General features: G+C 38.7%; 1 protein-coding gene and 1 long non-coding RNA gene across 3 annotated transcripts; both read right to left on the bottom strand.

Annotated features, from left to right (window-relative positions):
- Window positions 1-26,772: 26,772 nt before the first annotated feature.
- Window positions 26,773-131,223, bottom strand: LOC139779566 (cell adhesion molecule 2). Of its 2 annotated transcripts, XM_071717965.1 has the most exons (7): window positions 130,796-131,223; window positions 60,881-61,086; window positions 54,284-54,419; window positions 53,255-53,388; window positions 45,349-45,589; window positions 27,523-27,688; window positions 26,773-27,371 (listed from the first exon to the last, which is right to left on the bottom strand). In XM_071717965.1, the coding sequence occupies exons 1-7, from the start codon at window positions 130,866-130,868 to the stop codon at window positions 27,362-27,364; spliced, it is 966 nt and encodes a 321-aa protein (XP_071574066.1). In that variant the 5' UTR covers window positions 130,869-131,223; the 3' UTR covers window positions 26,773-27,361. The 2 variants fall into 2 exon arrangements, with proteins under 2 accessions (XP_071574066.1, XP_071574067.1); XM_071717966.1 differs by having other exon boundaries at window positions 26,773-27,688.
- Window positions 106,797-107,760, bottom strand: LOC139779570 (uncharacterized). Its single transcript, XR_011719930.1, has 2 exons — window positions 107,521-107,760; window positions 106,797-107,426 (listed from the first exon to the last, which is right to left on the bottom strand). It is a non-coding gene; the product is annotated as an uncharacterized lncRNA (long non-coding RNA).
- Window positions 131,224-144,179: the final 12,956 nt, after the last annotated feature.

Here is a 144,179-nt window from a genome sequence, read left to right as displayed (position 1 = left end):
ATACGCAAATGCTACCGTCCGCGATAGTTATGTTTACTCTATTCCGTGAAGATTGTTGGACGCTGAATTTAAAAGAGGGTTTGAATTAAATTTAAATATAACAGTGCATTAAAGCATTAAAGTAGTTTAAGCGAGCTTGTATCTCTTGCATTTGATGAAAATTCGTGATATTAAAAAGCTCGTATTTACAACATTTACAGTACTGGATACTAAAAGCATCCGTATTCTATTATACAATTCTACATTGTATCACATTATTACTGTGACGCAATTTAATTGTATTCAGTATTACGAGGAATAAAAATACGCCTATCTGTTTTGCGACGCCGATTTCGTGCTCATTAAGGGGTAACGCCACTCTAGAGTCCCAAAAAAGCCAATTTTTGATAATTTTTTTCAGAAATACAATAATCATAAATAAAAATCGGTTTAAATCTATTTATTATCTATATATTAAAGTATACAAAAATTTTTTAATTAATTTTTTATTGACAAAATGGCGGCGCCAGAGCCATTGATCCAAAGTGCCAAGTCGTCCAACGGGCGGAATCGAAGCTCCTATATTTTCTGAGCTGGAACAAAAATTCAAAGATTTTTGAAAAATATATAAGATTTTCTATAGAAGTACAGATGGATTTTGCGATAAGTTGAACAAAACTTTTTTTATAAACAATTTTGTGCGAAATTTTTTAGCGAAAAATGAAACATTTTTTTCCAACATGCACCATTCTTACAAAAAATGATATTTTGCAATTCCCATGTGTACTTCTATAGAAAATCTTATATATTTTTCAAAAATCTTTGATTTTTTGTTCCAGCTCAGAAATGATAGAAGCTTCGATTCCGCCCGTTGGACGACTTCCGCAAAAAGACACTTTGGATCAATGGCTCTGGCGCCGCCATTTTGTCAATAAAAAATTAATAAAAAATTTTTTTTAATACTTTAATATATAGATAATAAATAGAATTAAACCGATTTTTATTTATGATTATTGTATTTCTGAAAAAAATGATCAAAAATTGGCTTTTTTTGGGATTCTAGAGTGGCGTTACCCCTTATAACAGCGCAGTACTTAGGAAACACGAGAGTCGAATACCTTGTTACATAGAATCAACGTTATTTATTCGCTGAGCGATCCAATTTAGCAAGTTGAGCAAGGTCGAATCTCTTGATATGAGAGGAACGTAAAAAGCTAGTAACGGTCCAGCCCGGTCCTCCCGCCCGATAATCGATTTCGTGTGTCGCCATTCAGATCCCCTCGGCGGGTATTTGTTATGCCGAACGATTCGAAGGGTCCCGTGGGTTCCTTAATAACAGACGGTAGGCTCTCTTCATTGAATTCGTCTTGATACCTTTATCCTGCGGAATCCATGTCGGGCGAAGCATATAGAATAAATTTCTTTCCTTTGCCGACCGCATATATTCGATCCTGTTCGACTCAGTTTACCGACAAACATGATCGTCGAGGAAACGGCGCGGCGTTGTGTCCTTCTCTTACGCTACATCCACTTTTGATCGAAAATCGATATGGAGAAAATTATGATAACATCTTCTGTGTTAATATGTAAATAGGTTGCGATTATGGCGAATTTGGCAAATGGATAATGAATATTCGAAGAAAAATAGATTTATATTAGTTCAATAATTTCGCGACAAATTCTAATATCTATATCTTATCTTATCCTTAAGAAAATTTTAAAATAATGTTTTTTCATTAAATTGTTGACACTATATTCTGGTATAGCAAATCTCTCAGTCTAGTGCTATTTAATGGAATTAGATTCGCGATCATAACCGCGCTTTTGGATCAGCAAGACACAAAAAAAAACAATTTTACTGCTATGGATAATTTTCTCATCGCGGAGTTTCGAAACTCATGGCGGAGATGCGTTATCGTTTCGCGTTGTAGCAGATAACCAATGCAACAATGGGGGCTACGCAACGGCTTGTAAAACGACTGAAAAAAACAGTACATTCGTCATCTATGGTTTGCCGAGTCATCGACATTTTTGGACGCGCGGCGATGGGATGAAATCGAAAAGTCAAAGCAAGCACCGCAAACGCGCACAAAAAACGGAAAGCCGATAGATTTCCGCGATTGCAGTTTTGACGCGCTTATCCAGTTGAATATTATGAAAGTCTGCTACAACGAAAAAGCTGCCTTTTCATCAATTTGACATATGACATGCAGTCCAACTTTATTTACATCGAATTTCGCATAAATTGTAAAAGCAAGTAGATACTATCACGTATATTTTGAAATGTTAAAAAAAAAAAACTTTAATTGATAGAGATAGATCGATGAAAAGTCCGTATACGAGCTCTTTTCATCATTTTCTCTTTTAAACTTGACGCGCGACGAGTATAAAACATATTGTAAAATGTCTCTTATTTTAATTTTAATTTTTTAATTATGATAAATAATTTATATAATTTTTTACATACGTAAATAACAAATTATAAATAAGCAAACAATATATTTCTAATAATCCGTTACATCTAATAAACCGTGTACATTGACGGAAAAAAATCTGTAATACAAGATAATTGCGCTATTTGTATGATAATCAGTAACGAATAAAGAGCAAAGATTTCGGTGAAAGTGACACAGATATAATTTCATGTCACATGACTTTTATTACGTGGATAAGTTGGTCGTAAATTCGACGGATTCGGCATCGTAAAGTTTCTCATGTCAGTTTAGTTACGGCGGGAAAATCCTGCTCGCGTCTCTTCGACCATATTTTTACTCGCCCATCGTTAGTCGAGCGATAAATCGCGGGCGTGTGCCGTTCCGAGACTGAAATCCGGTGCGGGCAGTCTTTCAAGTATCAAGCGGGCACGCGAGCGCGCTCCTCGCAACGCAAAGAGCGATCGTCGAATCGTCAAATCGACAAGCTGATCCGCGACAGCGGGCCGTGATGCACGAAGCGGAAAACGACGGGGCATTATTATTCGCGCGCTTGTTCCTCGAAGCGTTACGTCAATCCCGATTTAGTCGTCCCGTACAAACCGTACAAGAGCGCGCCCCGTATACTCGTACGGACGTACAACACACGTACGCGTGTCTACATACGTGGCTGCCGCGGATACGCCGCGTCTCCTCCACACACGAGTATACGAGCACGTTGTACAAGGGCACGGGCACGCGTGTATACACATTAAAGGGCGGATATATCGGTTTTCCAGTCACGACTAATTTACCGCGCCATCGGGCGATTTATATTTCGGTGGAATCTATTGCACCGACAAAAAACCAATAACCCGGGACATTCAGTTATTCCGACTGATGTATTATTATCGGCGAATAATCGGCGGACAGTCCGGCTCGCGGTTCACTGCACCCGGCGATATTTGCGTTTTCCATCAACGCCATAAGATCTCAACTGCACAACGCGCTTTTACGGTCGTGCCATCTCTTTTTTCCCCGCCCAACGTCGTCATTTTCGTATACTCCTTTCTACGGCGCGGCCGCGGCGGTCGCGCAAAATTCCTTCCAACCGACGACGCGACGTGCCTGACAGTAGACAAAGTTAAGCGACATACTTTCCGGGAATTCGCATAACCGGGATTCATGATAGTGTAATTTTGTTGTTGCGCTTCCAGACGTACAAGATGTTTCCCTTCACCACCCCTTTTTCAGCTTAGCTTCTACGTTTAACTTTAGAAAGTAGATTTAATGAAATTGGAGCATATGTATTGCCATCATTTTTGGTGGTACACAATATATTGTTACTTTTTATGAATAATAAAACAATTTATGAGAATAATTTTTGCATAGGGATAAAAAAGAAACGGAGAGAAAGTATATTAACTAAAATTTTCTCGTTTAATATTATTTTTTCAAGCTTGATACAAAGAGACAGAGAAAAGAATTTCAAACGAAAAGACAAGTAGTAAATATTAAGTAATAGCATAAATAATTGTTCATTTATTTCAAAATTACAATTTTTTTATTGTGTACTTTTATAATGCAAAGAATGATGTAAGCATTTATTCATTGTTTGCACAAAATATTCGATCAAGTAAAATATGTCGAAGATGCTCTGTTATTATCAAACCCTTCGATTCTAATTAGTCGTCTATATGTATGTGCCATTTGCCGCAGAGAGGTTTAATATATGCGTGTTCTAATATAATCTGATTGCGTCTCCATTATTGGTTAGGATTCTCCAGCTAACTCGAATTTCTGAATAGCATGAACCCGCAAACGCCGCGCGACTGAAGATGTGACACTGCTCGATATCGATGTCTTCGTAGGAAGGCATGCCGAGGGGGGAGGGGTTAAATTCCGTAGCCGCTGCGGTACGACTTCGCGGTGACGGAGAAGACTGGATAATCCGTCTTGAGAACCTTCAAGTTCAATCGAAAGATACGGAAGATGTGACGCGTTTATTCCGCGAATGTGGTGGATGTGACTTTTAGCCCCGGCATCGCGGCAGCGTGATGGAGCTTTAATGTCATATAGGATCTCGGAGGAAGCCAGCAAAACTGACACACGGCTCCTCTCACTTTTTGTGCGGGAACGCCGCGAAACGAGTTCGACGTATCCGCCACGCTAATGAAATTTGACAGTGCCTAGGAACCTGGGATACAGGATCGCTCACGCAAAATGGAATAACAGGCGCATGGGGTAAAGATTAAATTCCATTGTCTCCATTTTTTCCTGCTTGTTGCCTCGCGAGACAAGGAATTATTGGAGATTAAATACAGAATGTGTAAGTTAGATGAGGAAACGTAACGTTTTACGTAAATTAAATCAGTGATTAACAATAATATCGCTTCATCGATCACGGCAATAGTGAAAACGAATTAAATGTGAGATAACGCTGAATGAAAATTGTACGCGGCTCATGTTGCATTACATCCGGAGATTGAGTAACAGCGAAACTATTCCAAAAAACGCTTTTCCGGAACTTCCCGGAACGCCCTGGAGCAACCTACAGCCCGCACATCGATAGTAATGTAGGTCACTGTCGATGATGGGTTTTCACTATGAACGAGTATCGATGTTTACTTTCTTCGCCAGATTTTTACGGTTGATTGCCGCCGAAAGTGAACTTCGATTGCAATTTTTGTCAGTTGCTTCCGTGGTCGCCGTAAAATCCCACTTTTTCATGGCGAGGCACCGTAGGGCCGATATACCAACATACGCGACAATGCAGGCGAGAGAGGCGAGGGTGGCTTCTGATTATGAGAGCGCGGAAAGATAGATCCTGACGCGAAATATCGGAAACCCGTTATCAATGACATTGACTTAACCCAATTCTCTGGAGGGTGTTAACTGTCTTCTCTTCGTGGTCTTCGTGGATTGCATGTGTGTGTGATGTGTGTGTGTGTGTGTGCGCGCGGGCGCGCGCGCGCGCGGGAGGTCCAATTGGATTTACACGGCGGCGAAGCGGAGGTCAGTTAATGCAGCGCCGGCCGACCTGATCTCTCTCCGTTAGAAGAGATCGTAATGTAATTTCCGGGAGTAAGGCTGCAGTAATTGTTCCTCGATCATTGCCCATTCGATAGGAAATCCGTGAGAAATGGCGAACTCGCGAGATAAAGGTTGTATCATGTACCTACCACGGTAGTTCTACAAACGCTGTCATTTACTGTTATATTGTTTACAGCATTCGGCATCTTCCTGGTATTTTTACAATGATACAAAAGTAACGATTCTTTCGTAGCAATCGATTACATAGATGTAGATGATATAGATATATTTAATGTATAACCAATACCGAAAGACTCCAAGTTTTTTTTATATAACAATGTTTTTTACTTTGCTTTGAAGCGTGAAACTTTATGTTTTTATACTTTATATTTTTACATGAATGTAATAACAATTTAATACAATATTTCGTAATAATCAGAATACTTTTTTTTATATTTTAAGTAACTGGATTTCGTGCGAAGCGAAACTCGCGTTCCGCGATTTTTGTGATTAAAATTTTTACTACGTGGATGGACTTCGAATAAAAATTAAGTTCATCTCGCAGAGCTGACAATGTGATTAGGCAAATCCATAAAAAGGGTATTGCAATCTGGCAAAATTGCACACAAAAGCATTCATCTGTTCTTTGTCCCACCCTGGAAATAGTCCGTGTGTGTGTGTGTGTGTGTTTTTTCTTCACAAAGGCGTTTATCAAGTGGAGTGACGATAATATAACGAAGAGCGGAACGGTGCGTTTCGAAGAATTCGAAGGCGACGCTTTAAGGATCATATAGGAGATTCGGCGGAAAGCAGTAGAGAAAGAATCGATAGAGAGCGTTTTACTTTGGCATTTCTCTTGGCCGGCGTGCAGCGCCTGGGATGAAATTATTTCGTTGGTGCTGAGTCGAGAGTTCGGAGCACATCGACCATGACCACGCATTTCCGACGGATACTTTCAGTCGGCGCGGCGGGGAAGTCTCAGGAAAATTATCGTTTTCCCCTGATCCAATATCAAGGCGAGATAACTCTTTTTCCTTGATCGAGGGGTTCCGAGGGCTTAACAGGGAAGCAGGGCATTCCAGCGATTCCACCGATGTTGCAATTACGTATCCGCCGGACGTAATAGCGTTTAGTTATTTCACTAGTCACCGATGCAAGCGCAATGATTTTCGCAACGATGCTTTTGCCGATCATTCGGAATGCTCGATATAACTCTCCGCGGATCATTTAAGATAATTTGATTCCAATTCATGCTGCGGTATATTAATACGACATGATGCAACATGATATTAAAATATTAATTCGCTTCTGATTTTTCGTCCGTGAAATAACGTGCGATATATCAGCGAAACCGGCATTTCTATTTGTTAAACTTTGCATTTCACAATTACTGTTGTCACCACTGTTGATTCTTTGCTTTTTACATGATGGATATTTAAGGACGTTCTCCGGTCCTTATACTAGAGAAAATCGATTTTCTTAGGATTTTCTTGAAACTGTTAATATACGTTAATTTAGGTGTGCTTTATGCGTGGTATAAATTTCAGTACCTCTTCCGGTATAAAAAATAAAGATACCGAGCCTCAAAGTTTCAAAAAAAAAAATTTAAATTTAATTTTTTTTTAGTTTTGGCATTTTTTCCTTATAGAACTCGACGAGAGGAGCAAGTTTGGTTCTCTTGGCCAACCTCGTATCTCTTACCGTTTGGCCTGGAAAACCTTTTCATTAGTAAAAGTTGAAACTTTGAGGCTCAGTATCTTTATTTTTTATACCGGAAGAGGTACTGAAATTTATACCACGCATAAAGCACACCTAAATTAACGTATATTCACAGTTTCAAGAAAATCCTAAGAAAATCGATTTTCTCTAGTATAAGGACCGGAGAACGTCCTTAATATGCACACCTGGATATAAAATTTTCTTTGATAAAATTTCTCTAATACAGAACAAATTACACATTCTGCATATAATACAAATTAAAATTTGATATAAAACCCCAAATTTTTTTGGATTATATTAATTATAAACGGTTTTAAATTATCTGAAAACGTGGATTTGTACAAAAAATTTGATTTAGAAAAGATAACTTTGTCGTATAAGCGATTTGTTCTTTAATATAATAAATTTGTCGATACATTTCGAGTACTATCATATTGTGAAGTAGCATATATAAATGTTGACGGTAGCTATCATCTATATGTATATGTATAAAGAAGTCGAGTATGTAAAATTTCTTTCAAATATCGTCGAGTGCATGCGTTCACGCTATGTCGGATTGATATCGAGTAGGCGCGAGCAGTGCCATTGAATCTGATGTTCCCTTTCAATAGAACTCGCGTTCGTATTGGCGTGCAGTTCCATTGAATTTGATGTTTCTAATTCGCACTCCGCCGCGTTGCACTTCGGAAAACAGGCGGCAGAAGTTAAGGTTATTACCTGTCTGGCTAATCTTGTTTCGGAAGTCGGAGAGTTGTAGACTCCCTTCTTGAAACGGTTGCGAATAATGTGACTGTAGTTTCGACGCAATGAGCGCCGATATCTTAATAATTCGTCAAAAACAGCTTTATATAGAGAATACTATCCTACCGTCAGAAAATTAATGTTAAAATTAATAATATGTTTTATTTTAAATTAGTACATGTGATGCACGCGCGGCAAACAGAAATATATGCAATTATACAAAATTATCAAAATTATTTTATAATAAATTATAGCTATATCTGAGTATGAAGTTCATTATAATAAAATGTTTTCTGTTATTAATTGTCTCTTTTATTAATTTTATTTTAAACTTATTGAAGATTAATAAACCACGTTAAAAGTTCAAATGTTAATTATGTGATAGAATAGATACTAAAATAAATTCAGTTACATTTGAAATTGCGTTGAGAGAAATATATCCTATTTCTATTTACTTACATTTTTGAACTACTATTCAAAGCGGTAAATTAATTTTAATAAAAATATTTAAATCGCAAATGATAGTGCTTTCTCTCTCTCAATTTAAGTAGAATTGTGACGTACCAAACTTATAAAACGCCACAGAGACGAAAAAATGTTTCTATCAAATAAAGTCACGTCATGAATCACGCATGGAACCTTGTGTTTGAAGTACATACATACATACTTGAGTAAGCCACGTTGTCGTCGCGAACGCTCGCGCTGGTGCGTTTTGATTTCTCTTCCGATATTATCGAGATCCAGAATTGAAAGGCTGTTGAAAGTCAAATGATCATTTAGCGAATCGATGCGGAAAGTGCAAGCCCGTGCATTTTCCTATGCGCTGCTTATCAGCGGTCCTACTCTGTTCACCGAGCGGGACTATATCCTTCGGTTAGACACGCGGCTCCCGAAATGCTTGTCGGTTGTTGGAAATCCCTAAGCGCATTATAGCGGCCGCGGTGGATAGAGAATACACGCCTCTGTGCACCGACGTTGATGTAATTTTAATGAAGGAATAGAGCTGTCGCCAAACGGTAATTGCAAGTCAGTCCGCGTTGGTCGAGGCGTCGAGGACACGCAGAGTAACGATGAAATTTACGTGCGGCTGATGCATCGAGAGACATGGCCGAAAGACATCCATGACGATGAGGGGCTTCGATGGCAGGAACAAAACACGACCGACGGAGGAGATAGTAAACGACGAGAGAGGCGGTAGCTGGAAAATTGTCTCGTAGAGCGTAGCCGTTTGGGGAGGCTAAAATAAGCAGTGGAGCCTGAGGGTGAAAGGAAAAAAAAGGACGAGATCAGAATGCAGTATGTGAGCAGGAAGAAATAGGAAGCGTTGCCGAACAAGTGGTGGAGAGACGGTTGGTAAAGGCGAAGCAGAAAAGATATGATAGAAGAGTGTGGAAGAGAGAAAGAGAGACGGAAAGTAACGAGAGTTTGCTACGCCAAGGGTCGGCGGGGGAGAGTGGGAGGAAGAAGTAGAGTTTCGGAGTTTGAAGGACCTTACGGCGCGGTAGCTCGGCAGCTCCGCTCTCGAGGCATCCGCGGTAGCGCAGGTGTCTGCATAAGTGCGTATCTACGATCCGTCGATGCGCACAGCGTTCGCGAGCACACAGCAGCCGGGTTCGGGAACACCGGGGGAATCTGGCATGCCGTACACACCCGGTACATCGACCCGGAATGCGAATTTAATCTGCGTGCATCAAACTTCCATTCGCTTTGGAGAGGACCGGCGCCCAGCGTCGCAGCGGCGCGGGCGCGGGCGTCGCGACAACGTTGCCCTAACTTCGAAATGAAAGGCGTGAATATTTTCGCGACTAATTTAGCGCGGAGCGCGCCCGTTACCTCTACGGCTACGCCGTTCGAGATTTCGTTATCGATCGCGGAGCGCGGGCGCCGCGCCGCGCCGCGCCGCGCGCCGGGGGAATCGTCGCTTAATGCGAGCAATATCGCGCTCACGGCTGCCTCGGCGTGCATTTACCTGTCGTTTCGCACTTTGAGATGCAAAACGAGTTTGCCGCCACTACCATGTCGATTAACGTGCGCGATTTCGAGGGGGAATAGTCAGGGCTTCTGCATTTCGCGCGGTCGCGAAAAGTTAAACTACTTTCGCGGATAATTGATAATTCGCCAGCCGAAGCGAATTCGAATATGGACGAATATAAAAGAGAAGGCCAGATCATTGGCCGGCCGTACCAATTACAGGCAAAATTATTTAGCACTTTCGCACTGCGCTCGCGCTCCCTGTCAAACGAGGACGTGCATTTAAAATTACGTTCTTTAATTATTATTAAGTTTAATTATCTCGTCACAATGCGCGCACTGGCGCAAGGATATTATCGCTGTATGAAATGTGCCGTGCTTTAAAAGCATTTTAAAAAAATAATTATTTCACTCTTTTTCGACGCGTAAAAATATATGAACCATACGGAATATTTTCTGAAAATTCGTGCGCTCTACGCGTCTCTTATGCAATGATCCGATAATGTACTTTGCAACATACACCCAAGAATAAATTTTTCCTACATTATTTTAAATTTGCTAAATGTCTGTGTGCATCCGTTTCGTGAAAAGTAATTTGTTTTTATAATAAGTAATATATAATAATTTACATAATAAATAATTTATAAGAAAAATTTGATAGGAACTCTACATATGATATCTTCAATAATTATAACATTTTCATACATTGTTTTAATTATGCCATCGCATTTTGTTTGAACACGAGGTTCTCAGTTACCTTCTTTCTCTTTGGTGTAACAAGATAAATAGTGACTTATACTACACGCAACTTTCTCCGCCGCGGTCCTCAATTTACTTTCTTCGCCGTAGAGTCTACGTTGCTAACAAGCTGTCGAGAGACTTACAAACGTACACACTTGCGGCAGGGAAGAGACGCGCGCAACGTTTACGAAAATCGAGTCACGGCGCACGAAAATCGAAGAGATGGACACGAAAATAAATCTTCCCCAAGTGTGTGTCCCGTTCTTCCCCGACGAAAACTGCATACTTATGTGTGTACATAAGGATGAACGGAAAAGTCTTCTTGCTTGTTTGTCTTTTCTTCCCGCCCTTCATTCCCGATGCAACCAGCGGAGATTTCGTCTAGGAATATTTTTGGATGGCAGCCATTGATGTCTACGGCTTCCTAAGAATATTCGCCCTCTTCTTGGAGATACGAGTGTCACCCAATTGTATATTTATCTCCCTTTCTTTTGTCTCGGCTCGCGAAACGATCTCTTTTGGCTCTGCGCTCACACACGTGATTAACGTATGCCAAGAATATCGTCTCCCGCTGCTTGACGACTTCCCGCGTAGCGCAGTCTTCACGGTTCGATTCACAACACGCACTCGCGAAAAGACAAATTCGAGATATTTTAATAAGAATAAGAAAAAGGCAGAGAGAAAAAAATTTTGCTTTTAACGAAAGCTATTATAATATTAAAAATAGAACGGATAAAATACAAAGCACTGTAGAAAAGCGAAAAAGTTCTTTCATCATCTTTGATCTCTTAACAGGAAGTGGCATAAGACAGTTTTACATTCCTCTAAATTGCTGTCAGCAGTCGAAAAATTAAGTCTATGCTACTCTCAGCGCTTTAATTGATTAATTCCTGTTTCAGGTTGAATGATGGCGGACGCAGAAGTGTTAAATAAGATAAATGATCCGTTAAGAAAGTAATGTATACGTCAGATCGGATATGGAAAAGATTTAATTTGGCGTAAGAGAATCGCGTTTCCCCCCGGGATTTAATTTCAAGCAGAAATTAATGTAGCGCGAATGCGCTTCTCACTTCCGTTCGCCGGAATGTGTGGTACCAAGCGGTTCGATATCGGCGACCATTGTCTCTTCTTCCTCCCATCCGCATACTTGCAAATTGTACGGAAAACGTAATTATACCGGTAACATTAATTAAGAGTGCAGTTAATTATCTTCGGCCCGATCTATATCTCCGCAGCTTTTTTCCTCTATGGCGTTTATTACCTTTATCCTTTTTTCTCTCTTTCCTCCTTTTCCTCCTTCTCTCTCTCTCTCTCTCTCTCTCTCTCTCTCTCTCTCTCCTCTCTCTCTCTCTCTCTCTCTCTCTCTCTCTCTCTCATTGCCTTGTGATACATAGCAGCGATTATTTTTGTAACGATGCTATTTCTCCGTGCGCCGCATCGTAAAAATCTACACGAGGATACCGGTGCACGCAAGGCACCTTTCTATAAATTGCAGTTACAACGGCGAAAGACGTAATTTCGCGTTTAATAACGTCGTCCGGAGGAAAAAAAAGTAGCAAAAGCAAATAACATGAATCGCCTTGAAATAATTAAAGATTACAGAAATTATTGAACATCAGCTTTCATTTCCGTCTACAGTCGGCTATCTTTATCCATGCATCTCAAATGATTTATGCATTTTCATAATTATCCGTATTTTCAGGAATGTCAGAGGAAACTGAGATATGAATCCGTGCCCTGCGCGGAACATCTGGCGAATCTGGGTTAATCGCGTTTCAGTGAAAAGTGCGGCAACGATCACGCATAATGGCTTAAATACGGTCGTGCGTAATGGAAATATAATTTCACGTTAAAGGGGCTACGGAACTGAAAAAAAGGAGGGAAGCAACGCTGAAACGATAAAACGCCTCACGTCCTGATAATTTAATGGCGCCGTTCAATTTACTGCACATTTTCCGCCGCAGCTGCCGGTATTTTTTTCTGTCGTGATGTTTCATTTTCGGGCATCATTTTCGGAAACCAGCGCAGCTGCGACTATCGAAAGTCGCGACGATACACCCATAGAAAAGATTTCTAGATACAATGCTATTACTCTTGAATCTATCATAAAAAAGGATCGAAATGGCGCCAATCATATTTAGTATTTAAACAAGAATATTTTAATCTTAAATAGAAAATTTCTTAAGTCTAGAATAAAATAATCTTGATACTATCCCTCTAACTTTCTCAGAAAGATGCAGATAGAACCTTGTGACAATCCCATAATATTCTTGATTCAAGTAATCTTAAATAATCACCGCCGGTGCGGAGAGGAAAGAGTCAGGGCTCAGTCACAATGAGAAAAATAAGGAATAAGATAAAGGAATAAGGAATAAGGGAATGTCGCATCTCACTTCGGTACATGTACATTAAAGTGAGATGCAACATGCCTTATTCCTTATTCCTTTATCTTATTCCTTATTTTTCTCATTGTGACTGAGCCTTCACGCACGAGACACGCGCGAACACGCGCCGCGCCGAAACGTAGCCTCACCACCGCGATCTGCTCTCTCGCAACGCGCGCGCAAGCTCTCGTGGGCTCGCGACTCGCGACCCACCAACGGACACAGCTTTCCGAAACAACGCGCGGTCGCACTTACTCGCGACGGGCATCCGCACCACAGAACATACAATCACACTCACTGACAACACCAGAGACGGCAGCCATTATGGGAATACGTATCACGTCGACAAAAGAGGGTAGCGTTTCGCGGTGCGCCGGCGGCGGCGATTAGTCTAAACGCAAGAATATATATAAGCTTAAATTTATATATGTGAAGATTAGTCTAAACGCAAGAATATATAAGCTTAAATTTATATATGTTATTCTTGTCTCAAGATATTAAGTCAATCTTATTTTATTCGAGAAAAGAGAATAGGAATTATTGATTTAATCTCAATATTGTTTTATTTTTATACTACTTCAGGTTGTGATAAGATTAAACATGTCAAGAATACTTTTAGTCTCGTTATTAGAAATCTTTTCTGAGGGTGTACTGTTTCTCAACAAGATCGATTGATCAAAAGGACTCTAGCCCATTGAAATGTGATAGTCTGATAAAATATAAAATATTGCGTTCAAACTATTATAAATAATACAAGATTTCGAAAATTAATAGGTCACTCATGATGCTTTTGCAATAATACAAAGGTACAAAGTTTATCAAATTAGCATTAATTTCGATTTTTAATTGTATAATGTGCGTATGTAGGTACAATTTTAAATATAGACATACAGTATTTTAATTTTCTCCTTTCGATACTATAATCTAATATAGACAACGCAAACATTAGTTTGTTGCCGACTTTTAGCAAAAACTCAATTCGAAGTTACTTGGAAAATTCGCGAAAGAGAGAAATAACGATACAGTTCTCGTAGATCCCCTATAAAACACCGCTTATACCATCGCTTTCGTTACGTCGAAAGTCCACAGAGCTCTCGCGATAGGACCGCGATAGTGAAGATAGGAGAGCGGATTTGCATGGTGCATCAGTCAGCTTCGTTTGCAGTATCGTAACACAGGGATTATTGTTTACATCGTCGCATAATTGCCCACTCCATTTACGTATCAATCGGCGCGTTACTGTTGTGCAATAGCCAATTAACGTATGGGCTCGCTCGTATACGCGTTTCGGAATGGAATATGCGCGTCTACCAAGTGGAGCGCGCATGTGCTGCATGCTGCAGCGTGATATTAGCGTGATTCACGTTAGCGGCCTACACCCGTGATACCTGTGCGCGATTCTTGGTATTTATGCGATCGATCGGGGTTCAAAGAGTGATTGTCCCGATCGTGAGTGATTTGTTTGCGTTCGCTAATTTGTTACTCGTGAAATACCTACAGGCGTGAGATAATATCGCGTGATTAGTGTAAAATTCTCATATGAGGAATTTATCTTTCCTTGCTCACTTCTTTTATATATTTTTTCATTTTATTTTATATACATACATATAACGTTATGTAAAAATATCAGAAGAAAGCATGTAAGATACTTTTGTTAACATTTTACACACTCTATTATAAGAGTACAACGATAGATTGTTGAACTAGAGTTTGAGCGCTTACTTTTCACGAGTTACCTATTATCACGCATACTCTGTTCTCGATTGCTGGAAGTATTCACCGAGAAGTATCCTGTCTTACTTGTCGGATAAAACAGATAAGATAAGACGGGATAAGACGAGAACTAACAGGATTGGCTTAAGACTATCGCAATCCTGCAATCACTTTCAGTAAACTCAGCTGCTTAGGAAACTCCTTCGGCGAGCGCACAAATAGAAGCGCAAACTAAAGATCTTGAATCGTCTAAAATTTAACTGAACATTATAGAATTCTTATCTAATACAATTTCTCGCCCACATTTCATACTTTCAACGATAACGAATGAGTTTCAAATATCTCTCATGATCCCTTCGTGGGATCGTTTCAATTTATATATAAATTGAAGCTCATCCTAAATTAGGGAATACATAAAAGTTATTTGAATAGCTTGTCATACTCGGATACCGAGATCGCGTAGAAATTGGAGAGGAATAGTTTCGCACGGTTCCCGTAGCAAGCGTGCTACGTTCACGAGCGAGAGACAGGCTTTCCCTATTGTGTACCACTGCGTCTGACTCGCGCTTCACCTCATCACTGCTCCATCACGTGCGATGCGATACAAAGTGCGTTCACACGTACGCGATCCGTCGGTGCGTTGGATGTGCATTAAACCATTCCTCTGTATATGCGCGCGCGAAGGCTAACGACGCCGGCATGAATTTTAATTGCCGATACTCATCGCCAACGTCGCAGTCGTCTACTTCCCTCGCGCGGCTGCCATATAACTGGTGTGCCGTCGTTCGCCCATACACAGGACGAGATAGTCCGCCATTGCATGGCGTACGGAATGATAATGATAACGGTTATAGCGACGGTCGTTTAGTTAACTATAAGGTCGCCGTCTTGTCCGACGCACGCTATTAAGTGTCTCCGATAGCTGATTATAGCGCCCGATCCTCTTCCGTCTGCCCTTCCTCTTCGAGAAATCTCATTCATAATTAATTCCTCATGAATAAACGGCGCTAAGCACATTTGGGTGTAAAGTTATTTTCTTGATAGCGATTATAAATATTCCTTTGCAGTTCTTTAAGTTATCTTTCTTCTGCAATTTTCTAAAATGTAAATGCATATTTAAGAGAAAAACTACTATATTTAGATATTCCCAAACTGAACTGGACAACGCTAATCAAGAGTTGAACACGATGTTCTTAAAGGGTTACATACTGTAGAATATGTATTTTATTAAAAAAATTTTGGATTGGCCGCGCTACATTAAGGCCGGGTGCGTTGAAGAGGGAGCCGCCACTGCCCTCGAGTCAGTTCGCTACCGACAAGAGACGTGATCGAACGTGTGAATCACGTTTGCGAATTCAGAAATATATTCCTCAAAAAGTACTCGTGCGTATTCTCTTCCGCCCAGGAATCCTGCCATCCTAACGCCCATTTCCTACAATACGTTTGACAGGCCTTAAAACTAGGTCAAAATTAACGAATTTTTATTGTAGGTAAAATTATGTTTAAAAAAATGAAAATACATGTCTTGTAGAGTAGTCTTTTGAGAATATCTCCCGAAAAATTCAATAAAAATATCAAAAATTGAGGTCCTGGCAGCTATTTTCCCGGTCTATAAAAACGGCATTCGTGGTACCCGAGATACCTACCTTCGCCCCTTCTCATATGAAACAAAAAACAAAAAATTTTTGTTAAACTAGACGAAGAAATCTAGTGCTTGTCATAGCCGATTTTAAAAATATTGATTTTTCGAAAAATGACAGCGATTTGTAGCGAAAAATGCAATTTTTGGTATTTTTTATTAAAATTTTCAGTAGACATTCTCAAAAAACTACTTTACAAGATATGTATTTTCATTAAAAAAAAAATATATAAATAATTTTACCACCATAAAAATTCGTTAATTTTGACTTAGTTTTAGGTCTATCAAACGTATATAATTCCTTAAAGGCGAATAACGACATAACGTATTCTTCCTTCCCGTGTTATTTAGATTTATCCACGTTTCGTATCATTAGCTATCTGTATTTGGCGATTGTGTTTGCGTTTACGATCGTCGACATATCGCGCGTCACGTGCTATCGCGCGGAACTCTATGGTGAACGACATTGCAACGTATTCGCAAATTAAATCTGACCAAAGAGAACAAGCATTCAGCAATCGCTGCATTCTCTCTCGTTCACTTAAAATTCCATGATAATACTTGATATAGTCTAGCATTTGACGATACCGTATTTTCGGAAGCTTCCACGCGAATATAATAGCAATGACAAATATTTTTTTTAAATTAAATATTACAATATATTGCAAACGTGAAGGCTGCACTTCGAAAATGAATTATGGATACATAATGTACATTCCGCAAAATGTTACACATAATTATTATAAATCTATACGTTATTGTTATAACGTGATTAATACCTATTAAAATATCGTTAGAACTGATAGTCTCCCGATACGCGTATCAATATTCGGTGATATTAAATGTTATATGCGGACTCATTGTATCACCATCATTTAAATTCATTATTCCCTACATTCTGATGAATATTCGCAAATTAATATAACGCAAACGGGACCTATTTTACAGCATAAATGATACTGTTGTTAAACGACAACGCAAATGTAGAGATCGGTTTACCGACAATGCAGAGATTAATACGTACTTATTAAATCAATATATTGCATGTTAAAGGCATGAATTATATATAATCACGATACACCATAATGACATATTTATATCCTCAACCTGAGAGGAATTTGCGTAATAATATTCGCTATAATGAATTTCCACGTAACATTGCGGCAATATAATTTCGAGGGCTACTTGAAACGTATATATAGCATGATGACGTACCGCTGAATTTCCGTCAGATATAGGATACGAATTGATAGTCAGTAATAGCTAAGGCTAATCGGATCGCACTAACAGAGGCGCAAAATAGGATTTGCGTTTTACGTTATTCTATTCGCTTGATCGTAAAACTTTCCGTTTCATTGAAATTTTGCATCTATCTTTTGCATTTATCGTTCACATAATTATTTTACGCGTTTCATAAATACTTTGCTTTGCTTTGCGACGAGATGCCCAAGTTTTTACATTGCGCGAGAGAGATTTGGCAGGAAGCTGTATAATTTCGGAGGTCTCTCTCGAGAGATGACACGTATCCAACGCGTCGGTGCACCATTGAGCCCGTGTAGGATACGAATTGATAGGTCAATGATAAACGTTAGCGAAGCCGGTCGTGGAGTCGCAATAGCGGAGGCACTTCGCTATTAATCCGATGATAAATGCACGCCGGCATTATCGGACACATGTATATGGAGAACGTCGAGAGCGTCAAATTAGAAACAGCGACTGCTAATCGTGATGGATTAGCTTCTAGCGCGAGTAACGTCCCGTCCCGCCTTCCCGCGATTTAATTAAGCGTCTGTCGCTCGAATAATTTGTTAAGTAATTATGACTGTCGGCCGCGCGCACATTCCGGAACCGAAACGATCTCGTATTTCGAGATGGCGATACGAATTAAACGATCGAGAGAGCGACTCGCGCGGCCAACGACCCCCGATCCCCTCGGTCTATCTTGAGGGTGTTAGTAAGTAATGTATCTTATTGCGCGAGAGAGGAAACGTGCTCGCGTATAAGTCATCACGACACGGGCTTACGTGATCTCGATCGCGGCTAAGCCGAATGTACTTTCCAGTCTCCGCCATTCGTTCGATCGATATACCGTTCCTAAAGTTTCACGAGCAATAAAATAGGGGAAGGAGGCGAGTTAAAGTTATTGATAATTCCGATTATTCAATTTATTGTGCCAAGAATGTCCGTCCCTGCCTTATCTCTCGCAGGTTAAGCTTGTCTAACTTGTTAAGTAGTTATTTCTCGAACCGACGGCACGTTAAATTATTATGCTAATAGCATCGCCGACTTGCGGCAACGCGACGTATCGCCCCGTCGCTTTAATAGAATCAAAATTGAAAAACAAAAAGAAGTTTAAACATTGTGAAGATTTAGGAGCCGGAGATGTTAAGATTGCATTATTATTTTAGTAAAAGTATCTTTATTTTACAGTTATGCTTTATATTTTCTTTCTCAGTTTGTATTTCATGTTTTATTTTACTCGATATTGTGCTAGCGTGCAAATATTATACTAGTGTTACGCACGTGGTCTTAACGAGCACGGAGTTGTTTCCTTTAATTTATTTCTTCTTCTATGTTCGCTCGAATGAACGGGGAATTAAGAACGAGAAAATCTAACTTTTTGCGCAGCTGCAACCTGACATGCATCGATAAACGCGTATCGACAAATACAACGGAAATTGTGAAAAATTGTGTTTTTTGTTATTTATTTATTTACTTATGCAAGTAATGCAATGTCGGAGTAACATTTATTTGATATTCCCATCTATGTGTTGCAATCGATAAATTTAAACCATATCTTTTAATTTGCGTATTACTGTGTTCCAGTATAATTCGGCTTTCGGCTCTTTCTTCTTCCCTTGTTGTCGTTACGTCAATATCGTGATATAATGATTAATGATAATGGCAAAATGCCAAAAGAGGTGTGGGTCCTTGGTTTTATTATCATTATCATTATAATTAAATTTAATTATCGCATAATTGGATATTACTCTTACTTTTTATGCCGCATAGCTGAAGCAATTCATATCGTCTATGCCGCCATTATCCGAACTGGCGGCACCAATTTATTACGCCAATTTATTGCTTTGTCACGGCGTTTAATTAAAAGTGCAAATGGTTGGTGTCATCAAGGCTCATCAGATCGTCCAGTTCGTCGCACTCTTGTATGCTGGAATCCGTTTTTGCCGGGCAAGAACTTTTTTGTCCGGATACAATCGTCTCGCGGTCACTCTCTTTCGCATAATTAATTAATGAAATTCGAATGCTGACGCGTATGAATCAGACGGGGAACAAAAACTTTCTGCGTAATTGGCTTTAATTCGATCCGTGGCCATTTTTGCTCGCGCAGTCAGTCGTTCGCTGTCCACGCTCTACTTTGCTGAAATCGGGAATATATATATACGCAAAGCGGAAATTACCGAAGGAATTAATTTGTCTCTGACTTGGAAAAAAAGAGGACCGCAAAAGGACAATGTAGATGAAATCGCGGCCGAAAAAGGAACATATACAATCCCCCTTTTTCTATCCGTTACTTTTTTCTTTCGAACAACTTATCGCCAGTTACAAATCGCGGGCGTTTGCATTTTAATTGTTTCGAAGCTGATGGTACTAATGCTCTCAAATAAATACAAAGAAATTTTGTCTTCACTCGGACAATTCTAATATCAGCACCTCTTTGAAAGTCAACATTCTTCTTATATTCGAATTTATACCGATTTAAAACGGGCATCCTTTTATCGTTGGACTATGTGACAATTTTATCGAAACAAAATACAATTCCTTGTAAAATCCTGTGTACAAATAGTGATGGTAATAAAATTTTCTTACACGAGATACCTACATTTTATGTCACCTGACTTTACGAAAAGCAGTGAAAAAATGTAAGTAACGAGAAAACAAATATTTGTTGTAAATTTTCTCAGTGGAGACGACTTATTAGTGGTTAACTCCGCAACTTTTCTCGTAGCTTCTTTTTCTCTCACCAAAGTTTTCCCGCAGCAAAGAGCTGTACGTGAATCCTAAGGGAATTCTTTCCCTTTGCTGCCGGCGATAACCATGTTAATGCAATTTCTTGATAGTTTACGGAAACGGTCCATATCCTCTCACTTCTGGCGTGCCAAGTCGGCAGTCTCGCGTGTTCGTACCTCTCTTATCGCTCTTTCCTCACACTTTTTTTCTACTTTTCCTTTCGTCCATTTCCTCTATAATTCTTTCTCTTTGTCTCGCTATGTGCAGCATTTCTGCCAATTTCGCTTTTCGTTTGTCAACCTTTTTATTCTGATAAAGTTTACCGATAATGTATACCGATTATGCTGATATAGTTGGGAAATTACATTTGAACCCGCGATTAATATTTAACTTGATGTCTATCCAATGCATGCAATTTCCAGACCATTTATGTTGATTTAACCATAGATCTTCCTTAATGCATTAATTAATGCAATTTGTACCCATTACCTTGTACACCGACTTAGACGCTGAATTTAAATGAAGCCGCTAGAGAGGCAAATCAAGTTACTTGCTTACCATTTCTATCGCTTCTACATGCGAGAATGATATGCTGAGTCATCTCTTCTCACTTCTCTCGCTGTTTCACGGCATGCTCGATCGCAGTTCGAGTGCATAACGCTTTGTTCCAGTGCAGACTAGACCTCTTTAACTCGACTAAACTTCGCCAATAGAAACTCACGTTAGCCAAGTCTGACCTAAGACTCGTACTAGATCGGGATTTAAACTAGCAATTCAAGTTGTATTGTTGACGGAAGTAGGAGTTTGGTACAAAGTATGGTATTATGCCGTGAGACTCTCTTGTGAAACCATTGATAAGAAACTAAAAGTGAGCCGTCTCCGTTATAATAAATTACATATTTGTATTATTACAAAGACGTATTGGAATCAAGCAGCCAATACTCCATAATTATTTATAAAATAAAAAGAAAATTAACTTAAGACTCTCAATAATGAAACTAATAAAGTAGGGTAACAAATGGGCTATATGAGAGTTACGCGGTTGTTGATGTGTAAGTTGTCAATAATGTAATTTATTTAAAATTTAAAACGGACATTTTAGCTTCACTTTAAGCTATCTGTAATGTCAAAAATTAATATAAACTTATGATTAATTTCTCACCATCTCCGTTGAGTCAAAGGTAAATGTTTCGAGACTGGAAAGTCAAAGAGCCAATATGTTTCATGTTCGAAAGTTGTATTCGAAAGGCATGTAATTGGCCTAATTGATCACTATCTGTAATGATCAAACACAGTAAATGATTAGAAATCGAATAAGAGTCCAAAGTCAACTTATATAGTCCGTAGAGCGTGAATACGAAACTTGAAGCCGTGGTGGAAGATTACATCAAATGGTCACACAATAAAAAAACAGACAGTAGAATTACAATAATTTTATAGTGAAAGACAGTCAAAAAGTGAAATAATAACTATGGAAGCGGCTAACAAACAATTGTTGAAGTCAAATAATTATTGTATATTTTATTATTAAAAAGGAAATAAAGTGTAAACAATTAAATAAATGTAGTGATAAATAATTACAACTTGAAAAGTTCCCGAAATAAATGTAATTTAGAGGCCATTGCATGGTACATGTAATTATATGATGTATGTAATTATAACAATTATTTAGTGGACATGGTTTACAATTAATTTAAAATAGAAACATATGCGTGTAAATATTCAGTATTTGTAGATTGAGATTATTCTTTTGTAATTTTATGTTTAGGCCATCTCAGAAACTAGTCGTTTTGATACATTTGTCTTTGTCTAGGATTTGAACATTTTCGTAATCAAAGTCGTAATCATGATTGAAATTGATTCGATATTCTGTAATAAAATAACTGAGTAGATGTGTTTCTACGGATATGTGATGTCGATATTCGGAAATTCTGGTTTTTAATTGTCCAACGTAGGTTGCATCACAATCTTTGCAAGAAGTTTTGTTAGATAATATAAGACAATATTTTTTGTTAGATTGGATTAGAAGAATGTCCTTATGTGCTTTAATGAAATTTGCGAGTTTATTAGAACTGAAATAACATAAGTTTACATCTAAATTTTTAGAGACATTTAAACATTTTTCTGATATATGTATCTAGGGCATATGGGATCGAAAAGTATGGAAACCCTGCAAAATCTCGAAAACTATAAGTTTTACAGAAAAATGTTTCACACAAAAGTTGTTTGGTTTCGAGGGGGCCATAAGATGGTACCATTGGTTTGACCTTGGATGGTCGTTTAAAGCTCACGTAAACAACACCTTTAATTTCTTAAATGGAAACCCCTATTTTTCAAGTGCATATTCTTGTAGCTAATCTCGAGAGCTTTTCAAAACACTATAATAAAGTATTTTTTCATTAAGAACTTTTGGAATTATGAGGCTTGAAAGTTCTAGTATTTTGACATAAAATACAAAATATCTTGTAAAACATTAAGTTTTCGGTAATGTTACCTTAATACTTTTATGCACAGAATAATGAGACGAATCAATTGGTATGAAAAAAAGACATAGTTGCTTTTAAGAAAAAGTATGCAGATGCGTGTTGCAAATTACATATTTTTTCTTAAAGGAACTGTGCCTTTTTTTCATACCAATTGATTCGTCTCATTATTCTGTGCATAAAAGTATTAAGGTAACATTACCGAAAACTTAATGTTTTACAAGATATTTTGTATTTTATGTCAAAATACTAGAACTTTCAAGCCTCATAATTCCAAAAGTTCTTAATAAAAAATACTTTATTATAGTGTTTTGAAAAGCTCTCGAGATTAGCTACAAGAATATGCATTGAAAAATAGGGGTTTCCATTTAAGAAATTAAAGGTGTCGTTTACGTGAGCTTTAAACGACCATCCAAGGTCAAACCAATGATACCATCTTATGGCCCCCTCGAAACCAAACAACTTTTGTCTGAAACATTTTTCTGTAAAACTTATAGTTTTCGAGATTTTTCAGGGTTTCCATACTTTTCTCCCACCCCGTATGTATCTAGGACATATGGGATCGCAAACCATGGACATTTGATTGTGTTAGCGTTGGTATTCATGGTATTATTCTGCTTGTATGTATGTTTGCGAAGAAGGGATTTTAGTCTATTACTGATTGTATTAAAAATAAAAAGCAACGAATAGTCATTATTTAATGATGTGTCAATTATAAACCTGATGTTTTTTGAGTGGAATTTGAGATGTGATAATGAAAAGGCTCTATCTACCATGCCCATAATTGTGCCTCTTTTTTGAGAGCATGCTGTGACATGAAGTTAAAATAGCGTCCAGAAAACGTGAGCTTTATGAAACCAATCAAATTCCAAATTGTTGTTATTTTTAACAATTGTTACGTCTAAAAAAATTTAATTTATCACTCCTCAATTCAATGGTAAATTGTATCCTTGGATGGAATTGAAAATGTTGAGTATTTTGTCAACAAACGTAAAATCAGGAGAAACAGCCATTGCTGCTGTCATCCACTTATCTGAAGTAAAAGGAAATATCAATTAAAGCCTTCACACTCCCTTTTAAGAATACTTTAATATCGCGGAATTTTTCGCCGTAAATGTTGCGATTTGTATTCTTTAGTCGCTCTTGTTACGAGACTTTAATTGGACGAACCGGTCGCTTGGAGATAACTAACACGAATGTAACGAACGGTAGCTGTCGTCACTGGATATGGATTTTGATGCATCCTGTTACCGAAAGCGTGCTTTGCTTGAATTGCAGAAATCGTTAACGAGATGGCATGATGTCTTTCCGACTTTTCCCATGTGTATTTGAAATATTGCGAAATAAATTAATGTCAGGGTTTGTTTTAATATACATGTGGGCCACAATGATTTGCAAATAGATCCCTATTTGTTTATCAGTTATCCGATTGTATCTATTGACGCATATAGTAATTTATGTGTACAAAAGATTAATGTCGCGTATGCGTTTGAGATATGCATCATTTACGGTACACTTACCAAGTCAAATGAGAAATTTGATCGTGGCATCGTGGTAAGTAAACTTTTGCATTGAGAGACATTACAATCTATCGTATTAAAATTATATTTATTATCTTAACATAATGGCATTGTGACAAAAATATAACACCGTCTATAGAAGAATTATGTAAATTTTACGAACAATATATCAATATCTACGAACTGCAAATGTAACGGTATATTGTGAAATGACAAGATATTCTTGGGAAATAATGCTTTTAGATTCTCTAAAGAGTAATTCGATGCATCGTAGTCAAATGGATTAAGTATCGAAATGGCGATCTGCAGCTTTTCCCTGTTCCTCTTTGTCTTCTTCTTACTCCTCTCCTTTTTCTTCTTCCCCTCTGTGGAACACGATTCAAGGAACTTTAAGAGTAATGGATAGTTTTAGTTTGGTATAAACTTTCACTGGATAAGATGTCCAGGGCTTTACGATAAGACCTGCTTCGCGGTTGTCCTTAATACCCTTGAAGAGGTATTAATTCTTCAATTATCGGGATAGAATGCTCGAGGTGTAATAAACTTTCCATTCAGTTCATCAATATAGATTATACATTACGCTATGAGAATACAATTCGTCTGTAAATTTCGAGTTAGTAGTTATTTTATTATTGTAACAATAGAAGGGGGGACGATTGATTAAGCGTATTATTGTAATTCAAGCTTTATATAAAAATTATTATTCAATAAATATTATGTTCTGTTTTATAACAATATATTTAAAAATCAAATTTTCGCGTGCAGAAATAAACTGATGAAATTTTGTATTAACTTTATAAGTTTCGTTAGACTACTATTTTATCTCTAGATACATATCACGTTAACTGCAATAATTTTATAAATCTATTTAAATGGATTTTAAATACGTATATAAAATTTCCTTGCTTTTTTTTTTTACATTATTGCAACACTTTGTCTGCACGTAATACAACGGTAATTCGAGTAAGCAGGGCGATAAGATGTCAAGCGTTGGAGCAAGTGGTTTGGGTCAAGGTTTTTGCGAGCCATGTGTCACGCGACGTTGAGGAGTAGAACTGCACGTGCGGCACGTCAGACACGTGCGGTCCATACTGTATGTAGCCGAGTTTTAATTTCAGCTGCAAACCAAGTGGACCGAATGGCCACCCGGCCCCGTTACGTTCTCCTTGCGCGTTTAATTAATGTCAATTTCACGGCGATCGCAATTGCGTTTTCGTCTTCCTCGCCACCTTCCGCAGCGCTACACGTGTATATAGATAGTCATATACGGACAATATATCCCCGTTCCGCGGTGAGGCGGAATTACGAGCGCCCTAATTTACTGGTGGAAACGCTTATAAAACGTTTCCTGCAATTCCTGCAATTTGCCAATTCCCCCGGAGTAGCTAATCCGGCTATTTTCATGATTCTCGCTACTTTCCCCCGCCCGTCCTTCTTTATCCTTTCCCTCTTCGCGTCCGTAAGACTCTATTCAGCAAGACTTTTTCAGACTGTTCTTCGCATCTCGGTATTGTCTTTTTAGAAAAGTGTAGTGAAATTTTCGGAAAATAATCCAGAAATTAATACTAAAGTTGTATTAAAATTGCGTTGAAATAACATCTCGTGATGTTTAAAGCGACAAAACTTTCGTTTCGCCTTTTCACTTAGTTTCGCGCTTTTGAGTTTTTAATGATAAACATTAAGAGGATTCGTGTATTCTCAATTTGGAAATTCCTAAATCGGGTTTAGGGCTTTCCCAAGCTGACCAGATAGCCCCGCATTAACATATCGCATAATGAATAAGTCTTTGCGCACTCTCGCTTGATGAGGGAGAAGTGCTTTTAAATGTCAGGCACTTCGATTCGAACTGAGATTGGTCCAATTAGAATCCTCCCGTATAATTGACACGAGTAGTCGTAAAGGTTAAAACGTTTCTGCGAATGCGGAAGCGGGAATACAGAAACGTTTTCATAGAAAAAGAGAGAGAGAGAGAGAGAGGGGGGGGGGGAGAAAGGGAGAGATGCGCTGGCGCAACTGGATGATAATTATTTTTATGCTAAGCCGTGCCGAAGACCAAGAGTACTTCGTGTAAACGCGCGCGTACTCGCGTGAAATGGATGGATCAATATTAACTCGCTTCGAAGGTATAAAAGTTTAAAAGCATCTTCTGGATTAGGACTTAGTTTTAAGAGCACATGAGTCTAAAGTTATGCTGAATTTATTCTACGATTGCGAGCGTTTGCATATTGTGAAATATTAATGCTATTAAAACGCGAAGAAACGCAGTAGAATATATATAGATATGTAAATACGAGAATTCCGCTACAACGAAGAATAAAAATAGAATGCAGAAAGAGAGCATGAAAAGGTAAAATGTACTTACCTAGCGTTTGAATTGATCTTATTCCCCGGTGAAAAGATCTGCGTAAATATAAAGAAAAGAAATGAAATAGTGATACGTGGTGCGTGCCAATAATGCGGTATACCATGTTTACGGTTCGTATTATAATTTATTACAATTTGTACAGATTACAAATCGGTACCTATGATGCGTTTTTTCCTGTTAGACATCATAAAAGGAGCGAATATTGAGCAGAACGCCGCTCGTTACTGCGCTAACATTATTATATCAGTTATCGTATAGTTACCCCTGTATAATCTATATTTGACACTTGGTGAACACTCCGGTCACTAATAAATATCGCGTTTACAGCACTCGACGTGTGTTCTGTCGGAAAAAATTTAAATCAAAACGTAACGGAAATCAAATCACCATAATCTTCTTCTTCGTTCCTTCGTTATTGAAACATTTGTTATCACCTTGTAATCCTGATCGCTTTACGAAGCTGATCCGTCGGTTCGTAATAATTTCACGATCACCGCGTTGCTTTAGTAGGTAATCATTATTCCTGCCTATGTCTCAATTCTCGAACGCTGCTCTATCCCCTTCATTTGTTTTCTTATTAGCGATCAACAATTTACATCAAAAAGACATGTTCAAAAGTAACTGTATACGAATTACGCGCGTAGTCCCGCGTCGCGTCGATCCGCCAGCGTTTCACCAATTCCTCTCCGTCTTTCATAGGCTCCTCGAGAATAAAAATCATCGTTATTCGACTATCTATTCTATACATAGTAACATATATAACTGGAAGCCCTAGACTACTAGGTTTTACATGGACGACGTAATCGGATCAGACAGTGGTAGCGATATCTTCATAGAGGATGCCCGCGAGCTACCTGCTAACCATCGGCTCGCACCTCGGCGCTACATTCGTTATCGGCGGCACCGTCATCGTCAGCGATGTCATCATCAGGAACAGGGTGGCCGCCATGATAGCCATTATTAGCGCCGCGTCGCGATTACCATTCCAGGGCCAATTCTGTCCGGCGCATCCGTTCGTCCCTGCTCAACAGAAAGTAGTCCTATGTTAATAGCGAACCGCGATAACTGGCCGCGAAAAGGTAATGAAATTTTATGAAACGTGTCGACATAGATTTCGCGGCAAAGTACTCGAGATCGCTTCATTCCCGAGTAATAGATACGATGTCCCGAAAGGATATGCGACAAGTTTAATTATACCAGGGTGATGGCACTGCATCGGTAAAAGTCGTCGTGGAGACTGGCAAAGTCTCCTTCGCTAGAACGCGGAAAATGTAAATTTGAGAACGAGCCTAAGAAAGTTTTCCCGAACTTAAGCATCTTTTGAGAAGTTTCCTTCGCAATTACGACCCTATGTACCGCCGGCGGCTAAGTAATTTGATTTGAAGTGAAACGGATAGACAGTAATTTGAGTTGTTGATTTCGTTCATGAGCATTAAAAAATACAGCTAAATGTGAGTTGGAATGAGAACTCAACTTCGACATCCATTTTTTTTTAAGTCACTCCGGTGAATGATAATAATTCACCCAATTGTGTTGCTTTATAAATATATTTCGACACATGCAAGATAAATTGATTTTTATACATATCTGCGATTGTAAGCAAAAATAATCGAGATACCACATTAAGGGCTGGTTTCACCATTTCCGATTAACTGCATGTAACCTTCGATTAAACTCTGCATTCTTCGTCTTTTTCTAAAGGGGACAGTCAGAAAGAAATGAAGAGTTTAATCGAAGGTTATTAGTTAATCGACGTTGGTGAAAACTGGCCCTAAATAAGATATCTTCTATATTATTTACGATTTAAATTTAAAACATTGTAAAAATGTCGATTGTCTCGTTATTAATTGTAATCATTAATTATCCTTTAAATTGGATGAAATTAATAACAAATGCTAATTTTGCGCTTCATAAAGTCAAGTAGGATCTTATGCAGAACAAGTACGCTTCCGTCATGTTACGTCCGCGATTATCCAAGATGAGATTTTTCATAAAAATTACGATTCAGAATCTCTTGTAGTATCTCGTAATTTCACGACTGGCTGAATATCATATTATACGCTTCGTTCGCCGTTGTAAGCGTTCTTAAAACGTTAACGTATTTGAACGAAGAGTTGAAGTAAGACGAAATTGAATGTAGAAGTCGAAATTGGTTCCTGCGGATCCTAGCTTACGATTGCAAAATTTAGACCATGATTCCGCGCTCCAAACCAGAGGAACGTATTTAATTTCGCTAACCAATTCTCGGAACGGCATTCGTTAATATCGAAAACCGATTTATTCCGACCTTTCCGGTGGCGCTGGCAATATTTAACCGATGCCGCAATACCGAAACACACCGATGTGTTTTTCTTTCTTTCTTTCTTTAAGATCTAGCGAGTGTCCTCGGGAAAAGGTTGCCGTTATTAACCGCAACGAACGCGGATGGCTCTTTTAGAAAGTCTCGCGTCGGCGGATGTCGACGGCATGAAATAAAACTTCAGTAAAACGAGGCAAGGTAAAAGGAGGAACGCGGCGAAGAATCGCATTAAAGGCGACGTCGCGGCTCCGCGATTAAATTTTCAAGAAAGAAGAGTGGTGGGCACCACTGCGCAGAAAGGAGCCAAGCAAACCCGGGAGGGGAAAAAGCAAATTACCGGAAGGGCCGTGCCGGTCGCCGTCGGATAACGTTGGCAGGAAGATGCAAAGAACCTCGGCAAAAAGTACACGATAGTAATTTCTCTAGAACGAGGAAATAATTTGAACGGTTGCGCCTGTGAAGCCTGAAACGAGCGCGAACTCTAGTTATAGTCGTTGTAATTTCACCCTCCTTTTTCGCGGATCATAATTTAGCTATACTGCTACTATCTGCACTTTTCTAACGAGATTAACAAGTTTCCGATGTTGCGTTTTAATCGGCTTTACGCATCAGTTAAAGTCGACTTTTTAAACAGACTTTGCTAATCAATTTACAGATAACCGAAGCGGCGAAAGAATTATTTGAATTATAATGGAAATGAGAAGGATTTTTTACAGGATTTAAGTCAACGACTGAATTTCAAAGATAATCTCGCAATTTAAAGTTTTTACGCTTGACCTGTTACGAATTCAATTCAATTAAAATGTGTATATAATATAAACATTATATACAATATAATACTTGATACGTGTTTAGCTATAGAATATATTGTATAATTTGTAGCGAATCCATTCTTAGTATATACATATACATATATGGCTAAATACGTCAAGTATTATATTGTATAATGTTTATATTATACATTTTAATTTAATAAATATATATGTATATAAAAAAAGAAACAAATATACAAAAATTTTAAATTAAAACTACAAAATTTGTTATAGAATAAAATATGCTCTACAATTTGCTGCGACACAAGATTTTCTGTTTACTCAGATTAAGTTAATTTAATGTGCACAAATTCATAATCACATTAAATGTACTGTATGCTACATGTGTTATTATTAATGTTGTTTTTCCACGTTTATATCGGATTTAAGGATTAAAAAATTGGCTGCTATTAAACTGCCATTGTGTGTAGGTGTGTAGGTATATGTGTGTGTGCGTGTATGTGTGATATACATATTTTTCCGTTTAAACTCTCTAATTTTGTATTTATTTTAATACCTGGTAAAATTTGGAACTTGTTTTATTAATGATCGCACGATATATTGTGACCGCAATCAATGATGCTTTTCCTCGAATGCTCTCGTTATCGCGGAGGAGTAACAGTCATTAATTGTTACGGGACATTCGTCTTCGTGTCCGTCCGCTGACATGATAAATCTACCGACACTCAGCTGCGTATTTTTACACTCATGGCTCATTGGATTAATAAACCTGTTGGGGACAGTACTGCTTCTATTTATGAGAACGAGAAAAAATGGCACTTGTGAGATTAATACGTCCACTTGAATAATGAGAAGTCAATTTAGCTGTATATATTACTGTATCAGAAGAGCGAAAATATTTCTAAGACGTATTTAGGCTCTCATAAAAACTGTAGGAAGATAGATTGCAATAAAATGACAATTTTACACTAATGACAGTGTTTCTGTTGCATCATTAGCCGGCTCAGTATTTTACTTCGAAAAGGATGTGCATGCTATATTTAAATTCTAATTGGTTTAATACGAAACTCTGCCGACATATTATTTTCTCTAATTATATTTTCGATTAGGTCAAATGTTATTGTTCTCTGAGCTTTATCCCTTTATATCCCTTTTATAGCTTTCGACGACGATTCATGTCGGCAACAGCTTGGAGGTTTGCCAGAGCTGGTAACAACATGCTATTTATTATATTTCGTTATTACGTTGGACAAGAGAACAATTCATAAGATCCCACTTGATCTCAACCGTACTGCTGCAAGTGACATCTCAATCTGCACTATAGGTTCTTAATCCAATTAGATATCATTTTATTTCGCCATTTATTCTTTCATTCGTTTTGTAATAAAACGCACAGTGATGTTGTAAAAAGCTTTCAACGTTAAATATTTCTCATCGTAAATTTGATGACAACAGGTTTGTAATAATTAAATTAATATAATTTCAAGATTAAACGAAGTAGAAACTTACGTCGTAAAAAACTGTGGAGTATATCTTATCCTATATATAGTCAAGAGAAAGTAAACTAGAAAATAAAACAAATTTTATAGTCCCAATTAAAATTTTTGTACGTACGTATTTTTACTCATATGCTTATGCGTATATTGTACGGTTTGCGATAAATTCAGCCTTAATTCATCATCACAGCTGCGATTTTTCTGAATGAAACGTTGTAACTGTGAGTGCGGTGTGAAAAAGTTTCTCGTGAAAAGACTCTGATTCCAGTGTGCGACGCGTCCCGTAAATGCTTTGGGCTTTACGGCTGATGGTTTACGACTCTTCGTCGTACGTGCATGGCGACTCGTATTTTTCTCATGCTTTCGCCACACGCCATCGGGTCTTCTGCTTCGAGCAGCAATCGTTAATAAATCAGAAAATATATCATATACTATATATAGATAATCGAAAATAATTTAGCTGATTCTTCGAAAATCAATTTTTCCAATTTTTAAGTTATCTTTGAGGCATAGATTAGATGTTTATGTGCTGTGCAAAACAAATGTTATTGCGCAAATTAGATCCAAGACAGATCTGCGCTTTTCAAAAATAATATGAGAGAGAGAGAGAGAGAGAGAGAGAGAGAGAGAGAGAGAGAGAGAGAGAGAGAGAGAGAGAGAGAGAGAGAGAGAAGAGAGATTTAGCTATTTCTATAAAACATACTAAATTTTTTAAAATTATATATTATATAACTTTTCTTCTTCTTCATGAAAATAATCTCTCTGAGATGTGTTATATAACTTTATTGATATTAAAACAGGTTAACGTTATTTCGGTATGAAATAGAAAAGTTTCCACCATCGCGGCATCGATTCTACCGTGTCCATGGTAAAAGCATCAATTTTTAAGAAAGTATACCCAGTGGAAACGTAAGTTTTCTTCGCATTACCGCCGCGGACTGAACATCAGATATTACCTTTCTACTTTCTGAGACACAGGGCGATGTCATTGTAACGTCCACGTCCTGCGAATAAAGTTTTTATTAGATCTGGCAGGGACACGTCAGGATTACTCGCGAAGCACGTGAAATATTGAATATTACTAAATGGGTGGAAGAGGTCAACGATCGGCTCCATTCGTGGCCACAAAAAAAAACTCGCCTCCCGGAATAATTAGGAAAATTATAGAGCCGTTGCAAGTTAGGTGCTCAACTTTTAATTATGAGAATAACAACGTCTCATATCACACTCGAAAAAATTATCTCATTTGCACAATGCCGGATACGGAATATAATATTTCTGCCTCTCCGTCTGACGTACGAGTACATATACATCGTGCACCTATACACAGTGAATTTCGCAAACAGAATATAGGAGAATTATATACGCCGAATGGCCATTTGTTTTGCCGACGTGCACGTTCGATAAACGCCCCTCATCGGCTTAACTCAGGAATAATGCTTGCTCGTTTGAAAAATTACTTTGTTAACGACACGTTCGCTCTCCTCTCGTCAATCGACCTCTGAGGCCACTTCATTCGATGGGCTACCTTCGTTACGGTTCACTTAACTCGTGGTAAATTGCACCTGTGTGTGCTTAACCCGTTACTCAATTAAACCGCAAACCATTGCCCCATTTAATCATTATTGCGTTATAATTAGCAAATTAGACAGTCTGCAAAATTGCAATACTTATAATTTGGTGAACGTTTCTATACGTTCCTGTACAGATCGGCAGAATTTAATTGTTCAATTTGACAATCCGCATACATAAAAACATTAAACGTTAAAAATATGTGTATATTGAAAAAAATGCAATTTATTGAAAGCAGAAATTCTCAAATAACAAAACCGTAGTAAAACTGAATCAGATATAATTACAAACAAGTATGCTTCAGATATATTGTTGCAGTTTATAAATAATTTTCTCCAGACTAATCAAAAATTACCATTACAGTACGTTGTAAACAAGTTCAAGAAACGTCGTTCATTATAGTTGTCCATAAACGACAAAGGGAATATCAGCGGATACGGTCATTGACCGCGTCTCCGCGACGAAAATAGTAAGTTGGGCGCGAACTATTGCTGACTATTGTACTGCCAACTATTGCCTTCGCAATAGCACGCCATCGCGTGAATTACATGTCCATCGCCACATGTCCGGTGTCAGATCGCGCTGCGGCGAAAATCACAAGCGAAATTAGTCGTCGCGACGGGGCTCTCTCCCTCTAGCGACTTCGCCTAACGGGTGACATTTAGCACGTGTAGAGCCGGTATTTGGCGGATGGCCAATTATTTGTCGGGTCGCATCGAGTCGGAAACGTTGACTCTCCGAAGCCTGAAATTTCTCCGGGTGCCGCGACAACGCCGTTAACGTCGTCCACCTCCTCTCAAATGTGGCCAAAGGGGAGGTTGGATGCATCGCCGTCTCTCTGTCATAACGCATTCGACGCCACGTATAACAGATTACAATGTTATACGTCGTTGAATCGCCCTAGGTAAACACGTTGAATCCAAAAGGGGCAAGGAAAAGGGGGTTGCAATCAGGATGTGACACGGGCGAAACAAACGGGGATGGCACCGTTCTCCATCAACGTCACTCGTGTCGATAGTTCTCTTTATAACAGTTTCAACAGCCAAGCGTAATTGCTTTTTTTTTTTACGTAAAACAAGTTGTTTTCTTCGAAACGATAGTACGACTCTCGTTAGATTAAGCGGAATACAGCTGCGTTGGATATATATATATATTTTTTTTTCGTTATTAACTTCGGCAACAATTATGCGACCGTGTACTAATTTCTACCAGATCGAACAAGTTTCTCCGCGGCAAAACACACGTGACATTATAATATTTCTGCTTGCAGTTCTGCAGATATTACATTTTGCGCAGTCTATTAACGTTTTATCGACATATGAAATATTATCTATATTAATGTTTTAGCTCTCTTCACATATATTTTCACTTTGTTAAAATCTATGCTTCAAAATGGATAATATTCATCTTTTATTACCTTTAATACAGTACGCCGTAATAAAGATATATCCATAGCGCAACGCGAGTATCTTCACAAAGCTTAACGAAACAGAGAATGATAAAAGGTTTTTATGGAATGAAGGATAATGAAAGCAAACAAATGAAGTACTTCGTCATGAATATGTATGATCTAGTTAGTGCTTACAACATGTGATTGTCGCGAAGGATGATCACACCATCAGATAAAGCGAGATATATTGCATCGCGCTCGGCAACGAACTTACCAGTCGATTTTGGATCGTATCTACCGTTTCCTGCTTCGAAATTTGATTTCCATTTCTGATAACTCATTTCCACGTTCAATCAAATTGCCAATCCGCGAGATACTTGAAACCGTTTCGTTCTGATTGTCAAAACATGCAGATTTCATCGTGCATCCCCCACGCGGTTTATATCAAATCTTCTATATATTTTCCCTTTTTTCTCTCTCTCTCTCTCTTTTTTTGACAGTGATCTATTGCAATGGCTTGCGTTACATTTTTTTTACAGATTACATATCTCTCTCTTCATTATATGAGAGATAACATTTTATAAATATTATTACGTTAAATATTAAAGATGTCTGAAGAAGTACAGTGTACAATTAGATTCTCGTTGGGGAAGAATCTATTTGAAATTGGTCGAAGAATCGTTGGATGTAAAATTGTAAAAAGAAAAGGAAGATCGGGATAATCTGTATATACGAATATCATACGCTTCCGTATTTGCCGGCTCAACGCAATTTGTAGTCGATGGAATTAGACTGTCGCGAATTTGCACCTGAACCGATGGTAAAGCAAGACAAAGGACCAGAACTGTGCGCCACAGACGCCATTATTTGCATGCAAATGAAACGTTTATGCGAGAAGAAAAAATTCTGCTGATTGAACCCGGGGGGAATCAATATAATGACTAACTCCTGTATCGAAGAAAGTAAATTTGAAATAGCGTTTCAGGAGCGCGTCTCACCGAAATCGAAAAACTAATTGCGTCCTTACGTAAAAAGGACTGTATCTAATCTGCATTACAAAGAGTCACTGCGAAAAAAAATATCCCATTAATATGATAATTTTCACATTTTCCGGTAACATTTTTCACAGCGTTATTTATTCTCTTATAAATAATCATGAATCGAGATGCATATTAACACATAATTGTGTATCACATAGTGGTACATAATTGATAAGCGTTGATGAATTCATCGTTAATGAATTATCATATAATGGAAATCACATAAGTATACGTATTTATAGGTCAATATTAATATGACTATTACGTATACAAAGATGTATAATGTAAAATTTATTTCTTTTCATTATGTTTCAATAGCCAACAAACATAAGTATTATACATTTCACACTTGACTTGTGTAACGTACTTGCATTTTAATATAAAATCTACAAAATTTATTTTTAGATAAAGTACTTTTAAAAGCAAGATATCATGTACTTATATCAAAGGAAAATTAATACAAATCGTATTCTGACAATTAGTACAACCTTAATTAATTTGCAATTGAAATTTACTTTCACAATTATTAAAATTACAAGATCTCCCTTGACTTATTAAAATTACATAATTTTATTTTTCTCGAGATACAAAACTGCATAAAGTAAAAATAACACACTAATTTAATATACTTTTTCCAATAATAAATTAGATAGAGTTTGCTTTTTAATTGATAGATTTAATAATAGAAATTCATCGGACTTAATGTGGAGTTTCAAGAAACGCAAAAAATATATTAAAGATAAATTTATTCCGTTATAAGGTATTAAATACTTTGAAATAATGGCAATCGGCTTTGGTATTTATTTATATGGCATACAACGTGCAGCCTTTTGACATTTATGACAGCGCGTATGCAAGATTGTCGCGTTATTTGCATTTGCACATCGACATTCGAGCAAGTAGTGACGTGAGTATTATCGTATTATCTCTCGAAATTTTATAATGAATATTAAAAGATACCAAATCATATCGTTTCTTATAATTATTATAATAAGCGATTACTAGACTATACGCGTAATAATTCATAAATCTATCGGGACAATGATTCTTTATCGAAGTATATACTTCCCGGGATTTATTCTCATTTTGAAGAGATATCTCGGAGTGATAGAGAATGAAAATTACAAATTATTGTTTTGTGACAATTGTTTCTATAGCAACATTTGTATTCATACATGTATCTTGCATATTTTCCTGCGGTATACCTTAACGTGGCGGTAGAACTCAGTACCCCGAGGATCTGAAAATCTAACGACAAGGAAGCAAACGTACCAGAGACATTGCATTACGACGAGTTGTTCAATGGCTCTTATGTGGCTTGCGCATTTCATGCACTGAGCACTATCCAATGGAGATTCACGACAAATCGTCACTGAGTGTATAAGCAAACCGCGGACGGTTCGTCGCATCTTGTTTTTTAGAGTCCCGTACAAAGTATCGCGTGAGAGACTTATTTTCAAACTAGCCCGCGCGTGATTGTAATTACACGCGAGTGATATATGAGGGCGACAGCTTTGACATCCTGAGAGGTGGAAATCTAAGAAAAGCATGACGCAAAGTAATATGTATGTGTGAGTGAGTAATACATTATTTACACGTATTATATTCTTTTAATGTTTTATATTTCTTGCGCAAAATTATTAATTATTAAATATATGTATAAGTAATTAAATGCAAATCATGATCCGTTTTAGACTTCTTCAACAAAGGCTGTTATCGCACACAAGTGTATCTTATTTTTTAATTTTTGATTTCTTTTAAGAAATTATTTTTATATTTCATTCCATGATATAAAGATTATTAAGTAGTTTAGGTAGTTTTTAAATAGTTTATAACAAAATACATATATGCAAACTGTGATAATTTATTTAATAAGTCTTTAGCTTTTAACAATTTAATACAATTTTATAAGGAAACTTTTCTTAAAATAATTGTTTGAATGTAATTAAAACAAAATTACAAAATTTAAGATGGGTCAGGTACCTTGATATTAGTAAGATATTGGTTATTTAAGTTATCTGCTTGTTATATATAAAATAAGAATTGTTATATGTAATAAGATATGTAATAAGTTATATGTAATAAGATATTTTTCGCTAAATCTCTCTACCAAAATGTTACAAAAAAGAAAATAAAAATAAAAAATTGATAGATCTTATGAGTCGCAAAATATTTGACTATAAAATTTTTCAAAATCTTGTTATTGGTCTCGAGTCATTTTGAAGAATTAAATATTACTAGGCAAAAAAATCGTACATTTCCATCTAATGGAGAGATGCGAAGAAAAGAATGTGGATTCGAGAATATTTTTCCATGCAATATTTAATTTGAATTTTATATGTTTGAACAACGATGTTTTGGTAGTTTTTAAATAAGTATATCTCAATTTTCGTTTAACGTGATATCGAAATATATATTTCTTTGATAACTTGGATGTTTCGAAGATCTCACGTATTTTACAATCTATCTCATTAAAAATCCAACTGGTTTAATCATTATGAAAGATATTCATATAAAGTTTTATTTTAAACCAGTAATTGGGAATATATAGCATTTCTTAACTCTATTCTCTAATATTAGAGAAATGATAGAATATTTAAACAATCTCATATCAAATTAAAAGTTCTTTATTATACACGTATGACATAAATTTTTATCTCACAATCAGTCATTTTTATATAAATTTGTAATAATTCATCGTGCGAACAATGTGAATGGTATCTGTTTGGAGTTATCTGTTATATGTACAAATAAACGAGGAATCTAAGAGAATCTGCGTACAGAAACTCGTTGAAATAATGAGCAAGAGGGTTCTGTCTTGTCTGTTTTCCTTCGCTTCCGTGCGAGTTAGCAAATTGAGCAACTATGGCGCTCACCGAAGCGTTTCGTATTAGCGCACATTTCATCGAGGTATAATGACAAGACTACATTTTCATGCTTCTGTGCGATACTCTTACACAACTCCCGCGTCTCGTGACGTAATTTGAAATTTCAAGTAATTTCCGTAGAGCGTATCATTAATAGATACCTCGACATTTGTTCCTCTTTCTTATCATCGTTATTACACTTTGCAGTGCGCAATATTAGTGTCGTGGCGCCCTAATGCTCCGCGGAAGAAAGGGCGTTAACTCTCACTCTGCTCCCGTACCTCGCTGAACTTCTCTAATGCAGTATTTCGCGATTTGTAGTGTACATAATGATATTGAAATAAGAAGAAACTTTCCGTGAATGTCCAAGAGGCGAAATCCGGAGCTCGGAGCAGGATAGAACTTGCGTCGCCAACTTACTTATTACTAATCGAAGCGAATCTCTTCACGAGGAGAGAGAGAGACTCTCTCTCTCTCTCTCTCTCTCTCTCTCTCTCTCTCTCTCTCTCTCTCCACGCGTCTCTTTTTCTCCCGTAATGCCTTTCCTTCCTTCGGGTGTCCAACTTTCGCTTCACACTCTTCCGCCACTTCTTCGCGGCCCTTTCCTCACTTTGCAGACTTCAACATTCGCGCGCACGCTCGGGGGTGCTTACTTCTTACTATTCCGGGATACCTTCGAGAGCGCGGCTGCGAACTCGCTTCGCATCGATAATGCGAAACGTATATCCTGCCAATGGGGTGGAGGCGAGCCGATTTCTTGCAGGAAAAGGACGAGGGCGGGTACTCGGAGCACGGAGACGAAAAAAAAGGCGCGGGGCTGTCTTCTTACCGGAGACGTATCGAGCTGCGATTCCTTTCCAATTCTGAGGACAGAACGAATCTAAAGAGCGCCGGCAGCCGGAGATGAATATTAACGACTATCCGCTGGCATTTCGCTTTCACGGAAATGATTGGACATGGATACAGCGGAATTTCTAATCCGCTCGTTGTTTATATCGTTCGCTTGAAATTTCCACGGAGAAGCATATTGGGTTCTCGAGAGTACAACTCTTTTTGATTATGCAATCAAGTTCTTCCTCCGATTCTTTCACAGGGTGAAGGGATTTCTGGAATATTAAACGAAATATTCGACGAGGATCCGTTATTATATGCGTGACGACAAAGATCTCGTTAACCACAATGTTCGCAATATAGAAAGCGCGGACCGATCTCCTTATTTTACCGCGTGTGTCGTTCTTTCATCCGTTTCGGAGATTCCATTTTGTTTTTATTTACAAAAGTTCTGTTTCTCATATATTCGCGCTATGTCTAATGGGTTCTGCTTGAGCGAATATGGATGCGATGGAATTTCTAATCTTCTGGCCCTCACCATATTGTCATACCGCGTGCACGTTATTATCGGTATCGATCGTAGAGGGTAGACCGCTTGATTTTCGGGTTGAGCAGACGGTCGATCTCAATGCGGATTATAGACTGCCATACCAATTCCATTACCTGGCTGCACAGCCGGCCATGCAAATTTTCGTGAGCCGGCAGCACAACCGGATATGCAAATTCATCGGAAAAAAGGAACTACGGATATATGCGATTGCTCGACTCGACTCGAAACTCACTATGATTTATGAATTATAATCGCTCCGGATATATTCTTTTCTTTTATTCGGGTACAAGTCACCCCTTTCTCGTACCTCTATTTTAAAATTATTCAATCGTATCGATTCACGGTTTGATTTATTAATCAACTTATATTTATAAAAGTTTCATCTACGTTTTCATATTTAGGCGTGTGTTAGGATCTATTTTGTAATTTTTTAACTCAACAAAAAACATTATTTGGATCTTGGAATTTTTATTTAATAAAAAATTATTTGTGATAATTAAAATTTTATAAAAACAGAAAGACTTAGAAAAAATAATATAATTTAATTTAAAAAATTTAATACTCAAATTTTTGAAATTTTAAATTATATGACAATTTTTCTCTCTATATTTAAGATAACTCTTTACATTTTCAAGAGATGTATGTACTTTGCTGCTAAGTATTTATTAATATGTAAATTTATTCTCTCAATCCATTTATCTGTTTATAATAGTTGAAATTTTCTTGTTCATTCTTTTTGATATTTTGTAGTCGCTTTATAAATAATTCAAGAACGTACATGCCGTCGCGTACAATTTCCGTTATATTTGCTCGTATCTTCACGGCCGAACAGTGTCAACACAGCAACTATTTCGAACTCGGAGATGCGAGTCCATCTGTACTACAGTCGAGCAAATACACTCGCCAACGCATCTCGGATTATTTGTGATATATCTTGGCTAAAAGTAAGGAACGTGTTTAGAAATTGTAATAAGCCTAATTATTAGTTACACATATTTCTCAAAAGATACAGTCAATTTTTTAAATACGTAAAGCAATAGTCAATCAATAATTAAATATCATCATTAATTAAAAATTTAACATTAAAAAGATCGCAGTTTTATATTTTTAAAATTACAATCCTTATAAAATCCTATCTTTACAGAAAGATCTTACAGAAAGATTTTACGCACCAGCAATTTTTTATTTTTTAAATTGTAATTCTATGCATCACTCGTTATCTAAAATTATTTATGACTCTATGCGTAAGCAATTCTTTACTTAAAATTGTTTGTGATATAAGAAATTAATGTATAAAGAGAATATTTATTTTTTAATCGATTAATCAATTTAAGTAGGGTAGAGCGGGGTCAAAAGTAACGCGGGGCGAAAGTAACAACTCAAATATCTATAGTTAATACTATAGTTAATATCTATAATTTATACTCAATACCCAGACCGAGGCGTTCTGAGACACGTTATAGCTTGTTCAGCTTCATCCGTTAACCAACAGACGCATGCGCATCTATGCCTATAACTATAGATATTTGAGTTGTTACTTTCGCCCCGCGTTACTTTTGACCCCGCTCTACCCTATGTGGATTTACTGTTCCAACGGAAAATTGCGTTTCAAGTTCGACAAATAATTGGCGCGCAGTTTGCTAAATACAAAATTTATACAAAAATATTATTATTAGGCTACTTAAAATTCGGTCCGACCGAAGATGAAATTTTCTCTATTTAGACAATTTATTGTCCTTGCTGTAATTTATTAATAAAACTGTTCCGTGATTTGGCCATGGTGTTGTATATCAAAAATAAATACTTATAGAATAATATCATACAAGATAGACAGCTCATGACAAACTTAATACCGTGCTCATAATCGCGTTTTAAAAAGCTTATCTGAAATCTTGTTTTTGACACATCACATAGTATAAAAGATATATTTTGATAGTTAATTCGATATTCGTAACATCATATTTGTAATCGCAATTCAGTAAAGGAACTCGAACGAAGTTCGTCTTAAGACAGTCTGATCTCTATATTTTGCGGTCCAATGATCGATTCTTGGGAGAGGAAAGCGTCAAGACTCGAGAACGTGGGATTTTAGTGGATTTTATCTCGTTCTGCCAAAAGGAAGCGACGTCAGCGCGGCGTCGCAGTGATGGTATAAAAGAGGTACAGGACGTCGCGGCGCGTATATTGGGAACGGAGTAAGCGAATGGTGCGGGCGCACACTCGCCCTAGTCCTGATGCCACGTTTACGCTTCTTTTAGTGCGAAGTAATGGTATCGACGACCGAAAGTAGGCACTGACGCCGTCGGCGTAGATGAAATACCCGATCTCGGGGAAAGCGATATAGCCCGCGGCTTGCAGTTTTATTGCGCCTCCTCCGTACGGATATTGTCGGGCGACTCCAGCCCGTGAAATCTCTCCTGTAATCGTAACGACGTAAATCGTAAACGCGAGTTCCTCATTCGCTTCTCCGCGAAAGAGCGCATTACCGGGAACCGCCGCTTCCCGAAGGAACCATCCGGTCGCTCGTAAACGATTCGCCCTCGTCGCGACTTACACAGGCTTCCAAGAGAGATTTTTCCTCCCTCCGGTGTGTGTATTCAGGACGAAGGTTTCGATCCGAATTCGTCGAGTTGATCTACGATTAGCGACGAGACGAGAGTGTGCCCCCGGTACGGATTGAATTTACCAGCAACGACCGATTTCTCTGGGACTTAGGATATCGACATAAATTTATTTAATAGCTCCTTTGGGAGGTAGCAGGGGGAGGGGAGATAAATCTTACTTCTGGCGGTGAGAAACTTTTAGGTGTATTTGGTCTTCGCAACTTTACGTTGTATCGTTCTCGACGTTGTTCTTTTATGTTATTACGTAGTCGTTTTGCGTCAACATCGATATGTTCGTCAACTTTTTTTATACTTCTTAAATAAATGCGGTACGTCACGGAACCATATATATATAGATAAAATAAATACAAACTGATATTTTAAAGTGTTTTCATAAATATTTCCTGTACATACGCCACGTGTGATGTGCGAGCTTCGGTGAAACGTTAATAAAACCGGAGCGTTAATTGCTGAATTCCTCATTGATTAATAGCGCTGGAGGTGGAGAAGGGCAGGACCTAAGTGAGCCGACAATTTCAGAGGCGAGAGAAATAGCTGGTCTCTCCGCGGCGCGGAGATCTTTACACCGCGGAAATAATCCTGAGTCGTAATCGGTTGCGTTGTTCTTATTTTATTATTTAATATTCGTCACGCGCGATATTATCACGCGATAAAACGCGATGCGTCGCGCCGCGCCGCGCCGCGCCGCGCCGCGCCACCACCGAGATATTTCATTTGCGTCGGAGTTTTAATTAATACTCAAACACACTCTTGGATATATTTTACATAAAAATGGCTCTGCGAAGAATGGCTCTCGTCTGTTATACGGATAAATAGGCGTTGACAGGCGCGATCGATATCGGCCAACAAGCGATTTCAATTACATTTTGTTACCTCTTATAATGAGGCGCAGTTTAATCATCGTTGAATTACGCGAACGGGGGAATATCTCCGCCGTGTACCTGTGTGTTTGTGTAAATTGCTGTTACCGACATTGTGATAAATGTGTACGCCACTCGCGCTGATACGATGGCACTCTCGCTATTAACGATCTTTATGGTGTCAGTCAAATAACTTGGTAACTCGGCCTTACCCCCTCCACCCCCTCTCTCCCCATCATTGATTAATGGTTTTGCGGCGAGGGATCTTCAGAAAGTTTTGCAGCTTTGTGTGCGTGGAGGAAATATGGTGTGTATAACACGGCCCGCTACCGTTCCGCGCTATAATCCTCTATTTATAAACCGCTCGGCAATTTAAAAATCTTTAGAAAAATAGTGCAGTTCTTTATCAACCTTAAGTAAATCTCTGCCGGCAGAAAAGCGCATCCTCACAACTTCCTAACGTCGTCATGACACTTTTCCGGAGGTGTCCTTAGACGCGATTGAAAATCGCAAGGTGCAACGTACCTTGTATAATAAATCAGTTTTAACAGCGAGATTCCATATAATCCTGTGAAATTGTGCGCGAAAAGAATTTGTAGTCTAACTCTCTGACGCGACTTTCATATTATTGATTGCTTTATTACATAAAGACGTGCAGGGGCTCGCTGACCCATACGTTTACGAGAGATATCACTGTGAGTCATCCCTGCCGCGCTACTCGAAGGGGAACGAATTTGCTCTAGCAATGACGTTTACGTGCGGCTGCATGCGCGACGGGGGTTGGAAATAAGACACGCATTAAATCGGAGTGACAGGCGCGTCGCGCGGAGTGACGCGATCGGGAAGACGGATGCGAGACCATTTTCTGTAACTGGATAACGGCTATGCTTTTTCAGCTGGAACAATCGTAGCCCCTACGTACGGTTCCTCGGTGACTTCGGCTCGATACGGCTGCGAAGAGCACATAACTGTCGTTGGGCGACGTGATTCACGTAAAAGATTGCACACGGCCCGATACATTCATGGGGGGTCGCGGAACCATAAATGTTATTGTTGCTGTTAGCTTTATTACACTTGCCTCGAGAAACACGTTCCCTCCAAGAGCCGCCGCGTTTTGTTGTCCGCGCAATCGTATCTCGTGAAACTGCATATATACGACTATTCGAGATTAAATATTCGCCATGAGAGAGCTACGATGGGTAGGGAGATTGCATAATATGTTTTATAAAATGCTTGCAAATCAAAACGATACACAGAGCTGAACTTGCAATATCAATATTGCGCGCGCGTATCGTATTTGTGAGTCGCTATTATACGTCACAATCGAATACGCTTCTCGTTTCTCGTCTCTCGAATGCATTTCTCGTCTTCTTGTGATTCAGTAATTTTGCATTTGATAGAAACCTTTGTATTGTTAGACAAAGGATGAAAAAGCACGGCAGACTTTGTGCCTCGTTAACTTTGAGAATGCGTGACTCGGTCGATTTGCCACTGCGTTACTCGCACACAGAAAGAGTATTTACGCCTACTCGCTCGTCGTTCCATTTGGCTTGATCAATGAACTTTGTTCAGTTCAATAATATCGCGCGCGACTCGCGTATAAGCACGCTTGACGATCACGCGCCACAATCGCGGCAGATATATCGAACTAATGTTCGCTCCAGTTCCATGGTTTCCCGCCGTCGGAGATGGCATGATCGTATTACTATCACGATGCTGCATTGATTCGATGTCATGAGTAAGCGCCGATATATATGACTCAGAAAGTATTCTCGCTACTGTGACGGACTTTCTGTTTACCGATGCTCCTAGTTTATCTCTTGAAAAACATCAGTTTTCACGGAAACACGCCTGTAACGTATCTAAGTCGAACTTACGTGTTCGTTACAAGTTTGATGATAGCTATTTATTCGCTCGCGATCGCTGAGTATCTCGAAAACTTTCTAGAAAGATACACATAGAAAAGAAAAAGAAACGTTTACAATTCGTCCAGTGTTCATAGTTTCCTAAGGCATGATGTATTATCACGTCGCTGAACCGGAATAACAAGATTGTAATACACAAATCAGGAGTTTCGGAATTAAGCCAGAATAAGTTATTAGCATATTGCAAAGAAAAATAATTGCCTGATATCTCAAAACTCGACACAGTATTGGTTAATTAAAATTAAGTCCTGTTTTCTTCTTGATAAAATTTATAGATATGAGTTTATTATTATTATGGACATGTGACTAGCTAGTAAAAATATTCAGGAAACAATAGAATTAGTTTTCTATATTAGAAAAAGAGACATATTATTTTTCCTCAACGATTAAAGGTAATTCTTAAAGATGACAAGGTCAGAATAGAGTGGCACAGCGAAGTCGATGAATACTTACGATGGCCGTACGGTGGTGATTCGCCAGTGATGGATGCGATACGCGGCGTGTCCTCGGAGATTTCGATGTCCGCCGATTTTCGATAAACGTCTGAAATGGAGGCCGTGCAGCGCAGACGTAAATATCCTTTGTGAAACATACTGTTTGTCACTTTAAACTTGATCGACGAGACTGTAGATCGTTTCTCGTTTTCATGAAAGACACTGTCATTCTGTATCAAGTATAGCCCATTACTCTCGATCTGAAACAACAAGCGGCATAAATTAATGCTTACTAGATTTTCTCAAGATATTTTTAGTGGCGCATTTAATGACAATTATATCACATTTTGTAATTTTAATCTTTATTTATTCTTTTCAACTTAATTGTATATTTGAATCTTTTTTATCGAATTACATAAAAGCTTTCAATGATAGAAAATTTATTGTACCGTAAAACTTTTATCTTTTAATATGGCACAAATTTTCTCGGAATAAGTGTACAATTCGAAAAGTACTTCGTTCTCGTACATAATTTAACCGAGCTATATAACCGTCCGAGCTATAATCTCAAATAATTAATAGATCGCGTTTAGTGCTTATGGAAAGTCCTTTCATCATTTATTCTATGTAACTGCGCGGGTATCGAAATATCTTCCGCATTTACTATCGCGTTCCACAAAGGGAATTATTATTGCCGCCTGCTAAGGATATCATGCGGTTATGTTACCCTTAATGCAGCTTTGTCTTTTGTCTCACTCATTTAACGTAGCTGCGTCTTTTGTCTTCGTGAACGAGAGTAAAATGGAAAAAGGAAGTGCGCAATGAAGTCGGGAGGTCGCCCAGCGTTATTACTCCGAGGAACAAACGTGGATGCGTATCGAGTTTAGCTACAGTAACGTGATTCTATGTGATACGTGTACTATAAAATTTCATGGACTATAAAGTTAGCGTCGACACACGGCTTTTCTCCAGAGTTGTATTTTTACTTTTTACATATACACACAACCTTTCTAGATGCATCGCAGAGAAGGGCGATCTGTTAGCATTTCAAAATATTTTCACGGTTCATCAATTTACTAAAAACACTTGTCTGTTTACAATGCGTACATGTTTTTTTATCGGGAATAAGAATAGCAGATTTCGATTGTCTGGATACGAATAATTTGAATTCGTATCTTTAAATTTAAAATTCAAATAGCATTTAAAATCTAGTTATAGAACATTATATTAAAAAACAGAATATTACAAAACAGAATATTACAAAATGGAAATGCGCGCGATAGGTGATTAATGAACGATTATCTTTTATGGATGGCCAAAATAATAAAGAGTTGTACAGCTTAAAAGATTTTTGGTAAAAGTATCATTTTTGCCGTTTTCGAGTTATTAATGTACGCGTCAATGTCAGTCGCGTCGCAGCAAAAATATATAATGCGTTGTATGATCTGTAATAAATACACATAAAAGGGACCTTATTTTATATACGACCGAGGGACTACTTTCAAGAAGAATATATGGCCGAGAAGAAACGAATTTGTCTTCGATCGTCCGCTGTGTTACGAGAGAACAAGAACACCCTGAGAACTCCGAAGGCGACGTTATCATTTGTAGAACAAACAAGGACATACATCATGTCCGCGGGCATACAGTGTCACGTGCGGATACAGGCTACATCCATAAAGCATAAAGCATGAAGCTGATGCCATCACAGATGCCATCTTCTCTCACACCTTCTTTTTTTCTTTCTCTTTTTATACGTCACGAGAGTGCCATGCCGGTGGAATTTCTTCGCGTACGTGTAGTTTCCGAGTCTAAAGTGCATTACCTACGTCACCTACGTGCGATCTTCATATCGCCGAAAACGGATTTTGATGATGTTATTCGCATATAGGTGTCCCTAATGTGAGGGATTGATTGACACATTGTTTAGCGCTATAGAGTTTCGGTTGCGGCTTGCTTTCGCCTGCCTCATTGTCCTTGTAAACGTAATATTCTCTGCTTGCCGTGCGTACATTTTCCACATAGCATATACATTCCTACGGTGTACTGTAGATCTTGTGCTCCACAATAAAGCTACTATATTTGTCTCCATGTCTGGGAGCGTATGCGGATGGAATCTAATATTGCGTGTAGTAACTAAATTTACGCGATTATATATGCATGATGCATGATTTTGAATATATAAGACATACAGTTTATTGTACAGATCGTCATAATTTATGCGATATGGGAAATGTTGAAAAACAAAACTATTTATCAATTTATATAAATCCAAAATTTGCTAAATTATATGTTTATTTCACTACGAAATGTGTTGCACAACTAAATTAAATTATCTCCTCTATTTTATTTGGGTAATTTTTATTATTATTTTACATTATGAATTTTTTGTGTGTATGTGTGTGTGCGTGTGTGTATAAGTGCGCTCGCACGCGTGCATGCATGTATATATTCACTGTATAATTTACTACGCAACAGTTTTACGAATATTTCCAACCGATCAGGCAGGAGAACTTTCGAAATGGAAATCAGGCGCATAGAAAACACAGTGAAAGTCCGAAAATTGCATTCGAGTCTCGAATTTACGAGAATGCACGTGCTGTGCGACTAGGGATTATTTGCCCCGAAATATTGGTGGATGTTTCATATGCCGGGGCAAAGCTTTCCGATGGAACGCGGGAAGCAAGGCGGAAATATTGGCGGCGAGAAAATATGAGTGAAAACTTGATTTGAGATAGGTGGAACCGAGGTAGAGTTTTCTTGGCAACGGATCAAGCGCATACTTATATACCTGCTACGCGGACAAATGTATGTGCTAGTTATGTACGTACTCACATGAGAGAAAAAAGAGAGAGAAAGAGAGGAGAGAGCGGAAAAGAGGGAGGAGGAGGAGGAGAGAGAGAGAGAGAGAGAGAGAGAGAGAGAGAGAGAGAGAGAGAGAGAGAGAGAGAGAGAGAGAGAGAGAGAGAGAGAGAGAGAGAGAGAGAGAGAGAGAGAGAGAGAGAGAGAGAGAGAGAGAGAGAGAGAGGAGAGAGAGAGAGAGAGAGAGAGAGAGAGAGAGAGAGAGAGAGAGAGAGAGAGAGAGAGAGAGAGAGAGAGAGAGAGAGAGAGAGAGAGAGAGAGAGAGAGAGAGAGAGAGAGAGAGAGAGAGAGAGAGAGAGAGAGAGAGAGAGAGAGAGAGAGAGAGAGAGAGAGAGAGAGAGAGAGAGAGAGAGAGAGACTAAAAAAGGATAAAAATGAAGGATAAGCAGGTGGTCAGTCAATCAATGAAAACGATTTTCTAACTCACTAATCGGTTTTTCTGCATTACATGGAATCGTTCGCCTCGATAAGAGTTTTCTACGTTTTCTAAATGGACAAGTCTCGAACGAAATTCCCAGGAAAAGGAAGATCCCCGCCTCTTATCTTGGTCCTCTAATTTCTTTTCTTTTATCGACGTAAGAGTCGTTTAATTATCTTCGTCTGACGTCTCACGGGCGTTCCCGAATTAGCACTGCGCTTCACGGTATTTTTAATTCCTAATTGTTTTCTGGAGACATCGTGTTCATTGAAATTCATAAACGCAGTGATTTATTGACGCATGAGATATTTCATTTCAATGAAATTGTCGGAATGTTATTATCAATAAATAAATCAGATTATATACAAAATAAATTAGGTAATACAATTTTGCAGAGTAAATTATACATTTATGATATTTTTGTTACCTATAAAATTCATGTTAATTTTATTTATTATTTGCCAATATATTTTCTTAATAGGAAAAAGTCAGATTGAGATAATTAAACTATGACAAATCAGATTTAATAAAATATATAATCAAATGGAAATTATGGTTTGAAAATTATCTCATTAATATACATCAATGTACAACATTAATAAATTTATTGATTATATTAAACGTAACATTATTAATACGTGTTACGTGCGGGCAAAATAGAGGGGCAATTAAATATTGCCGAATAATTGAATCGCGGGTGAATCAAACGAAAAGTGTGGCCGCAATAGGGGAAAAGTGTTCCGTTAGGACAACTACGGAGGAAGTTGTCAACAATAGTGCTTAGAATCAAGGAAAGTAAGCGGGGTGACACACGTCATGGGTGTGACGGGAGGGCGAAAACCGAAAATAGAGAGGGGCGAAACGACGACCCTTGTGCACTTTCGGCCGGAATGCTTTCACCAGGGTGGAGCCATTGTTCCGCTCGCCGCCGGAAATGTGAATTTTCACTTACGCTCGTCCAAACGCGGTCGTTGCTTACTCCGCTTCGTTTTATTTCAAAAGCCAAGTGATTCAATTTTCACGCGCTCTTCCAAACGTCTATTTAAAATTGCTAGCACTTGTTCGTTATTACGAGCTAAGTTCGGAATTTCTTCAACACTAATATCCCTACGCTAATATTTTATTTCTAATATCATAATGTTCAATATCAATTCTTATTATAATTTTTGTTGCAAATTAAATTAAATTAATAATATGGATTAGCACCAATCTTTACTCTATTACATTAAGATCACATAAAAACATTTCTCTGTATATTTTTTTATTTACCACAATAAAGAAGTAAATTAATGAGCAAACTAAATGCGATAGCACAATTCACAAAATTAAAAATACTTTATTTGTAAAATAATTATTGTTTATGCAACAGCAATATTTTTCATTTTTATAATATGATTTTATGATACAATTATTTTGTATTGGTTTTAATGTAAAATATTATGTTTTGTAAAGAATAAAGTTATTAGATAGTATAATTCATTACAAAATCAAAAATTTATTCATACAAGTTAAATATAAATCATTATATACACACATGTAGAAGTATGTAGATAGATATTTCACAAAATATGCATGCATTACGAGAAATGTATTAAATAGAGAGAGCTATCAATAAAAAATTTGAAGACCTTTTATTATTCATATATACGTGGCTGAATCATTCAATTATTAACAAATCATATTAATTTCTTACAACGCGTACGTTCGCAATATTTTCACCCATCACGAGGATATGAAACGTTATCTTTCTGAGCGAGAGGCGATGTGAAATCCCAATCCGAGGCGGTAGAAATCAAATCCAGCAAGATTCGTTCGGATACATTCGCACATGGTTAAAGGGTACGGATGCCTGGTATGCAAATAAATTGTTATTTCGCGGTTTTCGTTAAATCAACTAAATTATTCCGTTAAATCGCTGCACCGCGCCGTTTCGCCGTGCTGACGTTTTCCCAGTTTCACCGGCCGAAAGTGAGTTACGCCGTTTCAATCGTCAGAATGAAAAGTGTCAAAGGACGGCATAAATCTGCTCGTTCAAAAACAAAGCACCCGGCCTCTGAAAACGAATATTCAGTGGAAAATATCGCGCCTCTCGTGCCCCGGTTATTTAAATCAATGGTATTTTCTGCGAAAGCAATGGATCCGCTCGTCAAGATAAAGGCCCGCGATATTGGTTTTTTCTTTTTCCATTTCACTAGATATAGTTTATATATAATATATATATTTAGGCTCTGTACATATATATAGAGCACAAATTTCGAGCCTGTTTTCTTAAATGTGGAACTGTCCCGTTATGTCAATGCGATTAAAACTAAATTAAGTCATAAAGCAGCAGGTCCATAAAATACTGCGAATGAAAGTACGTAACGGCATAACTTGTTAACGCAGTTATAATGCCGATCTCGGGGAAAATTCAACGGAATACAATTTTAAAAGAAAGAGAGCGCGAGAAGGAGAGGAGTGAGAGAGAAGGAGAAAAATAGAGAAAGAGACGGGTACACTTAAAACATTTAATTGGGGCGTTAAGGGCAAAACTTCGCCGATCGATACATGGGGCACTCGACGATTGCAGAAATACGGATGAGCAACTATACACTTAATCCTCTCACCGCCTGTCTTTCACTCCTCTCTCTCTCTCTCTCTCTCTCTCTCTCTCTCTCTCTCTCTCTCTCTCTCTCTCTCTCTCTCTCTCTCTCTCCCCCTTTTTGTTTTTTTGTTTCTCCTGGTACGCGATCGTAGCTCGTCTGACGTTGCACTCAACAGGAGAGCTCTACAGATTACTAGCGTACGAAGCTTTTCCACTTGAAGGTTCCTCGAGATTTATCTACTTTATGGAACGAAAGGCCCGGGCACGTCTTTATAGTTAATCACGCGATCGTATAACACGCACGTATCTCGTTTGCGTTAGCTCAAAGTAGCCATCCAATAAGCTCACCAATAAGCTGTTATAATAATACAAAAGTACCATACAAACATATCTACGTGCACATACGCGTGTGTTATGGAACTTTTATTTTAATTAATATTTTCATTATGTCGAGTTTTGTGCTACAATAAACAGCTCATATACCGAGATTCTTGGATATCCGCGAGAATTTCAACAAAATCAAACAAAACTCGCGCAAATGAATGTTTTTCACATGAAAATATACGAATAACGAATAGCGATACAGAGAGCGAGCCTGCGATCTCATATCTATCTATAGCAATAATTTGACCAATGAAAAATGTACGCGTGTTTTGTTATGAGGGTGATTCAATTGAACGTAGTATTTTGCGCGAGAAATTATGCGTGGAGCTTTTCGTCCAGGCATCATGAAAAATTTATCGGAAATATCACGGTGATTGAAAAAATGTATGTGACAAGTTAAACACCATTGTACGTGAAGTACAAAAGATATTTACACGTGGGTATGCAAAATATATTCAAAATATCAGAACATTTAAATAATAATTCGCTCGCGCGGCCATTAAAAAGCGACGACGAAAATCAGACGTGTTGCAGCGTGAAATTCTAATTTCTGCGAATTAATTTTGCACGCTTTACAGCGTACTGTTGCAAAAGTAAAAATATTTGACTTTGTTTCCACAGTAAGAATTAATTTTCATAGAACTTATTATATGAGATTAATATAGAATCTGTACATAAGCTGTTTCTTTTGAAAGTGATATAGGTCCACTTTTTAGTATTGAATTTAAAAAAAAAAGATAAAAATCAGTAGAAGAAATAAGCTTTAATTTATTTTTTTCAAAATTTGACTTGTATCATTTTTAGACAAAACAGTTAATAATTGTTATTCATAAGAAAATGTGCACATCGAGAAATAATTTACTGGCAAAACGATTGGTCACGTCTCACGTCATCTTAATTAACGTCGATACAAATTAATAATTCCGAAATAAAATTCCATCCAATGGATTTAGTTTATTGACAATCCTGTCGGCTATGCGAACGTGCACAGAATGTTCCAAAGTGACAGCAACTACAGTTCATCCTTTATTAAACTTCGATATTAAATTATGACGGTAAACTGGGGATATCAAAGTTTATATGAAATACGAATAACATATTTCGATGGCTTTTTATAGAACGGAAACATGCCGAAGCTGCGAAATTCCGTTTCTCCATTTTTCTATCGAAATTTCTCTCGCTCGCCATCCGTAACAGGGTATTTTTTTACGCAAAGCTACCTCTAGTATGACAGTTGCACCATTGAATTTTGCAATTTTATGGCTACATTTTTAAAGATTCTCTATATAATAACTTCCTTTCCTTATCTAGGTCGATTATTTCTTCCCACAAGCTAATTCTGCTAATTGATCAATTTGCATGCGAAATCATGTTACGCGCTACCAAATTTGCTAGAAGCGCTGCGTCGAACGCGTCGCGATTCTTTTGTTTAAATCCCGCGAATTGTAATCCCGATATCGGTGCGGTACTCGAGGAGAGAAGCCCTCGAGTGAGCGATAGAGGAACGGCGGGATTGACGTAATGGAATGGGGGATTGGGGGATGGGGGTGAAACAGAATGGAATATAGGCGCGATCCTCGGGCCTTTCGCCGCCCGCGCAACTCTAATCATCCAGTAAGGTCACGTAGCTACGACTACGTCGAGACGTATATAGGATGGCGAGGAGGCGATACTTACGAGTTCTCCGTTGAGCTTCCACGTAACCTCGGGGGCGGGCCGGGATTTGCCTGAGGTGCAGTTCGCCTGTAGCGTCTCGCCCATTGCTATGCGCTCCTTCTCGGTACGAATCGCAGGATCCGTTTTTGGGGCGTCTAAGGCATAATAATTATGTCGTTTAGCACATGCGACTGCTGCCACGGCACTAACTCGACACCTGGCGACACGCCAACGGCGCCGGGGGCGTCACAGAGCGTACCGGAAACACTTGAACAACGACCCCCGTCATGCTTGGTACTGACGACTAGGGCTAGTGTTTCCAACGTGTCCCCCGGGCCCCGACACCGCTGCTGCGCGCATTTTGTTTAATAATTTGTAATCTACGTCACGTCGTGATATCCCTACAGAAGCTGTATGTGCTTATTTGATATACGAGATTTTCCCTCGCGCAGAGACAGCTGGGTGTAATAGCTTACGAATAATAATATATTCTTCTTTAGAAATTCGAATTCTTAAGGAAATTACGATAAAATATTTACCGTAATTATGTCCACAATAATTTGATCGCTATTAACCCTCTGACTACTCTATACCCTATCATAACTTTCTTATCGCACGTACTTTAGAGATATTAACTTGCTGAGAATTTTATTTTTTTATCTAGACTTAATCGATCGTGTTCTATAAAGCTTCAAGAAATATAGCAAATATATGTGTATATTATATTTTAAATAAAATAAAAATTTAAAGGGAATTACAAGAATATCGGGAAAAGAAGCATAGATTCAGTGTTTGTCTATTAGAAATGGGCGACATGTATCTTATTGGAGCGTCATAAAGCACATCGATTTTGCTTAAATCTTGTCTTACAGTCGATCGTTGATCCCTATGTTGCTTACGAAATGTATCACTTCGAAATCGAGTACCGAGATGAACGGAGAAAACGCGTGTATATTTCGGACAACCCCGGAACGAGCGATTTATCTTCGACTACTACGGCAAAAAGTTAAAAAAAGACATTTTCAACAGTCGACACGCGCACGTACTTACCGACTACTTCCATCTTGGCCCTTTCGATCAGCGTGTGGTAGGAAGGGCTGCCTGCGGACACCTCGCACTTGTACATCCCGGTAAGCTCCCTGGACACGTCCACCAATGTTACGTCGTGCGAGTTCGATTTGGAGACCTGTAAAACGCGAAGCTTGATGTACCGTACTCCACCTATGCCCCGTTCTCCACCTTCGCCATTTTGATCTTCCACACCACGATCCGTCTCATCCTTCCGCAGCCTGGTTTTTAGCGGCGCCGTTACGCCGCGCAACGAAAAGTTTCGACATTTTCCACGATAGAGATTCGCGTCAATAGTTAGGGACGCTCCCGCGCACAACCGCAATTTTCCAACCTTCTATCACGCGGGAGGTATTCTTATGCAGATAAAATTTGCCGATATGAAATTATTTTCGCGTGATCTCGTAAGAATTCATACAGAACTTTAGCGAACGTCTACATTTAACATTTTCCAATGTTGCTCCAATTAAACTTCATGCTCAGCGATCTTCCCGAGTTGGGAGAAAGTTTGTCGAAAGCAGTGAATAAGACGCGAGGAATATTCATTACGAATGGTTCACCGCCTCCAGGTTAGTTAACGTTCTTTTATTCTGCCTCACGATAAGGTTGTCGCGATTACAAAATAGCAAGACGACGGAAAAGTAAATTTTCGTGGAATTGGTTATCAGTCGTGCTTGCACTTAGTTATCCCGTCGCGTCCACCGGTTTGGATAGGAGAAGGAAGACGGTAATAAGTATTGATCGTGCATTCGGGCAACTTCGCTAAGAGCGCGGATCCCGGTGAAACTGTCACTGAAGAGTAACGCCGTTCGCGAAGATTCCTTTCAAAACGACATTCCTCGGAATGCTTTTACAGACGTTTGAAGGAGGTGGGGGAGGGAGGGGAAGATCTGACGGTGCGAGATATAGATTACAGCACGGAAAAGAATTTTTTATTGAAACATCTTTGGTGAAAGCATCACGTCTTATTGTTAGCTATCTCTTAGGTGTCGGAGAACAAAAGACGAAAGTTTCTTGTCTTCCAATATCGGTGACATATCATTGATTCGAAACACGTGTATATATGGCGTCTACGTCAGAAATAACTTGGCAGCGTGCTTTGACTTCATATGCTACTTTCCGAATATGCCGAGAAAACATGCATATTTACTACGAGAACTTCGCAACGTGACATTTTTTCTGAAAGTGTTAAAATTTCATATAAAAAGTTAGCACTGAAATAAAGACATGCTTAGCAAGTTTTGAACGAAAATGAAATTAAAGTAAAGCATAACTTTGCAATAGCTTAAAAACAAATAATGATTTAGAAAATACAATAGAGACATATATTGATAAGCAAAATAATAGGAATATATATTGTGATAAGTTGCAACTCTAATTTAATTATTTATACTTATAATTGAATTTTGTGGAATCTTTTTCTCTCTCGTATTATTATCCGCGATAAATAAATTGACGTCTTATTACAAAGAAATTCCGTTCTCTCTAAAAAAATTTCAAATTTGCGAGGATTAATCTAGCGCCCGTATCTCTTTCTCATTCGATGTCCGCGTCAAATCCTCCTGGTATTAAGCATCGCCGATATTGCTCTGCATTTTGTACCGCTGATCGATTTTACATCCGAGCCTTTCCACGTTTAAATCTGGATCCTACGATCCGTCCGTGCTCGTTTCTTTTTGCGACACCGCTCTCTTCCTCTTCGCAGGCATTTATATTCATCGCGGCGAGCGTCTCCGCCTCCTTTACAAACTATATCGGATGAGGGGACAGGTCTTTTTCATCGTTTCTTCCGCTTCTGGCATCGGCATGGACGAGATGCTCGATGAAAAATAACATTGAAAAGGGTTGCGAGTATTCGGATCTGCCGGGGCGGAAACTGCGGCAGACACGTGTTACCTCCTTTTATGAAAAGTGTGAACATGCATCCCATTTTTCAGTCCGCATTCTACATTCTTGATTAAATGAAGTCACACGAGCGTTACATACATGCATGTACATAACGTATGTTAAAATCTGTACCGATTTAAATATGGATGGCAACATAAAGATTTCGATATTGTTCATATCGCATATTGACTTTACTTTCAAATATCAAATCTGAATTTGAAGAGAAACATCTTAATATATTTGATAACATTAATAGATTTTAAATAATCAGCAATGAATAAATTTTTTACGTCAATAATTTAATTTGCATCATTTATATATCGATCGGAAAATTAACATTTCTAATGCTACGACAAAATGCTTTCGCAAATATCACTTGTACTCAAGTAGAATTATACTCAACTATATATGTTTGATTTTTTTTTCTTTAAAAGCCCGCGGCAGCAATATTCGAGATTTTATTCTTTGTATTTGTTAAAACGCTACGAGGGTACAAGCGAGCTATTCTCTCTCGATTCATCGATTACATCGCAGTAACAATAGCTCAATACCGTTACAAGGTATTACGGACCATGACTCACGTGGAACAAATATCGCCTATTCTTATATCGACTGAAAATACTCGGTTGGAGATATACGAGCCAATCGGGATAGACGATAGAAACTTAATCGAATAGTGAAAAATTATTATCCTAAATCTTCGGGCGCGCACACGAGAGAGCGGTGATCGCATCTCACGTACTACCGAACGTTCGTACGAAGCCATTTCTCCGTCGAGTTTAGCTTGGCGATAACGCGACGATAATCGGTAAGCGGAGTATTGTTAAGTGGTCCTATAAAAAGACGAGTTCACCGATATGGCTGCTAAACGATCGCGGTAAAGCGGATAGTGATCTCATTGTAACTGCCGCGACATCGGAAGCGAATGACCGCGAAGATGCCTTCCGAGTCCACTATTGGCTATTTGCCGGCGTTGATCGTTGTAAATTCTCCGTGTAAAGATTACGCGGATATACTTGCTGTTCTATCTGACTCAGGATGCTTTATACGCTCATGAAAATTCCCAGCCTGGCTTATTCCTATCCTGTCTCTCAGCTCGAGCCGAGCTTAAATCTTGCGCGACTTTGCTCTACTCTTATACTCCTACGTGTGTCCCGCCGTAATTCACCGAGCAGTCATTCCCCGAATTAATGCTCATTCGTTAAATTGTTCTAGAAGTTATGCATCATGTGGGGAATTGCCGACAGTTTAATGTTACTAACCATCCCGCATTCGGGTCTTTCCGAAATAACACTGTTGATGTAATAGGGATTAGAGATGCGAAAATCATGTTCCGGTGTCACTTTCTCAAGCGTATTGCGAGGCGCGCAGAGTGAGAATCTTGTAAAATAACTCCGAATACAAAGTTCCAGACAGTTGGAAAAATTGAATCCTTGCTGTCCCACTTGAATGAAGAATCGTCTTCAGATGAAAGTCTCTGTATTTGTAACGTCAGCGTCACAGCTTCTCTCGATAAGTTTCTTTTCCCATATCATTTTCCTCCTCTCATCACCCTTGTCTCACGCCTAGAAATATTCACGACTCCAGAAGTCACCTGACACTTTTCAAGCGAATTCCACCTCGCTTTTCCACCGCTATTTCCACGTTGCCTCTTGCCTGTTCCTTGATCGCCTCTCTCTCTCTCTCTCTCTCTCTCTCTTTCTCTCCTCCATCTTGTCTTCCTCTGTTTTTCTCACCCTCAATAATTCATTTACACTTCCATACATTATGCTCCTCGCTCTCTGCAATGTTTTACCGATTGTCCGATCACGTTTTCTCCCGCCTGTCCCCTTCATCCCTCACCCTGAATCAGCATTATCTGCTATATCATCTTTCACATCTCTTTTCTACGTGATGCTTTTCCTCCCTCTAAACTTCTGGCCCACATTTGCGGTCTGCACGACCACCTCTTTGCCCTAATTATCAGTGAAGCACGTCACCGATCCCACGAGAGTATTTTCCTGCAGGACTTCCTTTGAGTCGTCGAACAAAGGGCTACGGGACAGAAAGCAAAAAGGAAGCCAGCGCTGGACGCTATTAAATGTACACGCTATACCGCGGTTATATACGTCTTCCTTGCGCGTGCGGTGTTTCATCTAATTGTAAGATATTTATTAGCTAAATTATATTGCAAACTGTGAAATTTATAGGAAGAGAGCGGATATCAGCGAATGATTGGTTAAAAGTTGTTAAGTTATATATTTTTTTCTTAAATAAAGATATTGAGATTTTCTGTCCATATTTATCTCTCGAGTGTCGACTAAAATCAAACTTTTTGAACTCGGTTAATTTTACGTGAAAAATATATACAAAAATTTGAAGCTAAAGAAAAAAACAGAAGATTAATAACATTTAAACTACTAATAATCACTAGTTCCAATAAATCTAGAATAGTTCGTCAAGCTATACATTAGAATTCTTAATCGCTACATAGATTAGATTTAAGCCATCGCATATTTATTAAATTAATGTAAAATGTACGTGAATACATTGCAATGCCAGAAACTCTCCGCGTTTCTCATATATACTCAATAGAGGCAAGCATGCATCTAGGATTAATCTCTAACATTTTTCTTCGACGCGCGCGCGAGAACGTTATACAAACCTACAGGATATTGCTTTCGCGCCGAGTGCTCTTTCTTGCGGAAAGGGGGATTCCATTTTCTCGAGCGTCGGAAAATTTAAGGAGAGTCGCACCTTAAGAGGACGCGAGAAAAAAGGACGCGAGAGCGGGAAGGACGAGCGAAAAGGGGGAGGGGGAGGGGGAGCGGGCGGATTCGCGACGCGATTGCGGCGACGTTGAATCGACGTCCGTAAAACACGGAACTCGCTTGACCCAGGTTCAAGCCGTGTCGCGGTCGTAGTACATGCCATAAATCAGTCTATCGATTCTCTTCCTCCACCCGGCACCCGCGAGGAGGAAACTTTTGCCTTCGTCGTGGCCATACCGGCGGAAAAATGGAGGCACCCCCGATGCATGGGAGATTAGAAAGGGCGGATGGGGAGGGGAGGGGGAGGAAAGGAAGATCAGTTGTCCAGGGAGCAGGCAAGAAGTTTCGCCTTCGGCGAGAGAGCGCGACCAGATCTTCTCTCTTATCGAATCTACTTACAGGCTGTGTTTTCCGTAGAAAAATAGATTACGGTCGGATCGGGGCGCGAGTCGCAAAAAGATAGCTCGTCGTTTACTCGCGAGCGCAAAAATCGGGCCGGCTTTAGTTCTTATCTCTCGACGACTCTTCAAAAGAGAGAGAGAGAGAGAGAGAGAGAGAGCTCGTTTGATAAATGGATCTAACAGCGCATCGATATGCGCATCCCTCGGAGGAATACAATTTATGATACACGTCATACAGCGAGAATACAACACGTTGCGATTTAAGATATTAAGCAATCAAACTTCAAGTTTCTTTGTGTTATTTAAGTTACGCAAGTCGTTTTGCTGAAACTTGAATGTCGATAATTAAATTCAATATAACAATATAAAATTGTTAATTTCGAAACTTGAAACTTTAATCTTATTTATTTAAGTACGGCGTAGGATTTTTTTCATGGATTTAAGACTGATTTCGAGTAAACTCCACGTGTAATGTGAACACCATGGTATTACCGAGATTAGTATACCTAGTAAACTTTCACGAAAGTATTATTAAAGGGATAAGTTTTTTATCGCAAGTTGTAATTGAGAAGTTGTAATAAAGATAAACCTGCTCGGTGATTCGGTTATTACTTTAAGAGGGGCACTGATTATACTCAATCTGAAATATGCGGGACGTCTCAGAATCATCTTATTACTTTTCTTAGCTACTGATTATTTGAACAATTTTTTCACAATTTGATTGTATGCAAACTTTATTCATATTTTAACACTACGCGGATACCGTAGGTCTTTTAAGACACAGTCGATTTTTTTTCGTATTTTACAGTTTTCTCCTGACGTTTTAACACTTAAAAAAAATTGCAACAGTTCCGGCCTTATATAAGTATAGAAATAACTTTTTGAAATCTTAAAGATAATATTTAAATTTCTATAGATTGTTTGTAACACAGAAACGCTTTAAAAAACTCTTTAGACTCAAAAGTCCCAGAGATTTTTTACGCATAATTGAATCTATAAATGCAGAAAGAATGTGGGAACTGACGATTATTGCTCTTTACAAAAGATGAAAGAAATTTCTAAAACATTTCATTTTTTTATAATTAAATAATTGAAACTTTTGACGAATTTTATACTCTTAAAGATGTTATTCAGCCATAAATAATTCAGATAAATTTTGTGTTCTATCAATTAGCGATTGCAAATCTATTTTGCCATAACTCGACTTTCCCTAAATGATGAGAATTTTCACATATTTGTATTTGTTCATAAATGTAGGATATTTGATTTTAAACCAATGTTGGCCAAACGTATGCTAGCCATTTACGTGTATAATTGCCGAGTCAGATATCTATTTGTCTATATCCTTTTTTATTATATAAAAGTCAAATTATAACGAGCCCGCAAAACGGAGTCATCCTTGTGCGCTGAAAGAGTAAGGTAGTGAAATCGACGTGCACTGCGAAAATTAATTGTGCGAATTTTGTCGAATCCGGAACTCACTTATTATTACTGTATTTTATATATAATAAATATACATTGACACTACATAAATTACTCACATTGACTTGTATGTCAGACACTTTGTAAGTGGCGTAGGGTGGTTTGCGGTCGGGTTTGAAGTGATAAAATTCGTTATCATTGAAATGCCATTGTATAGAGTACAAAGGTAAGCCTTCCAGATCGTAATGGCATGACAATGTTACGGTATCGCCTGATCTCACCATGGTCGGTACGTTTATCGTCAGATCTTTCAAACCTGTTGCACCTGCAAACAATAAAAAAATCTCGCTATGAAAGACGTTCGATCGATGCGTATATAATAGTATTTCTTATTTATGTGAATAAAGAGTATTTATTGACATTGAATCATAATGAACAACAATCGTGATTATAATTCGCAAAGTGCCCACGGTTCATGCATTATTCTAGCAATGCATTTACGTATAGCCAATAGACGCGATGCGTTTGATTGATATGCACGCTATCTCTGATTTTAGGATTAAGCGCCGGTTAAAAAGTGGGACAGTCATAAATAATTCAGGTAAATTTTTTATGTCATTTTTCATCAAATTTTTCAAAGATTTAATTGGTGACGTGATTTAATGTTCTATCGATCAACGATTATAAATCTATTTTGCCACTAGTCGATTTTCCATAAGCGATGGAGAATATCTAAAAAAACTTTAGATATTTGAAGTATACGCTTCATGGAAAATATCAAACTACAAACTACTTTAAGTACACTGTTGGAAAATTTGTGTTAAATATAACATAAATCATATGTCCCAAACGATCCACTCAAATTTTTGTGTTAATTTAACATAATATGGATGTGTTAAATGGTAACACTGATACTAGATTAAAATATTTCAACAAAAAGGAAATGTAATTTTGATCATAATTTGAAATTAATTATGTGTACAATTAACATAACTTTTATGTTGAAGTTAAGATTGTATAAGATAAAATCAACACTTTTTTTCTGTAAATTTGTATTCCCACTTCTGTTATAGAGTAAAATCAACACACGCTTTTTCTGTAAATTTTAACACATTTAATAAATACGTTTAAATTGTGTTACTTTAACATATTTTTTAAATTATTTTAATAATTTTATATTTTAAATTTGTTAAGTTCAATTAACATAGTAGGCATATGTTAAATCTACACATGTATGTGTTGATTATTTTACACAAAAATTTTAACAAGAACCTTTTTTAACAAAACTACAAAAATTTTCCAACAGTGTATGCTTGTATATACTTTATTTAATTTTTGATCAATTTTAAGAAACACGTAACAATTGATACAAGCAGTAATAAATACAAAGTTTATAGTGTTGCTTTTTGAAATTTTACTTTCTATACGATCAATTAATATGCACATTATTTGTGTAATTCGCAAATTTTTCTAAATACAGTACTTATCTACATGCTGATATAAGATAATCCTCTTCGAATTATGTATTTAAATGCATGAAGGTAAAAGTATAAAACTGTTAAATAATAATTTTTCAAAAGTTTATTTGTTGTTGCTGAGCTAAGACTGATATTTCCGTTCAGTTGTGTTTTATTATTCGATAGGATACTGCGAGAACGAGGAATATATTTCTGGAGAGACATTTCTCTTAAGATTAAGCCTATACCAATCCTATTTCCATTCCTTTCTCCATTTCGCGAGGAAAGATATTTTGCTTTCTAAGCACGATTCCGCTCAGAGAGAACAGTTTTCAAACTGCAATGTCATCAATTCAAGCAAGAAATAAATTGACTTAGCATCGACAATTATATACGAGTTCATCGATAGGGTAATAGGATAATAAGAGAGTTTATCTTAAAAAAGCATGATTTTGTTATTATTAGAATTAATCTTCGAAGAAAACGAGAATAATTATTGTTTGATTGATACAATGACATATAATACGTATGTCAATTATTACAATTTGTAGAAATTGACTGAAAATTTCATTAACATGGACACTATTATCTACTTATGGAGGATAACAGATCTATTATCGTACACAATTAACTCAATTAGCATAGCTGATTGCGTCTCGTCAACGTTTGTTAAAGTGCTCGATCGAACAATATTATAGCATAATATATGTAATTTTCGGTGTAAAAACTCTATTGGCGCGATTAACACCAGCAATACATGCGAACTCGGGAGAGACAACATTACATTTCTGTATTTTTTGTACTATCACGCTAGGATTACGCACTCTGGAGCAATAAATGCTGATGATAATTATATGCTTATAGTAAAAACGGCGAAAGAAGGCGCTTTTGGCACAACTTGCACCGCAATCGTGATGCGATGCAAGTTAATTTTAACAATCCATTTTTCTCGAATTGCTTGTTCGTTTTCTGACATAAAATAACGGGACGATAGAGATAGAAAAAAAAAACTCGCAAATGATTGTCGCGATCGGAAAACGCTTTACTCGCGCTCAGAGCTCTTGCAGTCGCGCAGAGTGTTTCGAGATCTCGACGGCGTCGAAATACGGTTGTCTTTTGGTAATTTCCAGTCGAAACCCTTGCGGTCATCGGTAGGTACTGTCGCCGCCGCTTTCCCATCGATTCCGAGACGCTCCGAATCCTATTCCGGCGGAGCGATCAAAGCGAAAAGGCAGTCGGCAGCCAGCGGCGGCGGCGCCTCTATTACCGTCTAAGAAAGGGAAAGAGACAACTACGATCCTCGTGCACGATCCTCTTTGTCCATCCCCTGGAGAAACCAATTACAAAGAAGGAAGCGCGCTATCGCGCGCCGCGCGAGTTAAATTAATTCGATGTACGTGTTAGTATTGGGTTAAATGCTTTCGATAAACTTTGCCTGAGCGCCTCGTAAAGGACGCACGCGTTTGCGGTACAACTTATTCCGAGGTAAACTTTATTCACGCCGTCAAGCTAGCCCGGGAAGTAGAACTCCCGGCGGCCGCAATTCCGTAATTAGTATAATAAATAATCTAGTGCGAGAAACGGAGAGCGAGAGAGAGAGAGACGTAGGAACGTTTACATAACGTAGGTGCATCTCCCGCATGTAACGTAGCACTCCTTGAAATGGGATAAAAATGCATGAAACGTGCGCCGCATAGGATGCGCTCTCGCGAAACGTGGAAACATAATGCTTTCCCTACCGCGCGCGTTACCTACAAACCTTAAATGGATTCATAATGCTGCCGGGGGACGATCGTCGACATTACTGCGCGGCGATTAAGTTAGCGACGACGCTTTATCTCGCTCTCTCGTCGCGTATCTCACACTCGCTAATCAGATGAAGATTTACGCGGATCTTAAATGTGGCGTCGCGATGCGAATCTGGACTATCTGGAGCAACTTACTCAACAATCTTGTACAAAAATTAGTCAGTTAAATAGAATAGAAACTTGCAATATTTTTGCGTTTCCTCAAAGTTTCATCAGTTATATCATCTTGAATTTATGTCGTATTCACCGTTTCGCGTAATGACGGATCATCGCTCAAGCGACGCCTCTCGCACTTCTAACGTGGAATTGCATGGGCGAGCAAATGGAAATGCATCTTCGCGAAATAGCCGGGCGTAACCGTGCAAACCGGTGGAACGTCACGATTAGACATTTCGCATATGGCGGCACACGATGCCCGCGAGACATTTAGTTGCTCGAGAAGGTGTTTCGGCGTGCCGGGCACTGTTTATTTTCGCCATTAAGCCGGGGAAATATGGGGGTTAACTGCTACCAAGGGCCGCAGATCGGTGATTAAGCAATAAATAATTCCAAGGCACGGAGTGTCGCGCACTAAGCTGCGCGCACAGATAACGCACCATTGTGTGCGCTCGATCCCCCGTGCTTTTTGAGAGCGTAACGGCAGCGTAATTTCCGCGAAAGAGCAGGAGATAACATGCAAATGCTGCGACATCTCGTTTCGCAGAATGCTCTCGATACTGTAGCAATTTATTATCCGTAAAAGGGTGGGCGCGTATAAATTTACGTATAAATATACGTAAAAGAGATATCACGTCCAAGTAGCCAGATAACTAGATTGATTCATACCGGCGAAGTTAAGGCTGTCACAAAAACGATGCCATCTCTCTTCCTTCTTTCTTTCACCCCTCCTCAGAGAGAGGGAGTACCTTCACGATATTAATTTCTTTTTCCCCAAAAAAATTCCCTCTTTAATTAACGTCAAAAAGAACCATAAAACATTTTTGTTACAGTTATGGGGTTTATTTTCTTGATGGCTTGTTTTTCTGCAAATACTTATAATTAAACGATTTTATTTTGGAATGAGAAGTGGTTGTTCGATGATTTACAGTGTTAAATCTTTTGTAAGATTTATAATACACTGATGCAGATATTACAATACATATCGTTGTACATCTTTTCCAAATATTTATATTATTTAACAGAATTTATTTTATATTACATATTGTATTTGGTCGCTCACATATTATCTAACAAGCCTTATCACTTTCACAGGCAAGCGGAATAAAAGAAAATTACGCCTTCGGGTCACGGCTGTTTTTTTGTCCAGTTGTTGTATTTTATTATTTTCCTTTTTTTATAGCTTTTGACTTGATTACTTGGTGTATCATTTACGACACCTGGCCTACGTGGTTAGGTTCTAGATGTATCGTAAACGATACACGTGAGAGTGTTAATAATAAGTATTAATCTCTATTGCTTTCTGACAGTGTGACTGTTAATTTTACAATATTAGAGATTTATAATAATAATAATAATAACAATAATAATTATATTAAAGTTCAATAACTTTATTAAAGTGCAAGATATGAAAGATGGTATACATGAAGTCAAATGTGATAGAGAAAAGTATCTTAAAAGGTAAGGCATCAGCAATAATGCTGTGTATAAGGCTATGTAGTCCTATAATATAATATAATAAGTAGTAAAAGAATAAAATAATAGTAAATAGTAACAAAAGTAATATTAATGATAAATTCTACATGAAAAGACAAGACTTGGCATTAATGGTATATGAAGAAAATACAATGTACAATATACAAAATAACTAGAACGTTAAATGTCTCTCAAAAATATTTTATATTTTTTATATTTTTATATTTCTTTTTATTATATAATATATGTTAAATCTGATTATTAAGCACTTTTTCTAAATTTTGGTTACGAGATAATTTGAATAAATGACAATTGTATAATAAGAGATATCAAATGTGGAATGTCATACGCAGTTGCTCCGCATTTCCATAAAATCAATTATCCAAATTTGCAAATTTTATTCTGCGGGTAAATAATTAACGCTATATTTAAAACAGACTGAAATTTATTTAGTAATTACGTTCCTTTAATATCAAAAAATGCAACTACTTGTGAATTTTTATAATCATTAAATTATATTTTTATTCCAAAATAAAAGAAATAAAACAACAAACTTGGCTAGGGTGATATTTGTCGCCACAAATTCTTTACAGTTATTTAATAAAGATGCTTATTAACATCAAAAAAGTTAAATCTATTATCAATTTAACGGAGAACTGCGTTTCAAGACAGACAAACAATCGGCGCGCAATTTGCTGAAATAAGTATACAAAGTTCACACAAAAATATTATTATTAAGCTATCAAAATCCAGCCCGACTGAAGATCGCTTCTTCTCTCCACTTAATTAAGAAACAAAAAAGACAGATGAGGTAATAAAGAATAACCACCTAACGGTTAACAAGAACGTAAAATCATATTTATTACATATTATAGAGATGCCGTTGAAGCATTTTATACGGAACGTAACAACTTTTCCAGGCAAAAATTTCCATGTCCCTTTATTATTCGCCTATTACGACCTATGTCGCACTGCTTACGATAGCCCGTGACGCCGTATCGGAACGCTATATAGCCTCGGCTTAATTACTATATTCCCAATAAGCGTTTGCAAAACCTGCGCTCGCTTCGCTTAACGAACCCCGGCATAAAAGAAAACAAGCATTTCTCTCCCGATGTCCGTGTTGATTACAAAATAACAGGCTTTATTGGCTATTATTCCGATCTCGGGCTAGAGTTTCGCGCCTCCGCGCTGCACAGCGGCGGCGGGCGGCGGGTTGCGATCCCGACATAAAATACAAATGAAACTCGCGCGCGAACAGCCGCGATTGCCGATATAACGTTACACATAAACAAGATACGACCAAAACGTTCGCCGGGACAGCCGCGTAGGGAATCGATGATAATCCCGGCGCGGATCAGCCGAACGTTCGTTCGTAATGCAAGGATTTTGCCATTTTTATTATCGATCGTGTATACGCGCGTTTACAGGTCGTCCCCGTCGTAAACGTCGCAGGGATCTTCGCGCGCGATATATTCGCAGCGTGCAGGCAATAATGCATCGTTAGCGCGATGCCGGCTGAGCGATGGCTCAAATCGTTAGGCAACTTCGGCGAACAATTTGATACCTGTTACGCGAACGGTTACGCTTGTGCGTTACGTCGGAGTTCGTTCTGCCGCCGTGTAATATTACCAGTGGTAAAGTTGCGCATCGAGTTGAAGGGGAAAATTATACAATATGTAATATGTATCGCTGCATGATGCGTTCGCAATTAACCCGTCGAGTATGACGCTACGTATTTCGAGCAATATATTAACGTTTTTGTTTCTTTTTTCTTTTTTTTTTTTTAATACCGCGAGAGGATATGCGCGGCGTAAGCAATTTTGCACAGAGATATCATATTTGGTGACAGACTCCATTCATTTAATCTCAGTGTCCTCTGTAATGGCAGATGTTATGTACATTTCCGGGGGCTAGGTAAATATAGGTACACGGGACACACAAACGGGCGGACGGGCAAATTCAGATCGGCGTGGTTCGATGAACGTAAATGGCGGAGGGGAGAGGGACGAATACTTTCTGCGCGGGTTTATGAAAAAAGCAATTGAATGTTGAGCGCGTGTGCGTACGCGCGTGATCATGTTACCCAAGAGCATTCATCATTTTTCCACGACCGGACATGATATACGGCGGGGGGTCGATATAAAGGGGATGACTCGGCCGTCAAGTGCGTTGCTGTTTTATTTGCCGCTTTTATTTCAAGCTTCCGTTCCGAGGATAGGTCTTTGGGGAATATAATGACGACGACGAAAGGTAGGAAAGGCACGTAGAGAGGATATTCGTACGTCAATATTTTCCGCGCGTTTCCATTTATAACGCTAATAAAAACGCATTCCCGTATCATCGATCGTAATGTAGTTATAGTTAGCAATAATAATGCAGATATGTTTTGCAACTAGAGGCTCTGCCACTTCGTTCGTCGTCAAATACGCCACCAAGTATCGAGGATTATGCAGAATTTACAGGGGTTTTTTATAGGACGCTTTGAAATTACATAAAAATTTCCAACCTGCGCAATAAACAAGATATCTACTTATTGATGTATCGTAAACGTTTCGCGCAATTTGCGGGGACATTTAAATATGGGGCGCACTAATTAGGCGGGTAATTATCGAAGTTGATTGGTAGGTGGTGACGGTACGCGAGCTAATAATGAATATGGATAAATGATAAGCGGCTCGTTATTGATTTCGCCACGATTGAAATTATTTCCGCATCGTGACATTTTTGTCAAGCAATTAGTAGAATTAAAAAATACGTATGGATTATTATACGTCAATTTTCAATCTAGTATCAACTTGTAAATTAATTAGCATCTCGTTTTTACAGCGATTATTTTTCCTGGAGAATTCTGATTGTAAAGAATTATTACACTGTTAGATAAATTCACGTATGATATACGTATACGAAATAATGTCGATCAAACGTGCGTCGAGAGAAATCTTTTTTGGTCCTTGTTTTTTTTTGTACATACATACATTTGTAAGCTGCTTATGCAAGATTTCGGATACGTTTCCAATTTTCGTTTGATCGTCAACAACGTTCTCGCGAAACAGATATTTTTATGCCGCTATTGGTGCTTGTGGAACTTCGCGAACGGAGCTACATTTGAGCGGCTTCCATTATCATTTTCACCAAACAAATTCGCGCAGCGGAAATGCGTTATACGGAATTTAGAGATGCGAGAATGAGCACAGGTATTCTGTGCCAGCGCTCTCTCTCTCTCTCTCATTTCAATTCGGGAAAATGTCATTAATATGTAAGCACCGACATCAGATTACCAGCGGAACCGGGCACGCGAATTTCGTTATTGGTAATGAGAAACTCGTGTGTCGCATGGGAAATTTTGGAAGCGTATATTTTACGATGATATACCGCAGAACTGTTAATGTCACAAACTCTTTTCAGTAATGAACACCAGATTTCGCGAATTATTCATTAATAAGGAAGAATCTTTGCAAATTCGCGTATTGTTGACAATTTTAATTAAATATATATTGAAAGAGTTATTATTATTTGCAATGTATAGAATTACGATTATTTTAACTCACGTATCGAATAATAATTTTATTATTTAAATATCACTTTGTTGGCTGTCATATCATCCCGCAACGTAGGTGAAAATTTTTGATTAAAAGTTACATTAATGAATAATGTATTAAACAAATGTTATTATTTATTATTTCAAAATAATTAAATGTAGATTCCACGTTAACAAAAAGTACGCCAATTTTAACTGGATAGATGGCAAAAAAAATGCAAGTTTTAAGTATAAATTTCACGCAACAGTTTTAGCACATCTCGTGGATTATTTGTATTTATGGAATATCTAAGTTTAAGTTGACAAGTATATTTTGAACGGTTAGACATTTATTTATTCCAGTGCTAAAGTTAAACGTGTACCTATATAATCAAACGTTTCTCTATTTTAATAAACCAAGCCAGTATTTTCGGAACAGTAATACATTGAAGAGCCACCGTAACTGTGCGTCGTATATTAGCTCGCAATTCGGTGCATTTACGCAAACTACATCGATCACAAATGTCGGCGGTCGTTGCAATTTTACCTAATCAGTATCTGGACCGAGGATGCAAGCTGTAAAGTAGCACGGCATAATCGCGCGGGCTAGTTCGGAACGGATCGTGAAGTCAGTAGTATCGCTTCTAACGCGCCTTAAAGGCCTTCCAATCGGCGCTCGCGCAGAAATTTGTGGCGCCAGGTAAGCCTTAAACTTAGAGGATGGAATTTAGCCCGGGCTATCGCAGATGCGCGGGATTACTGTGCGGAAACCATACACGTTCCATTTTAACGTTTCGCCCCGCGATACGTGGGCGTCGTTGTCTTGATTTCAAGCAAGTTTACATTCACCGCGGTTTCAATAAACATTAGTATACTATATGGAACTCATTTAAAGTATACATTAATTTGGATGGGAAAAGTTCATCAAAATTGATAACTAAAATTAAGGAAAATTCTAACTGTAGAGAAAGAAAATTTTATTTCAGCGTCGAGCACTCGTCCCTGCGACGTAGTGAAACGGATATTATTTTCATTGCTCCTTGCAATATGTATTTCTAAATATAAGGAAATATTGTTCCCAAAGCGACACAATTTTTTACGCGCTATAAAATGTCGTTTGATTACCATGATGGACTCGAGAGAAGTTGTCTCAATATATCTCTCCTGTTACGTTTCCATTCTCCTGTTATATTTCAACTGCGAATGCTTACAGTCGGAATATCTGAATGTGAGATCGCCCGTTTATCTTCCTCGTTAGTATTTCCATCGTTGCGTTTACCATGCGATGGACTGCGATCCCGCGCGAATGATGCAAAACCAATCTTTTCTCCGGAGCGGAAAAAGTATTCGAAAAGTATCCCTCATCTTTATTACGAAAAAGTTTCCTCGCCCGCTTCGACGCTCGACTCCGCGGAGTGCTAGAAAATTCATTGAGCACTTCTGTTGAAGCCACACTACGATAGCTCTGTTATGTAAGGCAGCACACCTCCATACAAACTGTCTTTCATACAACTTATCGCTACTGAGAGTCTCATGTAAAATTCATCCGATTCTTATATTGATCGAATTTCTTAAATTCTTGATGCATACTTTAATAAGAAGCTCTCGCAAATTATCACCAGAATAGTATGATTTAAAATTCTACTTCCCCACCGAGCCAAATGCGGGAAAAGTTTTCGGGCTCATGAAAATAACATTCTCCCAATAAAGTTCGCGCTGTCGCAGACTATTTCCAAAGCAAGGCTGTTCTCATTGCAATAAATGTCGATAAGCTTGTCGTGCTCGACCACTTTATAAGAAATATATACCTTTAATACACTGCATTTCTTTGATATAAATTTTTCTAATAACATTGCTTTATAATCCGGTATTATTCTATCATCATTACTGTAACAGCGTTACTACTTTTAATATTTATTTTATAGTAATTTCTTTATTAGAAACAATTTAAAATATTGCAAGCATTCAATAATTACAGTCCAATTAATAATTATATATCTCGATAATTATACATATATATTCTAAACAAACTAATTGACAGATGATTAAACGAATCAAATTCTTGTTTTAATAAATTTGTTACACCAATGACAATTAACATATATAAGTACACTGACAATACTTAATCGATAATACAAAAACATTATATCTAAGCATGGCATGTAATTTGATTTTTGGCCACGCCTATCCGCTTCGATGTTTAGCTCTAGTGTGACCAAAGCACGCATTACGAAACTTTTTGGAATGGATCCGATCGGAATTATTTCGTTTTCCCTAGAGAACACAATAGGAATTTAGGAAATAACTAAACAATTCCGATCGGAATCTATTCCGAAAAGTTCCATAATACGTGCCCAGTCATGCTTTACAAATCTAATACAAATTTTACACATTAATTACTACTGTGTATATTAATGTTATTGTGGAATTTATAAGATGTATAATAAGCCACATGTGTGTAATAAGTATATAAAGACAGATGTATTTTATTAAAATATGAAACATATTAAGCTTAAATATACTTGTCTGTAATTTTTTTATAAGAATGGTTTTATACATATTTTTTTAATAAAAAAAGATATTTCCTGATAATGGGAGAATTAGAATGGCAAATGTTGATTAATATGTTATCGAAGAAATATTTCTCAGAATTGCCTAATATTTGCATTATGTAAAATTAAGGAAAACTGTGACTGTGTCATTGACTTGTTATCGAAATGATCGCTATCGGAAGTAGTACGGAAGGCCCTGCAGGGAAGTCCTTGGCGTCCGACGCTTAACTTTCCTTCGCGGATTGCTCCCCTGGGATTCGAGAAGCAGAGCACATTGAGCACGCTCTCCGCCTTGAGAATCGTTTTCCTCGAAGAGTAACAGGCATGGCATTCAGCGAAGGGGCCTTGATCTGATCAAATCGTTGGGCCAGTTATCCTCCAATAAACGCGAAGATAACTCGGTCTTTGCACGTGATTTTTCAAAGCTCATAAAGCCTATCTCACCGTTAAAAGTAAAACAGATATTAAACCTCATACTCATAATCAATCGTTTAGTTTGATATTGTATATACAGATATACATATATAATATATTTTAATATATTATATATGTATATCAATATAATATATTATTTTATATAAATAATTGAAATTATATACTATTAGGTATCGCGTATATGTCATCTATTTAATTTTTTTGCTGCATTTGTTATAATGATATGAATTTTACTGTGATTTATTTTCTTACTTGAATATCAGATTATATATCAATGCTTTGCTTTTCTTTTCGCGTATTGCACATTTTTATTGAAAATCTTGTAAAATAATCAAATCGTACTATCTTCTATGATTGAAAAATATAATTTATAAATAAGAGATAAATTTATTGATATTGACTTTCTTGTGTTATAAAAATACTTAGGCCATAGGTACGCGGTATACTTGAATTTCAGTAATGTCCGGGGCTACTCACTGTCCGGGGCTTATACCCCCTGTTCCCCTAACACATAAAAATTTGATAATAAATAATAAATGTAACATACTTAAGCGTCGTTTATCGATATATCGGTTAAAGCTATATATCTTATAAGTCTGGAAAATTTTATGTTATATGCATTTTAAATATTTGTATGTAATCTAGTGGTAATAAAATATCGGGAATATATAATATGTATCTATACATATATGTTGTACTTCGCGATTTTGTATTATACTTTATATTATATTGTATCTTTTATTATGTATTGTAATTATTTTATCGTATTTTTTATTTAAAGTAAATTGTTATAAAAAGTAATAAAAAATAAAAGATAGAAAAATAAAAAAAAAAGATTGGCGAGTAGAATCAATCGGGATGATGGCCGGAGGGCTTCTGCAGATTGCTTCATTTTTAATGAATAAAATTTTGACTGAAATGTAACATGACAAATGTAATTTAATAAGAAAAATTCAATTTTTATTTCAAACCAAATGCAATATTATCCAGTAAAAACGAAGTAATCTGTATAAAAGTGTAAAATTACTCGTATATTTTTCTACCGATTATCACAAGAATGAAGAATTAAATCATTATGTATCAACAGACTATCAAAACCACATAATTTCATTCAGTTGAAGAATCTGACGAAGAAAAGAATAGACTCGAGGATATTATCATTCTAGACAATATTAATTTTAATTTTATATTTTGAACGACGATCTCTCTCTCTCTCTCTCTCTCTCTCTCTCTCTCTCTCTCTCTTTCAGAAGACTTGAAAAACGCATTCCATACCAATTCTTATTAAATGGAACATATTTTCATAACTGTGATAATTATGCGAGGGTATCAGAAGATGTCTACTTACAAATCTATCTCATTAGGAATTTAATTGGTCCAATCGTTACGGCGATACGATGATTGATGATAATCGTGATTCTGTTCAACTTGATGGCTCATAAGGGTAGAGATCGATCTCGTCGCTTGCGTATCGCTTACGCGTGCATTTGATGCGAGACATGACCGTGTCTCTTGAAATTATCCCCTTCACGATTTTTCTACAAAAAATGCATCTCTTTTTTCGCTCCCTTTCGTAAGCTTCTAACGACGCCATTATTCTTCGCGACGTAGCTTAAAATACCACTCCGCTGGTGTAGCAAGTGCAGCAATGTCCTCGGGCGGTTGTGTTCAGAAAGATTTCTGTTCGAGGCAAATGTGCATTTACACCGGCTGCGGCATTAAATATATACCGCTGGCAAGAGCGATCACCTACCGGTCTCTTCTTTTCTTTGCGCTTTTTCCTTTCTTCGTGGACTATTTTAGACATAATCTTCGAGCAAAAGTTTTACAGCTACAAACTGTGAAATTGTTGAATAACAAGCATTTTCATGATACTCGTAGTTTCATATAGCGAAATATACAACATTATTGTAATTTTTTATATATTGTCAATAATTAATTATTAACTGTTTTATGTTGGTAGCAAAGCCAGATTTCAATGATTTATAAGTTTTGTCTTCGTCTTCCTTATATAAAATAAATAGCAAGAAAAGAATGCGTGCATTTAAATAATTAACAATTATTTAATAAAAGATGGAAGACGGATATCTTTTTAATTATTAAATATGTGATTTATTCCTTGCGCATAAATATTCCGAGCATAACTCCGAGAGCTTGCTTTATTTCTTCACAAGGTTTTCAATCTCAGTAACAAGTATTTAACAAAGTAGATTCATAAAAGAGTGCTCTGCAGAGAAAAATAAAATATTAACAGACAACGAATGGAATGCTCGGAGAGCAGCGGAATTCTTTCCAGAGAAGGAAGACGACTCATTCTCTCATCACTCCGTGTGGACAAATGAAAAATTCAATTGTCCATCTTTTCTTATATGATAACGCAGAAATACAATCTCTCTTTCCGCTTCTTTCTTACAGCAGTGACGTACATTTTTCAAAATCAGTCTCGCTGAAGGATTTCATGTGGCTTGCCCTATTGTAATGCAGAAGCCATTTCACAAAGTAAGAATAGAGGCGAAACGAAGTCACCGCGGCGCGGCGCTATGTATCTATCTTGAACCTTATATATCTGACGGTGTACTTGCAATCGATAAAATAGATTGACAACATGGCATTTTTCTCAAGAGGTACCATCTTTTCAATATACGCTGCACTTCGTGAGAGCGCAAAATTTGATTTATGCGTCGATTCGATATTAAAAGAAGATACGTTTTGCCCAAACACACTTCCCTGAAGTCTAAAGAGTAATACTAATACGTTATCGGAAACGCCTACGATTCGATTTGCGAGCCGCAAGATGTTTTCTATACATTTTATAGCGGGAGTTCTTATCTTTATTGCGGTCATCATTGGAGAAACAAAATGCTTCCGTTTTACAAAAGAGCACTTCCGTACGTGTTGCCGGATCGCGAGAGAGCAACTTGAGTCTGCGGAATCTGAAAATACAGCCGATCATTGCGTGACTCCCAACAACCGGCATTGAATTTAAAAGCGCGCTTCGGAATTTAATGCCAGGGTTCTCGGCAAGCAGCACGGTTCACGGGCCGGCTTTAGCTTAGCACACACTAAAGCTATACATTTATTTATCTCCCCGAAGTTTCGCGCGTGCACGGCAGCATCGTATAGCCCGGCCCGGCCGTGCTATAGGGCTTTATTAACAGCAGTCCATAGATATCCGACTGCCACCACGCGTACTAACTTAGGCGAATCCCACGGACGTGTTCGCGTTAGCATAAATATCCGATTTTCCCGAACCGCGCCGTATAGGGAACAACCGAGAAAGATTGCTACACCGCACCGCGTGCGCCGCGCGCCGGTGTGTATCCCGATAAATTCACCCCCATCGCCATCCCGATCCCGGCACCGCGCGGCGGCCCGGGCGCTCATTCAATAAATCAAAGTGGGGCCGACAATTTCATCGGGCGGTCTCTAACGAAATAAGATTAACGACATTTTCGGCGGCACGCGGTAACGCCATCCCGCAAAGTCAACAGAACCATTTCGCTGACAGTCGCCGTCGAGAGAATCTCCGGGATCTTCGGGAAGAAACTTGGCCCGTTCGTGCCAAGTACCGTCTGAGTGTCTTGGGGCGTCTCCGGTGAAATTTCATCGTGGTTATCGAGCATTCTCTATTTTCCATCCGCTCGCTTAATTCCACTAACTCCGCTCTACGCTTGCTTCGTCTCGTCTCGGTTAGAAAGCAGACGGCCGTGTCCATCGAGCTCCCCCTTTTTCTATTCCTCCTTCCAATACAACCGCGTCCCTACAATTCCTAGTGGTAATAAACGTCGTTTAATCAGGTTAAGAGGAAACGTTGGAGTCTCGCCAGCAATATACATCCGTCGTGGAAAAATCGGAGAGTCTTAAAAGGAATGTACATTGAGCGTTCCTGGGGTAAAGTAAGAAGAATTGTTCAATGCCGAAATGTCACAGTAGATATATAAGTTCAATTGCGTTTAAAGCGTCGCGGTGAGTTCAGTAGCGTAGAGACATAACAAAACTTTGTTTATCTGGCAATTTTCTGAGAGGCTATGTAAATCTGAATATTAATTACTAGGGTTGATTACGAATATATTTAATATATTAGCATTAAAGAATTAAAGGACCGTATTAAACGATCTTTTGCTAAACGTTTTTTTTTTTAAACAAAATTGTGAAATATTTGCGACATCGTGCGTATGTATACAATTGTTTTGCAAACAATTCTCGCAATATAAAGATGTTGTTTATCCCGCTGAGGTTTACGCGAATTCGGTTTAAGAAAGGCGCGCGAAAGAACGTGGATACTGCAGCTTATGCTATTCATCCTATCGTTCTTCGCAATCCACACGCGTCTGCAATCGAGCGGCAAAGATGTAACGCGCCGAGTATTTGGTATTGGCAGTTCGTTCTCGACATCAGACTGCGCTATATGTATAGCATCCTCTCTCTGCAAATGCATCGGCAATCACTCGTGCGGGATCGGCGTTTGCACCTTCAGATTGGATGCTCGTTGTATTAACGGAAATTTCAGCAACCAAATATCGATCGATTCCAGTACATTGCTGTGTGTGCAGATATGTTAGTTTCTAGTTACTAGTATATGTGCAACAATTAAATAAAATAATAATATAAATTGCTATTTCCGAAATCATGCTTTCTTTATCAATTGCAGATTAATTATTTTAAGAAAAATGTATATTAATATATTTGTTAGATATATTTATAGTAGGTATTCAAATATAATTTAACAAACTTTCGGAGATCTAAATAACATTTATTCCCCTGATCATCTATATTAGCATTTAATTTATACTCACTAAATTTCATTTTTACTAAAAAAAATATATCTTTGATGTAGCTATGAGAAAATATAAAGCCAATCAAACTCGCGAACAATCTTCGTTGAAAAATTTTCGGAGGTAGTACCCTAGAGAAATTTTTCCGAACGAGATTGTTCCGTGACGGGATCACGTAGCGAAGAGGATGGACAGGTGAGGTCATGTCGATTTTCTGCCACGTCGACAAACGTCGAATTGAACTTTTACATCGGCAACGGCCCTCGTTCCGAACACAATCTAGTTGCAGCGTCCTGAATCTCCGCGATGCTATGATTAAATTAGCAACCGTGTTAGATAGAGTCCAGATCTTAATCCTCAAAGTGAAACATCATCAAGCCTAAGTAAATATAGCTGTGCTTGACATATCTATATCGGAATTGACTTATGTACAGCGATACATTGACTGAACAAACCTGTTTGTTTTGCCGGCGTGACAGAAAATTATTCAGCCGTATTACACGCAGTCATCGAATTGTTAATAAATGCTAATAAAGTTATCATTAAAATGACATACAAAATAATGTCATTAAAATAATTATTATATTCATATTTTAAAATGAAAAGCAACGTATTAAAATTTATAATAATATTACTTACAAAATTAATCTGTATGTGCATGGCTGAGATAGAAATAAAATGTACTATAAATAAACACATATTTTGTTAGATTGTTATCTAAACTTATTATGTAACAAAAGAATTTAATTTTTTCTTGATGATTGTAGTCTATATTAATGTTGTGATAATTTTTGAAAGAAAAAAGAACATGATAGTAGCACAAAATTACGTTTGATGTTATACTGTATGTCATCTCGGATAGCTGACAGATATAGAAAATAGCCTGCGGTTCTCGAGAGTAGAATAATCATAAGAGATATGGAAGAAAATTGAGGAAAGTCGTGGAAAAAGGGCGGAAGCGCTGTGCAAGTTGAACTATAAATTGTTCATTAAAGCGGCCACTTGGCAAGCGGGAACGCGAAGCTTGAAGAGTGAATGCAAAAGTAGAGAAAATGGGATTCGACGAAGGACGGCTCTGGAAAATACCTAGGTGAAGTACCTGGCGTTGATATTAACCTATGCCGTTATAGGGAATACGTATTAGCTCGGAAACGAAAGAAGAAATTTGATGAAGTGACAGCTGTTATAAAAATACACATGTCAATTGGGAGTCTCTGAAAGGTTTAAAGCAGCCGCCATTTGGGACGGGAAACAATAATGTTCTCCAATCGTTCGCAGCGCGGCCAGACCGATTTTTTGACGTGCAGAATCGCTTTAATCGGCTTAGCCGATTGGTTGTTATCGAGAACGCACACATATGCTTCCACTCTCATAGCCTTTTATATTTTTTCATGAAACATCAAGATTCAAAGTGTTTTTCGATATCTGCAGCAGCTTCAAAGATATTCGTTTGCGCTTCGTTTGCTATAAAATTTAAAAACTCCATGCACCTACATGTTTCTAATCCGTAAGTTTTCTGTAGATTTTCGCTTACGTTTCGATAATGCCTTGTAAATGAAACTGATTTTATAGACTCGTAGATAATATAAAAATATCAAAAACGTAAAGAATTTAATAAGAGAAGCAAAAGGGAGCTTTCTCTCTTCTCCCTTCTGTGAAATTTGCTTTTCAAAGTTAAACGGCGAATTGCGTAGGTGATATGCCATTTCCTTTGGTTGGCGGTAAAAAAAAATAGCGATGTGTATCGAGTTAACATAATATTACTGACGAACATATTACAGACGTATCCCGCGAAACGTGCCGGAATGTCTAACTGATTTTCCTCGGCGAAAGAAGGAAAATTATTTCTCTGTGAGAGCACATCGAAGCTTTTCGTATCGCTTGCTATATGAACGAACGTCTATATCCGCGTGCTAGCTCGCCTTTATCCCGCAAAATCTCTTAGCTTGCAAGAACATTTCTCCCCATTTATTTTTTTTTGTCCTCCTACGGCAGCAGATTTGTCGTGCACGTTCGCGCAAGAGGATTTAAACATTGCAGTACCGTTTCACTCGCGATAGAAATTTACCTTGCGGAAATGGTCGATCGATTGACTCGAGGGCGACGGAGCTCGCTATAATACTTTATTTGTACTCTCTCTCTCTCTCGTATATCCTTGCGTCGCAGGATTGCTTCCGTTCTCGATGAAATATTGATTTTAAATACGACATGTATCGCCGCGGATTGTTATATTCTCTGCGTAGTCTCGCGTTTATTCCAGGTTTCTTCGATTTTCACAGAGCTTTTCCGGCATACGGTTTGCGACCGGATGTACCGGTAAAAGCTACAAATTTTTCGACCACGTCAACCAAACGTTGTTTATTCTAAAAAGATATTGCGCGTGGTGCGTAGAGAAAAGTGATATAGACAAAAAGATTTTTAAAAGAGAATAACTAGTAAAAATTGATATTACTTATTAGCATTTTATTCTCAAAATGCTTTTACAATATTCTTTCATCATACAGCGGTTAATTTTCTATCTTGTCCATATATCACGCATATATGAACAATTATGGATATAATGACGTCGCGGCAATTAGAAACGCCGATTTAATCCGAATATTATTTTCATTTCTGATGAGGTAATAATTGCGTCAGCTCTTCTGCTCTTCTGCTCGTGACACATCCGATGACTGTTTAAAACATATCATGTCTGTTTCGCACATTTTACGATATCTCATTTTAATGCTTAATTAATTGATCATAAAATCATAAAAACAAGAAATTCTTTTTTGTCATCGTTTGTAGATAAAAGTGAAAATATGTAGTACTATATAGCTTGATATACACGCTACGCTACGGTACGTAACTACTTTTAAATAAAAAACCAAGTCGGTATCTCATCGAGCCTAAAAGATATATTGAGGAATCCGTGAAAACACATTTTACCCCTTTTTACCCTCTTAGGGGTCAAATTTCTAAAAATCCTTTTTTAGTAGGTGCTTACATTAAGGAAGAAATGTACTCCCCCCGAATTTTATGTTTCTAGGTTTAGAGATTTGGATTGGACGTTGATGAGTCAGTCAGTCAGTCAGGACATTTGTTTATATACATACAGTATAGATAGATAGATAGATAGACTAATAGCGAATTCGATTGGATGCACTCAGCGCGCACTGGTGCACATTAAAGCCGTTGTACACAAATCAATCAATATAAACGGGTTAAATCACGAAATCCTCAATATTCTTTATTGTGCTATTTGGTAAAATATGTATTGGGCATTTTATCAGTCGAGATATTTGCATTTTACTTTAAAGATTAGAGGTTAAATCAGTGTACACAACGGCTTTAATATGCACCAGTGCGCATTGAGTGCATCCAATTGAATTCGCTAAAAGACATTAGTATATAAAAAAAACACGTAATAAATACGTAATAAACACGTAAAAACACGTAATAAACACGTTAATCCTTAACGTGTAACTCTAACGTGGACTTTCCGAGATACTCATATCGCACGAAAAGTACGCACATATGAGCTTATTAATATTTATGATCTTTTAATCACGGTGTACGATGGTCGAACTTTTTGACCGCCGGTATATCGCGATGTACACGTAAGTCTGAGCAGTCGCTGAATAAGCGGATAATAGCAACGTCAGCGACAAAGCAGCTCGAATTAAGCCGTGGGAGCGCTTCCGGCCGAATAAACGGCGAGGTAATCACCGCGTCGTCTGGCCTGTCAGTGACGTACTCCACGGTTACGCCAGTTGAACGTTATAATTACCGTAAAGGGGAAGAGCCACGTTTTCAACGCGACGGCCAGATAGAATCGAGATAGCGCAGGTACCGAGGTCGCTTATGAAGCCAGACGGCACAGACAGGCCAAAGCGGGGCGGGGTGGGGCAAAGAGCGCGCTATTTTATTATCAGACGCAATGATTGTCAATACCAGTAAGGATGGCGCGACGCGGCGCCACCGCTTTATGGAAATCGAGACGTTAGGAGGTCCCGCGATCGTATTACTTTTGGTTTAAGCGATCTCCGATATTTGGCACACAGAGAGAAATCGCTTGAAGATCACCTTTTCATTATCCCACGGGTCTAAGGTGAAATACTTTTACTTCCATCGCGTCTTCTCAACGCGTGCTCAAGCGATTGATTCAAAGATGCTTCTTTCCCGACGCAACCTCTCGATTCTGTTTCATCGCAATTCAAAAGTGGTGAAAAGAAGAAAAAGCTTCTTTCTCGTAAAATTTTTAAACAATGGTTTAATTCCTAAACAATCTCGTAAATAAACTGACACAAATATATCATTTGGAAAAAATAAAGGAGATAAAAGGATTAAATAGAGATCGGAAGGATTAACAGTAATTAGAGGCAGATATTTTATCATTTAAAATAATTTATAATAAATTCACTCACATTATACTAAAGGTATATTTTCATATCTTCTGAGAATATGCTTTTTTATCAAAGAAAATGTGTTTCAATTCGTGGAATGGTATCTTTAGATTAGATAAGAGATCCAACTATGGCTTTTAAATTCAAACTGTTATGAGTAAGTCCAAGTTTCTAGTGCTGAGCAGTGACATTTAACGCAGATTTTGGGATGTAAAAGCATGTTGTTAGCATCTATAGCACGCGATAGCATCTATAATACGGCGTCGGCCTGGCCATCCAATCACTTCCACAATAAGTGTATAACAAGCTCGGGCGATATAAATTGCCGGAGGTCAGGAAGCGCTCTCGTTTCAAGATTGTCCTGTGTCGTTCTGCGGAAATTGAGTATAGGATTAGAGGTTGCCACGCGGCTGGGCTTCGTATTTCGATCGTGCCCCTGTCAATTCTCTTGATCGTCTAATTAGACAGTACATTGTAGTATTACTCCTATACTATACCACAAGCATTCCCGCCTATCGAGCAAAGAATTATGCCCTGCACTGATATCTAAATGACAGAGTAATTATAATAGCATGTAATATAATAATGCCTAAGATTTACATTAAGGGATTACAGGAGTAAAAATTAGGACAAATTTGGGGAGTTGTAAAAAATTGTAAATTAACAGAAGTATGAACTTTTTGTTATGTATATCTACTTGTTATGTATTTCAACTACATTTAACAATATCTTGATGTAAAACAATTAGATTTTATGGTGTATATTAGTATCACTGTGTCCATTTCAAATCTGTTCTACAAAAGAATCATACGTCAACGGTAACCATCCTAGCCTCAACAAGCGTGATCTGAAATTTTAATTATTTTTTTTTTATTCATTATAATCGTATATATATCTTCGTTTATGAATTTTCCAAAGAAATTTGTAACAATGTTATGAATTGATAAGTTTCGTGAGTCACTGTAATATGTATCTGGTAAAATATACTAATTACTAAATAAGAATTGTAAAAATATTTCACAATTTATCTTCCGTTAAACGATAATTATTAATAATGAAGAATTTTATTAATTATTAATTTTCTGGCGAAGTAAATGTCTCTTATTTGATAATTAGGTATTAATGCTTAAAGAAATAACGTTTTATTATATATATTATTATTACGCGAAAAAACAGCAAGTGTATGCGATAAACATACAGTAAATATTCATGAATCAACCAGAGGACTTTCTGATTTTATATGGCTATGAGGGTTAATGAACTTTGGATACAGGGGTTAATGAACTTACGATTCAAAGGACTCACGCGCTAATCGGCAATGTACCGGTAATGTAAACTTTCCAGTAATCGCAAATGAGTTACTGAATGTGCATATAATGCGATGCACTTTATATCCACATTATGTAACAGAAATCATTAATGGTAGGTTCTCAAGCAGCGTCTGCATGACGTTTAATAGCCAGTAGTAAACGACACATTAATGACTCTCGTATACATCTATATAAAATGCAAAATGTCTGTGTATATGTCTGAAATGATACGACGTTAACCGGTGCAAGCGTCTTAATAAAGAATGCTTATCATCTACATAAAAATGCAAGCAATTTAGAATATTAGGCTGCATTCTGCGGCTCTTTGAGTAACTTTGCATAACAACATTCTTAAGCTTGAAAAAAAAAATTGTGTTTTCGGAAAACTGCAAGTGTGACATTGCAACTTTACATTATTTTATCTTATGTTAAATAAAAGCATTTTTATAAATAATATATACTAATAATAATATAATAATGTATGCACGTACGTATGTATATACAGATGTATATAAATAATCCAGGATAATAGAGTACAATCGTGTTTTGTTGCTATAATTATGTTTCCTGCGGGAACGAACTTTGCAAGAGCCCCTGAAAATATTGCGAGTTAATTTTGAAATATTAAGCCCGGCATGGCAACGCCATGATAGGGCACCGCCCTGCCGGCTGCTGCACGAAGTCATCCGGTTTCCCGGTCAACGAAAAGTTTATGGGTATCATAAAAGAGAAGGAAAAAAACTCGAATTTCTGTGCGGTCAGCGGGGATTGAACGGGGCGTGAAAAACGCGCGTATTTCGGTCATGAGTTACTTTTTGCGCGCGTACATAAAGATTAATGGGACATCGAACAAAATGGACATCGAAGCAATACTCAAAAAATTTCTCCAATAAGGAGATCACGTCGACCGATAAGTCATCATAAAATTTTACACAATATCATCCGTCAAATCGTAAATTATGAAAATGTTTTGCAAAATCCTGTGAAAAATACTCGCACTTTTAACACCGCATTTTCCGCGCAAATATATATTTTATAATTTCGTGTTATATTTTAAAATGCTTATACGTTAATGTAATAACCGATGTTAATTTTCTACCGCGTTTAATTTGCATTACATCTCTCAGTCGTCAATATCAGTACTGTAATGTATGATATTGTAAAATCTATGGTCTGGAAGCGTGCAATATTAATCGAAACGTTTGAATACGCAATTATCACTCTCCTGGAGTATAAAATTTTGTTTTGTATTATTACGTCGTGCTCTGCGATCATCGCCTCGATGCAGACACGATGCATCATTCGGGATGTACCCGATTATTTGTACGCGATATTAACGTTACCGCTTCCTCCACAGGAAGGGAAAATTGGCAGTAGAAATGACTGCGTATAGTCGGGCGGGACGGGGAGGGGAGGGAATAAATGCACGATTAGGTCGTCGGCTTTTCACCTTCCGTCGCTGGCGCGCGAGATACTTATACCCCGCTTCTGAATAATGCACGAACACCGGTAACCGGGAACAACCGACGCGGTAATTACCGTCGTTCCATTGAAAAGAAGTTGGCTTGATCATAATTTCGCCATTAGCTGTTAGCGCGACGGCGGCGGAGGTGAGGATCGAACGCGCCGCGCCGCGCCGCGCCGCGCCGTCCAAGGAGGGTAAGAGCGGAAAGGGGAAAAAAAAGGAATTGGGGTGGGTGAGGGCGAGTAATTCGCGCAGGTACCGCCTGAAGATATTGCATTTTTATAAGGCGCACGCCCGCTTTCCTTCCTCCGTTTTCCTTTCATCTCTCGTTCCATTTCTTTGTCTCCTCTCCTCTACTCGTCGATCCGGCGGCGGCGGCGGTGGCGGCGGCGGCGCGGCGTCCCGACGCGGCCAAAGTGGCCGCTAACGACGACGGCTTTATCGCGAAAAATAGAGTCGTGGAAGCTGAACCAGCCACGTTCCATCCGTCAGAGGTAAAAGCTAACGCCCCGGAATGTGCAGCGTTTTCTCTGGGTGCGCTCCAACGGCGCTCGCCCCAACCAAGTTAACAGAAAAAGCTCGTTGCCGTGCGAGCGCACGGGTGCGGCGCGAGCTCGCGGAAAACGCTGAAAAATACTCGATGCCCGCGATACCGTGATCGGAAATTGGGCTCGTTCGGATTGATTTTATCGCATCGCCGGCAAGCGCGAGTGAAATATTTCGCGCGAAAAAGAGATGTAACTTTGCCGTTTCCTGTTTGATACCTGCGCGACTTTCGTTCCAACTTTATTAGGGAGCGAAGGCACCCGGCACGCACTTGTTGACTTCACGTATTACGCCGTTAGCATGCCTAGACCTGATTAGACGCTATTTGCGATGAGTAGATGCACGTACTGATTGCGCAATGTTTGCACGACATTATGCGCATTCGCGTGAACGCGGTATATATCGTTGCGGTAATGAGCAGACGCAAACTATATATATGTTGTCACTTTGGAAGATAGCGCGACTTCAAACAGGCGACGTCTCTCTTAATTTCTGTCTTAAATCCGCCCATCCGATACAGGTTTTCCTACACTTCCGTTTGCGTAGCGAAACGAAGGGCAAATGAAGCTCTTTCCACATTCACGGGTCTAATTACAAGTACTTTCCAACCTGCGCCAGACTAGTTGCCGCCTCGGTTTAAATTACGGTGTCTCTCTCAAGAACTAACATAATTAGCAATCAGCGTTCGTTTTGATTTTGAGTTGCATCCACGTTTGACGGTAGGTATTTATAGGAATTTGTATAAACATCAGTTTACGATGTTAAAAAGTGCGGACCGCATTAACGATAAATGTCGATTTATTCGGATCGTTAAAGTTGTTTCTTAGAAATATTACTCTCCTTGAATTAAACCGACGTATTATAGGAAAAAAAATATGTTGCTCTTGTACACCTTTTAAAATCCATTATTTTACAGTGTTATGTGAGAAAGAATTTAATTTACTTGGTCTCAGTTATTTAGCATTGATCAATTAATTATCGATCGTAATTATTATTTTTACCTAAGGTGGCGAGAGGTGTAATACAACGCGCGACGCTTTAACAGTTTAACCACGGTGCTCATTTCCTGCACACAACTAAGTTGATTATGAACTTGTGTAGTTCTTGATTATGATAATTAATTCACTTACAACACAGAATAGTGGTTTCTATGTAGAGGAGTAATAAAGCCTCGGCGCTAAGCAAGAACAGTAGTTGCATCGCAGTTTACGTTTTTGTGCAATTATCAATCTAGTTTTGCGAAAGTTTCCTATGATTATATTAATACTTACATTAACACAAAAAATAATGTAACAGTCAATTAAGAATTTGTTATAATTATTATTATATAAAATATAATTCTTCAATAGCCGTAGGCAAAGAGCATATTTTTAAAAATAAATTTTCTCAAATTGATAACAGAAAATAGAAATTTATATTTTAGTTTTTGACTATATCTGCAACGATAACCTAATAGATGTATATTTTTTATTGTGATTTTATCATGTCTGCGGTTATTCGAAAATATTAAGTAGAAATCAGATTAAGATGAATCTTTAATTTCTTTCTTAGCCACGAGATAAGAGTAAAAAGAAAAGAGCGGGAAGAAGAGAGACAGCTCATTTTGCATCCGCAGACTCAATTACCGTTCGTTGTATCGCTTGAAACAAGAGATGACTGGATAATTGGACATCTACAAAATCCATTGCATCTTGCGCATATTTAATTAGACTCATCATCGGTCACGCGATGATGCGTTAGTAAAGTTTATTGGATAAAATAAATATCGTTGCGCGCCGCGAAGCTACATTTATAATGAAAAAGAGTGGAAATTATTTTGATATTAATAAAGATAATATTTTCTTGATGATGATTTGACGATGCTACCGCATGTACGGTTCTATCATCAATTGTGATAAGCCACGAGGATTTATGGAACGTCGAGCTAAGTTCTTCATCAGGGTGATTCGAAATGATGAGGATGTACCTACGTTACGAATTTATGCGTCACAGAAATTTATTAATTTATTAATTGATTTTCAAATATTAAATTATTGATATCGTAATATATATATATACATATACGTACAGTTGATAGAATGGCTTTCAAGTAAAAATTATATTTACACCATTTTAATTGATTTCGAAGCAAAATTCAGATATACTAAATTTTAATTGATCCCAAAGTAGAACTTGTTTCGAACGACAGTCATTAAATATGCATTCATGTACTCTTGATATTTTTACTGTGCACCGGTAAACAAATTAAATTGACGTAAAAATATTCCGCTGAGAAAACCGTCACGTTCACGATCAAATAATACCGCATGCGTTCTGCATGTAATTCAACCACTGTTTAGCATTCTCTGATTTTTGCAGTCAAATCGGATCACGCGAAAGAAACTCGCGAAATTCAGCCACGATTAATCTAATCCACGACGTTACTTCGAGATCCGGCTTTCGCGAAGCTCGAAGCGCGGAAACTCTCTTTTTCCAGCAAGATTGAGTTTCGTGCAGCAGAAACGGCGTGATATAGGATTAGCTGTCGATCGGATCCTATCATTCATTAATTAGTCCACCTCGCGAGCCCCGCCGATCGTAACGACTAATCCTCATTCTTCGAATCGACCGGCGGCTTGGCCTATCTACGGGCCACGGGCACGGGGTTGAAGTAACGAGAGAACGAAAGAAAAGCGGAATCGAAGTCGGGAGAAAAAGTGAGAATTAAAATGGTGCGGCGTGGAGATGGATAACGAGTTGAGAACGGGACGGAGTTCTTGTTCGAAGGACGATCCTTCCACCTCGTTATCCTTCCTTCGGGTCCCGCGGACATCTTCAAGACGAGGAGCTTGATTTATTTCGCTCTTATCTCCCATCCCCCCTTCTCCCTCCCCATTGGATTCTGGAATCACTGAGGAGGGATTATCGTCAAGTTGGACGATCAAATCGAAACTTTTAATTTTTAATCTTTTTTCACCGGTGCCTCTCCCGCATGGCTTTTGTTACGGGAAAATAGACATCTACCAAATCTGTTTTAACGAGCTTCGAGAAAAATGGAATCGGGAGATAAACGATGCGATAACTTTGCCTCGAAGTAGCGATTAAGTTTGCGATAATCTCTCTACAGCTGGTGTCGCTAATAACAAAGTTTGTACGTATCTCTCGAAGCATTTAAGTGCCGAGCACCGTTTCTTAATACAATGGTGATTACAACTGGATATCCGTACTAATAAAAATTAAATTATCGTGACGTAATAATTTATGGAAGAATAATTCAAACTAAACTTTAAATTCTAATTGGTATCGAATCACTCATTATTGATTAATAAAGTATTATACTTTAAACAATTTTTAAACTACTTTGAACTGATGTAATATGTATTTTAAAAATTGATGTACGACTTCTCAGTAAAAAGTATAATACCTAATATTAAAATTGAGTAGATGAAAAAATAATGAATGCATGTTTAAATGTATATTAATTTAATAATGCTTAAAAGGTAAATCGTACCGGGATTATAATACCATAGCTCATAAAATCGGAAAACCATTTTGGAAATCGTTTGAAAGCACTATTCCGATAAGATACGATGATCCATTATACGGGTTCCATTTCGCGGAGCGTCGCGTCGGTTCATATTGATTTTCATGTATTTTCGCGGGAACTATCGTCGCCTCGTCGTTACCACGTCTTATCGTCCCGGGGTTTGCTTCGTCTGGATGGCGAAATAGGATTTGGACTTTAATGCGTTTCCCGCTGGGTACATCCACGAATCGACAGTCACGAATTCGACGCGGCATTACCGCAGCAACAGAATTTCTCTCTCTCTCTTGCAATAAAATCGCCCGTGAAATATTTACACAATTCATGTTTGCGCTTTGGCCAGAATTTTCCCAACGCAACATATCGACTGACATCGACGATTACATCGGAGTCTCTCTCAACACAATAGCATATCAGTTCGCTGTTATTGTTTATGACACGAATATATGACTATATATTTCATATTTCGGCAGTATAATTTTTTTTTAAGAATTTGTATAATATATTATTTAATCAGAAATAAAAAAAAATTATATATCTACAGTTGCAGAATTATTTAATATTATTTCCCTGACTTAACGTACAAATACGCCTTATGAAAACATTTCGAAACATGTGATAAATAACAGTTCTTTAATAAAATTCGAGAAAAATAATTTCTTTTTACGAGTTTTTACAATATTTTGTCTACTCAAAAATCGGGAAGGATTATATAAGTATTTGCAATAATGGAATTACTTAGTATTATTTCCCTATGATTTAATGTACCTACAAATACGTTTGATGTAAAAATTTTGAGCTGCGTGATAAATGGCAGCTTCTTATGAAATTTTCTTGGAGGAAAAATCGCCAAATATGTTGGAACACCCGTAGTCGGAAAAAGATGTGACAGTCGTGAAAGACTTTTCCTTGTAATCTTTCCTTCTTGCCGCCAAAGAAGAAATAGAATCTTCATTGATCCTAACACGCCAGACCTTTTCTAGGTACGTGCTAAATATCAGACGCCGGACATTATTCCCAAGTGCCGATCACTTTTCATGGGCATTGTTCCTTTATTAGAAAATCCTGAGTCAGCGCCTGACCAATTCGCCAGACAATACGTCGCCATCGATCGGAAGCGAAGTTAATGTAAGGGCCTGATTTCTGTTATAAATTGTATACCGGGAAGTAATTCGTTAAAAAATGATCACGTACATTGTTACGAAACCCTTAAAAGCCAAAGAGCTCTGTAATATATATTATCTCGATAATTTATATTGAAGAGCGATCACAGCAATAAAGTGATTACAGTAATCGTATCGGTTAGACGTCGATTCGAATGCCCTCGCTTCTTATCGTCAACGAGTTTCCAGCTCTCAGCGATGCGACGCGACGCCGACGCCAGTCGCCCCAACGTTGTGTTTTCCATCGGCGAGGCGGTACACGTACGTTGCCACGGAAACGACAGTTGCCTCTAAAGTTTTTCGCCGTGACGAGAGATTTTTCGCGAGGATAAGTGAAAGACGCTATATCGTACGAAGTGCTGGTAGGGCTTCCTAACAACTTGGCCAATGTTATCACACAAACACAAGAGCACACTTGCACACGCACACATACAAACATGCACACCCCTTCTGCGCGTTCTATCCTCCCATCCTATTCGGCGTGTATGCACGAGCCAATGTGTACACGCAGTCGTGAGTCGTGAGTGGTGCGCACACCATCGCGCGGAAAACTTAGGCACGACAGCGCGCATATACACAATCTCGTGCGCGCCCACGTACACTCACCAACCACCAATTTCGCAACACACACGATTGCGCTTTTACCCAGAGTGGCTTCCAGTTTCATGGGAATAGAGCCGATAGAGCGCGGTGTCGGGTCTCCGGGGATGTTCGTCGGACAAATTTCCCTCCAAGATAAACTGTTCTACCCCCTAGGTAAGCCCCCGCATGTTTCTTAGAAAAATTTTCCGGTAGCCACAAATAACCCCGACTACGCTTCGACTGACCCGCTGGCCTCTCCATCCAGTGGGTCTAACCCCCTCTGCGCTATCGTTAGCTCCGGTGAAAACTTCGGGGGATAAAGAAAACGCGCGTGGTCAGATTGAGCTTTACGCGATCGGCCACTTTCTGCAGAAGCAAATTTCCATTTTGCTTGCCCAACAGGACTTTATGTTGCCCATCGGCTTCCTTTTTCGACGCTTCTGCTCTACTCCCGCGGGAAATCGCACGAGAAATTGACCGGGGCGAGACGAAATATAAATGCCGCCGGATTCGGAAAACCAAATCGAGCAATATTATTCTATTTATTATTCCAAGCGAGATAAGCCAATATTAGAGATTGAAAATTAGATTTATATAAGATTTGTTCAATATAAAACGCTTGTTACAAAGAGTGATACATGCATTTATATACTTGCAAATACTTGTGTATACTTACAATACTTGCAAACTATAAATGATGCATTTTTATACACTTATAATCAGGTCTTAGTTTATAAATTTGCATATAATATACATAGATATATAAAATAAAAGTGCATAAAAATGTATCATTTGCGAATCTTTTGTTCTTTTATTGTCAGTTATGTTTATTTATACCAATGTAGATTAACTTTAATCTCGGTTTAACTTACTTTCTACCTTTTTCTAACTCTTAGAACTAGGAAAAGATGAAAGGTAAGTTAAACCAAGATTAAAATTAATCTGCGTTAATAGAAATGGACATTAGTCGAATTAATAAAGTATCTTGGTTTGTAATCACTGGCGGACGAAGTTACTCTTTTTGTGTATCATTTTAGTTTGCGAAAAACATGCCGTTCACATATCATCCGACGACGCTCATTAGATATGTATGAGGAAAAATGAGGGGCAGAAGGAAAGATCTCGAGTCGTTTACATCGATCGTCTCTCGCATGCGTCGGCTTGCACGTTGACTGTGACTACTACGAGTGTCGGTATAATTACACAGCTCGCGTTTTACTGGCTTTTTTTACGAGCACGTACCTACGTATCGTTACAGCAGAACCAGATTGTTACGGATCCAATTTCTTCTTTCTCCTCTTTTATATTTCTCCTCTTATAAGTTAATTTTATCGGATCCTTCTTTCTGTCTTTGAACAGAAGTGCTTTTTCTATTCGCTCTCGCTCCGGCTGTATTTAAAAATTCTACGCGCATGAAATTTATGCTTTTGATTAAAATATTACGATCTTCAAGTTTTAACGAATTGTTTATTTTTTATATGCTGAATCTTATGCTAGAGAAAAGAGGTTTATACATTTAAATTGACGATAAAGAGTCAGGGTACAAAAAGAATTCCATGAAATGTCAGAAACTTTTATATACACATTAGAAAGCAGCGTGATTTCGGACCATTCACTAAAACAACTATCGTTTACGTATTTCACGAAGTACGGAACTCGATAAAATATGTGCGACAGTCTACAAAGAGGATAAAGAAGAAGAGGATCGGGGAAGGTACGTTCTGTAATACCATATCAGCGCTTTACGATTGCGCTGTCCGATTGTATCTTTACTGCCAGTATACGCATTAAATACATTTCAAGGCAATTTCAATAAATAACTGGATTTAAAACTAACAATCCAATTTTCTGATAAATCTTTTTCTGATGAAGCCAGTCATATAAATTCATTCAATCATGAATACGCGTCCCATTTTTTTCACTCTTATTGCCGTTGATTCATTTTGCTAATAAATTATTTAATTAGACGGGATGAGCTTAAGAATAATCCGTATAATCATATCATATAGAATTATAGAGCTCTCGTTAATAAATGCATATTATTGTACACAAAGCAATATTTAAACTTGAAAACTTAAATGAAAATCAATGACGATCAATTAAATTACAGTAAATATGAAATTATTTCGATTTTCGATGAGTAATAATATTCTGTTCACCGCACGCGGCTATTTCCGAATATCGTATATTAATTAATACCTATTTATTATGCGTGCTAATTTAGTTTATTCCTAACTGGAGAATCGTTCAATGTAATGGAGAAAAGAAGACTTTATATCTATTTATATGTACACAAAGTGCTAAATTTCCGCTTATAAGCTCAGTGTTCGTTGCAATCATTCGTGCAAGTCTTGAATATAAGATAAGGCTTGAATATCTGAGAATGCGGAACATTTTATACTTATACGTTTTATGAACTGTGTTTGTGACCAGTTTCACACGTCCCCTTACAAATTCTCAGGTGACACATCTGAAACAATCTGAGTCGCGACGTGGCGTCGCGATATATCGGGATTATGGATATTAAGGGTGTAACTAATAACGCTCGGCGGGTGTACGGCTTAAGATAAACATACGGGACGATTTTTCTCACGGGCCGTGGAGCTCGACCTCCGAGACTATCGGCGAGACCATCCGAGCGCGGTGGCTCATAAATTTCTTTGAAATCGGGCGAGAAAAATCGCCCACTGTCGAAAGCCTTGGTAGAACTGTGGATTGGCGAGGGCCAAGGATTGAAAGATGGCCGAGGGCTACAAAGTTGAGCGGGGATAAGTGGAGGGATAAAGTCACAGTTAGTCGTACCACGTAAGGCCAGTCCTTGTAGTTGCGTAGCCCTTTTTCTTCTTCCCGCTCCTCGCCTCAGGCCGACTCAAGAGGCTAATTTTTTCATGATTTTTCCTCCCTCTGATGAAAATATTTTTATGGCATCCCGCACCATCCCGTGGCATCGTTCTGTAGATTTTGTTTTATACTTTATTTGGGGATCCGGTCCCCGAAGTTTAGCGCGAAATATCTACCGGCCGTAACGAAGATAAGGCACAGGAAACAAATAAAGTGGCCATTCGAACGCCGTGAAACTTTTAGTGCCGCCTCGCAACAGAATTACGCCGTCGTAACCTTAGATTTATCAAGCGACAAGTTTATAAACTGACTGGAAAAACAGTGCTTCCACTTGAAGCAGGTGCAGCGCAGATAAACGGTTCATGCAGCTTACAGCACCGATGGAAATTGAGATTCACGCTTATATAACATTAATGATCGCTATGGCTTAAACGGCAAATTTTCAAATAATTATTCCAATTTAATAATAAATGAAACAAGACCGATATGATATGCAATTAATTTAGAGAAAAGGCCATTTACGGTCAGGACTGGATCTTGGTTGCTTAACAATATTATTCGCGTGAATTTAAATTATTTTAAAACGTAGCCTTAACTAAAGCTATAGAACAGTACCTTTACATAATTAAATTGATAATCAATTTAATCACACAAACACAAATATTTAGCATATTAGAAAAGCACGGGATATATAGAATAGGATACAGAATATATACGATATATTACGACAGATAATATCCTAGCCAGGATTCAAACTTGCTAGGGTGATGAATTGTACATAAATTCACGCGAATAATATTATTATAGGCAACCAAAATCCAGTCTTGATCGTAAATAGCTTTTTCTCTAAATTAATTATTCCAATTTATCTTAACATTATAATTACATTACAATTTTTATTAAGAAATATTAGGAAGAATGGCAAGAAGCTATTGAGATATCATCGCAAGCTTAAAAAGATTTAATAAAAGGTAAATAGGAAAAGGAGTATGGACATTTAAGCGTCAAATTGTGAGGATGTTTTCCGGCGTGACTCGGGGAAATCAAACCGAGTCCCTTTTGAGCGTCTATCTCTGTGTCGCCAGCGAGGAGAAACCACAGCGATACAAATACGGTGAAAGAACCAAAAAATCCCGACGTCGACCGACGCGGCGGACAGAGGGAAAGGACCGCGCCCGTTAGTCGCTTTTTGTCCGGCGCCGCTCGGTACCGTGCGCATCATCGGATGTGCGTATGGTATCGCTGTAGTCGTGCAACTGGTGCAATCCCATCGGCACGAGCGACAACAGACAAAGGGCACGAGCCACACGGTGACACGCGAAATGTCGCGTGCGCTTTTGTAACGTCGAAATGTGCCGAAAGCCGATAGCGACGCTTCTTGAGAGGGGTGCGCGAAGCACGAAGGGTAGGACGGGGGGAAAAAAGGAAAGAAAACGACCGAATATGGCGTATCGGCGAAGAGTGGGAAAGGAGCAAACGAGAACAGAGCGAGGCACGAAGCTCGAAATTCGCTCTGAATTCGCAGATAATTGAAAATGCCGTGCCGGTCAGTGCACATAACGCGTATCGATCGCGCACGTCTCTGTCTGGCCAGCTACTCTCGGGATCTCTACTGCGATGTTGCATTTAATTCGTTAAATCGCCAGATACATTCAACAAGGAACGGAAAGTTTAGCTTGTTGAAATTAGATTTGTATTTTTATTGCGTGTGTTTTGGAGATATTTTCACAAAAATTAGACTGATTGAGAATATCGAGAGAAATGCACAAAAACTCGTATGTAAAGCTTTGAGATTAAAAAGCTTGAATTGCTTGAAATAATTTAGGAGTTACATCAACAGACAATAAAATATTTTTTAATTATTTCATAAATGAATAAATAACAAGAGACTCTCGAAAATGAAATTAATAAGTAACAAGTGTAAAGAGGCTTTGAGAGTATATACAATGTGGTTAACAGTAAGTTATATATCTCTCACACACACACACACACACACACACACACACACACACACACACACACACACACACACACACACACACACACACACACACACACACCACACGCACGCACGCACGCACGCACGCACGCACACACGCACACACACACACACACACACACACACACACATGCGTAATTTATAAAACATTAAGATAATTACATTATATAAAACAGTATAGAGTGCGTAAGTTATATCGATCTTTAATAACTATAATAGGATATATGTATAATTATATACATCGAACATTTCAGCTCTGCTTCGAGCCATGTTCAGCGATGTGATAACAATTAAATTAAAATAATCTCACATTCTCCGGTGAGAAATAAGAGAATAACTTGAAAACTTGGTGATGTAAAAATAGTTTTCCGCGAGAAAATCCGAGTGAAACTTGGTTAACGATCATAGTTTATAACATGATCGAAATAAAAATGATAGAACTTGAATGACAAGAGAAGTGAAGTTATTCACCAACCAGCTCAAAAAACGTTAGAACGAGCATTGAAGCCGTGGTCAAAAAGTCGAGAAGTAACACAATTTATAAATAGAGGTAATCGTTACAATTGGACACAGTCTGCAATGTGGAATCAACTCCAAAATCTTAGTTTTCCGCTAGAGCAAATTTCGCGAAACGTTAGAAATAAAAATCTGCGCCAACGTTATATATCGATAATAGAATATATGTTTTGAGTAAATATAATGCTTGTGATGACTTTTTATGGTAGATTTGCGGATATACAAACTTATCAATTATTTAGAACAAGTAATATTTACTTGCAGGTAGTATGTACTTTTCTGTGTGTATGATGGTTCTTAGTTGGTTCCTTATTGCATAACTGCATCCAACCGAGACAATAATGCACTCAAAAGATCTGCTATAACCTAAGAAGCTGTTGTTTTGATTGCGGAGGAGGCTGTGGAGACGTAGTGGGTGTAAGTGTAAGGAAGAAGCCGCGGCCACGACGCTGCGAGGCAAAGTTTTTTTTTAGTTGACAAAAGAAACAATCTTTGGTAAGCAAAATTATCTACATTATTATCTGTCCAATTAAATCTGAACTTTACGTATAACAACTGCATTTTTTCCCAGTTTCTTGCCAGAAATACTCAAATACATGATGGGACGTAAGAAAGCTAGTATTTGGCGACATTTTGTGACATCAGAAGGTCCATCGACTTCTTCCAAAACCTCTCTATCCTGTATAGCAGTTTGTAGCTATTGTAACCTAAAGTATTCCTTTGCCAACGCTCCGCGGATGATTCAGCACATTGCGAAAGACTGCAAACAATGCCCGGAGAGTGCAAGAAAAGAAACTCAGAAAGCTATCCAGGTTAGTCTTTTCTTAAAAAAAAAATTAATCATAAAAAATTAATTATAAAAATTGGCCAAAACAGTGACACATTTCATTTTCCTTTTTATGTTTTAGAAACATTCAAGTACAAAGAGGTTAAGAATTCAAAGCGATACAAGTGATGATGAGGATAACAATCTCGTGCCCTTGTCCGTACCTAATGCTGCTCCTTCATTTGAATCAACTCTAGCCAGTACGCCCTCAGTGTCAAGCTCAAGCACTTCAAAATCCTCAAGATCTAATAAGACCTTAGAGAAATTCGTTTCAGTGACTACGGATAAAATGAAGACAAAAATTGATCATGCTTTGGCTAGAGCAGTGTTTATTACTGGTGTTTCTTTTTCCATCTTTGAAAATCCATACTGGAAGTTTGCTATGTCTCTCATGCGTCCTTCCTATGAACCTCCATCTGCATACCAAATAAGTAACCCTCTTTTAAATTCTGAATATGACCAGGTTATGCAGTCTGTGAAAGCAAAGATTAAAGCTGCTCCGTGTTTGGGTATTATAACTGATGGATGGACAAATATAAGGGGAGAGAATTTAATAAACTTTGTCATATCCACTCCAGAACCGATATTTTTGAAATCAGTCGCACCTGGTAAAGAGCGAGAAACAGCTAAGTTTATATCTAGTGAAATACTTAAGATAATAGATGATCTTGTCAAAGATGATGTAGATGTGAAACGTATATTTTTGATTGTTACTGATAATGCAGCTAACATGCGTGCAGCGTGGTCTCTGGTGAATGAAAAACATCCTCACATTGTAACAATTGGTTGCTGTGCACATTCATTAAATTTGCTTGTGAATGACATGATCAAACAGCCAAGCGTTCAGTCTATAAATAAAAAAGTAAAAAAGGTAATTAAAGAATTCAAGAATCATCATGTTATTAATGCTGTTTTCAAGTCAGAGCAGAAAGAAAGATATGGGTCTAAGGCTATTTCTCTCAAACTGCCACCAAAAACCAGATGGTTTTACTTAGTAATTTCTCTGTACTCAATCAGATCCAACAAAGCAGCAATGCAGGCTACAGTAATTGAGGAAAATCTTGATGTTAAGGGGATCCTATAGCGGCAGTGCACTTTATGCACTAAGTGCACACTTTAACTCGTATTTTATTTATTATAAATGTTTAAGAGCAAAAATGCAAAATTGGGCTGTGTCGGGCACTACATATGAGCTTACTGATTAAAAATATCCTAAATGGAATAAGATTCATTCGATATTTTGGCTAAATACTTATAATTCGTAATTTAATTACACAGCCCGATTTTGCATTTTTGCTCTTAAACATTTATAATAAATAAAATACGAGTTAAAGTGTGCACTTAGTGCATAAAGTGCACTGCCGCTATAGGATCCCCTTAAAAGAGAAATACGAGATATGGTTTTGGACAATGATGGTTTTTGAGAACTTATAAGTGAATTATACAAAATGTTGATTGAAATCGCTAAAGCAATATCTAAAGTAGAAAGTGATAAAACTGTACTTTCAGAGGTGCCCCAACTAACAAAACAGATTAGTACTAATGTTTTTCTTGCAGTCGATACTTCTTCAATACTCACCGGTGAAGAGAAAATAAAAGTGAATAAAGCTATTGTTGAAAGACTGTACAATTGTAACTCTGAAATTCATTTTGCAGCCAATTTATTAGATCCAAAGAAATTGGGTAAAGATTTAGAATTAGTTGAAAAGCAATCAGCTTTTCAATTTATAAGTAAGCAATGTGAATTCCTGAACTTGGAAAAAGGTTTGGTCTTGACAAATTTAGCTGAATTTAGAACAAAAACTGGTTTTTTCTCTGATAGTAGTATCTGGGAAGCTGCCGCTCATGTGAGCCCTGCCACTTGGTGGGGAGGATTTTGTTCAGATCAAAATCTTTATCCTATTGCTATGCGTTTATTTAATGTTCCACCTAGTTCAGCTGCTTGCGAACGTAACTGGTCAACCCATGGCTTTGTTCATTCAAAGATAAGAAACAGGTTGACTAATGAGCGAGTTCAAAAGCAGGTTGCAATCAAATCCAACCTGCGTTTCACTGCAAATGCGTTACCTGAGAAGCCGTCCAAAGCTAAGAATAAGGATTTTTGTGATAGTAGTTGTAATGATACCTCTTATGTACCTGTTCCTATTGACAGCACCAATGATATAGCCGATATAGGTTTAAGTTTTGAGTTAGACTGTGATTCTCTAGACTTCATGTCTGAAACTGAAAGTGAAAGTGACTCAGACTACTCAGAGTCATGAGTCTCAATTTCTCAAAATGTGCCAATTACATAAGAATAAGTAAAATAAGCGAGAGGAGATGATGTTTAAAGTGCAATTGACAATTGTGATGCACTAGTACTAATGTATTTTTGAAACTTATATAAGTCTGTTCAAAATAAAAATATAATTTGAGAATTTGGATATACAATACATATAACATATATGACTTTTTCTCTCTGACAAAGCCCCTTATTTTATCAAAAGTAATACAATATACAATAATATTATTGCATAGTATGTGATGTGTAGGATGTAGTTCATGTCAACGTAAAGAAGAATATTAGTTTTCTTCAGTTTCTTAAGATTTTTAAGTAACGGTTTGAAGCAAAACATACAAAAATAAGAAATTAAATATTTTTTCATATTTTTCTTGGAAAAAAATACAATGGAAATTTTTCCAAAAAAACCGGAAATTTTTTCAATTTTACCGGAAAATTTTCCATGCTTTAGAACCCTACTCAAAAGACAGTCATGATTTAAAATGACAACTGTCTCATCTGGCTGTGTTAAACAGTAACAATCACTTATTTCATAAATACTTTATTGTAAGTAGGTAGTACATTAAAGCAATGAATAAGAGAAGGTACAATTGAATGCGAAATAATTAAATATACCGAGAAGATTCGCGGTTTTTAAACGCGCATACGCACGTTTTATTTTAACGAAACAACGGGGAAATGAGGAAGAGAACCGCGAATAACAGCGAGTTGACTGCACTACTACGGGATTGCAAAAGTTCGGCAAGCGGGTTAAATAAGCGATGTAATGTAAAGTTCTCGCGCGTGCGAAATAGCGCGGCAAAATAAAACTGAAATGAAAAACGGCGCCGCCGCTGGTACGCTGGAGTAGGCGAGCGCGTTATTTCTCGCCTGCACGCGCGCCCCGGCAAATCAGCGCAAACGCCCAAGAAAGTCGTGCGAATCGAAAATTTACTGCCCACCTCAAGCAGATCGGCGCAGCGGCGAAAGTTTGACAGAGCCAATCGGCCGGCGTGGGCTTCCCGCGTGTGTGCAACGCGAGACGCAATATCATGCGAAATCGCAAACCGCGCGGAATACCAAATTGCGAGCGATATGAGAGAACGGAAACAACGAGCAAACAAAAAAGGGAGCAAACAAAAAAAGAAATAAAAGTAAAAAGGGAGGGGAGGGAAAAATGTAAAAGCGCAATTGACGCTCGAGTGCACGACGGCGGTGTACCGAGAGCATAAGCAAATATAATTAACAGAATAAATAGAGCGAGCAAATAGCAAATGATGTTGGTGTTCAGCGAACAGCGACGCAAGTGCGGCGATAAATGGAAACGGAAACAGGATAGCGGAGGAAACGTGTCGTCGCGTTCGCGCGCATATACACGTACCACTTAACGAATCCGTGGTAAAAAAAAAAAAGAGTCCGCGCGGAATAATATAGAACAGACGTTTCTTTTTTTATTGCTGGAACACACGGCGCATGGCGCGGCGTAGTCCTCGACGTTCCTCGATGTAAACTGGAAAAACAAGTCTCGTCGAACGCGTCGGCGTCGGCCGGCTGATAACGCGGCTGTTTACAAAAGCTTCATGGCCGTAATAAATGGACGAATAAATTTACCTAAGCCGTCTGGTGAAAATTAGATGACACAAAACAGCGACAGGATATAAACGACGGTCAACATTACACACGACGTGTTTTCGCTCGCGCGCTCACGCTGCATTTAAGAAAAATCAAGAATGCGAGCGCCGAGTGCTCATACATTTTTATACCGCGTGTTAACGCTCGATTACTATTAATGAGTAAACGATGTAGTAATTATAATATATTGCTGATGAAAATGACATCATCAACCCTGGTTTCCACGTATTTTATTGTAATAAGTAGAAACAGAGTTATGTTTAAAATACATGGAAAGTATCGTAATAAGTAGAAACAGAGTTATGTTCCTTTCTACTTATTACGATAAAATACATGGAAAGGAGTGGTTAGGAGTTATTAATAAAATTATAGAAAGAAATAGTCACGTATGGCATTATAGGAAAATGGCGGACACGAGTCACATATTTTTTCTTACATACAATTAATAAGACACCCATAAAATATTTGTGCGATAGGTCAAATTCATTTACTGTAATAATTGCAAAAATTGAAATCTTCCACGCGTTATTATTGCATACGTATTTGAACGATACAATTCATACTTTTACAAAATTGACATAATAAATCGAAGATTATAGCTCATTTATCTTGAATACGACCATGCTCAACATCGGGATAAAAAAAACAGAGCGTTATATTAAATCCAATTAGTTGGAGACTTATGCTCGCTAAGGGTAATTAGCGAGAAAAAAATATCGCCCGCTGCGCATTAAATCGGGCGTTGTTCATGGTTAGCGGATGCGCGATGGTGCTTGAATAATTCGCGAAAATTATCGGAAAAGTAAGGAACTCTCTCTCTCTCTCTCTCTCTCTCTCTCTCTCTCTCTCTCTCTCTCTCTCTCTCTCTCTCTCGCCCCGGTATGTTCGTGGAGAAAAGCGCGGCGTGCAACTCTCCGCGCTCTGGCATAGCTCGAGAAATACTTTCGGACGGTCTGGGGGAATAGGGATGAGGTCGTGTCAGCGAAGTTTGACTTTGCCATACCACCTTTCCCGACCATTTATATTCGGCGCACGTCGGTGCGATATCGATTACACGATCGACTTGATAAATGTAAAGCAGCGACGTGGAATCATGTAAGTAATTAAAATTGGCAGTTTGCAAAGTTTGGCAAAACGTTTGCGAAGAGAGCCGCGGGCGATGGCGCGTGTATCAGCGCAGTTCCGCGCGCCCTGGCACAATGGTCTAATTACGGTTTGATAAATAGCTTCGTGTATTTCGGACCGATGTTATGTAAATGAGCTTCCCAGGGTGATTAACATCGAAGTGGTGTTTAGTAAAACGTAACAGCGCACGGTGCGTAACAGTGAGGTACATTACTGGTCTAGTATTCGCCTGAGGCCTTCCAAGTTATGTGTAATTCCAAGACATAAAAATATATTTAAGCCAACACACACATATACGCATACGTCGTGCATAGTAATATAAAACATATTCGTGTACCGGCATCCTTCTCTGGTAATAAAAGTTAAGTAGAGTTGATCAATCACAAGGCGAGCATTAAGATAGCGCGCGCATTGCGTTTAACGGTCGCCAGAAATATCTCGCGTATAGAACATGATGTCCGACGTTAACGTATGCGTGGCGAGCTCGTCGACTTTCTGCACGAAAGCAAAACTAACCCTTCGAGTTATTTTATCGTGTATCACGTTTATATGGAAATAGGGAGTATAACCTCGCGGAGATAAGGGTGCGCGGTAAAGCGCACGTGAATATTAAATCGGCGTTGGCAGACGAGCAAAGATATGCATTCAGTTACATTCGCAATATCATAGTCCAGAGATATAAAAGTGTATCGTGAGTTGAAGGACGAGTAAACAATATTGATACAATTCTGATATTTTCTTATAATCAAAATAAACCGTGACGCATTTGGTTATTTGTATACTTTCAAATTTCAAAAAAAGCGATAATACTTCGTTCGTATTCCTGTGTGTGATAGTTTTATATAAAAATATCTTATATTGGTGGGATATTAATAAATATTTTAATAATAATAATAACGTGCAATATATGCATAACGCGTATATGGCATATACTATTATATGCCTAATGCGATGATACGCTCGGTTAAAATGGGCGATTATGTAATGACAATTGGACTTTGTGTAAAGCAATATTTATTGACTGTTAATAAGTAATGATATTAATATATTATACATCCGGATTTATGTTGTTACGTTGCGCTTCATTAATATTAATAGCCGGCTTTAATTTACTTAATTGGTTTATTGTTTTGAATATATACGTATATTCTTGGAACGATTTGCATTTATTCTTATTTATTATATATATATATATATAGAGGAAAGTACCCGATTATGAGATACCATATCTATTTTGTGTGATTGCCGGAAGTCTATGGGCAGAATTGAAAAAAATAGTAGGTCATTTTAAAGGGAATTTAATAAGCTTTAAGATGCTGAAATGTAAAATTTAATTTAAATATTAATTTTGCTGAAAATTAGAAAAATGTGAAAAATGAGCTTTCAAATAAATCGAAAAAGTGTGCTCCTAATATGAGAGACCCCGGAAAATCGCTAATAAAGTGCAAAATACATCATATTGCAATTAAAAATCTTTATTTAAAGTTTTTGAAAGACAAATGTAATGGAGAAGCATATTTGCAACAATCGTAAACCCACTTATGCTCAATATTGTACCTAATCTTCCCCCTCCACCCTTTCCCCTCAAATCAAGGTCAGCACAGTCTTATAAATTCGTATAAACCTTCCCTTAACGTTAATATAGTATTTTCTCTTCTTTTATTACTATACAATAACTTTCATACTTCAGCGACCCAGGAGTACCCTGAGTATCTCATGTTACGAGCACCACGCCTTGCGGTTTCGCGATCACCAAATCTAATCTCTACAATTGAGCAACTCAACATATCCCGTATTTTCCTATTAATACGACCTTACTCTATCGCTGCATGCTGAACTTATTGCCAAATATTTATTAATTATATAATAAACAAGGTTTAAAGACTCATATCCATGGCACTTGACAACATCCAATTTCACAATTTCTTTCTCTGCAACGACTACACGCACGATCAAACAATGAATTTTCCACTAAATAGGTTTTACCCCAAGGGCAATAAGTTCATGGTGAAACCAACAGATAGGGCCTATTAGTTTAGCAGAAACCTCGCTGTCGCATATTAGGAGCCTATCTCATAATCGGGTATTTTCCTCTATATATGCATCAGAACTTAAAAATGTAATTTTTTTGCATTATTTTTGCAGAAAATTGTATTCATGGACGTATATAATGAAATAATTAAATTATAAAGTTATGTATTTATTTCGGTACTTTCTATAACAAAAATGAAATACATATATCTAATGCTTGAAATTATTAAAAATATAAACAATACAGATTAAAAATGTTTACTAAATGTAATAGAATATAACGTTGAAGTGCAGTATACGCTGCTGATGGCTTGTGCATGTCACAGAAATTTTCATAAAAAAACATTCGAAAAATTTTTATCTCCAGTCAATTCTGATTATCGTAGATATTTTGCATAAAAATGCGCATAAAAATTACGGGATAGGAATAAAAAAGTAATTACCTATTCACCGCGATTTGTAATGCACTGAGAGTGGGTTTATATCGCCGCGTTTTCCTCAGCGTTTACGTTTCCCCGCTTTAGTCCTCTGCCGTGCTTTTACATGAAATATTACCGATCGGTATAATGCGAGCCTCTATTAGAATATTCTAACTAAGAGGATTCGACGCGAAAAAAAAGAATCTCGTTACCATTTCATGCGATACGTGTTGCCTCGTATCGTTACCTAATCCCGTTCCGTTGCTCTGGAATTCTTTAAATTCAAATTACACCATTGGCAAAGGTATGAGGCGGGAAGCGACTAGAAATTTCGAAACGTTGCACGTTCGATTGTACGTTCGATCGATACGATCTTTTGGTAAGTTACTCTTCGATCTGGTCTCTCCTTTCTCTCTGTCTCTCTCTCTCTTCCTTCCCTCTCTCTCTCTCTCTCTCTCTCTCTCTCTCTCTCTCTCTCTCTCTCTCTCTCTCTCTCTTTATCTCTCTCTCTTTCTCTTTCCTCCTGCCGTTACTCTCATCCTACCGCAGCAGCCTCATTCCCTACTGGTAAACCCTGTTATCACCGTGCCATGGCGCGTTATCGGAGCGATTGTGCAGGCCGAAAGCCCCTTTCGCGATAGATTACTATAGGTTGCACGGTCGTATCTATCTAACGTCTGGCCAAACCGTGAATCATGGCTTATGGTATAGTAAATCTAATTTCCAAAGCAACGAGTGTGCAGCCTGTAGAAATGATGACATTAATGATAATCACTGATTATACGGGCCATAACGCGGACTGATACGAGATAACTTTTATCGTTCACCACTTTAAAACACATATGGATAATTGAGTAAACCGAAATGAGAGCGTTATAATCGGGGTTATAATGCATAAAATACAAGCTCTTTTTTTCTAAATTAAGGTTCTTAGAAGATGCAGAGGAATTTATTTAATGTAAATTTATTCTTGTACGTGTTTTAAAAGTTAAATAGGATGGTTAATATCTCAAAAACACTGTTCTAAGATCGTAAGAAAATTAGATCTTTATGCAATTCGGTATTTCTCTCGAACGAAAGAGATTATTTATTTATATAATTTTATAAATGCAGAGTGTACGTGTACTCTGTCAGATTATATTTATTCATTGTTACTCCATTGATGGCATGAGGAATCAGATCGTCCCGAATTGTTCACTGTAGTTATAAATGCTGCAATACTTAAGAACGTACATCACCGAGGTAAATATCACATTTCGTACCAGCTCGTAGACCTGAATTACGCTCGTAGACCTAAATTACGCGGGCATGCCTCTGATATATATATTTTCGCGTTATCATTTATCCATATATGACGAGCGTTATCTTCTAGTTCGTTCTCTCAATCAGAACTTGACGTGCGCCCGACTTGTTTCGCCATTAAATTACATCCGCGTCGGGGCTATGCTATCCTGGATTAGATTGTCAACTGAGAATTATTGTCCCTCGGCCTGTCCTAACATGACTGACGCATGGTAACGATTTACGATAATCGACTGTAACGGCTGGGCACGTAACGGGATTCAACTGATAAACCAATAATAGATCAGGATATTTCGCTGCGGCCAAACCGACGTGTCTGCAGAAACGTATTCACCGACAGTGAAACAACGTGATAATATGTATCTACAATGGCCTACGCAGTTCTGCCGAATTTATCGGGGTTAAAAGTCTGATAAAAGCCCGATGAAATTGGTTGATCGTTGGAAGATAATTCTCTGAATATTGTGAATTTGTAACAAGCATCGAAAGATTGATACATCGAAATTTGCTTGCATGCTTAGATAATTTATAAAATAAGAAAATAAATGTGATATCATAGAGAATTATTTAAAAAAATATTGATGTTGTTATGGATTGACAGTTTTAAATATATAACAGAGTAATAATTTGTGTGTGTGTGTGTGTGTGTGTGTGTGTGTTTGTTTCACGTAGGTATAATTATCTAATTATACCTACGTGAAACAAAGATTATTTTCTAAATATTTGTATGTTCCCAACGTAGACTTTATATTCAGCAATTTCATAATTTCAAAAATAAGGTTTCACGCAGGTTGAATTACTCTTCCTCATCTATCGAAATCCGATTATTAATCAACCTCTACAGACAATGTTACGTGCAACATATCAGATGAAGTTTCGCGGTGCAGAAAATTCCGAGCTTTCAGCGAGAGAGAGCTCTCGAGCGACGAACGAGGAAACGTGGGTGTATGTGGTGGGGTGGAAAAGACGAGAGGGTGTCGTGAATGGGGTTGAGAGGAGAGTCGAGAGAGGGGGAGGGGGCGGTCTTCGAGAGGAGAGGCACCATACACGGAGGCGAAGATAGAGAATTTTAGTTGCGGAAAACTCGATGTACGGAGTGTTGCGCGAGAAAGCGATTCGATTGAAATGTCGGAGAGTAGGTGGTGCCAAAGCTGGGAAAGTTTTCAACCAGTTTACCATCCCCGTATCGATGCTGCTACAGTGCGATCACACAAATGCACTTACATCCGTACTCGGTCTCAAACAGAAAACGTCGTCCGCCCTGTTTTTCCCCGGCGGAACACATTGTGTCCCACCCCCAAGGATCGTTCGTCGCGCGGCGAAGTAATATCTTTCTCGGGTCACGGAATAATTTTCCAAATCCGCCTTTCCGAAGTTCGGCCCGCGAGTCGAACTTGTCTGTGCACGCCCGCCATCGTAAATTTGTAACAAGAGTATCAGGAACATGTTGCATGCTCGAGATGCGTATAGTGGCGAGATGCGCTGCTGAAGTTGGCATGTGCACTCGAGTGTCGGTGTAACTTTCTAATTTTAAAGTGACCGCCGGATACATGATACGATTGTTTTAACATATCTATACGCGTATCTGTAAGAAGTATTTATATCTACAAGAGAATATCGTTGCCTATGTGCCGTGTTGTTTCACACAATATATAAGTAGGGGAGAGTGGGGCTAGTCGTTACAATTTGCAAATAATAATTTTTAAACCGAATATTTTGCACCCTAACTTTCTGAAAGTTATACCGTTGGTTTGGTACAACATTGGAGAATGTTCCAATTTTTTTTCATTTCTATCTAAATATTAACATATGGGATAAATAATTAAATATGGAAGCATGTTTTTTGTAACAACATGCCCCCTAGTGGGGATAGTTGTTACAGTGGGGGGTATAAGTTGTTACATTGGTCAAAGGAGTTAAAAAGAGGAAAATTAACGTTGTATTAATGATTTTATTGTATCACTTACTGAAATGAGTTACATTTCCTTTTGTCCTTTCATACTTTCTGTCGTCTAAATATCACTACTGATAATGGATTAATGTCAGTAAAGAACTCATTTTTATTGAAGGTGAAAATAATTTGATAAATTGTAAGTAATTACGAAATGGTAAGCAAATTACAACACAAAAAACAAGAAATATTGCCTGGTATTTCAGTTATATAATTATTTAAGCAATAGGAAAATACCAAAAAAAAATCAAAATTTCAACATATTTTAAAAAATAATTGGCGTTGGTTTTTGTTGGTTGTTGTTGGTTGGTTGTTGTTGGCCAAGTGACCCAAAGTAAGGAAACTGGGCAGAAATCACATTGCGTCAACACCCGCGAGGGCCATCGCAATGCTTTGTTTTAATTAGACAGTCGGATTCCCCTAGTCCGTGCCAGTTCTGAGCTGAGCGTTGAATGGCGGCCGAAGAGGACGACCACGACGGCTCGCGCCGCCACGGAAGCCTCGCAGCAAGGAAGATCCGCGGGTGGTTGGTTGTTACAGTGTAACAATCTACCCCTTCAAAAATGTAACAATTAGCCCCTTCTAGACACTTCAGTATAGGTTATTAAATCTGAGAAAAACAGAAAGTTCTATTGTATCAAATATATCACCAAATTACTTCATAATAATCACAAAATGTAACCATATACATTTTAAACACTAACCTTTTATATATTTTGTTGCACAGCAATCAAATCTTCCGAGAAAATGTAGATCGCCAAGGCTGATTTTACAAAAAGCTTTGTGACGCACTTGTCCGTTAAGCTAGACTAACCTAAACCCGTCAGAACTTGTATAACAACAAGCGTGTTGATCTCCAATAGTCTTCACTGCTCTGCTATCTATTGCTTTTTTTTAAAAGCCACTGTATCAACCTACCCGTGTAACAACAAGCCCCACTCTCCCCTACTATAAATATAAGATTTCCCGATAAAAAGAGTGAGAAAGTAATACATACAGAAGTTATATAATCTTATATACATATGATCTGTTTATACATATATCTTATACATATACATACGAGGTGTGATCAAAAAGTTCGTGGAATTTTTTAATTTCCCGCGCTAGAAGTGTCCGGATAGAAAACTATATTTTTTTATATGTTGGTACACTTGTGCTTGAAATATGTTCACAGTGATAGCCATATTGAGCGCGTATTTCACAATCGATAGCCAAGTGAATAAATTGTGTTTTGTTGTGTTCGGCGATTTTGTAATACTTTATAATGGAGGATGAAAGTATTGATACCGCAACCACCGTATTCACCAGATATGGCACCGTGTGACTTTTTTCTCTTCCCAAGAATAAAAAAAACCATGAAAGGACAACGATTTACAACCGTTGAAGACATTAAACAAAAATCGCTGGACGAACTGAAGGCTATACCGAAAACTGAATTCCAGAAATGTTTTGAAGACTGGGAAAAACGTTGGCATAAATGTGTTTTATCTGATGGAGCTTACTTTGAAGGGGACAACATAAATATAGATGAATAAAGACATACTTTTTCAAATAAACAAAAACTCTTGATCCTCCATTATAAAGTATTACAAAATCGCCGAACACAACAAAACACAATTTATTCACTTGGCTATCGAATGTGAAAAACGCGCTCAATATGGCTATCACTGTAAACGTATTTCAAGCACAAGTGTACCAACATATAAAAAAATACAGTTTTCTATCCGGACACTTATAGAGCGGAAAATTAAAAAATTCCACAAACTTTTTGATCACACCTCGTATATGTATATACAAGTATGTATATTGCGGCAAAAAAGGGTGTTGAAACTTTTCCAGTTTTGAAAGATTATCCTGAAAAAAATGATGAGATGGAACATAGTGTTAGAATAATCCAACTAAATCAAGATACATCCGCGTATCAACGAAAACGACAAATGCCCTTTTTCCGGCGCGTTACTTCGCAGAATTGTATTTTTATGTGGATATTCCGCAAATAGTGGTAATAATCGTAAAGTCACCGTCGCAATTGCGGGCAACGCTTTTTTTTTCCTCTATCGTAACGTTTTTAGCAGTTCCTTTACGCTCGCTGGAGGCCATTTGCCTATAACATAATACAGATTTAGGTAACAGCTGTGGATATATCTACTGTTAGGGGATACGGGGCGGCTTTCTCGAGAAGCTGGATGCAGCGACGTGCAGTGGCATATGTATGGCTACTTAGAGTTGGGCAACATTGAGATCCATTGACAAACCTCACTGAGAGATTATCGATTCGCGCTATATATCCATTATTAAATTAAATTTATCATAGTCGGAAGAATACGCGTTTTCTCGTTTTAAAAGACGAAAATGTTCCACGAAAACTCATAAAGCTTTAATGAGAGGGTTCCGTTTTCATTAAATTATTTACCCATAACAAGGTAAGTCTGATGAGTATTTTCTCAAGTAGTTCTAAGCGCTCGCTTATGAAACTCGATAAGAATTTTTCTCTGCGAACGCTAAAAGGAGCGGAAATCGTTTGTGAGTTCTTTCTCATCAACTAATTCCACGGGTTGCTTAATTTCATAAACGGAAAGGCATTATTTTTTTCCCTTTCTTTATCACATAAAGTTTGCCGCTTTGGAGTCTCTCTCTTAATTAGCATAATTATTTCATAATTTTTCCAGTATATATGCTGTTGATACCATACAAGATAGAAGATTTTTTATCGGGGAAATATTTATCGCTATTAACATCTAAACAATATTTTCCAATTGTATTCCATTTAAGTTTTCTTTTAATCCAACAGAAATCTTTCCACAATCAATCTTTTCACTTATGTAAAATTTCAATTTGTACGATGTGTTTCCGCAGACTCTACCTCTTCATTCATTTGAATTTGCCGTGATATACACCATCACGCCTAATCCGCGTTGTCCACTTGCTTGGAGGCGAATGTTTATGTAAATAAGTACAGCAAACAACCCCGGCGCCGATGGAGCTCAAGAATTCCCTCCGTATTTTCTCCCCACGTGCTGATCCATAAACGTCACGTACATGAATCAATGTATAGGTGTGCGGCTGTCATACGGCCGTGTCTCCTCTCACACACACATGCGCGCGTCGCGCATGCACACATCGTCGCATACACGTGCACAGAAAGAGCCTACAGTGCGAGCGGTTCCTCTCGGTGACTGCTCCCAATTATCTTCAATAACCACACCGGCAAAATCCACCCAGCATGGTGCAGCAGCTCCGGCAACATTGAGTAATTGTCTCACGTTTTGCTTTCCCTCTCCGCACACGCATCCTGCCCTTCGAGTCCGGAAATAAATGATTGCTCGATATTGTGAAACCGCGCGAGCATTGTTTCCAGCGGAACGACGGCGAAAAACCGCGGACAGTACCGCGACAACCGGCGCGCGGCGGAGAATCGACGCGAGGCCAAGCGAGAGACAAAAAGGACTCCGCGGCAAAACCCGCCCGGGGTAAAAAGCTGCGAAGACGGGGGGAGGGAGGACGAGGCGCGGACGGGCGCGGAGAAGTGAAAGGCTGCTTCAATGGAGAACCAAACAGAAATTGTCAGAAATTGAGAAAACCACCGCCGCCTGAGGCATCAAAGTACGGCGCGCCTCCTCTATTGCATTCACACATATACGCTGGCGTCTGTTTGCGTTCTGCGCACATGTATGCGGTTTATTAAATAAAGTTACATGGGATGCGCGCGCTTCGTTGCCCTTTGCTCGGATGTACAAAGAATCCGCCAGATGTGAGATGACATATTTCAAATATTCTCATATATATATTTTCTATAGAGCGTGAAAAGTTATTTGACGTACTATTATACGTGGAAAGTTGAGTTTTTTTTCTAATTTATCGGCTGCAGAATATACAATAGAAAATCTAACAATAAGATAAAAATCATTATTATTATCTATTAGAGATAGAGTATTGTCTATTATATATAATAATTTCGTATGATCTGCATTTAATTGGATCACTCATATTTATCTCCGTGTCGGTATTCCAAATTTAGAAGGAAAAAAAAATCGTTTCGGAGAAAGTTTCGGAGAGAAATAAAATACTAAATTATCAACGATATACATGAAATATGTAAGCCACGATGGGGCATATTCTTTTGTTCTCATTTGAAATAAACGAAATTTGCCGCAAGGGAATATAAACGGTCGACGCCGTATAATCGTCGACGAAGGTAAAGCAGTCTCGCGCAGCTTCTGAATGTGGAATTCTACAGCGATTTAAAGAAAAGAGAGCTCATCTCCAATCTCTAAAGTTTTTTTCCTGCTATTTCTTTGCAAATGTCACTCAGTACATCCCACTGCAGTGTCTCAAAGCTGATTGTACGCGTACAAAAGATAGATTACAACAGATAAAGAGACTAGAATGAGAAAAATTATTTTACTAATATTAACAATAGTCGTACATTGAATTGTAACTAGTGAACTTCTGTAGCAAAAAAATGCTGATTAAATATGAACAATATATGTATGTCACTTTTTTAAACAATTTTGATTACGTTAAAAATAGCAATAATCGAAAAAATAATACTTTATCTTTACAATGATATATAACATAATTTGTTCAGAAGTCTTATTATTGTATTCTATTAAGTAGGTAATGATCTTCGTTAATTACATTTCAATAAATTATAACGGCCAAAGTTTGTCTCTTTGTTTGGTAAAAAATTTAAAATCGTGCGGTGTCTAATTAACGATTGATTTTCGTTTCTCGCAAATTAAACGGAAACTTATGACCGAGGTATCGCTCACTGTTATTTCTTAGAGAGCGAAGTGCGTATACTTTACTTGCACACGTTCGACGTTTTAAAAGATGAGCTCCACGGAGGTCTCGGAGAAAATATTTTCCACGCGAGTGATGAACCAGCGATTGTCGTTGACGTTGACAAGTCGAAGTCAAGATTGATGTAGGTAGAAACGTGATGACGTACCTACGATTTTCCTACCTTTGCGATTCAACTGCAACGTCGATTTGTGGAAAGCCGTTTATCTCTTCAAACGGGTTGCCCGCAACTTTTCGTCGACGTTTATCGACAAATCCCGCGATAAAAGGAAGACGAGAAACGCGAGAGATGTACGCATCTCTTCGCATTTTTAGCGATCTTGTCGATGATGGAAACAGTTTGAAAATTTCTCTGTTTCTTGGGTGATCCTTTTTTACTTTTATACTTTTTCTTCTTGCGCATTAAATTTCGTTTAAACTTCTTTTAGATTTTAGATCTATAAATCAGGTTTATAGTCCGTCAGACCGTAAATATGGAACGCATAACCGTACATTCTGTGAGCTAGTTGTGAAAGCTTTTCCCCTTTTTTCTATACCCATAAATTGAGTACGTCCGATTCCAGACATTTGGAGCATAAAATTACTAATGCTTATAAAAATGTTATATAAAAACACTTGAACCGTTCAATATTGTATGTTCAATATTAAGTATCCGATAAGTTTTTGCGCTATAAAAGATTTATCAAAATGTATGTATGTATATGTAGCTTATTGAACGTACAAATATTGTGTGAATTTTTCTCTTGAATGGTGTTGATTTTGCTACATTAGTTATTAAACTGCAAAGATAACAAATTACAAAGAATAATCTTGTGCACGATAAGATTATTCTGAGCGGGCGAATTTATTAGTCGCAGACAAGGTCCAATTTTGAGAATATTGTATAAATGTAACAATGCGCGCTCGCGTGCACGTGCAGTGCATGTATGTGTAAATTCTAGTACTCGTTGCGATTAGTAATTTCCTTAGCTGCAGTTTTCACGTGCTACGGGCTTTTCCGTGAGTAGGTATGCAATCTCGCAGAAAGCAGGCAGTCGCTATTCGCTGAAAATTTCGGTCCTCCTCCCTTGCTCTTATTAAAATAGGATGCAAGCAAGAGATTTCGCTTAGCTACACGCGAAATATACGTTTGCTTGTAAGAGAAATCTTGGGCATATTATAGCATTGTAATATTGCGCTTTTGTAGTGTGTGCTTTGAGAACGAATTTTAACGAGATCTAAATGCACAAATATAAACGTAAACTTTTCATAGCAAAATTCACACAATTTTCCATAAATACGCAATTGTTAATTATTTTCAGTAGCTCAATTAATTTTAACATACACTATTTAACGATTTTACGGCAACAAAAATGATATATGACTGTTCCTGAATTTAATTGTCTATCACACAGAGTTTATTTCATTATTTCATATATATATATAATTACTTGCCGACAAAATTTATTAATTGAATATGCAGTATGTATTATATAATATCATTTGGCTCATTTGTAAATTTATTATTGTTAATTGTATAAAAGTTAAGTATAAAAAGCGATGATTTTTTTTATACACAGTATAATTTTTATTTATAATACTGTAATAATTTGATTATTGTTAAAAGACACATAATTTATATTACTTATTGTTAGTAATTCTTATATATGTGATATTCTCTAAAGTAAAAGATTATTACAATATTTACGTGAAAATATTATATTATTCTATGTAAATTTGTCTTATATTTTCTTTGCATCTCACTTACGCTTTCGCACATTTTTTATTCCCCCTTGAAAAAATTTCTTAAAGTCGCACAACTCATTTAAAGTTGCATTAAATTATCGAGCTAAGTTTCCATTTAAAATTTCTCGCAAATTGGAAGCGTGAGTTTTTCTCACTTTAATGGCTCCTCGTTATTTCCCACATCCCCTTCGTCTACCCGTGCGTTGTACGCGGAGATCCTCCCTCTGTAATCGGCGGCGCCTTGGGTTTTCGAAGGGGTGAGAGGGAGAACACGAGAAAGCCAGTAAAGGAAAAGAAGAAACGCTGAGCGGAGTAGCGGATTACTCAATTGTCGAATTCGATTGGCCGCGCTGATTGAATCGTTGAGAATCGCCGTCCCCTTGGGAAGCCGAAAAGCCGCGAAAAGAGCCCGATCCAGCACCTTTTGGTGACAAATAAAATATGAAAAACGAAATATAGGGGCACCTTTTTTTCAAAACTTCATATCTTATATACTATCAAATTTTTCTCAAATAGATAGAAATACGTTATAAATGCGAGAAACTTAAAAACAAATTGCACTTACGAATAGGATATTACGTGTTAAATTATTTTTAAAATATTCTTCGATATTATGAAGATATAATAAATAATAAACATACAATATTACTTTCTCGATTTTACTTACACGCATTACATGGTATGATTGCAATAACTTATTAAATAATTTCAGCAATACTCTTTTCAAGATCTTTTAATATCAATGTTTAAATTCAATGTTCAAATACCTAAACATTTCAAGATTTATATGTACGTATGTATGATTTATGGATTTATGCCATTTTCTGAAGCTTTCATACCGTTATAGCTGTCACTCGTACTTCACTATTAATAATACCTCGTTCCAGTTTTGCATTTCCATTAGCCCTAACAGAAACGTCAAACGCAAGACAAATACCTCTTTCGCGAAGAAATCCGGCCGTCAAATATTCCAGTCATCGCGCGGAAAGGGCGATAATCCGACGCTTCGCCCTGCAGCGCGAAGTTTCTCGCATAAGGAAAAATTTTCGAGCGTTTTCCGTTTCCGCGCCGCGCGCCGGGACCAAATATCCTCGGTGCTTTTCGCCGATTCTGTAAAAAGGGGCGCTTTTTTCCGAGGCGCGCCACCCCTCGATGTTGACGTCCTCGCAAGTCGCCGGAAATTCGTGGCTTGACGTTTTATCGAACGGCGGGACTTTATTGTAGCAACTGCGGAAGTACGAAGCGCGAAGGAATAAAATCTACCGCCGCGCCCCGCGCGGCATGGAAGGAGAAAACTTCCCCATAGAAGATAAAACGTCTCGCCTTGCTTTCCGCCGCTTTTTGCCGATACTGACGGGGAAGGAACGGGAAGGAAGACTTCCAAAGTTCGCGCCATTGTCTAAACGTTTAATCTGATACGACGGGCGCTGCGGCGTTTTTGCACCACGTCCGCCGCCATTGTCTAAACATGGATCAATTTGACGTGGCAAAAAGTGACGAGAAATTACGTCGCTCCCGTTCCGATGGAAACGATCTCGCTGATTATCACATTAAATAATTCTGCTGCGTAATAGATATCGCATTGGTTTCGCTATTTGATTTCCATGTAAGTAGCAATATTGATATTTCGCAATAATTTTATATAAAGACAGCGTTTTCATTGTGATTATACGGCATTGAATAAGCTCAGTCAATTTTTTACCTGGGTATTTTCGTTACTCCAGCTTCTTCTCTTTAGCTGTGACTATAAAATATGATAGTTCTGCCTGAATAGTTTTATATTACTTGAGTGACACTTTAAAATTGCAATTACTCACAGCTACATAGGATGTGTCCTTTTTCCTTGGTTAAATATATAATGTACTTTAAGCGAACAAGATCATTGATCGATATCACAAAATATCGCTAAATTGTTTAATCCAATATTCCTCATTTACATTTCGCACATAGCGCAGTAAACACAAGTACGTAAAACATTTCGAGCCTTGGAATGGGCATTCGGAGACTTCGACTTGTCGGTCGAAGGTATGCGGTCGATGAGGCAAACGGGGTACTGGAGAACTGCAGGAAAAGGTACTGAGAATAGCCCCGCGTTGTAAAATAACCCCGGTGCTGGGTGTAATTGAAGACGAAAGCCTGCACTTATACAAATTTTTTACAAAAGTTGAGAGCACACGCTGAATAACTCGTAAAACGAAGAAAGGGAATACCGTTCTCGACCTCTCCCATAAAGGGGGTTCCACCTAATGAGCCGTGGATACAAAGAACCTCGTTTCAGCTGGCAAGCTCATTCGCTGAAATTTTTTTTAGCCGCGTAAAGTGGGATATATATATATAGGAGGTATTACCTGCGTCCAGTGCAAATCCCGTCGTGAAGAATCTCGCTTAATGATCCACAGGACGAGATATCGTATAGCTCAATCGCGCCGCGATTATATTACTCGTAAGATCAACAGACGTGTAAATTCGCTCAATTAAATTTTTGTGTACCCTCCATGAAATTCAAAGTAGAAGTCGGTGATCTCTATTGGGAAGTTTGCGGGGAAGTGCGACTTGTCTTCCGAAGTTCCCTGCGAGAGAGTAACTCGTTTCATCGACTCCGATTACAAAGTTGCTTAATGCGATTGGCGCAAACAGCGCAATTCTCGACGGGACGTCCCGAGCTCTTTGCAATTTACATTCACTTGTCTCGTTGATAAGGGAATAGAGCTTTCCGTCTTACGTTCGAGGCAATGCGTGCGGCATAATGTCCCTTTGAGAGAAAATCGATGTCGTGGCATAGAGTATAATTACTGTAATTATTGCAACGCGATTAATAACAACGTTCTGGACGTAATTGATAGCGTATAATCGCAAATATTTTAGGCCGAGATGTACGTATACTTAACGAAATTACGCGAAAAGGATCTCGGAGAATTATGCACTTTAACGACGTGATATATTACGTAGATTCTAAGGTCTTAAGGTCAAAAGTTTTCGCGAGAAAGCTATTTAAATAGGTCAAGTCATTAAATAAAAGCTCTCTCCGGCCGACGAAATTGCGATCCATAGTTATACATCATTAAATCCGAACAGAAGCGCGAAAGAAAGAGCAATCTGTTACGTGTGCGAAATTTTCCGCAAAGGAATTCGTAGTTCACGATTATAAAGTATCAAACTGGCCCAGTTAGAAAACTTCCTATTCAATTCAAAACTTCAAAAAAATTTATCAAAGATGGTATAGGAAAAATTATGCCAGTTTAAAAAAATTTGAAAATAATTGGCTTATTTCGTAAATCATGAATTAAGCTTTCAGATTAATGATTGGTAGGGGAGACCGGGGCTATGTGTCCACACTTTACGTCTTTTTCAAGTTTACTAAAAAACTAATAAAGATATTTGGCTAAAATTTTAATGGTATAACTTTTCACAACCTTGCTATTAAAAAAAAACCTAATTAGAATCATTGATCTTTTAACATTTTAAAGAGGCGAATTTTTTAAGTGGACAAGTCAAGCGTAGACAGATAGCCCCATATGCGGGGCTATCTGTCTACATTCGAGGGCCTATCTGTCCACATAATAGAAAACACATTATTTATATTAATTTCTATACTTATTTATAATATTATTTATTATTAATATATAATATTGAAAAAACTGCCTAGTCATTGGAGTCAGAGAAGTAGTAGGCACTTTGTGTAGATTTTTTGACAAGTTTTTTGCGTAGAGCTAACTTTTCTTTATATACGGTGGCATCAAACTGATTTTGAGTCCGTTGCAAAATCAATGTGATAAGTTTCTTTTGTCCCCTCAATTCTTTAATCTTTTTTTTATTTGGGGCCTTTATTTTATCCTCGGCAGCGTTTAAAATAAAAAATACTCAATAATTTAAGACAAACTCATATATTTAACTTGACGTGTATTTTTAAAATAAAAATTTGGTGACGATTCTTGAATCGCAGGATCAAGTAGTTGCTCGTAGGTCACTTTTTTACAGTAGCGAGTGAGAGCCCGAACATTTATTCCAAAGTCTAACGCTGTTTTTACGAAAAGATTCTCGCTCAATTTTTATTCTTTTAATCGCTCTAAATATAATTTTATTGGATATGTCTTATCCGTCTTAAGGAAAGTCTTTCTTTTGTAGTTACGCACCATTATCTATTTATAAAAGAACAATTCGTCATTGAAGTGTGGACACAGTGCCCCATTAAAAATAGGACAGATAGCCCCGACCACGTTTTTCAGTCAATTTTAGATAATGCGTAATTAAGATTTGACGCTTCTCACACCTGATAACTATATATTAATTGATAATATTATGAATTGCTTACTTTAATTTGAGTTAAACTACTGTCGCACAGCAAATTTTTTGACCGTCGAAAAATGTGAATAATTGTTTTCGCTTTTCTTTTAACGTATATACTTAGCGTATGCGAGAGGCATCGCAAGAAAACAAACAACATTTAAAAATCTTACGTAGGGCATTTTTCAACTACTTGTTACAATGGTAAAGACATATGTCTCTTAAAACTTGAGATAGCAGTACTGTGGACACATAGCCCCCGTAGACAGATAGCCCCGGTCTCCCCTATTATTAGGAAATATTCGATTAATGTAGAACTAGTGCGACCTATTCGAATACGAATCGAATTGAATCTCACCCGATTCGATTACGTCTATTTCGACAGATTTATATATAACTTGTTAAGAATTTTAGCACTGTTTCCCTTTACGGGAGAGAAATCATACGTATGTATATGACATATCCGTGTGTATCTCTTGGACTGCAGCCAATTTGCACGATGTAGCATAATTGCAGCGAATTAAACTCGCATTAAAGTCGCCGTTGTAATTAGTATTTACGTTACACTAATTAGAGCAAAGAGATCTGCAGAAATCATTTTTATACGATTCAACACTGATGCATTAGTACATTAGTTATTGCTTTTTTATTTGTAATTGAATGTTACTTTTGGGATCGAATACACATTTGCTATAATCATTGCTAGTTTCCTGATGTAATATATCACGCCCGTAAAGAATGATTCGGAAAGGATGCGTCTCGACGTTAGAAGCTTACTCCACAAATGGTTGATTCAAAGAAAAATACGACAGCGTACGGTAAAGCCGAGATACTTGATGATCAAAGGACTAGCCAATCGTGGAAACATCCGCCGAAGCTGCCGTTTCGTTCGCGGACAAATTATACGGTTTTTCTCTCCGCTCCCAAAGACTAAACGATCGGAATCGACTGATCATTCTGTGCAGAAACTCGAAGTCTGTATATATAGACAACTTCCGGTTCCGCGAAGCATTCTTTCGCAAGTGTGGATTTATATCCGGCTCAGTTCAGTGGTTTTACTATATTAAACTAAATGTGCTCCTGTGTACAAGGAAATATGTTTAATAAAAAATGTGTCAGAAGCTGCTTATTCATCAAAGTCTTTACAAAAAAAAGCACGAAGCTCAAGTACGGAAAGAAATTGAGGAAATGAGAAATTCACACTTTATCTTTAAATATGATGATGACGGTATTCGCCCATCTGTGAATTCACCTTAGAGAGAAAACGAGTTTAAATTTTTGAAACTTATTAAGCGAGAAAAGTGGGGAAAAAGAGATTATTCTGTGTCAACGGCATCCTGTTAAAGTAAGCCGAAATTAAATGGCGAAAGTTAATTTATTTGAACGACCGTTCTAACTGACGTAAGTTTTCTTTGATGAACATGAAGAAGTTTACTAACGCCTATTTTATTAACAAACTAGAGACGAAGCAATTTGTTTCTGGAATTAGTAAATTGCTGAGTTCTAACCGAAAACGTCGCATAGGGTAAATATCTCGGGAGTGCTTTCAAACGGAAATGCGTCTCTCTCAGTCTGATATTGGTATGCTACAAATAACTTCAAATTTACCATTCCGTGAGAGAGTAGAATTTAAACGAGTTGCGTTCCTGCGATTTCTGTATAAAAAAAATAACACAATACGTTATTATATATTTTTATACGTGTAGAACGTTTACAAATTCGCGCGGTGAGAGTCTAATCAACGGGGCTTTGTCGTCGAAATAATTTCGAGTTGTGAGAACATAAAGGTATATCTGAAAATCTGTCGCGCAACGCGATCGTTACGTTGTAAAGGGTTAATTGGTGAATCCGCGATGAATCCGTATATATACTGGAGATATACTGGAGATTGCGCGAGTTCTAAATTTTAATAATTTCAAGAGAAATTATCACGCACACAGAAATTCGATTAATTGACAAATGCAATCCGGACGGTCGCGTTGAATAAATTATAACACAGCCGTGCTCATAGAGCTTGGGTCTTGGTAAATTATGTCTCGTTCGCCCTCTCCGCCCCCCTTTTTCCGCGGTCTTCTTCGCAAGCGTTTCCGACGGTAACAAATAACACCTTCTTCTTCTGGTGTTTCCGAGTTTCTTCTCTGAAATTTATTTCGACGCAGATGAGATGCAGGCCGTCGTGGTGGTTCTTGCGAATTATTCTGCCTCGATTCGTAAGAAGATCGATTCCACCCGCAGCTTCCATCCGTAACGCGGTCGTCGAATAGCGGGGGCGGATTTGACGATCGTCAAGTTAACGAATTCAAATGTAAGGTAAGAAAAGGAAGAGGAGAGCGACAGTTTCCGAAAACAAAAAGACCGGCATTCCTCCCAGCCACGCGACGAGGACCCTTTATTAAACGCAAGAGAGAGAGAGAAAGAGAGAAAGTGCTGCGAGACGGGGACTCGACGCGAGGTGAGGGGTTGGCGAAACGGCCGCATAAATTATGCTTATGAGCCATTTCGTGTGTTCTGTGCCGCCATTTTTAAATTATACTTTTAAATGTAGCTCCCGTAGGGCGCGGTGACCGGGACACCCTTTCTGGTCCATCCCTCGCTCTATCCTTTACGGCGGCTCATACGTATTATCTTCAACCGCACTTGGGAATTGTTTTGTCGAGAATTTGTTCTTCATTTAAGAATGCTATTTTTGTTGAGGCTTTCCGTTTCTATTGTCATACTGAATAAATTTAATTAAGATGCTCTTGTCGCAAAGGTCGTCGATGTTTAATTGTCAAGTGAAACACATTCAATTTGTTTTGTAATTTATTTAAATGCAATAGATAGCAATTAATTTCATAGGTAATTCTTCTAAAAAAATTTTTATTAGACCAAGTATTAAGATTTATCTAATGCATTTTTTTCTAATGTGTCTTTGTACTCCGTTATCCTTAAATTATCTTTAAGTACTAAAAAAGATGTTCTCTTTTATATCGAATAATAATAACAAATATTTGTTCAATTTATTAAATTATTTCATTAAAAAGCAGATCACAAGTAGATGTATTTATATTGAACTGGAAACACGATATCTCTTTCATTCTTCCTTCTGTTTTATTTGATATTGTACAAACGTCTCCTATAAATACAGTTAATATTTTTAAATTTATTTCAATTTATTTCAATCTTTAGACTTTCAGATAAAACAATTTTCAAGTTATTGCCCCTTTAGGATACTAGAAGTGTGTCCTTGCAAAACTCATTGTCATAAAGAACAACAGTGCTTACTGGACTCCGAATAAATCGTGCGACAAAAATCGGCGACATATATCGTCCTGGCTACCAAAGCCAGTTAGTTTCTTCCACGGCGCACGGAAATAACGTTTGTTATCGCAACGAGAGCCAGTGGCCCCACCAAGTAACAGCCGGTGAGACGCTAGCTTGAGATACTACGTATCCACGGCGACGTTAGTTCCCGAGTGTCCTCGGATGGAGTCTTTTTCCCAACTCGGTTAATATCCTTCTTTTTTTGCCCGTTCACTGCTCGCGCGCAGCGTTAAGTTAAAACTATTTTTAAACCGTTTGTCACGTTTATCGTGGCCGAAGACCACAGTGCGGAGGGTGTCCTATTTTATGACAATTATAACGAGCCGTCGTGATACAATGGGCGACTCCAACGATTCGTTGATACATACGTAATTGTCCTGTTATTATCTAGTAGTGAATATGTTGTTTCCTTTAAGTTCTTTTTTGACGGACATGCAATTACCATGGAACACAGTTAGTATTTTCTTTAATTATCTAATTAATCAGTAAAATATTGAGGCCTACTCCAAATATTGATCCTATACTTTTTATGGACTTAACTCAAAATCGAAAATTTTTTAGTTGTATTCTTCTTGGGACGCGACATAGTAATATTTAAAAATGACAATATATATTTAGTAATAACAACTACCTTGGTTTATTAGCTCAATTTACTACTTTCCGTTTTTAAATAATTTCTTTCACCGTTAACATGACTTGTTTGATAACACTCGTGCATAAGACGTGCGAAAATCTTGCGATAGTTTTCACGTAGCCCTAGTTGACCCGGTGTAACGATGATTCTCCCCTAACGGGATGCAAATACTTAAGCTAGACAGATTAATTATTTGCAGCTGGTCCGAGCGCTCGAGGGCACCTCCGTCTCCATAATAACCGGCGCGCCGCGTCGTCATTCTCTTCTCGGCGTACTCTCGAAGGCTTCTTAATAAACTTTGGATCTCCGCGCCGCGTTAGCTAAAATCCTAGATCGATGTAAGCCCCGGGGCCACCGGGCAAGATTACGTATCTCGGCAGAGCGTAAGTGGCTTTCCAACAAAGACCACCCAACCCCTGCCTACGGAGTACGAAATATATTAAGACAACGTGAAGGCATCCGAGGCGTTCGCCCCCGAATTTCCTCGCACAGGGAATGTTATGCGCGCGCGCGCACGCGCGGATATACACCCTTTCTCTCCCCTGTAGAATCTAAATGATACCCGCTCAAAAGCAAATTTTGCTTTTAGCTAACATTAAGTATGGCTGTCCTTATTAATCCAAGTTGATAATAACCATAAACATCTCACTTTTAGAATCGGTGTAACTTTTAATGTAAAATGTTAGATTTTAGCGAGGGGGAAGTAATGGCCATAGAGAATTGTTAATTGTCCGTGTCAGTAAAGTCAGTAATATGACGGCATTAAAAGCACATTTAGTCTCCTGCCGAAATTTTATTTCATATAATATTACTTAAAACGATTTTATACGTGTATCGCATAATCCGTTGAACACTTTACGCGTCCTCAATGCTATTTGGTAAAAAATTATTACGACGCACTGTAAATAATTTTTATATCTCGCGATAAAGTCGCGGCGGTTGCAAAAGCGCAACGGTGAAATATTCGATTAGGCGTCTCTTTCCGAGTCGACATATTCAAAAGGACGACTAAGCAAAAATGGCGCAACTGCTCTCGGAGTAATCCCAATCCTCATTTCCGTGTCATCCCCCAGCCCGCGGACGCTCTCGTGCTTGCAAGGGCGATTAAACCGGTCCCATGGAATCCATTAAATGCATAAGGACAACACTCCCCCCTAGGTGTACCCAAGGGGTACTCGTATTCGCGTTGAATTTTCTTCGTGAGAGGTTTTCTCGGGCGGAGAAGCCATCCTCCACGGGGGAAATGAAATAACCGCGGGCGATACCAGCGCGGAACCATCGCGCGCACTGCACATCGCGATTTCAGATCTTCTTTTCAATTAGAGACATTCGAATCGGACTTGCGAGTGAGCGCGCTGCCTAATCAGTTTCAAAGCGGATAAATTTTTAACTCTCGACGTACGTAGCCCGAAAGTTCCGCCCGGGGCGGGAATCCAAGAGCGTTGTGGTTTCGCCGAGCTCGGCGAAGTAGTGGAAGCGAAGTGAAAGAGGTATGTGATCCACGGTAATGGCCAACGCCTCGCGCGCTTCTCGGAAAAACTTTGGAGTCGAAGGTGAGTTGTCTTCTCTTTCTCACCCCCTTCTTCTTCTTCTTCTTCTTCTTTTCTTCTTCTTCTTCTTCCCCTTCTTTTTCCGCTTGATTTCTTTCCTCGTATGCCTCGTCACGATCCTCTCCGTTCATTTTATCCGATTTTTTCCTCGCGCAACCCTTGCTCGCTTCTGGCCGGCTGAGCTCGCTACTCGTTTCCCTCTTGATCTACTCGCTCACCTTCCTGTTTCTCTCCGAAGCTCTCTCCCCATTTCTATCGAAGCTCTAACGGCTCTTTTATCGTCGGGCCAATCTTTTGTCGCCACTGCGAAGTGCAGTCGTTATAAAGGTGCGTTAAATGCGATATAAAGTACGGACGGTTGTGCTCGACCTTTTTCACCGGGACAACGAGGATCCAAGTTGCAGTTAACGATCCGCGGTCCCTATTACGAAGGGTCGTACTTTGTTACGGATTATTTCTATTTGGGAACGGACATTTCCTGCTTTGATTATAGCTAATTGTAAGTAAATTCTTTATATTAAGAACAATTTCGATTCTTAGCGCTATTCGATATTATGTTGAAGAAACGGTAATATAACATAACTGACAAATGATAAAATTAATAATTATTTATTACATAATTATAATTATTAAAATTGTCAAAATTATTACATTTAATATGAGAAATGTATTATTCACTGTTTTATTTAATTAATGGTTTTAATTATCTCAGTTAATTCCATTTGATGATTTTGAATGCAGCGATTTACCGTTATAATACAATGAATGAACAGGTGTGCATAATGCTCTGGTGGATTTTGCCAATCTCAAAATTGTCCCCTTTGCCTTACCGACGCGGCTCTCGTCGCAATTTGAATTCGAAAATGCGAATCGGGGGAGCGCGCGCGCCCGTAATTACGCTATCAGAATTTTACAGTTGCCTATTGAAACAACGCGGGCACGCTCCAATTAGCTATAAATCCCGCGTGACTCAATTCGATTAATTCGACCGAATTTGCGTAGCCGTTGCCGCGGCCGTTTGCGATCGCGAAAACAATTAAATCAACCTGACGCGCTTCCGTTCCGCGAAACGCGATGTCAGCGACGGTGAATGACGGTGAATGACGGCAATTAACGGCCCGTAAGAGCTGACGACACGGTAATTTGGTTTCGTTGCGGAGGCGGTGCTGCGCACGGCAATCTTTAACAGGCCGTATGCTCTTCGTCGCCGTGCTGATGAAATTATCTCCGGTGTGGCCCAGCGCCGAGGTCCTTTTCCGCCCGTAGCGTAGAAAGAAACGTCGCGTACGCGTCGTCATTTTCTGGCTCCACGAACCGCAAAAAGGCGCATCGGTGACCACACATGGCGCGTGGCCGTCTCGGCACGGCACGGCACGGCCCGGGCCGGCCCCGTGCGGCGCGGCGCTGGACAAATTTCACACAGACGATTCGACGGTGGCGGCGGTTCGTGCTCGCTCGAGCGGAAGCCGAAACGTATTTGCGGAATTACATCCGGAAGCGTTCGCCCTTTCCGATCGACTTTCGATCCTTGTTTTTCTCTCGCCCCACGGGCGCAATCCCTCCCTTGGATTCCTGACCAATCGCGGGATATAATAGGATAAATTTCAGCTGGCGGATCTTCGCGTCGATGTAATCCCGAAGCGATTGCGAACGTCGCGTGACTCGAGTTAATGTCAAGCGATGCGGGCACATGTTATCACATAAGGTTTGCTAAGATTTTTCTTTAGAAAAGCATTAGGAGAAGGCGAATGGAGAGTATCTGATGCACAAACTAATCATTTTTCTTCCCAATGCATTCACTACTATTTATTTCTAACTTTGAAAGTTTTAGCGAAACTATCTTCTGTTTCGATGTTTGGAACGTTGGAAGCATTTTACAGTTGTACAGTTGAGGAACAGAAAGGTTGTCCGGTTGAGTTTCGAAACGCATCCTATTTATATTTAATATCCAGCTACTTACATGTCAACAATTACCAATTCTTTTAACATTTCAATATATTTGACATCTTGTTTGTCTACTCTTATAATAAATCACCGCGCAAGCTGTGTGCATTAGTGCTCATTCACTTCCAAATAGGATGCGTTCCGAAACTCAACCGGACAATCTTTCTGTCCCCCACTGTACACAATTTCTAATTTCAATGTAAAGATGTTCATAATTTCGGTGTAAACATATTTGCAACTTACTTGTGTGTCATAGCAAACAGAGACAGTGATGAGTTTATGAGTTCTCAAATTGAAAATCAACGCGTGGAACACGCAGCTCCACGCGTTTTTATTTGTCTTTCAATTCATGGCAGCGACTAACTTTGCGCTGATGGTACAAGGGGATGTACACACAGCTCGTTCTTGTCGGGAAAATTGTACTCCACGGAAGGATACCGTCGCGGACGAAGGAGATTTCCGTGGAGATTCGGAACAATTCTGATCACGTACACGCGGGCGATACAATCGCAATGATACAAAACGACTCGTAGATGAAAGGATGCTCGAACGGGGACATCGTCTAGGCAGCGACGAGGCTCGAAACAGAATAAAAGTAATATCCGACAAGAGCGAGCGCTCGCCAAAGACTCGCTCGGAGAATTCCTTTTCTCCTCGTTCCGGCTGTGACGAGAGCAACGGGAAACTCGAGGAACAAAGGGAGAACGACGACCGTGACGAGACGAAGACAGAACAATCGGGGCTGAGGCGGAAGGCGATGAGGTCTTCGAATTGTGGACGGAAGTACCCTCTTCATTTCTGCATCCTTTGCATTCCGATTCTCGGGGCAAGGAAAAAAAAACAAGAAAGGAAGAAGAAAATGAAGACAGAGTGGAAAGAAGGTACATCTCCAATACCGTGTCTCGAAGAAATCTTTCGGCCTGTCTACTGCCGCGAATTGTAGCCCGTTCGAGACGGTCGAGGAGATCAGAATGGCGACGTCTTCCGAATGAATCGAAGTACGGCGAGTGAATAAAATGTTTGACTTGCAAGATCATTATCGGATTCGTAATGCCATGCCGGATTAGGTGCCTCGTTTTAATGAGATCTTTCTCGATCTCATCCGATTTTGCCTTCAGCATCCTAAATATTGACATCGAAACTAAATTCAAACGACAAGAAAGAAAAAAAAAGAAATTTTCGCGCGTAAAATTGCGCGGTACGTAAGAACAGGATAAGAGCAGATATTTCGTGTTTATTATTCGAATGTGGACTGAATTTGGACATTTGATTAACGAAGACCAAAGTTTGTGCCCGAATAACAAGCGCCTCGCAAGTTTCCGTTCATTAGTGTCGGTCGTAAACGATAAAAGCGACGCTGGCGGAAGTAATTGGTCAAAATTTGATCCGTGCCATCAAGCCATGTTTCTGCCGCTCGAACTGCAGCTGTTGCTACGAGGTGGAATAAAGGAAAGGGTGGTTAATTTGATAAGGTAATTAGACGTAATGTCTGACAGAATTGCGCGCCAAGTTTGTTAAGGCATCGGTGCTTAAGTCGCAACAGATGTAATAATTACAAATGCTAGCTGATTCGCGCGATCAATAAAGGCGATCGCTTCAAACGTTCCTTTCTATTCGCGCGAAAAGGTTCTGATATCGATTATATCGATTCAGAAGCAAATTTCTTCAGTATATAGAACCAAAATTGTTAATACGTCATCGTTCTCTTGTTTACTTCTTTTTTTTTTGGATCAATTTTTAATAAGGAGATTAAGAGACAAGGCCATCAATTAAGAAAGAAGCGCAATTAGCAGATTGAGACTCACATTATTGAATAAGACATCGAGAACAAAGCGGCTTGAAAGTCTTTTCTCTTAGCGCTGTTTTTACACGGAATGAATTAAATCCGTTACGTTTCGGAATGTAATATCCCTGTAGAAAGAATCTGTGGAAGAACGAGTATTATTACTATTATTATTCTTTATTACTCTTAAAATGTCGACGATGATATTATGAGACGTTCAAGATTTTGCATTATTTAACATTTTACGTAAATCATGATCTGGACAATGTTTATTGTAATTGATAATATTTTAGAAAAAATTATCATGCCATTATTATTCTTGTGCAAATGATAAAAACTCCATTAAAAATCAAATAAAAGAGTTATTAAAAAATTCGCCAGAGATGGATACTCCAATTACAGATGTTTGTATATGTTTAATCTGTGAGCTTAAATGTCGAGGAAATATCAATGACGTTCTACAAACGTAACATGATGAAGTGACAGCGGAAAATGGTTTAAAAAATTTGAACAAATAATAACCTAGCCGCTGATGACCGATGAAGATCAATTCGTACTTGTCATCGAATAGCTTTCAAAATTTACATTGGAAAATGAATGAACATATTGCAGTTGATCGGTGAAGATTGATTTTATTAAAGCTCGCTGCCAAGCGCCATGTATGGAAAATATTTGCAAAGATGTATAATTTAGTGCTATTAGAGGAGGAAAAGGAATATAATTACATTCGCATAGGTTAGAGAATTATAATAAGTGTATCGGATTTTCGTGATAGCTTCAACTCGATGTAAATTTATTTGGACAATTAACGATAATACTTACATCTGTACGAATTTAAATTTAATCGACTATGTTATACGTGCGCGAGCGCAAAATTGTACGTCCCGTTTAAAAATATTTAACAATAGCAATAAAACATGAGAAGAACTAAGCACAGCAAGAGATAAAGTTGTGAAAGATAACAAACGTTTTATGCTGAAACTGTTCGCAGAGTGAGCGGAGTTTATAGAAGCATTTGAAAATATGGTGCACTTTCAGAAGCAAACACGCTCATTTCGAAAATATCAGTAGTATCAGATAGAAATAAAGGAAAATTTTCTTAGGATACTGTTCTCACGGCGATCTTACTTCTTTCCCAGAAGCAAAGCTCGATTGTGAGAAAGTACGGTACGCCTTTATAAAACACAATGATTTTATCAAGGTAAAATAAATATGATAGAACTAAACAGTAGTGCGCTAAATTGTTGAGTATAAAAATCTCTGTCCTAAAAGCGACGTGCCCAAAAAGGGAGATAAATCGCGTCATCGACGTACCGAACGTTGTATTTTTCCAATAAGAGAGAACGCGGGTTTAGAACGCGTTCGCAGAAACGGAAGCTGCGTCACGGAGGTAAAGTATCTGCGAGAAGATGGCGAGGCAGGCGAGTATATCTCGGATATGTCTGCATTCCGGTGCACGTTCGCCACGATTTGTTCTATCTCGACTTTCTTCTTCCTCCGTCTCTCTCTCTCTCTCTCTCTTTCTCTCTCTCACCGAAGAATTCTCACGTATCCGTTCGCCTTTTCGTGGCACGACGCAATCGTGTGGAAAAGCAGCGGTCCAGCGGAGAGCAAATATTCAGTCGAGAGAATTTGTCTCATCGGAAACAACCCAGTTCTACAACGCGAGAATAGCATGTTGTTTCGCGAAAATTCTCAGAACACAGGGTGTATTTCGCTCGAGGAGCTAAAAACTATAAGACATGTCTATGAAATTTCTTCAATCTGCAATGCACGAAGATAAATGTTATGTTAAAGGCTCAGAATAAGAAGAATAAGCAAATGTCTTAAGGTGTTTTTAGTATGTGCGAGAATCTTTAAAAAATTTATATAAATTGTGTAATAACGACAAAGGTGAACGAGAATAAAGACTCAATTATATTATAAATTAATCACCTCTCACTTGCCGCCGTCTTCAACAGATCGCGAGTTATCCGATGGGCTCCGCCCTTCGGGGATTTCAAAAGAATGAAATGTAAGAGTGATTTATTATTTTAAAAGTATTTTTACGCCATTTATTAATTACTCTTTTAATTAGGAATCTCTTAAACTTTCGATATACATGTACAAATTTCTTCATCTATTTATAAAAGTATTAAATATGTGTTAAATATTTTTAAAAATCCAAGCAATCACCATTTTATAAAAGTATTGATGAAAGAAATGAAAAAAAATTAGTTAAATATATCATAGTATTCACTTTTTATAGGATTTAAACATTTTTAAAACGCGAGTGATTATTGTACCGTGTACCTAATTGTTTGCAGCATGATAAAAAACATGTTTGATTTTTCAGCATGTAGATCGTTTTTGCTTGATTCAAACTTAGTTAGTCAATCTAGATACACATACGCGCACACACAACTTTTAAAATTTGTTCAAATATGAAAACCGGGAATGGTTTTTTAATATCTCGAATAGTTTTGGAAGTCCTCCTCGCCCGTTACGTTTTTTTACATCATCGAATGCATACGTCACTCCGTTCGGGTCTAAAAACTCGTTCACTGACTCACTTCCACTCACTTTAATTTACTAACTTCTCTATACTAACTTCTCTAATTGTCACGTAGCAGTCGCTCTTATGTACCAGAATTGTACTTTCTCTGAAGCGTGAAATTATAACTTTAATCCGACTGAGCTACCAATTCTGTTTACTTGCCGTTACTTTACGTAAAATCATGATAATCGTCGTACGCAGCAATTTTACAAAAAAAATACTTGATTTTAATGATAACAGAAAAGAGAGTCGTTTAAAATGATTCACGTTGAAGGACTGCAAGAGGACCATCAGCCTATCTCCTAACTATGAGCATTACGAGGCGCTCGCGACCTACTTCGACAAAGTAAAACCAAACTTTAGTGAGCTCGTCTATATAACAAGGCCGATATCAAAACTGTTATTCCATAAGAGTCACCCCCCCCTTCCCCCGGCAAAATGGCATACGTCCAAGATTCTGTGAATCAGAGCAAAACATTCGCATTGCACTCTTTTCCAGTTTTCCGGACGTACAATATACTTCGGTCCGTTTAAGAGGAGCGCAAACAGATATGATCAATTAAATGTTATTTATGGCCTGTGTAGAGGAAGGATTTAAACCATTCTTTATTCGTTCATAAAGTTTGGCGCGAGTAATAGCCGCGATATCTTTAAGCACTCTCAGTACCTAACGCGAATGGGGTACGGCGAATCGCAGTAGTAATATCGAGGAATGCATCGGCGAGTGAAAGCATCGATTACAATCCCGACGTGATCTAACTCGCGAGCCGAACTTGACTGTAACGATGTCGTTCGTGCCGATCGTAGAGCGGCTGCGAACGACCGCCCATTCTCCAAGAAACGCAGGTATCCCGCGTCCTCTTTCCCGGATCAGCGGATCTCGGAACTTCGTGAAGCCAAGCCGGAGGAGGCGCGTAGAGGGTCGGAAGGCTCCAATGACTCCTTTAACGACTCTTCGCAAGCTCAACTTAGTGGGAACTTAACCGTTTTACGTCTCTCCTTCTTGGCGCAATACGGAAGAGCGAACATTATCCTTTCCCCGTCGCTATGTATACCCTACATCCTCCAGCAATATAAACTGAAGCTGATAGAACCGCTAAGTGCTGCAGAACCTTCATCAAAGATCATCCTCTTCTACGTAGAGTGTTGTTTAAAGTAAAGAGGACCGCCTTCGAAATGAACACTAGCCGAAGAAACACGTTTCCCCCCTTCCCCCGCGCCCGCCGTTGCTTTCGTATCAACGGGCGAAAGAGCAATGGAAGATTCACTTCAATGGTTCTTCCGTTCGAAGATTAGAAGCCGATGGAGAACGCGCTTCGCCGGCCGCGGCGCGGTAATCGGCGAGGCATCCAAATCACTCGGGGAAACTCATCCTTCCCCTTCTTGCCGAACTTAAACACTGTACAATGAAACTTACCCCCCACTATCAGCAGCAAGTGAAGCAGACCACATCGCATTTTTTTATACTTCCGGCGAAAGTCTTTATCCATCCTGCTGTGAAGAATCCTCCGTGTGTCACTGTAACGCGCGCGCGTCTCACGCTTCTTGTCTACATATATCCCCGCTCGCTGATCGGTACCACGGCGTTTCCGTTTCCGCGGTTTTCCATAAAAAAAGAAAAGGAGGGACCTACTCGCGCGTACGGGAACGCGAAGACGCGCGGACGCGCGACAACATCGGGCGAACGCGAGATCGGGAGAGTTCGCGGGTAAGTGACGAGTTTCTCTGGTATCGTTCGCGCGTCGATCAGCCGGAAACCGCGAAAGCGCTCGAAATCGGCAAGACTGTGGCGGCACGGCGGCGCGGGTACCACGCGGCCGCGATAGGTCCTGACTTGCAACTGACGAGGGATGCTGCCGAAGAGTTTGCGCCAGCTTCGCGCCCGCGCACAGAATCCTTATTCCCCTTCGCCCCCTAACCGGCCACAGTCAGTTAGTCAGTCTCTCTCTCCCGTCCCGTATCTCCGTTTATCCCGCGTTCTTCCGTCCACGTTCTCGCTCGTAGCTCCCTGCCCCCTCGTTCTCGGCTCACCGTCTACCTTCTCTTTCGGCGATATCAATCCGTCCCTTCCCGCCCCCCCCCTCTCTCTCTCTCTTCCACTCTCTCTCTCTCACCCTCTTATTCCCGCCCACGCACTCACACGAGAAACTTCTTTCTCTTTTATGCAGCCCTCTATCGCTGTAGTTGTCTTCTGACTCACTCACTATTACAGTTTTTCCGTCACTCGCTCCGTCCTGCCCGCGTGTGGCGTGTCGCCGTCTCCTCTCTTCCTTCTCCCTTTCGCGCGCGGTAAACGATCGTGCTCCCATCCATCCTCAGGATTTCTCTCTATCCCACCTATCCAGCTCTACCTCCACCCCCTCCCCTCCCCTCCCCTCCCCCCGGTCGCCCCGTTTATCTGTCTTCCATCCCCTACCGCGATCGCTCCCACCATCTCCACCACATATCTAACCTCGCGCGCATCCTTTCGGCGGCTGTATCTCAAACACTAAAGAGTTTCTTAGGAAATTGAATTGAATGCCACCCTTCCCCTCGTTTCTGTCTCTTCGACGGCGTCCCCTTCCTCCCCCTTTCTCTACCCTCCCGCCACGTTCTTCGCCGCGCGCTCTGTCTTTTCCACCGTTCCCGCCCTCTCTTCCGTTACTTTCGGGGGTGACCTCGTCTCCCATCGTCCCTTCTCGTTGCTTTCTCTCTCTCTCTCTCTCTCTTTCTTTTTATCTCTTTCTATTTTTGTCTTTTCCACGTACTGTCTCGTTTACCCTCGCGCTCGGTGTCCGTCTTCGTCTCCGTCGTCATCCTCTTCCCAAGAGTTCCCGCGAAACTGATTGTCTCGCCGTTAAGCGGCAATTTATATGTTAACAGGCTCGAATCGGTCGAGAGTCATGCATACGCTTAAGGAATGGGATTTCGTAGGAGAGGCTTAAATAACGACGAAGATGACGGCGTAAATGTACAAAAACAAATTCTTTATGCCCGATGTTTTACTTGCCATTCAGCTTTCGTTACAATATTGAAGCTCCCGATTACCCCGAAGTATCGCGTTATGCTCTCGCGATGCTGTAGGGTGGAAAATATTAATCTCAAGATTTTATGTTATTCGATTATTAATTTCTCTATTTTAATCCCTTTATCTGATACCCTAAAACTAAAAGCGTGAAAGACTGAATGTAACTGGGATGTGCACGGAAGCATTATTATAACCTAGGTACTAATAAACTATGCGAACATTTTTATTCTTCAGGTCTAATTATTGCACATGTTTTAACGGTTTTGTTTTCAACAGAGCTACAAAAGAGCTTGCGCCACGCAAAGCAATTAGTTTCTCCAGAAACTAACATGAAGCGGCTAAATTTGTGTATAAAGTTAGCGCAGAGAACTACGTAGTATATGACAACAGTTCAGTTTAATATCCTGCGACATCATCGTGTTAAAGTAAACTTTGATCACATCGCTTGGCATTCGTTTAACACTCGTATAGTCGTATGAATTTTCGTAACTTTGTACTTGCAACGCTGTCATATAATAACACGGTGTAAGTTGTGTAAGTAGAACGTGTATTCAAAGAGAGACAGTTATCGAGAGACACGATAATGTCTCGCGCCGAGTATACGCGCAGCGAGATAGACCGTGTATCTTCACGCGAGGATGAGAATTGCGAGTATCCGAGATTTTGAGATCTCAATAACGACTGAACCGATCAAGTTCCGAGTAGGTTCATTCGATTTACCCCACAAACTCGAAAACAAGCTGAGGCATATGTCAGTATCATTGTTTCGATCTCCATATGTATTCCATCGACAACGGAAGACTAGATTCATGTGTCATGTGTCGATACTTATTGATACCGCGTGAAACCTTCGGAGACGTACTTACACACGATGAGACATGTCTCATGAAACGGCATCACGACTGTTTCTTGATATCTTTGTGTGTGTTCGCTTTAATGTCGGGCTACGATGATAGATCCCGGGCGTTTCCGGCCGAGTTACTCTATATATAGTTTTGCATTGTACGGTTTTTTTTCGCGGTTTTATATTACAGTTAATCTACGGCATTCATGAATTGCACCGAATACCAAGTTAAAGGGTATCACCGTGCCACGTGTTCGACGCTCGTCTCGAATAACGGTCATCTGGCATCTTTTTCGTTCGAGATAACGTCGGAAATAAAAATTTTCCGGCCCTTGAACAAATCATAAAATCGACGATCGGCTTGCAGAGCAAGTATTTTTTGCGGAGGCTATGCTATTAAAGTAGCCGTAACTGGTTAGAATAAATTAGTGCGGAAGAATTAAGCGTGGTTAGAAATAAGAATAATAAGTAGCCTCAAGTTAGAAGAGATCAGCGTGAAAGAGAGAATATGCGCGTGTTTTCGCACCTTGCCTCGCGACAGCGTGCGGCTCGTACGAATGTTAACGTGCAGCGGCAATCGTGCGGCAACCGCGCAGCAAAAATGCCAAGTTCTATTGACTATTCTGAAAAGTTAATGATCGGTTAGAGTTTAACAGATGTTAGAAATAGTGGCGCTTGATCTGAGAAAACTATGTGGCAATATCACACTAATACAAGTGACAAATATATAAGCGCGGCGCAGCGGGCTAACACGAAGGCACTGCAGACGTTCGTTCGGTGAACGAGGGTAATGGAGGATTAACATTACAAAATGCATGATATTAGCAATTACCTACCTTTTTAAAAAAGGTAAAAAAGTACAACGTCAAATACACGCGCAGTGTATGTTGTTAAACAATCCAAGTAATAGTAGCTTTAATTTTTCTTAACAAAATTATTATATCATAAAATTTCGGTACCTTATTCAACCCAAGTGATATGTCGGATAATATTACAAAGAATCATTTTAATTACAAAGAATTAAAGAGATAACAGTACAAAATGAAAATATTTAATTAAAATATTTTATTTTAATTTATTTTAAATGAATTTTTTTGTCAAAAAACTTGGCGCTGCTTTTTTACTCTCGTTATTCTTCCCTAAATTATTTATCGTTTTTTATTCAATTAAAAATTTTAGTACTTTATTAAATTTCGAGGTCTAGCAGCGCCAAGTTTTTTTTACAATAAAAATTTATTTATTTATTTTATTTTAATTAAATATTTTTATTTTGTACTGTTACCTCTTTAATTCTTTGTGATTAAAATAATTCTTTGTAATATTATAATTTTGTTAAGGAGAATTAAAGCTACTACTACTTGGATTGTTTGACAACATACACTGCGCGTATACTTGACGCTTTTTTTAAAAGGATAATTTGTACTGATCTTAAATACATTAACAAAGCAAACGAAAACGAAAATCAAAACTATTTTATTGAAAAAGAAATAAAATGGAAATAACTGTACAAATAAAATTGTACCTAAACTTGTGAGCTTGCGCAGATTAATTAAATCCTTGCATAATTATTTAATAATGTTAATAGTATCTCATGAAAAATTTTTAATGAAAAAACGTCACATAAAATAACAATTGGGAATTCTCTGAGGTCACGTTGTACTATGCAAATTATACTTTTTTTTCGCTAATACCCGTTTAAGCCCATAGAAATACAAGCAACATCAGTGCAAGGTGAATTCTCGGCGATAGCGAGATCTTAAAGAATTTATGAGATCCTTCAACTGATGCAAGACATAGGGAATTTACAGAGAAGAGTCTCAATTGAGCTATCCGATCGGTTCTTTACTTATTAACCGATGTTTCGTTGTTTTCGTTCTCAGCAACGCGATCATTAATATGGTCCTTCACGAAAGTCAGCTCGTTACCTCGTACAACAGTCGAACCGACTGAACGGCGGCGGCGGCGGTGCCTGCAGTCACTCCATAATTTGTCGCCATGACGAGCCGCGTCGTTCATCAGGGCAACTCTGCGGCACCGTGCAAAATTTCATCAATGCGTCATACGTAACGAAGGATCGAACCCTCGCCGCGTTCCAATCGGATGCTTTTCGCAACGATGGCAAGGGAGAGCTGGTTCGGGGACGGCTCGGGGACGGGGTATCGTCGGTGTAACTTCGGCAAACAGGCTATCGGGAAAATATGGCGGTGGCGGAGGGTGGAGGTCCTATCAATTCGTTGACTCATTAGACGGCGCGGCGCGATACGCGAATTCTCCAGCCGCGCGTCCCGCCACGCACCGTGCCGCGAAGCTCGATGTCGCTCGAGCGGCAGAGAACGCCGCGAACTCGGTGGTTTCGCTGCGAAAGCGTTGACGCATTTGATTAGCGAGGCATACGAAATTAACTCATGAATAATTCTAACTGTGCAAATTACTCGTGGCGAATCTCGATGAAGATGACATAGCGGAATCAATATCGAGAGCATTACGCGAGTATTACAGTCGCTTTTTACAGTCGGTCGATATAAACAGGAAGAAGGTGACTTGGCGGATTGCGTACGCTTTTATACTTGTTGCATTTGCTTTGTTGTAAAAGAAACAGAGATACTATCGGACAGTACTTTCCAGATGCCACGAGCATCTCTTCTCGTAAATATATACAAGTCGTTTGGAACAGTTAGCTTCACGTTTAACTTGAAAATTGCAGCTTTATGTATCAGGAAGTTATAGACAGTATTACTGATTTCAGGGCAGTACGTGTATGTCGCATCAGGGAGATGAACTCTCTGCTGTATCACCAAGAGAATTATATGTACAAAGAGCGAGAAAGTTTAATTACTCCCATGTGAGAAGTTTCTATCGTAACACACACGCTGCGTTCTCAAAGCGCGGGTCGATCAACCGTACATGGAATCTGGAGGGAAGCTGGCACCACGGAAAATCACGGTTTTATTCGATGCGTTACGCTCGGATTGAAGTGCCATGTCACGACGCTTTCTTGGGCGTCGTCGTAGAATGCGCGCGAGATTTTGTAAGCCATCGTGAAATTGAAGAAAATTCTCCGGAAAGTTTGACACACGCGCGCATAGAATTACTTAAGTAATCTAACTACACGTAACGAGAACCGAGGGGGTGCAGAAGTAGTTGCGCGCGCGCGCGCGCGCGCGATCTCGCGCAAATCTATACTCGCTCGCGCGCGCGTGATTTTAAATTAAACGAAATAAAGTTCAATTAGCCGAACGGACTCAAGGGCACGTGTAATTGCGAAGTTAAATTACTTCCATGTGAGAAGTTACCGCTCGCGTTCGTTCGGATATAATATGTTTCCCAACAACAAAGTTGCTAACAAATCAGCGCAAAATTTCCAGAATAACGCGGTGCTGCGGCCCGCGTGGACAAGTTTCGCTTTGGCCTTAACTTCTCGACTTAACTGCATAACTTTAATATTACCGAAATAAAATTGTACGGCAAACAGCACGATAACAGAACTATAAAAAAAAAAGTTTGAACGAAGTCTAAGCGGTAAGCTCAAAGGGGAATATAAAACGGAAGAGTTAACGAGACAGTGACATGTCTATACAATCTACATGGCAACGTTTAAGGAAAATCACGAAGAAAAGACTGCAACGTAGCGTATCAAACGTAATGTATTGCTGGTTCAATTTAGGATGACATGCATACTTGTGCGCAATTTTAGAAAGAGTGAGATTAATGTAGGGATCTTGTCTTTTTTTTTTTATCGATTTAACATTCCTGAGATGTCGCGATGGCGGTTCTAAGCGAGCGAGGAGGAGTCCTCCGTCCCCCCGGGGAGTTCACGTTGTTTTATAACAATTTCAATCCTCTGAAACGCGTCACGAACAGAATCAAGAGGCATACGCCCACATATAATTAGAAAGTTAAATTACTGCTACGGCAAATGTTATTCTCGTATGCGGGCTGCGCGACACGCGAGGGGGGAGCGCGAGGCTGCGTTGCTTCTGCATCCCAAATTGTGCGATTTACCTAAAACGTTCCATTATTACCGCACGTTGTAGCGGCCAGAAGATACTCGGTGACGTGTAAAATAGGGTCGGACGTAATTCGGGAAATTATTTGGCCTCAGAGAGGGAGTGTAAGAATGGTTTTATTGGGCGGATACTTGTCGCAAGTATACGAAAGATATATATCGCACATACGCGGGCAGATTGATCGAATCGATTGATGTCTACGTAAATTCGTATTACAGATTATTTATGAATAATCAAATTATTGTTTTAACATGCGCATAAATTATAATTACGATATTATGAAATTATAATATTGCAAATTATATTTGTAAGCCGTTAAAATAAACAAAACCGGTAACATCGATAGATTATGCATAATAATCGCGGAATAATAATCACTGAAGCGTCGAAACGCGGGAGACATGCGGTTAGAAGCGTAGCAGATTGCGTCCTTGACACACCGACGTCAAGGCGCGCTAACGCTGAAATGTTGCATCGCGGATACGGATACGCGGGGGAAAAGGTAAAAAGTCACGAGTAATAATAACAAATGAAATTCTCCCCGTTGCGTCGTCGCAATGGCATTCAGTCGAGTACACGCGCTGCAAAGTTACATCACTCCCGCGCAAGATGTTAGGGTCCTGTACGTAACACACGCGACATGCTTCTGGATGAGGGAGAGCACAGGGGCGAAATCACCGGAGAGATATACCCTGGCGAGGAAGAGCGCGGTGGGACATATAGGGGCGAGTGATACGAGCGAGAGTAGGTCACGTCACCTTTACATCCGGGTGTGGTGCTCAAATTGACCCTTAAACATTAACTCCGCCAGCTTTACGCCCCGCCCCATGGTTTCAACGGGGTAATACCCTCAACTTTTAACGACTCGGGTCTCCGGCGTGGCGGTGTTTTCGCTTCGTCTCTCTTTTTAACTCCTTCCATTCCACACCGGCCGCGGCCGCGGCCGCCGCGCCGAGTCCTTCCCGTTCCGTTCCCGAGCTCTTCTTTCTCTCCGCCGTCGCTGCGCGCGGCCGAGTGAAAATACCTGCTTGGCGGTTAACACCGGGGCCCGGGGCAATTCGCGCACCGCCGCGCCGTGGCGGCGGTAAATCCCGCTTTTTCGCCGCTACCGCGAATCAAAATTCATTCTCCGCGCGAGAAGCAGACCGATTGTGGATAATGCAATACGTCGGGATTTTCGCTCCCGCCAGCGTGACCCGACGCGCGATCCACCGTGATTCCGACACGAGCGCGCGGATTAAAAACGTGTACGAAGCTAGACACGTGTTATACAGGATGTCCGCGAGAAATTCTATAATTAACTTTTAATGACATATATTCTTTCGATGAAAATATCGAATCGTTGATAAACCGAGAGTAACTCTTAATGAATTTAACTTCCGAGCTACTAATAAATAACATTTTATTACTTACTTAATTTCTAGTCGATTTCCTTTTATCGGATTTGTAATTCGACAATGAGTTACAAAGATATATTTAACCCTGAAAAGGGAAATCTTTAGTGGCGAACACTGATCGTCCTACATTTTCGGTACGGACCTATTAATTTTCAATCAGCCGAAAAATATCCCGGTAAAGATTAATGTGGCGATGGCGAGACACCCTATACACTTTAAGCCGGTAATCGGATTGGGTATTAAGCGGTATTTTCACCTGCGCGACATGCTGAACTTTATATGCGGCGGTATTTTAAAGCTACATATCGTTAATCCCTGTTCCCTTTGATGTGTTTTCCAATGTATTATTTTAACAAAGAACAAGTATGTAATAAAAAAAATCAGATTTGTTAATACTGAGAAATTTATAACGTAGACAGAGAGGTAATTCTGCATAAACGCGGGACAAACGGGAATATACAAAAACTGCTTTAAATACAAAGCAATTTAAAATATAACTTTACTTGTGGCTTACATTTCCTCGTAAATCCAGCAAATATTCGATATCCCGTCGTATCGATGTACTTGTGGTCGTGCTTGCGTTATTGCGTATTTTTAAATATTATTTCTTCTTTGTAGTCACCGATTTGTCTGTATCGTAAAATGCTTGTTTCATAAATACTGATTTTCGCCATTCTAATTTGGAGCAGGTAATTTATGGAAGATTAAATAGTTGGAGACTGTATGGCCCGTATTCTGAACGCACTTTTATCGATAAATTCAGCGTTCAGAATACGGGCCTATATACATATATGCCGCGACACCGTATTTATATCGACCGCCATCAATTTAGTTTAACAAATTCGGCAAAAATCTGAGATTTACTTACACCTTACACTTGTCTCATCCTCAAAAGAAGACTACGCTTTGGATATTATTAAGGAATATGTTTTTCCGTCTTTATCACATTTTGTAATTTTTATCGTGCTTCGTTGAGAGCAAGCACGCCGCGCCGGAGGGTCAGGGCTGCCTGGGTGGAATTTAACGCAATTCTGCGTTTAATCCGAACTTTCAAAGCTGTTAACGAGGACTGGCCGCATGTCCCGTCCGCTCGTCCTCTCCCTCCCCTCTTACGCTCTTCCTCTTCGTGTTCTCTGTATCGCGTGTGTGTGTGCGTGCGTGCGTGCGTGTGTGTGTGTGTGTGTGTGTGTGTGTGTGTGTGTGTGTGTGTGTGTGTGCGTGTGCGCGCGCGCGCGCGATCTCGAAAACGTGCTGGTGCCGGGCGTACATGCAGCCGGAGCACTTATGGCGCAGCACGCCAAACGTATTCTACTCTATTACTATTAGTTCGGGGGCTGTAACTTATGCAAGATTAAGTAAAGTTGCCCGAGCATGCCAGTTCGACGAAGTTTGACGTCCATTAGAGCATTATTGCAACGATAAGATGAATCGGTGGTCGATATTATCTTCGTCTATTAACTGATATTACTGCGTGTATGTACGTGTGTATATACGCGTGTGTACGTGTATGGGCGGACGCTTATCTACACGTCCGAGATGGAGGGGGAGTTTTGTTTGACGCGGCGAGATCGCTCTTGTTCATAACTGCGTTACCTACCGGTGAAACAGAAAAAAAAGCACTTTGGGTTGTATACGGTCTTGCGACCCGAGAAAATGATGCATATACCTTGCCATCGCTGGATGCCTCACGATTATTTTCACACCCTGTTAACTTACGTATTACGTAATCTCTTACCAGATGGAATATCCACGCGTGTATAATACCCCCTTGCTAATAGCCGAGCAAACCTGCAAATAGCACGTGCTAATCAAGTTATTGGACGAACACGCCGCGACTCCAATATAGCACACATGTATTTATACACAGATCGTGCATCGATATATAAATATGACGAATCTTTGATCGACCGAAAAGCTCACCGATTGGAACAGAATTTAATCGAATTTCTCGTTTAACCGGGGACTTTTAAAGTTGTTAGTCAGCGACCGGTTGAGTGGCGCATTCTCTGTTCGTGCTTGTAAAATGCATATGCACACGAATGGGCAGTGATGATGTAAACGCAACGAGAGCACTTATGCACGGTGCACATAGCGTGTATTCTACTCTGTTACTGCTAATTCGAAGCTACGGCAGCTACAGTACAAGATAATGTAAAATTAACCTGCGAGCGCGGTGGCCTCCCCATCGTATTTTGACGCTGTTTGGTTTGCCGTTGTAACGAGGAAGCGCAAGCGGGAAAGCTACGCGCCGTATAATTCCTGACGCATCGTCGTCAGTACATAAATCGCGGGAAATCGGTTTGTAAGCGAAACCAGACGGACGAAATGCGTATTCTACGCGAAAACCTGCAGGTATTCCCCCCAACTGCCGTATGCTAAGTTAAATACGATCCAAACGCAATTAGTCAAACGATACGACATATATACGTTCGGATGAATTGGATTTACGTAACGAGCAGCTTAACAATTAAAAGATCTGGAAATTCGCTGGTGCAGGGAGTCATCGATAAAAAATTTGCTGCCGTTCCATTGTGTTACGAGGTAGCGAATATGAATAGCAGCGCTATATAGAACGAGAATATAACCGATGCCGCGACGTGGTTAATTACAAAGTAGAAAATCAACCCCATCTTTTAACGACGAAAGTTCGAGGGACGGGGAAACAGGTGACGAAATAGCCTTCTTGAAGGCAAAGTATGCTTCAATTAGTCAGTGTATATGCAAGTCCTTTGCCTTTAGACGCGGTGATCTACTTGGAAACCATGAGACGGCTTTATATACCGTTATTCTGAAGGTTTCGCGACGCTGCTTGCAAGCAAATTGAAACGACGCCGTTATTCGTTACCGAGACGGTTAACGGGTGGGAAGCTCGGAGCGCATTGATCCCGCGGGAGATGTTACTCCCCGAAAGAATTTTCGCCTACAACCAACCCCGTCTTTCGGCCCCGTCGCGATATCTCGCCCGAATGCAAATTTCAGATAATTCAGTTTTAAGCGCAGCATTAAGTGAGTTCGTTGAAGGCGGAACCCCCGCCTAATTACTCGCAAAGACGTTCTTTATGATCGCTTCAGTTTTATTCAATCTTCGTGTACGCGACGGGAGCGGGACGTTTCGAGATGAGGGACATTTTTCAAGAATTATTAACAATGCCAAATTTAACAATTATTTAACCCCGCACCGTTAACAGATATTTAAAAATTGTTATTGTACAACGCTGTCATCACATTTACGAACTTCAATATCTAAGTTTAAGCTAGCAATCTCGCGGGAGACGCCGCTCGTTAAAAGAGTTTTTGTCTTGCACGTCGTCCTACGCCATTTCGTTCCTTCCACGTGACGTAAATTTTCTCGAATGTAAATTTTGGATAATTCAGTTTTAAGCCTGGAATTAAGCGAGTTCATTATACGCGGAAACTTTTATTACTCGCGAGACCATTTGCTTTAATTAAGTCCTTGTAAACCTCTCGAAAGTTGCGGGAATAAAGTGGTTCGAGACTCGATCAGTTTGATTGATTCTTATGTTTTCTGACGCTAACGAGCCGACGAAGTCTTTTCCTTCTCTTTACACATTTTACTTTATATTGCATCTCATAATTTTCCGGTACATTTTTTTTACCGTTCGCGGAATCCTTGAATCAGCCCTTTAGCCGACGTGGTCGTGATCGTCGTGTTACAACCGAATGAATTTTCAAAGGCGCGCCCTTATCTACCCGGATTTCCAGATGATCGCCTAATATGAAAGCTTTTTTTTGCTGCGGATCGATAGGCGATTCGCCGTTTCAATATTCGTTATGAGGCGTCGCGCGAAATTCAATGAAAATTCCGGAAGCAGTTTGCGGCTCGTACAATTGGCCACCCTTTTGGTTTCATCTCTGCCCGGCCACGCCCTTTGTCGCCCCCCCCCCTTTTTTACATTTCGATAATTGAACCGTTTACCGAATCAATAGATGAAATCGGTCGAATCTTGTTTTCTCGAGCGTTAAGGGTGTAGACTACTGTAGACCGTCTTTGAAATTCCGATCAATCGGTCTTTCTGGAGCGGAACAAGATCGTCGATGCTTTTGAAATATCCCCATTCCGCTGCTGCGGAATTTGTTTTTTCATCCGTTTAATCGATTGTTTGGTACGAACTCTGATTTTCGAATAAGCGCCCATGCACTTGCGTCCGCCGATCGATGAGTTCTACATTCTACGCGCACGGATTATTGAACTGTGTAACATTCGATTTTATACAGCCGCGTAATTTATCGATCCGGCGCGGCGGCGATACCGGTAGATATCCGTTATTACTCGTCGCGAATGCGAGCGCTTGTTTCTGAATGAAGTTGTTAAGGGAAAAGAGAAAAAAAGTGGCAATACCGGAGCGAAATTCGCAATTACGATGCGATGTAACGTGGAAAAGTGTTCTGGAAATTATTCGCCGGATAATAACGAGCGGAGCTTCATAAATATGAAGAAAAGGAAGTTTTGATGCTTTGTTTCGGCTAATTCAATCTTTAATTGGATAGAATTGGATAGAACGCTGCATATTAATGCTTTTTAAGCTATCAATTAGTAGGTACAAAACGAGAGAAGGGAAAATCTCTTCGTTTATTTAAAAGTGCGGGAAGAGTAAGAGAAAGGCTAATAGCAACTGTTATTGAGGAAACATGTTAATTCTCGAGATCTCTATAATAAAGTTCCCTATTTATTATCTTCGTTTGGTTTCACAAACAATATAACCGCACAGTAAAATTGCAACGATAATCTGCGAAATTACATATCTATGTATATTTGTATATATAATTTTCAATTTTATATAAAACATTTTAACAACATAGTAACATTTTATTAATACTTGATTTCACGAAACAAATTCGATAACAACTAAATGCTGTTAAATTGATGTTATTAGCAAAATGGGATTACCACATACTAGGATATTACAATTGTGGTGTAATAATGGTCTCAAGAGAATAAATTCGCGGACGTCCCGTGTTTTCGCCGGCGTTACACGCGCATTTACGATTTTTCCAGCGAAACAAAAGTTGCGCAGATAGTCTACCTCCGTTGTGTTACGCTCTTCCTTATTCCCACGGTGCTGCTATTGCGTGCGCGTAGCAGTGATAAGAAATTAGACGAGCGCGACAAGAACAGCCGTGGCCTACTTGGAGTAATAAACGAGAAAGCGTGGCAATCTTGTTTTGAAATACGGCTACGTAAAGCACAAAGTAAATAAAATGGGCGGAAAAGAAAACGAAATAAAGCATGAAATATTCTTGACACTTGATATCCTTTTATGCCGCGGACATCCTCTTTCGCCGTAACAATATCAAGGTATTTTTGTCCGTACATTTACTACCGAGCCGCGAGATTCTTTGAAAACCTACCAGCGTAACGTCATATTTATGTTGAATTACAAAATTAAACAGGTATTTCTCTACGGACTTTATGATTTTATATTTTTGCGGTATATTTCCATTCCCTCTTTCGAAACACGTCCCGATGAGCGCTAGTCTCCGACGAGTTTACTAGTCTCTTACGTTTGTAATAACTACCACTATGG

This window comes from Temnothorax nylanderi, unplaced genomic scaffold (assembly GCF_030848795.1).
Source record: "Temnothorax nylanderi isolate EJ_2023f unplaced genomic scaffold, tnyl_v1.0 TNYL_tig0232_pilon, whole genome shotgun sequence".
In the NCBI taxonomy this organism is placed as follows: Eukaryota; Metazoa; Arthropoda; class Insecta; order Hymenoptera; family Formicidae; genus Temnothorax; species Temnothorax nylanderi.
This window is presented reverse-complemented; position numbering and strand designations above follow the sequence as displayed.

What these genes read in the sequence shown, in the direction of transcription:
- LOC139779566 (XM_071717965.1), bottom strand. Translation starts at nt 130,868, where the DNA reads ATGGATAAAGACTTTCGCCGGAAGTATAAAAAAATGCGATGTGGTCTG. An exon ending in CTTGCTGCTGATAGTGGGGG is followed by an intron (nt 61,087 to 130,795) that starts GTAAGTTTCATT and finishes TATTGTTTGCAG; the next exon opens with GTGCAACAGGTTTGAAAGAT. An exon ending in ATCACCACCGTACGGCCATC is followed by an intron (nt 27,689 to 45,348) that starts GTAAGTATTCAT and finishes TCTGTTGAGCAG; the next exon opens with GGACGAACGGATGCGCCGGA.